The sequence below is a fragment of the Catharus ustulatus genome, chromosome 13 (assembly GCF_009819885.2).
Source record: "Catharus ustulatus isolate bCatUst1 chromosome 13, bCatUst1.pri.v2, whole genome shotgun sequence".
Lineage (NCBI taxonomy): Eukaryota > Metazoa > Chordata > Aves > Passeriformes > Turdidae > Catharus > Catharus ustulatus.
In genome coordinates this window covers 15,261,483-15,396,077 of record NC_046233.1, presented here as the reverse complement: position 1 = coordinate 15,396,077, position 134,595 = coordinate 15,261,483, and the positions used below count along the sequence as shown (strand labels likewise).

The window sequence follows — 134,595 nt, the reverse complement described above, 5'->3', positions numbered from 1 at the left end:
TAAAGGTTTTCTTTCCCCTGCATACCAGGTAGACTTTCGTTTGTTTAGCCACAAAGAGGCCTCTAAATCAATACACAGATTCCCATCAGAGTCCAGGAGTAAACAAACTCGTGGACACACTCCCTTGGCTCCTGCTTCACCCTCTACCTCCCCTCTGCACCCACCAGCCTGAGCTGCCTCTGGAATAAAACTACCTGTCATTGGTGCTCAGACCCTGGGATTAGAACAAGATGACACACAGACTTACTCTGAGGAACTGAACAATTGAATGGTCATTTAATTTCTTGCCATTCAGGTTAAAACAAGGAATGCTGGGGGGACACACTCCTGCCCAGCTGCAGGCAGTCACAGGAGCCTCAGCTCCCTTAGCTGGGCTGCACTCAGATGTTTAGAGCCACGTTTCACTCCACAGCATCCTCATCAGCCCTTCCACATTTCCCATAAACCATCCAGGGAGCACAGGGGGACATAGCACAGCCCAACACACAGAGCACCCCCTTCCCAGGGGGACAGGAGGGGGCTCCAGCCCCCCAGGATAACCCTTCAGGTGGTTGCCCACAAGCCCCTGACTTCTTGCTTTCCTAACAAAATAAAGTCTGCTAACACAACAGTTGTGGGGAAGGCCTTGCCATGCCTTTGTAGGCCATGCTTAAACAGCGAACAAAAGTGTCTTTAGTTATCTATTTATTTTTGGCACAGAGGAATGGCTGGGGTCAAAGCCAGTCCCATTCTCAAGCTGTTCTTTGTTCTCCAGTTTATCCAATACCCCCCTATCCCTCTCCTCGCCCACCCACCTCCCCCTCTCCATTTTACCAGAGGTCTTAAAAATTAAGCTGTGCACGAAACCAAACACCACACTTGAACACGGCCCAGCAAATGTTCTCCATGGCCACAGAAGGATCCTAATCGACCATAAAAAATGGATAAGAGCAGCATGCCCTTATATGGGCAGAGGCTAGACAAGCATCTGACACAAACATCATTTTTAAAGAAAAAATAATATTTATTTGCAATATAAACAAAGTCCCAATATTGGATCAGTATATATAGGGTCACTAATTTTCCTTCATAACTCAGAAAGCAGAACCATTCCTCACTAACAAGCTCTCATTTGTACTAATCAGAAGATGCATCTTATTTTTTTCCTTTAAAGAATAAAGACCACTAACAGCACAGGAAGCCTTTACAAACCAGTTTAGCTGTAATGCAATACAGATGCACTGTCAAAAAATCCCTGAAAAAATAAATTCCTCCATGAGGTAAGATGCAGTTAGGATATTCTCAGTTTTCTCACTCACAACCGTACGCCCATTCTCCCTTCCAATGACCCACGATCCCAACATTGTGGCAAACAAAACCCAACAAACAAACAAAAACAACCAGAAAACAAGAAACAGAAGCTCATTCCAACATTCTGATAACATCTTTTAACAAAAAAGAACAGTTTCAGGATATGACAGCATCAAACATTCCTCCAGATGGAGATTTTTTTTTATTATTTTTTCTTTTTCTTGAAAAAAGTACAAAAAACTGGATATTTAGAAAAAAATCCGTGGCTTTTTTTTGTTTGTTTTTTTCACTTACATGAGAGTTAAAGTGGACAGGGAGGGGGGAGAAAGGAGGGACTACATTGCAGCCAATAAAGGAATCTCCAAATCCGTTCTGCCCTCCTCCCAGAAATTATTACCACTTCCTCCCCTCCCAGCTTGGTAAAAGGAGTTTGCCAAACACTAGCCAGAAATACATACAAGTCTTCTCAGAATAGAAGGCACGGCATAAAGTTATTCAAAAGAGGAAGAAAAAAATCAGAACCTCTGTTGAAAGCTCCAATCATCTCAGAATTTGCCATTTAATATATATATTCATATATATATATATATATATAAATTCTCTGTTACAATGCTCTCCTCATTTCCACACCTCTTCACTCCCCTCACGCGCTCCGTGCACGAAGATTTGAGTCCTGTCCCACCACACAATCCTCACTCTGCTCCAGGCGCTCGCTGCGTTCCCCCCGCACCCCTGGGAAAGAATTCCGTGCGCACAAGAAACGCCAGCGCCGCAACCACCTTCCCTCTGCACTGGGAGCTGCAGTGGTTCCGGCCAGCTGGATGACGTTAAGTCAGGCAACAGGTAGCAGAGAATGAAGCCGGGCTCAGACATGCTTCTACCAGCTCTGGAGGCTACGAGAGTTTTACCTCTGGCAATAGCAAACAGTGCTTTTGGCAGGGGTGGCATTAAAAAAAAAAGCTTGCGGCTTAGTCACCTTGGCTGAATCAGTGCAGAGTTTGTGATTGGGAGTGCAGGAGTGGTGAAGGGGTTGCGTTCTGGCCTTCACACATAACAAAGCTTCCTACCAGATGCTAACAACAACAGCAGCAGCATGTATCTCTCTCTGGAGTACCCAGTAATATGTCAGGACATACCAAGGCTTCACAAAGTGTGCAAAATGCATTTGGTCAATATAAACATTTGATTAAAAAAAATAATAAATGATCAAACAAGAAACAGAATAAAATACTGGTTTTGCAACCTGGTCTGTACAAACAGTCAAGAACTTACATATCTAAAAAGAGTTTGAACCCAAAGCTCGAGTAAGATCTACCTTTTCTTATTTTTTTTTTAAATCAAAAAAATCGAACTTGGGTTTTAAAACAGTCTTGGCCCAACACCTTTTGTTCAAGGTTTGCAAGTGCATAAATCTCCTCATTTTCCACAGCAAGCTAACCCCTGGTAGCTCTTCACACATGTGCATGTTCTGGCAGTCTCAATGCACCCAGGAAAGCGGTTATTGCCTGTGACAGCTGCGTCCGAAATGCTGTAACATCGCCCGTGTTAAATAACCCCCTGAAAAAACTCTACCTCTTCAAACCACTTGGATCAGGATACTTAGTGAGCGGCATTAGCCTTCGTAAAGCAGCGATCAGGCATCTCTGCCCAGAGAAGCTACTCATCTCAGAGCTGCCTGGCAAGACAGATATTTTCCTAAGAGTTGAAATACTCAAGAGAAGTGATTCGATGCTCAAGTTCCCGACCAGGCAGCGTCCTCTTCATGTGGATTCCAGAGTGTTCAGCTGGAACAGGTTGTGGTTGGTGGGGGTGGTGAAGTAGAGCTGTTCACTGGGTGAGCGGTTGTCACAGGGGCTGTTGAGTCCCAGAGTCCTCTCAAAGTCCAGGAGTTGGCCCATGAAGTTAAAGTTTGGGGAAATGTTGGATTTTTTCCTTTTCACAAAGTCATAGGCATCGTTCAGGGACAAGTTGAGTTTTTGCATCAAGTAGGCGACAGTGACTGTTACGGACCGGCTGATGCCAGCGAGGCAGTGAACAAGGATCCCACACTTCTTGGAACGGGCCTCATCTGAAACAAGACAAGGGGAAGGGGGAGTCTATTATTGTGCACCAAAAACACGTGGCTTTGGAGCAGGGCCAGGTGGCAGCTGCAAGCTCCCAGCACCACAGCGACTGCCAGAACCGAGTCCCCTGCCCCTAGTGACACCATCCCAAGTCCCCTGGACACCAACACATCTCCTCACAGGGCTCCTGAGATATTTCTGCTGCATTGCAAATCCCCAGCATCTCAAGTATCTTATGTGCTTGAGAAGTATCAATCAAGTCTAACAACACATCCCTTGCCTAGGGAGAATCAGTACTCCCTACTAAAGAGTGCTGGAGTAACCCACGGGAGGCAGATGGAGCTGGAGACACAGCTCCAGAGAGATGCTGATGACTGGCCACAGCACACCCACCTCAACCCCAACTAAACCAGGAAAGGCTGTGCACTCAGGGCAAGGCTGCAGCCCAGCACTATATGAGCTATTCTGTTCTGCTGGTCCTGTCCTCCTTCCACTAGAAAGTTGCATGAATGCAGCCAATGCCAATTTAAGCAGAGTCTGAAGTGCAGGAACTTCCCTTATTGTGAAATTGTTCTTCAGGATCGACAGAAATGCACTTCACTACAAACAAACGCTTGTGTTGGAGGAGACTCTCAGGATGAATGGTAGCGGGAAGCAGGAATGCAGGCTGGACCAAAAAATGGCGAGAGAACAGCAGCGAAATTTCCCCTCCCTTGCCCCCGAGTGAAAAGCACACACACACTCATTGTCTCTGGCACAGCCGGAACAGCGTGATCCCTTTATGAATTGACATCTCAGAGCTGAAAGAGGGACACGCCACTGAGAGCACTGAATGCACGCAAGTACCCAGCACTGCTTTTACTTCTGGGCAGCCCTATCTGAAGTCAGTCATTTGACTGAGAGCTTGGTGGGGAGCGAAAAGGTGGCAGGAGAAAGAGGATCCTTGGGCAAAGCTGGAGGTAAGAGACACTCCGGCACTGTAAGTGCAGGGAAGGGCAAAGATGCAGGCAAAACAAAAATCCAGACCTAAGCTACAACAGGTTTTCTGCCCAGCCTCCAAAACCAGGCAAGAATTTCCAGTAGGGTGGGCAATCACCAGCCAGTGTACTCAGCCCTCCCCTCCAGGCTCTCCCATTCAACATTTTTCAGACATTTTTGCCTTTCATCTGACCTGCACAGCATTTCTTGGTGTTCGGTTTTAGAGGGAAGTAATCCTCCATTTCCTGTCATTAACTGGAAAGCACAAGCTCAGTGTTCACAGAGACATGGGGTGACTGGAGCAGACAGATCCCAAATGCCACATGTCAGCAGGGACATTGTACCTCACCCCTGACATTTAACACCCTGCTCATGCAGGAAGTGCAGATGGGACATCAGACAGGTCCCTGTTGCCACACTGGAGCAGTGACTTCTGACCACAGTCGTGTTACTGGAGGGCAGAAGCTTTGGGTAAAGGAGAGCGTGTGGGAACCAGGGTTTCTGACAGCTAGGAGCAGCCAAGGATACACAACTGCTCTGTCCCATTCCAGGCCTTACAGCACAGCAGCACAAGCTACAGCATCTGAAACCAGCAATGCTGAAAGAGGCTGTACAGGCTTCAGTCCCCCTCTCCTTTACCTATACACGTGTTCCTAATCAGACATGAAGCCATGGAGCTTTTAATAGTTAATGGTGATATTACTGCCTTGCCATTCACCCCCATAAAACAGAGCTGATTAAGTTAATGACTATTATGAGCAAACAGCACAGGTCAGGCTGGAAGTGCACATCCCTATTCAGCCCAAGATACACTTCCCACAGAATAAGAGGCAATTCTCAAAGTCAAGGCTGGCCTGAGAAAAGAGATCTTTCCTTCCTGAACCCCACCACCACCAGCCAAAACTGTAGCAGGGGCTGTCTACAGAGCAGTTTTTCCTTCCAAACTCTGCAGTAATAATCACAGTCACTAACTCATTATGTTGACACTTACCTTAGGAAAAGTATCCATACAAGGAGTTAGTTATGCTAGGGTGACTTACAGGAGAATCCCAGCTAGACTAGCAAATCCCCTTGGGGAAACACACACACAGCACACACACACTCCCTGATCTTAAGCACATTTGGGGCTAAGGAATCGCTGTCACCAGTCACTAAATTCAGCTCCCATCCCCAAGCAGAGCAGGCAAAGGAGCTCCCCACTGCCTGGGCTCAGCCATTTCACACCAGTGCAAATCCCCACACAAGGGCGAGAGGCAGCAGGGCCAGTCCAACCACTTGCAGGTAGCTCAGCTGAGGTGCTGCAAGAGTGCTGGGTTTGCAAGGGGAGGCCACCCTGAACTCAGCCAGGGTGACGTGCACCAGATGTGCCACCTCACAGCGTGACACTCCTGCTGAGCTGCTGCTGTGCCCCAGAGATGAGGCAGGAGACAGCAGCAGCCCTGGGAAGTGGCACACCGCATTCCCGAGCGGTGAGTATGAAAAGCAGTGTTCTGCCAACTACCTACCAATGAAAGCAATGGCCTCGGGAAAGAACTGCGAGAGGTTCTGGCTCCAGTGATCTGAGATGGGGATCTGCTTGTACTTGAACTCTCCGTCGTGCTCAAACATGTTTGGCAGGTTCGGAGTCACATTCAGGATGTATTTAATGCCGTATTTGCCCAGGACGTCCAAATTGGTGGAATCTTTGGCACAGCCCAGGTACAGGTAAGGTAGGATCTGGACTGGGAAGGCAGGCTGATTGTTGGGGATGGGGCTCCCGTCCGACTCCGTGGCGCTGCTGGGCTCCCTGTCGGATTCTCCATCCGAGCAGTCAGAACTTATCCGCAGCCCTCCCAGGCCAAGGACTGATGCTGGGGGAGAGTTGCTGGGTGAGGAGCTGTCGAGGTTTGTCTCGCAGTGCTCAGAATATTCAGTCTGAAACTTGTTAAAGCCACCTGGGAAGGGGGAAAGGAGAGAGGTAGAGAGAAAACAAAACAAAAAAAAAAAGTTTTATTCTTCAGAATGGGAAATCCTTCCACCTGTGAACATATGCTATTCAGAAAGTCTTTATCAGCAAAGAGTTGGTACCCCTTCAACTTCACACCAAGAAAAGCATTTCCCTGCTCCTTCATCTTCCCCAGGCAAACTGATACTGAGCAAACAGGTCCCAGGAAACCAAAGACTGGTTCTTAAAAAGTTTAATATTGCTTGTGAAAAACTGGGCAAAAGCTCAACCACAAAAGAAAGAAACATCCACAAATAAAATCAATGTCAAGACACAATGTTGCCTTGTTAGCTTCTCAAAAGTAAGGATCTGGGGCAGTTTAGGCAAGAGCTATGAAGCCACTTACAGAGAAAAGGATCCATGTCTGAAGAGACAGATTAGGGACAACAACCACATACTCACCCTAGGCACTAAACCCCAATGAAATTATTAATCTCCAAGCAGGAGAAAAGACCCTAAGTTTTGCCACAGAGTGATCCTCAGAACTATTTTACCACAAAAAATAGGTTTTGCTACAGAGCAGTGTCACAGGCTTGTTCTTCACCCAAACAACAGCACGACTGCAGAGGGATGGGACCCTTCACATCTGCCCCTAAGTCTTTTTCTCCAGCTCCTCAGTTTGGGAAGGGAGGCAGAAGCAGGGAAGCACAAACCCCACCGATCTACCTCCCTTCCAGGCAGTATCAAAGCAGAGCTCAGCCATCGCGATCTGACACTGACAAATGGTTTAATTAGAAAGGGCTCCTGGAAACTTCGTTAGTGGGTTCGGCGGTTGTGGCAGGGTCACTGAGCAGGACAGACAGCTCCTGCCACATCCATTCATGAAAAAGGCTCGTCCTCGCCCTCCTCCTCCCCCCGCGCCGCCAGACAGCGCCGAGGAGCCATTTTGGAATTTTAATTGGAAACATTTCCCACCGAGGCTCCCGGAAAAAGCAGAGAAAGGGGCTCAGCTCCTCCCCTGTCCATCGGGGAGAGCTTAGGAACTTCAAAACCGCTCCTTCCTGCTAGGGATGAGGACGACGGGGAGAGGAGCAGGAATGCAAAGTGAGGCAGCAACGGAGCCCATGGGGAAACCCTAAACGGGGCCGGGATCATGGGATGGGAGACTCGCCCGCGGGCAGGGCTCGGAGGGTCGGGGGGGAACGGGACCGAGCGCCGTGCTGGCCCCGCCGTGTTTGGGGTGAGGCGGGTGCGGGCTGCGCGGCACCAGGGCTGGTCCCAAAACACCCGACTGTCCCTGGCACCCCCCCGCCACCAGGGGCTTCCCCGGCTCCGCCGAAAGGGTCTGTCAAGGAACAGCCGAGTTTTAAAGAGCCGCAAGTGGCAACTTTCCTGACCACTCTCCCCCACAGACGCTCCCCTGTTATTCCTGCCTCAAAGCCGCCACCCAGCGACCGGACTGGGAGCACTGGGGAGATGGGAAGGGTCCCAGCAGCCCAGCTGCGGGCTCTGCTCAGCCCGCTGCGATCTTCCAAAATGGCCAAAACACCAAATCTCCCGAAGCGCTGCCAGCCCTGACGGAGGGAGGTGTGCGGGGCTCGGCATCCCGCTCCCATCGCCCTGCCCCGGGCAAGCGGCCGGGCTGCCCTCTCCCAGACCGCCGGCAAACGGGGAGCAAAACCCAAGAGCTCGCTGTTCGGTTATGTGGGGAGGCAAAATAAAAATAGGAAAGAGCTCTCCTGCCCCTCGGAATCCGGGCGCTCCTTCGGGAGGGCTGGAGAGGAGCCTGGCGCTGCCCCGACAGGCTCCCTCCGAGGAGCGGGGCCGAGGGGCGGCCGGCGCTGCCCGGCCGGGATGGGCTCGGGACGGGGCAGCGCCGGAGGGGCCGCGCCCGCCGCGGGGCCGGGGGCTCCTCCCGCCGCTACCGGGCAGGCGGCGCAGCAAGGAGCGGGGCGCTCCCGGCCGCTTCCAGCCTGCGACCATTTTGTGCGGGGGATTAAAGCGGGATGCAAAGGAGGGGGAAAAAATACATAGAGAAAAATAAAAATAAATCAGGCAGGAGGAAGAAGGGAAGGAAGCAAAACAAGGCAGCCACCTCCGTGCGACCAGGGACGGGCACCCTGGGGATGCAGCGGCCGGGCAGGGGCTGCGCAGGGGGACACGGCCGGGGGCTGCGGGAGCGGGACGGGGCTGGAGGGAGGGCGAGGCACCTCACCTTTCAGGTAATAGGCTTTGCAGCCGTCATCGCGCAGCTTCTGGAGCAGGAGCCCCAGCACGGAGGTGGCGGCACCGCTGTCCTGCCAGTCGGCGGTGGCCTCGTCGTAGAGCAGCACGGTGTCGGCCTTGCAGCGCTTCACGAAGCGCTCCTTGTCCTCGTGGTTGGGGATGATGGAGCGGATGGGCAAGTTGCCCTTCTTGAGGCGGCGCAGCATGAGCCCGGGGATGGCCAGGTTGATCGCCGTCTCGATGTGCGAGCTCTCGAAGAGCTCGTGGGGGCGGCAGTCGAGCAGCAGCAGCGAGCGGCCGCCGCCCGACTCCAGCTCCTCCTGCAGCCACTCCGCGCTCTTGCACGGCATCGCCGCAGCCATGGGCGCCCGCGGGGAGCTCCCCCAGACCTGCGTTTTCATGGGGCTTGGCAGCGGCGGCCGCCAGCGCCCGGCCCGCCGGCCACCCACGCGGCGTCCGGACGCGGCCCCGCTCCGCTGGGTCGGTCTCGCGCTGCGCCGGACGCGGCTCCGCTCAGCACGGCCGTGGGTGCGCGGTGTCTGCGGCCCGGAGCGCGGCGGCCCCCGCTCTGCCCTACGCGCTGCGCCCCATGCCGGCGGCCTCAATTAAAGCGGGGCTTTGCCGGCGGCCCGGCGTGTCATGCCTTGGGAGGCGGGGCCCGGCGCCTCAGCCCCGCCCGGCGCGGCCGCAGCGGCATCGCGCACACGCAGACCCCGCCCCCCGGGGGGCCCCGCCCCCCGCGCCCCCACAGCCAATGAGGCGCGGCGGGGCGAGCGGGACAGCCCAAATATGGGCATGGGCGGGGCCGGGCGGGGCTGAGCGCGGGAAGGGCCGCGGGAGCCGCGGGGCGCTGGGCTCGGCTCGGCTCGGCTCGGCTCGGCTCGGCACGGCACGGCACGGCACGGCATAATCCGCCGGGACTGCCCCAAACCCTCCGCCGCACCCCGGGATACAGCTGCAGAAAAGGGTGAATTGGCCCGGCCCACGGGTGTGGAGGCCCGCGTGGGTCTGGAGTGGGTCGCGTGCAGTCCTGTTTGGTCTTTGACGGGAACTCAGAGTTCCAAAATAAAATCGACTGCGACTCATTAAGCCTCCGCATTCCCTTTCGTTCTCAGAATGAGCTACAACAGAGATGTTTTTATCCGTGCATCCTTGTTTATTTTTAGAGTATCCTCCCTGTTGGTATCGACTACTATAAAAACAAACCTTCTGTGCTGCAACACTAACATTTCGAGATAGGAATGTAACTGGAGGCACCCTTTGGTTTCCTTCCATCTTTTACATTCCTTCTTATGTGAATCAGTCCTCTGGTACCAGAAGTTTTCCGTGCCTCACACAGACTGTTCCTGTTACAAAATAGATTTGATCTTTCTCTTTTTAATGAGCGGGATGACATTAAAAATGTGGCTCTGTATGAGCCACTTCCACTGCAGTCTATTTTCACCATGCAGGGAGTCAAACATTGGTGGATTGCTCAGAGAGCAATCTTCATCCTCGCTGGTTTTCAAGATCCAGCTTGATGCATCCCCAGGTAACCTGGCCTGACCCCAGAGCTGACCCAGCTTTCAGCCAGAGGTTTGACTGGAGCTCCCCTGTGGTCTCTTTTCACCTGGGTTATCCTACAAGCCTTGCTCTCCAAATTCCTGTGAACATGAGTGGGAACAATTCCTTCTCCCCAGTCTGGGACAGATGAGCCATTCTTTTTATTTCTCCCTAACTTCTCATCTCTTTAGCCTCTTAATATAAACTTTATCAGCCCATGCTGTTTGGAGGGAAGAGGCAGGGTCTGTTTCACCAGAACATTCCCAGGCTCAGCAGCCTGACTAGGTCTCCTCAGGTTTTTTTACCCAGCTGGCTGAATTTCAAGAACTGGGCTGAACCTTGTGTAACAGGAAAGATATTGCTTTTAAACACTCCCCCACACGCAAACAAACACGTGCACACACAGAGTCTTAGTTGTAATGTTGACAATTGTGCTGTTCAAATGGCATTGTCTCTAGGCAAAACTTGAGCTTGATTGTATTTGAAGACATTTTTCTTCCGGTCAAAATCTGCTTTTCTCAAAGCTGAAATCTACTACTGAAACCATTTCAGAGCCACTGTCTCCCCAGTGGTCTCCTATATACCCTTAACACATTAAATATCCCAAGAGGGCTGTATCCCTGTGCCTCTAGTACAAAAGCAGCACTCAGATGTGCAGGGGTCCTTGCCTCTTTTTAGCTTAATTCCTAAGGCTGGATCCTAATGAAAATACCGACTTAAGACAGATTTGAGCACATGCTTAACTCAGAGCACAGTGAGAATCCCATTGCAAAACACTCAGTGATTTCAGCGGGACCGTGCTCTGAACCATTCATGGATTTCATTGGCATCAGCAAAATAAATGTCTTGTTCTACATAGCTTTTTTTGTGACTCAAGTGTGCCCAAGAAAGCGGAACAGCAGAAGCTGTCCACTTCCCCTTGCCCAGTTTATTTTTACCACTGGTTGCTGTGGGAAGCTATTGTGATTCAGTGTGGCAGTAGGAAGTTCCTATCACTGCTCTGTGCAGCAGAGGATGTTGAGGTTCTTATGCAAGCCACAGGCACAGTGAAAATAGCTGACCTTTCATAATGTTTATCGAAGCACCTTCAGCTCACAAGGGGAACAGCAGCAGCTTGTGCAAAGAACCAAAATCTGGGTCTAAAGTCCCTGTTCTGCTGAAAACAGCCCAGAAATCTTACGGGGATCCTTTTTGGCGGTGCGAGGGAGGCAGGTGTAGCCGCCGGCGTGCGGTCCCGTGAAACCAGAAGAGAAATGTTTCACCTCCATTCTGCGGTCGCATCAGCAACCACAGAAGTTTTGGGACAGGCTCCAGATGCGTCACCTGCGGAGACAAGACCGTATTTCACTCTGAGAAGGGCCAAACCAAAATACTGTCACTTAAGGGTGACATCCTCTGCCGGCCCCGCCAGGACCCGAGGGGCGCTGGAAGGGCTTCCCCTCGCTCCGGGCTTGCAGGGCAGGGCTCGCTCTGCACAGAGCCCGTGCCAGCAGAGCAGCGGCACTGCCCGGCCCAGCCCAGCCCGGCCCAGCCCAGCCCGGCCCGGCCCAGCCCGGCCCAGCCCGGCCCAGCCCGGCCCAGCCCGGCCCGGCCCAGCCCGTCCTCCTGCTGCCCTCTGCAGTCAGACGCTCCAAAGTGCGCCTCAGCCACCGGCACCATCCTGCCCGCCTCCGGCACTGACATCCTCTCAGAAAGCAAATCCCTGCTCTGCAGAGAGCTCTGGGCATGCCCCCAGATCCCCTCCCACGGAAAGGGCGCCTCGACCCCGCAAGGTTTCCTGAGCCTTGGCTTGCAGGCTGGGGGCAGGACACGGTGTACCGGCACCTCCTTCAGCCCTGCAGGGCTCAGGGGTGGTGGTGGTGGTTGTGCACAAGGCTTTGCTGACAGGCAGAAGATCAACACATGTCCAGAAATGGGCAACTACCAGCTGAGATCCCAAAAACCCCAAGTGCTTGTGACAAGGACTGCACGAAGTGATAACCACTCTCCATGTGGGTTCATAAAGTCATAGAATATCCTGAGCTGGAAGGGACCCACAAGGATCACAGAGCACAGCTTCTAGTTCTGCACAGAACCATCCCAAGAGTCCCACTATGTGCCTGGAGCATTGCCCAAACCCTTCCTGAACAGCAGGTTTGGTGCTGTGATCGCTGCCCTGGGGAGCCTGGGGATTGCCATCATCCCCACACCACAACACCAGACCTGAGCCTGGGTTTCTAACACAGGTTGTGTGCATCTTTTTGGCTGTTCATCTGCTGTGGAAAGGCTCTCTCCTCCACCAGTCCTGCTTGATGCCCAGTGCAGTGACCTTGCCCACAGCCCCATCTCCCTGGCCTGGCTTCGGAGTGCTTTTGTCTTCACCCATCCCCATTTCCCATGGTGCTGGTGCAGATGCCAGCTCAGGTTCTTCATTTCCATCACCACCACCTCTCTTTTCCCAGATTCTCTGACTGCAGAGCCCACAGGTTTTTTTGATGTTTTAGAAACAAAGACCATGAGTCATGGCAGAACACAAGGTAAATGAATCGTTAGCAGATGTCTTGCCCAAAACCCACTCCAGGCCCTGCAGCCCCTGCAGAGGCATCGCTCCCAGGGGTGTGACAGACCCTGCTTTGAGCCAAGGGAGTGAAGGGCAGAAGGTGCCACACCCCAAGGGGATGCATGGTATTACCTACAGCCTAGGTGAGCTCCTAAGGATTTATAGAGCCAAGTAAATTAGAAGCTGGTCAGGAGTTAATACACATTTTCCTCTTAAAAATGAACCTCTGAAAAGCTTTTTACTTTTTAACATGCACTTTCTCCACAACACTTCACCCCCAAAGAATTTTCCTTCCAGCCTCTCCCCCAACAAATCTGGACTGTAGCAGCTAAACTTTCATAGGAAAGTTAGCTTCTCACTGCTCATCACTGTTTGCTACATCTAGTAAGAGATATTAGGTGTGATTGGTGGCCCAGATACCAACCCATAAAGCTATTAAAATCCTTCTGGAAGGAGTCTTCACCTGTCTAGGTGCCTGTGGTCAAATATCCATCAGTATCAAGACAGGCAGCACCTTCCTGACAGCTTAATGCTGGACTGGCAGCTCAAAGCAGTGTTTTGTGAGCAAGATTTCAGCTGGGAATTTGCTCAGGTAACCTGGGCTCCCAAGCCAGCTTCTGGTTTGCTCTGTGACACTGAGTGAATTCACAGTTTTGTGTACTTCCCATCTGTAGAATGGGGCTGATACCTCCCATCACCTTTGCAATCGTTTGGGTGCTAAGGAACCAGGCAGGTGGGCTGGTGTGATGTTAACATCCTCATGCAGTGCTGAATTTCTAGGACTGAATCACTTTTTTCTATCTTTAAAAAAAAAATGTTTAAAAAAAGACTTTTTATTTAACTTCAGCTTCCCTTCCAATTATTTAATGCAGTGGGAGTTATTTTGTCAGGAGAGGGCACTTGTTGATGGTTTATCCCATGTTTCATTAATGCATGTAAGAGGTTAACTCCTGGTAGAGAAACAGATGCATGGTTTTAACAGGGGAAAAAAAAATCCCCAATTTTACTTTCTACTCCTGCACTAATTTGTGACTATTTTTATCAGTGTTAACACTGAGCCAGGGTAAAAATACTCCCTAGAAAGTTTAGAATTTACATTTGTCTTCATATATATTCAGCAGAAATCCAGCTCCCCAGCCTCCGCACTGCTTAATCTGGACTCATTAACTTCACCCGCCCCCGAGAAAAATGTCAGATGACTTTGGCCTGGCAAAGCCTTTCACCCACAAAGGCTCAGCAGGAGGGTCCAAGTCTCCTGTCTGCAGCAAACAATCCCCGTGGAGCATCAGCTCTGGCACTGCAGGCATCCAACTCAGCCCTGGGAACAGATTCACACTTCCTAACACAGCCCTGCCTCAGGGCACAGTCTCCGATGTTGGGCTCCATCCTGCGAGGATGCTGAGCCCTGCAGGCATCTTCCACATGGCAAGGCAGATGGATGGAGGCTGGGGAGGAAGCACCACAAGGAGAAACCTTTGTGGAGCATCTCATGAAGCACAAGGCAGCCACAAGCACGTGGAGCAGGCATTGCCAGGTCCTGGGATACTGTTCTTCTATTTTTGCCATTTTTCTTCTATTAAATGGTAACATTTAACTGTCTGAGATGCCCTTTTGCTGCACAGCTAGAGACTTTCATGTCAATGTGTCAATGAACTCTGCTCCAAAGACAATAAAATTGTTCTCTGGTAGGTTCCTGCAGAAGCAGCAAACCATCCCCTCCTGTGCAAAACCCAGAAGGCACATGCATGTCTGGGCAGCCTGGGGCTGTCACCACCTCACAGTGGCCACAGCAGCCCAGAAGGGCTGAGGCTGGAGGTCTCTCTGAGGAGTGTCCAGCTCCTGTCTCACAGCAGCATCTCTGAGGGCAAGTATTGCACCTGCTGTTGGGTATCCCAGCATCTCCAAGGGCAAGTATTGCACCTACTGTTGGGTATCCCAGCATCTCCAAGGAGGGAGGCTCCACACCTTCTTCGGGCAAGCTGCTGCAGCACTTGACCATCATCACAGTGAAAGAGTGAACTGACATGTCCATGCTGCAGTTTGTTCCTGCTGCCCTCAATGGCCACCCAGGAAAAGTCTGGCTCCATGGTCAGGGTTTGAGGAGATGCCTGCATTTTCATGGAAATGGGTGTGTTTTCTGTGAAACCCAGGAGAGAAAGGGGGCTCATGTTTAAGCAGGAGCCAAGAGCCCGGAGGCTCCACCAGCAAGGAAGGGCAGCTCCAATCTAATCAAACTGAGAAAACATCCTTAAGCAACCCCATTTCCCTTCTTCCCTGCCTCACTTCCTGGGCTCCAGTCTCCTTCCAGAGGAAGAACTGGAGAATATTTAAGATTATTTATCCTTTTAGCAGTGAGTTTTAAATGAGGAGGTCTGGAAGCTGTGTGTCACCACCCTTAGAAAATCCTCCCCTGCAGAGGACCAGAGGAGGGGAAAGCCCCAATGCTCCCTTTGGCATGAGACCCTCCAGAGTCTGTCACTGCAGTGATGGAGTAGGACAGGATATTTATGGGATTTAAGAAGCCAATGACATCTGCCCTCAAGCCTGGCTCAGGCATGTGCTGGACACAGCCTGGAGTTGAATACAGACCTCCACATCCCATTTATTCCTCTGTTTGTATGCCAGAACAACCCTTCCTCCCTCGAAAAGAGAGAGGGAGAGGGATGGCCCCAGGCCCAGAGTGCAGGACCTGTTGGTGCTCCCTGAGCCCTGGCCCTGGGCTCTGCTCAGCTCCCTTGGTTCCCTGGCTCCGCAGACCCGGCACCGCACACACGGCAGCTCCTCAGCAGCTTCTCCAGGGGGCCAGGCTGTTTTCAAGAAGCAATTTCCTGCAAAGGAAGATTTTTTTTCCAAGGAGCCTAAGTGGGGAACTTCCTGCTGCAGGCTTTTCATCGGAAACCATTGTGAAAGCAGCTTTGCCACCCACCAGGAAGGGCTGTCACTGAGCAGGCTGCTCCCAGCTCTGTGTCCCCAGCCCAGCCTCCCAGGACATGCCCAGGGCTGAGTTTTGTGAGCCTCACTCTTCTCTCCCAAGCTGCTGCTGGGATGGTGACTTGGTGAAGATCTGGACTGGGTGCAGGCAGTGCAGAGCCTCCCAGGGAAGGTTCTGCATGGCCTGTCCCTCTGGTGGGAGAAGCTGAGAGGAGACATAAGATTTCACCACATTTTAGCTCACCAGCCTTTGCATTTTCCCTCTTCACTGTGCTGCTGGGTCTGATTTCAAGCAGGGCCACCAACTACCAGGACAGGCTTCTCCCCACATGGAGCTGGAAGGTCACTGCTCCTCAGCCTGGTTCTGGAGGCACCTGTGTTTCTGGGTGCTCCCCTGAAATGCAAACCCTGTCAGGGTTTGTCCCACTGCTGCAAGGCTGGGGCAGCCCAGCTCAGCTGTGCCGTGGTGAAGCCAGGGCAGTCCCAGTGGCTTTGGCAGTGCTGCCTAGGATTTACACCAGAGCACACCAGAGGCAGCCTCAGCACCATGGCAGTGCTCCCCAGCCCTGGCTATCAGTGAAACCCCCAAATGCACCAGGTAAACCCTCAGCTAACACAGACACCAGGGCAGCAGTTGCACTGCGCTGCTGCTTCTCACCAGGGGTGGCTTTAAAGTCAACTATTGTTCATATCGTTTTATTCCAATGAGCTGTGCAGGGCCCCCAGCCAGTGCATGTTCCTACAATGTTGCTTTTCATTCATGCAGTTGTTCTGGTTTGGCTGTATTTTGTGGCTGTGGATGGACAGGCTCGTGCCCTGCTTTGAGCTCTCAGCACCTGTGCTGTGGCAGCCCTGCTCTCCCATGGAGAAGTTCTGCTGGACATCTGTGAAGATGCTCTAGTTCCAGAGGTATTTTCCTTCCATCAAATTCTCTGGTTTTGCAACCCCTCACTGCAATTAAAATAAAACTGAACAACTCCCAAGAAGCCATTTCCTGAAGCATTTCAGGAGCAAGGGGCTGCTTCCTCTTTCATAGCATCAAAAAACAACTTCTGTTTTCCTCACAGTGTTACCAATGTTCAGCTGAACCCTGCTCTTTTTTCCCCAAAAAAGTTTAGTTGCCCAGAAACAGGACTTTATTTTGAACACAAAACATCTCAGCCTGACACCCTTGGGTACACTCACACCTTTAGAATGCACATACATCACCTACAAGAACATGACCCAGTATAGAGGGGACAGAACCAGGTCTCAGAGAAGAGCCCGGTCACTTCCCAACCCACCACTGGCTTAATTGTGTGGTGCTGGGCAGGTCCCTTTCCTCTGTCTGTGTCCTGCTTTCCAAGCCTTGAATTGGGGTTTAAATTCCTTCATGCAGCGCTTTGCTGCACCTCAGAGTTGGCAAGAAGCATCTGAAACACTCAGAAGGTGCCAATCTAGTTTCCACCAGCAGCAGCAGTGCTTGGTCAAAAAGGATGAATCAAAACCGCCTTCCTCTTTCTCCCTTGGCAATGCTCTTCTCAATCCAGCCCATGCTGGTGCTGGCTGTGAGAAAGCACCACTGGCTCATGGTCAGCTTGTTATCCACCAGGACCTCCCAGGTCTGTACCTGCAAAGTTGTTTTCCAGCTGGCTGGTCCCCAGTTTGTACTGGTGAGTGGGGTCATTCCTCCTTGGGGGCAGGAGTTCCTATTCCCTTTGCTGGATTTCATAAAGCTCCTCTTTGCACACTGAGGTCCTTGTGAAGGGCAAAGCCAGGGGAGCAGGGAGAGCTCACAGCATTTAATAGCTCAAGTGTGGATCTTGGAGAAAAGGATGGAACTGGAGACACACATCACTTCCCTTCTGACCACTGCCCACAACAGATGGGGGACACCGGCCTGGGGACACCCAGGGCACAAGGAAAAGGGGATCCTGTGAGCAGCTGTGCTATCTCAGCACACACTGATTGTGTTCCTTCATTCCCCACATGACAAGTGAGGAAGCAGCGCCCAGGGAAAGAGGTGACCAGGCAGATTTAAGTAAAGACATCCCAGGGAATGAGTCACCGGCTCTGCGTGAGAAGCCAGACTCTGCTCTGGAGGGAGAAGGGCAGCAGGAAAAGGGGAACACTCCCAGGAGACGGCTGCAGGATGATTAAAAGGCTTTTGCTGGGACCTTGCATTGGAGACCCCCCTGCAGTGGCAGCAGAGGTGTGAGAGCAGAGCTCTGGGTGTGCCCACAGAGCAGCTTCTGCCCACAGGCACACAGCAGTGAGCCCAGCTCCTCAGGGGGGCTGCTCCCAGGAGCAGGAGAAATCACCCACCTAATCCAGGCTTTTCTCAGGAAAGGCTTGGCTCTGGGGGTGACATTCTCATGGGAAATGTTATTTCCGTGAAAACCTTGGGATTTAGGTCAACTAAAAGCTTTTAGCACAATGGCCCAGACACACTGAGCTGGTTGAGTCAGAAGGTAATTTCCAAGACATGTAAGGCAACTTCCGAGGACCAGAGTGCTTCATCACCATGTTTTCCTGCTGACAGCTTCAGTTGTTTTGCTTCTAAGAATCAGCCTCTTGTTTACTGTTTTAGCTTATTTCCTCTTGGAAAGCCTTTCATTTACTCCTCAGCATTACCTGTAGCTTTTAATCTCAGCAGGTGAAGGAGGTGCAAGAGGAAGAGCTCTTCAGCAGCAGGGCCAGTGTGCCAGAAATGGAACTTTTTTTTAAGCTGTTCATAAAGATAACAAGAGATGAAAAGGTTGTGTCAAGAGGGGGATCTTCTCTAGTTGGAAAACACAAAATACAAGAGTGCAGCTGTCTCTTCTGCTGGGGCCCTGGCATTTCTGATCTTACTGCTCCAAGGGTTTCCATATGGAGCAGATGCCCCAGAAGGGCAGCCAAGGTGGACAGGTGAATGGGAGAGAACCTTCCAAGGGATTCACACACATCCTAGAAGGGCTGCAATGCCTCAAAGAGAGAAGAAAATCTGGCTGAAGAAAAAAATCTCAGAGCCCAGACTTGTTGGGTGAAAGGTGTTGGAAATGCAAATCATTACTTTAAAGAACTGGGCCAGGAACCAGGGGTTCCAGGCTGAGCTGTTATCTGCTGCATCAGCTGCAAGCCTGGCTCGGGATTTCAAAATAAAATTAGACTTGCAGTATATGTCTTTAAATATTTAAATTACTTTCAGTAATTCATATGGTGACATTTAAACAAAGTACGCCAAGCAAACGGCTCCCAGTGCTAAAAGAAAATGTTTGCAGGTAATAATATTTAATTTAAAAGGGAACAGCTGATATCAAGGCAGAATCTTAATGCTGAATTCAACCTACATTTCTTTCTCAACCAAGCAGGCAAGAATAAATCCCCAGGCCAGTGAATGGTTAAAAATGCAGAGTGGTGTGATTGAATTGCTGGTCCCAGACACCCCAAAGAGCTGTGAATTCCGTGGGTGCCCAAATATTCACAGGATCGGGGCTGCTGTGCAGGGCACTCTGTGGGCTCCCAGAGCTGTGGACAAGCAATTCCGTGCTGGGAAGTGAGGACCACGGGGGCTTGGTGATGCCAGCCCCTCCTGCCACACTCACCCGCCCTCCCACAGCCTTGCTGGGCCCTTTGCTGTGAGTCTGTTCCAGAAACAAAAGGGAAAATCCATCCTGCAAACAAGCAAAACTCAATGAAGTCAGCTCACACACAGGCAGCTTCTCCGCAGTGCTGCCGGCCAGTTTGGAGAGCTTAGCTGGGTCTGTTACATCAGTCACACTGGATTTCATAACATCAGACATTTCAATGAGGGTGACTCATTCTCTCTTGAAGTGTATTGTATGTATGAGCAAAGATGATTAACTTTTGCTGAATGGTATGATTTCTGGGATGGGAACTGCTATTAATTAGGAGCGGATCTCAGATGCTCACAAACCCTGTTTTCATGGCCTACTTTGTATATTTTTCTTCATTCTACTTGTTTTTTTTTTTAGCTCAGGATAAATATTAAAGTGCTCTTCCCTGCTATCTGGCACTAAAGCAGCCAGATGTCCAGCAAAGGCATCTGACTTTCATAGTCAGGCATGGTTCAGGGCTCAGTTCCTGTGGCCAAGCTTCAACTACTTGCCCTAAAAAGTTCAGTTTTCACATTAGAAGCAAACAAAAAAAAAATTTTTAAAAGGGAGCTTCCAGCCTGCACAAGTGCAGCAGATAAAGTAACTGCAGGAGGTAAAATAAGCACAGCTGGCTCAGAATGTAAAATCCAAAGAATTATTGTTTCTCATCCTCCCCCAAATATTCTTTATCCAAAGAAAATGCTAATCTCATGCTTCTGGCTGTTGAGGGTTGAGGTTTGGGGGTTAACACCAGCAAGGATCCTTGGGATAAAGAGTTTGCCAGGTTCAGGGAGAAAAATACCCTTTCAGCTGCACTGGCTGCAAAGCTGAACAATTTTACAGGATAAGGGGCAGGGTGTTCAGTGCCTTCAAACACATCTGCAGCACCCAGCACTGCAGTCCTGCAGGAAGTGCCTGGAGAAATTAAGACCAGCCAGCTTAGAAAAGCCAAAGGAGGCAGGCACAGGATGGGAAGGAGAAGTCCTTCCCCACCCCAGGCAATGCTGGGGGATTGCCAAGGAGCAGCCAGGCTGGAGCGGGGGACCCCACAGGTCAGTGTTTAACAGCCAGGCTGGAGCTGGGGACCCCCCAGCTCAGTGTTTAACAGCCAGGCTGGAGCTGGGGACCCCACAGGTCAGTGTTTAACAGCCAGGCTGAAGCTGGGGACCCCACAGGTCAGTGTTTAACAGCCAGGCTGAAGCTGGGGACCCCACAGGTCAGTGTTTAACAGCCAGGCTGGAGCTGGGGACCCCCCAGGTCAGTGTTTAACAGCCAGGCTGTGCAGTGGCATCTTGCCACCACCTCGTGATTCCCAGCATCTCCACTGGGATGACAAGGTCCCCTCCAGATCCAGCCTACCAGCTCTCTCTTGTCCTGTCCCATGGCACTGGCAGCAAGCAACACAACATCCCACAGAGCCAAACATCCCACCCAGCTCCAGCTCCATTGCTATGGACAGTAAAACAGTCCTGGGAGGAGACAAACTGTGGTCAGTCCCTCAGCCTGGCCAGCAAGGAGATGGAGAAAGTGTCCTGTTCTTGGTTCCTGGTGAGACACCACCAGGAGAATCAGCTGTGATTCCAGAGAGGGAAAGGAAGGGTCACAGGTCAGCCTGGTATTCTGCCAGCAAGGATAAGGTTCATGTGTTTTGTCCAATACCCATCCCCGTGCCCCCTCCAGCATTTAGAGCCCTCCTCAAATGTCAGGCTGGGACTGTGGACAGCAGTGACGCAAACAAAGGTCACTGGATCTGTGCTTTTCCCCTTCCACCAGCTGAGGCTACTCAAAGCTCCTGGGCACAGGCTGGAGAGCTGCTCCTGCTCCACAGCAGGCAGTGATGAGGAGCATGAGCAAACTCCAGAGGAGCAATTGTTTGTAGTTAATCGAGACAAGAAGAGATTTTTTTTTTTAAATTAAAAGTCAAGGCTGGGCATTTGTGTGCAAATGGGGGGAGAGCAGTGAAACTGCCTGTGTCAGTGGGCAGCCCTAACCTGTGGGAGCTTGGAAACTTTTGGGCCAGTGACTTGGTCTCCTCCAGCCCTCCCACTTGTCACCAGGCAGTGAGCAGAGGCAGCCAGCCCGGGGTGACCTGCCCTGGCTCAGGCACTGCGCCCAGGCTGGTGGCAGCAGATCTGGAAGCACCTGCTGCCCAAGGTTCCCTGCACACCACAGCTCCCAGGCTCGCTCTCGAGAAGCTGGGAGCTGTGGGAGCTTTAGAAGGCTTCTCCTTCCAGACTCAGCCGTGAGGAATGTGCACTCGAAACAGAGATAGGGCTGGTTTCACTTCAGCACACCAAATCCAACCATGAGGCTCCTGGAGATAAAGTGGCATGTAGGGGTAGGAAAACCCCACCATTTGCCTAAATTTTGCACCCATAAAACGCCAGTGGCAGATCAAAGTGTGGCTGTATGATTCAGGCACAAGGCTGGGATGTGTGAGCCACTGCCCAAGGAAGGCTGAGCCACGCAACACCGAGGGTTTCCTTGGAGACTGACGCAGAAGGGGCTTCTCCTCCAGAAACACTTTCTGCCTGCCTCACCAGGCAAAGAAAGCCCAAAATCCCATCCCCACCAGGAGAGCCAGCAGGGCTCCGCCGCACCGCTGGAGGAAGGGGCAGTGCCGAGAGCCTGGAGGGGGGTTTTCCTCACCTCCGAGTAGTTTTCCTGTTGCGCAACTCACTCGTGCTTCTAAAAATGTTTGCTGGAGCAACAGTCTCTAAGGCGATTTCCATAACAATGGGTGCAGAAGAACGATCCATGCTGCTGGGGTGATTCGCTCGCTCACACGCTTGAGAGGAGCGGGCACAGCGCAATTCCAGCGGTGAGATGCTCGTGTGGATGAGAGAAGAGTGTTTGAGTGAATGGCTCTGGAAAGCTCCCAGAGGCGCTGCTGTCCATAGCCAGGCCGAGGGGCACGGGCGAGGCTCTCTGCCTTGCCCAGGGCATTGCCAGAGTCTGCAGGCACAAAAACACCCACGGCAAAGGCACCAAACCACAGAAAATGCTCCCACACCTTGGCACCCGCAGAGGGGCAGGAGCCGGCAGGAGCTGCCCCTACATCAGCCAAAGCTCCTGCTCCATCCCACTCGGTCCCTACAAGGCTGTGACTTACACAAAGTCCCCAGCGCTTCTCTTTTATCTCACAATTGTGGGTGCTCAGCCCCAGATCTTTTTCCAGCTGGCCCATTAAAATCAGCACTCAGCCACTGCCTCCAGTTTGAATCGCTCACATCCTGCCATTACAGCTTTGTTTAAATCTGTGCAGAGCTCAACCTGTTGTCAGACAGACACTAATTTGTGTGTTTCTAATTATTTGTTTCCATCTTAAAACCTGTTTTTCGGCAGATTGCAGCTTTTTTTAATACATGCTTGGCTAGAGCTTGATATACTGGTTGCCAGTAACCTAGACACAAATGGGATTGCATTGCAGAGGGGGAGCAGGGGGAGAGAAGAGACTGAGTTAAACTGAATTAAGAGCCTGTTCATAAAAATGAATTAAGCAAAATTGTGAAACAAGCAGCAGTGTTGCATTGCAGAAGATTATTTCTGTATTCCTATTTCTACCTCTCCAAATAAAATGAACTTTTGCATTTGCAAAAGGGCATTTGAATCATCTCCTTACACAAACAATTTGACCATGTTTTTTCATGTGATTAAAGCTCTGAAACTTAGGGTTAATCCTTTTTATACTCACATGGTTGGTGTTAAAAATTAGCTCATCACTGGGTGACCAAACCAGGATCAATCTCCAACTGCTTTCCCAGGATGTGAATGCAGACAGTCAAGCACTGTCCTCAGCCTCTTCATTCAAGCTACACCAAGAGCCTTTTCCTCTCCCAGGAGCAGCCTGGGCCCTTTGTTTCTTGGTCATTTCCACACAAGTGTTCAGAGCTCAGGAGAAGTAGCTGAGGTGCTGCTCTGAGGCACTGACACCACTGGGACACACCAGGCAGCACAACCAGTGCTCTGGGACCTGTCCTGCTTCATTCTCTCTCTGTAGCTCTTTCTCCTGCGCTGAGGATTTTGGGGTCTCTGATCTAAAATGCAGTTAAGGAGACTGTGGCAATAAAAAAATAAAACTATATGTTATTAGCTCGCAAATACTGACATTTTAGTGGAGGTCATGTTCTGCACAGCCCTGACTGAAGCTGCTTCCAACATTCTCACCCTTGGCTTCTCCTCTCCAGCTCCCTGCCTTTGCCTGGGTGTGGGAAAATGCAGCAAGAGCATCCCACAGACAAGAAAGATTCAGTGCCCCAGCCCAGGGGTTGTGAGTTGTCCACCTGGAGAGGCAGAAGCCACATGAGGAGTGCAGTGTGCATCCAGCAGCACATTGTCTCCCCAGCATAGCCTGACCTCTGGTTGTCTCCACAGTCAGCCACAGAGGGAGAATGAAATCCTTGTGCAGCTCTTTCCAGCAGTGAACACACTCTAAGGACATGGATTTCTCTGCAGGCTTTTAGTCAGCAGACAAAAGGGCTCAAAAAGCTGATGCAACCAGTGGGGTGTGAGGATGTACTTCACAGGAAGAACTAACTGCTAGAGGGAATTGGGTTTTCTCCTGTCAACACAATGGCCTGGGACTTTGGAGGAGACACCCAGGTTGAGGGCACAGCCCAGAGCACCTGGTCCATCTTGCTCCTGGTGGGCAGAGGCCCAGCTGAGAGGCTGGAGCAGCTCCAGATGAACACCAGTGACTCCTCCCTCCTGCAGATCTGGGATTCTGTAGGATATGTGGCACAAAGCAGTCATTCCCTCAATATCAAGCAGCATGGAGGTCACCTGGGAAAAGGCCTTTGCCAGGCCAAATTTTGGGGGTGGCCTTCTGCTTTGGTCCTTGCAGAGGAGCATCTCATCCAGACATATCTGCCTGCTCCATCACTTCCTCATAGCCCTTCCCTATTTCCACCCAAAGACATTCTTGGTAAGCTTCTACTCCTTCTTTTTTATGCTAAAAAGAAAAGAGGAAGATATGCACTTGATGTTAAGGAAATCTAACAGAGTGCAGCAATCCAACTGCTCAGACACATATGCCTCCTTCCTTCTGCTTCGTACCAGCGAGGCTGTGCCATATTTAGATCTGGCTCCATCTCTCATAAACTTGACCAACTGTTCCTCCACAGTGTCATCTCTGCTTGTTTACCCCCAAACTGTTCACTGAAATCATCAATTTGGTGGGGGAAAAATAATAATAATAATAAAAATTTTTAAAAGGTTTTATTTTTAATGGAAAAGCACTAAATGCCAAGAAAGGCAGTCTGTAACAGTGAGAGGTAAAGAGGTCAAAAGATCCCTTGGTGAGTCATGATCTCCATCAGGGACCTCCCATGTGAGGAGGCAGATGCATTTCCTAGAAATTGCTGTGCTGTGGCAGGGCCAGCCCCTGCTGGCTGCCAGGGCAGCGTCCAGCTGGCGAGTCAGCCGCCCTGGGATGCTCCCACAAGTGTGTGCTCCCACAGGAGTGGCCCTGGGATGCTCCCACAAGTGTGTGCTCCCACAGGAGTGGCCCTGGGATGCTCCCACAAGTGTGTGCTCCCACAGGAGTGGCCCTGGGATGCTCCCACAAGTGTGTGCTCCCACAGGAGTGGCAGGTTCAGTGACCACACACGAAGGCAGGCACAGAGCTGTGGCCACACCAGGGCATGACTCCTCAGATGCTCTGCACTGAGCATCTGCAAAGCAAAGGGGAAGCAGCCTCCCTGGGGGAAAGCTTTGTTATAAGTAGGACACATGGGAAAGAGCAAAGAGCATTTGACCTTCCTCATTGTGCCAAACCGTGGCAAGTTCACCACAGTGTTTGGGCCTCAGCATCAGCACAGGAGTCAGGCAGAGAAGGTTTTGCTCCACGCTTTTAGCTGTGCTTGTGTGACACACAAGGCAGAGGTGAGCCCTTGTCCTCCTACACATATTGAGGAGCCTTGGAGACTTCTCACTGAACATCCACAGCTCTGCCTGGCTCACCTTTGATGCCAAGACACCGCTGTCTGTTGGAGGGCCTGGTGACAGCCTGTCCTGCAGCCTAGCAGGATGTGCAGCACAGCACCCCCCACACCGGCCATGTGGCTCGTATACAAAACTTGCTCACACTCAAGGCAGGTCTTAGGGAGTTAAGAGCATTTTTTTGGCTTGCTGTGCTGGTGGAAGAGCGACTTACAGCACAACAGATGGATAAAATTCTAATTTGGGTTTCACATGATTTATATAAATAGGCTGAGACGAGGTTGCGCAGAGATGGCGCAGTCATCTGCCAGCCTTGCTCTGTTTACCTCGAGACCCTCTCCCCCCCTGCTAATGAACAGCCCAGGGGTGTCTTGTGTGCTGGCAGTAAGGAGTCACCTCAGCTGTGTCACCTCTGCAAACACCATGGCTCTGGGCTGTGCTCCCAGCAAGGCAAAGCAGCCTCCTGCCACCCCACCCGCCTGGGCACAGCTCTTACGCTTGTCCCTCAAACCCAGAGACAAAATGTCAAGGAGCACACCAGAATCACAACTGCCATGGCTGGCTCGGCAGAGTGGGGGAGGGTATGGACCACCCTGCTTCCTACCCAGCTGAGTGGGAACAAGAACAGGGCTCTCCCAGCCCCCACTCACCCACAGGACACCAAGTTCTGCTGGGGCCTCTCCCCAAGGGACACCAGTGGCCCCACTGCCACTCTCATGGAAATGACACAGTAACTCCCCCTCCTCCCCACAAGTGCGTCACCAAGGAGCCTTCCCCACATCCTGACAAAAATCATCATGCACACCTGTGTCAGGTTTAGTTAGAAACCTCTTCATCATCTCCACTGCTGCTCTATCCCTCAAAGGGTGACATGAGCTGGTGCTCCTAAGAAAGCAGTGACAAACAGGTGAAGGTCTGGCTCCTGTAAGGCTCCAGCCTGCATCTGCTGAACATCTCCATCACACGTGTATTGTCTCCTAGAAATCAAATGTGAAATGATCCCAGTGGAAAAAAAAAAGCAGAAAACTGAGCTGCTGGTTTCTTTATGTGGTCACCAGAAGCTGGATATGTGACAGCTGCATTTTCCCAGTGTCACGTACAGCTCAGGGGTCATGAACACCTGGTGCACAGGACAGGGGCAGGGCTCTGCTTTTAACACACACTGACCACCAGATACCCCAAGGTCTGAGGGTCAATCAAAGCAAAAATGCCAAGTCTGGGCTGCAATGGGAAGTGGGACACAAGTTTCTCCAGTCTGATGGCCAAAAGCCAGACACCCAAACAGAATGACACTTTTCCCTGTGGGCCCAAAGCACCCCATGTCACACCATGTTACACTGTCATGTCAAACCTCTGCCTTTGAGCGCCTTTGGCCCTGGCAAAATCATCATCATCACAAAGTGGATGCATAGTTTGAGGTAGAAAATGATGGAAACATCATTAAACTAGCCCAGAGATTGTCTGCCTACACCCTCAGTTTTGCAACCTGATTTTCTACAGAAACAAGGTTCTCACAGCCACACCACCCCTGCACCCCTCCTCTCCAGCTCTCCTTTTTGGACACTTTCAGCCACACAGTACACAGGGGGCTCCCAGTTATTCTGGGAATGTAAGTTTTGTGAAGTTTGGAGGCTGATGAGAAGATGATGGTGTGTGTTTAGCTTTTACTGGCCAGTGGAAGCTCCTGCACGTCCTTTACTCCACAACATAAACCCATTGGAAACCAGGCTTTGCTGGTTTCCGCTGCTCGTGGAACAAGTTGTGTTATTTGTATAACTGTATCCTAGGAGCCCTAGTTTCTGTCCTGCATAGTCCCTGGCATGAGCAGTATTTTCCACGGTCAGTCTGGAAGGAGGGAGCAGACTTTAACCCCCTCAGTGCAAAGAGCAGATTCCCACAGCAGGTTATTTCCATGCAACCCTCCCTATGAGAAAAAAAAAGCCCTCCTAGGACCAAGGCACCATGCAGAGAAATCTCAGTGCCAGCAAGGGGCTGCCTCTAGGAGAGGTGCAGGTGGCTTGGGAACAGCTGGGGACCCTCCTGGGGGGCTGCTTCAGCCTTCACAGCTCCTGCAGCCAGTACCATCCTCATTTTGGCCTCTGCCAAAACTCTCTGTTTCAGCCTCTTTCCTGCCATGAATCATAAACCAGCTCTTCACCAGCTGGGATAAGGCACAGGTCACCAAACAAAGGAAGAAAAAGATTTCTCAAGGTCCAAAGCAGATAAGCCCCTGTGATTTGACGATTTCCCTGCTTGCACATCTCTGCTGGAGGAGAAAAGTGATGTTGTGCTGGCAGTTGGAAAGACCTCTGCCCAAGGAGATGCAAGCAGAGCCAGGTCCCTGCTCTGGGCCACTGTGGAAGGTAACAGGAGCTTCATCAGGCACCTCCAGCTTGAGATGAGCACATGGCCTTCTTGGGATGGGAGTCTGGCACATGGTGAAGAACCTCACGTCCAGAAGGGGAGATCATGGCCATCCCAGAGCACAGCCACCCTAGTCCTTGTTGTCTGAGCTCATCACTGAGGTTCTCCTTAGCCAGCCTGAGCCACACCAACATTCCCACCCCTACTTGTTCCTGTTGTCCAAGATCCACCCCTAATTACGGGCAGCAGAGAGAAGGGAAGCACAGAAATGCTGGAGATTCAGGTCAAAAAGTGGTGGGATGCTGGGACACCAGCAATTCCTAAGAGAGCTGCAAATGTCCTGCAGATGAGGGCTAGGAGAGATGCAAGGTGCAGGACAAGGTGGTCCATGGAGCTCCCCACCATCAGCACCTCCAAAGGCTCAGAGCCAAGCTGGGCTCTTGGCAATGTGGGTTATGGCAGGTGTGGGCCTAAAAAGCTGGACCATGAAACTTCTGTTGAGCTTGGAGGGCCAGTTTGTGCTGCCCTGGGAAAGAAGAGCAAGTGGCAGGTTCAGGGCACTGCCAGCAGCTGGGCAGAGTGTTCCTGCATTTCCCAGTGCCCACAGCACTGGCAGATGAGAAACACGTCAGGCAGAAAATATTTGGGGTTTTCTTCTAAGAGTTGCTGCCTCTGTGCTGAGGACATGCAAAAAAATAAAGGGCTGGATCTGTCAAAACCATTTCCCACTACTGCAATGTTTTTAAGCAAAACCCAAAGCATTCCAGAAGAGACTGGGGAAGACACCCAGAAACCAGAGAAAATAACTTATGGTTGAAAAGGTTTCAGAACTGGATGATTCAATTGTTTCTGGATTTCATTTCAGTGTTCATTTAAAAAAAAGCTTTCAAAAAGCACCCTACTAAGTTGTAATGGCAAAGATATTTTCTTGGAGAAGTGTGAGTAGCTTGTAGAGGCAATGTTTGAAAAATAAAAAAAATAAAACCTTGCTAACTCCCCAGAGCACAAAAAACCACATTTATCTAGGAATATAGTTACAACAGCAGGATTTCACTAGCATGTGAACTAGCAGTTGGTATCAATCTCTGAGGCTTTCCCAGTGTCTTAGCAATTAAGTGAGATTATTTCAGTACCAAGCAACAGAATTTCTTACATCTTCCAACAAATACCCCATCATCAAGCTGGAAGCTTTGATGAACAGGACAGCTGATTCCTGCCACAGATCACAAACCTCTGCTTCGTCCTGTGAGTCAATGCTGAGCACAGATTTCAGTGTGAACACTGAAATCACAGATCCAGCCTCAATCCATGCCAGCAGAAAAGCTTGGATGAAGCATCTACTGAAGGCTCTTCCTTGAGCAAGGGACTTTTCTGAGCTGGGTGCTCAGGGTCACTGCCTCTCCCTTGGGACACAAAGGCACGAAGCCTGGATTATTTTGGTCTCATGTGAAGTCACCACCACTTCAGCACCACTGCTCCCCATTCACAACTCCCCCTTCATTCACTCCAGAGCATTCTCATGGCCAGATGTTTATCACTCTTGTGTCACCCTCCAACTATTTTGCAGGGGTGGTAGGAGTGGCTTCTGGAAGATGTTTGAGTACACACACAAACACAGGCTTGGGCTGCTGTGTCTTTGGACAAATAATTAAGTGCAACTAATCAGTAGAACTGTTTTTATGCTAGCTATGACTGGGAAGAGAGGATCCCAGCCCTGCCAGATAAAAAATCCCCATGGGGATTTCTAAGAGAAAAAAAAACAAAACCAGCTGGATTAAGACCTTGCTTTTCCATGGATTTGTGTGGATGAGGAATTTTAAAAATATAGGAAGTTTTTTAAAAATAAAACCAAGCAAAGAAAATAACTCCTCTGCCTCTTACCTTCTTACCTGAAGTGTTGTAAGAAAAACATGGCTGTGTGTGTTGGGCAATACAGCCCTGAGCCAGGTCTCTCCAGCCCTGAGCTGGAGATGCAGCACTGATGGAGGTGCTTGCTCCTGCAGCTCCCAGCACCCAGAACCAGCAGTTTCTGCCCAAAACAACCACTCATATACATGTATTCAAAAATACCTGGGTTTTTACTCTATTTATTACACACCTTGGAAGGCCAACCTGTCTGGGTGCGCTTTTCCTGGCCTCGCTGTGGGCAAGCAGCAGTTCTAGTACCACACCAGTAGTAATGTTCTACCCTAGATAAAGCTGTCCCAGGCCCAACTTGCCTTGACATCCAAAACAGATGCTGTCAGGATCTGGTGTTCCTGCTGATTACAGGCAGTGATGAACTGTTTCCATATCAGGAGGTGGTTTTGAGAAGGCAAATCAGCAGCTGCTGCCTGGTGATGGCTCAAATGGAGCAAGGTGGGCTTGTTCTGGAGTCAGGACCTGTACAGGGAAGGCAAAGCACAGCTCAAGCACCCACTGCCACCCTAAGTACCCTGAGATCATTGCAGCATCCAGGAAGTCAGAACCCACCCTTGAACAGGGCAGCCCATCCTGCTGAGGTCAGTAAGGCAGATGTGCTCAACACCTGGCAGCAGGTCCTAGTCCTGATCCCTCTGAAACCAGCAGCTAAAGCTCCCATTTAACTTCAATAGAAACAGGATTTGGTCTGGATCTCAACTAAACCCATGACCATCAATGGCTTTGCTTGGGGTTTAATTCCCTGGATTAAAGGGAATTTGCCCCGCAGACACTGAGGGAGCCCCAGCTCCCTGGCAGAGCTCAGCACCCACACTCCACCACACTCCACACTGCCACAGCCAACAAGAGCAAACCAACCCAAAGGCCCTGGGTTTTAAACAAACAAACAGCAAAAAGAGAAAGAAAAAGAAAAAAAGCAGAGCATTTATTTCCCTCGCAGCTGTGCTCTCCCAGACAGAGGATTTCTGTGGCAGGACAATGACGCTTTATGCAGACAAGGTTAAGTTTCAGTTACTTGAAACTATCAGCTCTTGTGTTCCAATCATCTTATTACCTCCACAATCAAAAAAGGCTTCCCCATGGGCAAGGATTCCATCATGCTGTTAAACTGGACACAAAGGTCAAGCAGGGCTGGATTTAAAGTGATAAAAGGGGAGCTGCTCAAGGCTGCCTTGGGAAGGAGGATACAGCCTTGTGTTATTCATCCTGTTGGAAGAGGCAGATCCCATGTGTTGAGCCCCATTTGTAAGAAAGAGGAACCCAAAGTCCAGCTCTAGGGTTGTGGTTTTGGTTCCCAAATGTCCCCTGTGATAGCAATTAACTACCATCTAGCATCAGCCTTGATCCTCTCTAAAATACTTACTATCTTCAGATCTAATGTGACACCTCCAGTAGAACCTCATTTTAGCTTTCTTCAAGCAAACTTCCAACCCAGTTCTCTCCTGGCAGTTGCCTCTCCCACCATCAGAACCTCTTCTATTTGCCTGTCCAAGTTCTCTTCATGACCCAAGTGGAAAGAAACAGCCCTAGATCCCATCAGTTGCAGTTAGGCTCAGCTTGGGAAGTTACTCAATATTTGGGCACATCTCACAGTCAGCAGCACATAACATGTGATGAAGCCAATGTGCATTTCAGGGCTGCAAAGCCAAAGAGAGCAGATGCTAAAGTCTGAGTGGTGCTTGTGAACTGAGGCTGCAGGAAGGTACATGCTCAATGTCACCTGGGGAAGCCATGGCTGACCAAGCCTTTGCATTTGTCCCATGCCAGGGGACAGAGATTTACAGAGCAACCTGGTGCCATGCAAAGGCAGGGGAAACATCCCTCACACTGGAAGGCAGTGGAACAGGAGGAGAACAACTTGCCTGCATCTTCTTTGCTCATATCAGAACCACTGCTCCTCCAGCCAAAACCTGGATCCCATCAGCCCCTGTACCAACTGCAGCTTGGCATGGAGCAGGCAGCAAGCCTGGGAGCTGTGCTTGGAGCTGCTCCAGCTCTGCACAAGGCTCCAGTGGAAAAATGTGGCTTCCATGTTCTGATCCACCCTCTTGCCCAGAGGTCAGACACATCACTGAGGAGCTGTAGAATGAAGATGTGGTGTGGGATCTCCTCTGCAATCAGCTTGTTACCCTGCAGTCTTGACTATCAAAGGAAATGATGTTGCATTACTAGACCCCAGTTATACCCTAGTATCCCCAGTAATGCTCAGCCCTAGCTCCCAGGAATTAATGCCCTGGGAAGGTGGGGGAGCAAGACAGAATTCCCTGGGGACACACATAAGCAGGGAGCTGCTTGAAGATGTCTTCTGGGGTGTGTGCACTAAAGCACTAAGGAAGCTCCCAAAAACACAAGGCCTTTAAACCAAAAGCCTTCTTCTCCCTCCCAGCTTCCTTCTCAATTTTTTGGGATCTCAGTCCAGGGGAAGGAGGAGGCACAAATGCAGAGGAGTTAAGCAGAATCATTCTCAAAGTGGCATGAACCATTTCCCAAAGCAGGACCAGCTCTGTATCCTAGATCCACACCCCCCTTCCTCAATGTCCCTCAGGTCCTGCCCTTACAGGCACCACCTGAGCCTGCTGGCTGGCTCCTCATGCCAGGTGACATCCTGGCCTTGCCAGGCAGGCCCCAGACACTCTGCAATGTGAAGCAGAAGTTCAGCTGGGCTTTCTGCATGAGCCAGCTCTGTCTGTCCCACAGGGGCACTGGCCAAGAGCCAGAGTCACTGGTCAGGAGCTCAGGGGATGGCCTAGACATGACCACCATTTCATATGCAGATTTCATACCTTCCATCTTCAAGTAGCTCCTGTGTAGCTTGATTTAATGATCCCACAGGTTTCCACCCAAGCCCCAGGCTATGGGGAAATTTGCACAGGTGTGGCAGTGTTTTCATTACACAGCAAGATGGAACAGCTCCTGCCCTGTGCACCCAAGCTTCCAGAGTGCTCTGGATGCTCCCTCTGCACCACCCCCTGCTCAAGATGCTCCCCGTGCAGCCAACAGGAGCCTGGGCACCTCTGAACTCACCAACACTGGGAGAGGGCCCAGTGCTCAGGCTGGGCATGGAGTCCACCTCCCCTCACCACTCTGTCTGGCACTTGTCACATACTCACCCAGGGTGAGGAAAGGCACAGGGTAAGGGAGCTAAATCTCATAATTATTTAATATAATTAACCACAGGATTGAAATGGGCTCATTACAAAGGAGATGGGCTCCTAGAAATCTTCCCTGCTCTTCTTTGAGCACCAGCCCAAACACTGGAAAGGCTTTGCCATATCTTTCCAATGGGGGAGTGGAGAGGAGTAGGTCCTGCTTTTTGTTTTGCTTTTGTTTAATTAATATTATTTTCAGAGGTTGTTGATCCTGACTTCAAAGAGAAGCCATGTCTCATCTCATGCTCTGGCACTGCAAGATGCCAGCATGACCCCACATTTCTGGACAGGTGCTCACACTGGCTTGGTTCAAAGCAAGGGAGGCAACTGCCTTCCACATCCCCATCAACCGCTTCCCAGGGCTGTGGCCAGCACCTTTCCAACAGGGATGGTGAAATTAATTCATTAATTGCTTCCATCCTTTGGTGTTTCAGGTGGGGCAGCTTACAAGAACCATCCATTCTGCATTTCTATACCTTCCCAAGGCAAAACAGACCATTTTAAAGCATTTTTGATACTCCAGTGGAGATCTTTTCAATGAACCTGCTTTTTACTCTTGCAAAAGCAAAAAAAAAAGCTCTGGTCACTTGCAGCCCTTGCACCAGGGATGGGGTGTTTCTGCAATGCTCTTCTGAGGCAATGGTGGGATGCAGGGATATCTCACAGCATACTGAGGCTTGGGTTTTTTTCACCAGCAATTAATTCAGCCCATAAAAGTTGTGCTGCATTAGGCTATCCCACCTTGTGCTGCAGGTGCAGCTGGAGAACATCACCATGACTGTAAATGGGGAAATCCTCACTCACAGGACTGTGGGGTTCAGTACCAGCCATGCTGGGTTCACAGCCAAACAGCCAGGGCTCTCTTGCCACCTCCTCCAGGGCCATCCAAACCCACCACTGTGACCCACAAGCCAAAACACACCTTGAGGCTCTTGGGGCTTTAAACAGAGCCACCTAAAGCTACATTAGCATCCCTGGCTGGCCCCTCAGAGAACAGCATCACCTCAGCATTTGCAAACACTGCCTGCATTGGGCTGTGAGGATGAAGGCATCATTGGCAGTGCTGCTCCTGGGCTCCCTTCCAGCAAGGAGGGGTGACCAATTCCCGGAGCGGCTCTGTGAAGTCATTCTCTCCCAACAGCCTTCTCCTCCCTGACATCATCAGCTGGGCAAAGCAGGCACAACAGTGGGCCCTGCTGTGGGATTAGCTTCCAGGGGCACCACAAAGGAAGCTGGCTGCTCACAGAGTGCAGCTGGGTGCACTCAAATGAGGGAACTGCTATGGAGCAGCAGCCCCAGTGAGCTGGGTGACACTGGTAGGAAAAGGCTTAGGAAAAGCAGGGAGGAAACAACTCACCAAGCTCAGTCTGTCTTGCACTTGGCTTGGGAGCATCCTCATGCTGTGGATAGCCAGGAGTCCATGAGCTCAGCAAAGCCTCTGTCTATCAAGGACAAGGTCCTGGAGCACAGACTCATGTGGTCCAGAGCAGGAATGCGTGTGGATGCACACACACATCCATTCACCTTCACTTAAATGAGCAAAACAAAACCTTCACTTCAATGAGCAAAACAAGGCATTAGTGATGAACATCTTCCAGAGGGGTTACAACAGGAAAGGAGGCACACACTCCTCACTGCAGCAAGGGTTTCTCCTCCACTCCCTTTGGTGTCCAGCACAACACCCAGGCACAGAGGGCAAGGAGCTGTCCTGGGGGGTGCCCAGGCTGCTGACCCTGGGAGTGGGGCATCCCTCAGAGCCAGAGAGAGCAGCTGGGAGTAGCTCCCAAATTAACAGGAGTGGGGGCTGAGCTCCTGTGTTGGAAGTATTTAAAGACTTTCTGGGCTGGCGTTTTCACCTCCTCGTCCACCCCAGCAGCACCCGCCGTGGTTTTACCCAAACAGAGTCCCAGTATAGCTCACCCTGCAGTGCTGGGGCTGCATCCTGCCCTTCCAAAAGCTTTTCTCTGCTCAGGATGCCCCTGCCAACACACCCACAGACACTCACCTTCTGCCCCAGTTTCCAAAGCAAATGTTTTAATTTAGGGCTGGATGAATTCTTTCAAGTGGGGGAAAAAATGACAGGCAGAAACTGGAATTTCTCTGCCTTTTTCCAAAAACTAGCATGAGCTATTTCTTTACTTTTTAAAGTTCTTAAGAGATTAACCAGAAAATTAAAAACATTTGGTCTTTTCATTGTTTTTTTTCATTTTTTCCTCTAATTTTTTTGCTACGACAAAAAGCAAAAGAATATTAAAACCACTGAAAATCATTTACAAAAGGGAAGAAACTTTCATTTCTCAATTACAACACAAGCAAGATTTTTAGGTTTTTTTAGCATCTTCACTTTCTACCTTCTTAGCCTTAGAATTGAGCAGAACAGAATCTTAAAAACATTCAGAAAAAAAAAAGCTCAATTCCAGAGATTCTGGCTTCTCATGCCCAAGAGAAGTTGCCAAAACTTACTGATACTTGAAGACAATATACTAGCACTGGAACAGTGATGATGGTTGCAATAGCCAGGAATTTATTTGAAATTCATTGGGTTTGATGGTGTTTTTACCATTCTGTGTTCCCCTTCTTGCCAAAGGGGTTGCATTTTGGGGCTCCAAACTCTGAACCAGAGACAGTAACATTTCTCCAGGCTGGGGACAGCAGCAAAGCCACACACAGCTGCTGTGAAGTGGAATAGCTGAGGTTTGCTCATTTGACTTCCAAACACAGTGCAGTTTGAGAACAAACTACCCCTGAGCAACTTCTGTGACCAAGATAATCCAAGATAATCGCGGATCTCTCCATGGCTGCTCTGCAAGCAAGAGAAGATGCACTCAGCAATGACTGGATCTGTCCTGAATGCTGGCTGCCCACAGTTTGTTCAGATGGCCAGGGGACACAGTCCTTGCATGTCCCAGAGTGACAGAAAGAAAACATATCACATGAAGGTTGTGTGCAGCTCAACGTGCTTTAGAGGTGCTCTTTAAGGGGCCTACAAGCTCTTGCAAATCAAACGCACCTAAATACCAAACGGATTTCAACCCAATTCCAGAGGTAACACCACCTACTCACATGCCAAAGCAGGGAGCAGACTTGCTAATTAACGTGTCTCCTTCATGAATATGCACTTCCCGAGGAGGAATTTGGTGCTCAAGCAGAAGACTGCTGAAAGTGAGCCAAGCTGGGCTGAGCAGCAAGGATGCTTTGAAACTGCTGAGGTCCCTCTGGCAGGGCTGGTGCTAAAGCCAGCCCCTGCTTTTCACACCCAGTGGGTGCTACCCGGGTGCCACCTCCAGAACACACACTCAGCTCACAGCCACATCTTGGGGGACACAGCAGAGGTGGTGGCAGGTACAGGAAGGGGAAACATAAAACCACAGGATGTTTGTGGTCCTGAACCTCTGTGACATTTGACAGTACCTGGGACCTGACCTTTTTTTAACCCACAACCAAACCCTTCCCTAGAACCTTCTGGGAGCTTCCTCAGGCTGCAATACCCACCCCAGCACTGCCCTATTTTCTGTTGTAACTGGGCAGTGGCTCCACACACTGTGGAGCCGAGAAGAGCCACCTTTGCCAGGCCAAATCAGGCAGGTTTCCCTCAGCCAGGGCTTTCAAGGCTCTCCCATGATGAGGTATTACCTTGGGCTCTATTTGTTTCCCCTGGCAGCCTCCTTTGATGTTGCCCCATGAGACTGAGCAGGGAGACACCACAGAAACCTCACTGAGATACATCTGGCATTCTCAGAATGCAGCAAGGTTCCTTGGTGTCCTTCCCACAGCAGCATCCCTGCTCCCACTTCAGCACATTTCAGATGCCTGGTCCTCCAAAACCCATGTGGTGCCTAAATCCTGTTGGTCTTGTGTATTTGATATTGAAGTGAAATTACACTCCTAAACCCACCCAGGAATCTCACTTCATTAGTTGTAGTTGAAGGACAAGGAAAGCCACGTCTGACCACATCAAAAGGGCTCCTGCTTTTTTAACCAAAGTGCTGGGGTCAAAGGATTCACCATTTCAGATCCCTGCAAACTCAGCCACGGTGCTGACAATACTGGAGAGCAACCAACCAACAGCTCAACCAGCACCAGTGACCTACCAACAGCCCTGTCATGGTTTCATTTGGAAGAGACTTCCAGAGGTACCAAATGGACCCCTTTGGACTACACCATATCTCCAGGGGAGATTGTCTTCAGCACTGGCCCAGCTCCTGCTCTTCAGAGATTGAATTCAAGGGCTGTGTGTGAGCTCTCCCCACAGCCTGGCTGTTGGCATTTAGCCCATGACAAACAGCCATCCCAGCAGCAGGCTCCAAGCTGAGACTGGATCCCACAGCATTAAAGCCACTTCTGAGAAAATATACAGCCCATGTTATTACCCCGTGGGATGAGCAGGCTTCAGAGACCTGTTCTGTAGCCCTTTCTGGACAATCACCCTTTAAATTTAGCTCCTACTACACGTGTGCATGAAACCTGCTTGGCAGAGCAAAAAAAAAAAAAAAAAATCCCAGAAAATTCACTCAATCTTCATTAGCATTTCCAGCATTGCACAAACAGCCTCCCTAGCCACTGGAAAGTCTGCCTTTACCCAGCCAAAATGCTCCTTTGCAAGTCATTTGAGTCTTACCTCAGAAAACTCCTTTCCTGCCCACACACAGAGGGAAGGAGCTGTAATCTGACTTTATTATGGTCATGCATGTGCTGTTGCCATGGAAATGGACATGATGCTACTGGATCTGAATGCAGCACAGCCAGGCACAGGCAGGGACCACAGCCAGGATTCTTGAGGCAGTGCTGCTGGAGAATCCCTCTTGGCCAGCTAGCTGCAAAACCCCCCAACAGTAGTGAAACCCCCTCAGACCAGAACCTCAGGGTAGCACTAATGGCAAGTACACCAGAGATCACTGGAGACCACTTGACACTCAAGGTGGTAGCAATGCAGTTCTTGCTTTGTCATTAGCTCCACTGTAAAGTTATTAAGTCAAGGGAAAAACATCCCCAAATGTTTCTGTGGTAACTGTGCTCAAGGACTTGGTCTCTTCCATCATTTGGCCAGTCAAGTCAGCCCTGTGCAGGTGTGACATGGGCCACCATGAGAAGACAGAAAGTCCTTGCAGTGAAAAGCAGGACATACCCCAGCCTGATGGACCCTCCTCAAACTGGAAGCTGCAAGGTGCAGCCCCTCAGGAAGGTAACAGCAGCTTTGGTCATGGGGGTATTTCCACAGAGCCCAGAGGACAAGCTTAAGTTGTGATAATAAGAGAGGCTATAAATTCCTGGAGAAGCCACCCTCTCTTCAGCATGATGGAAACTGTCTTTGCCAGGGAAAGCAGAGTTTAAATCACTGCCTGCCAAGGGAAGGATGGGTCTACACATGCCCCTGATTCTTCGTCTAAGCCCCTGGCATCCCTCACCAGTGCTGCTGGAAACCAGAGATTCTTCCAGTCAGACACACCAAGGCTGTATTTATCTCCTCCATCAGGTCTGTGCTCAAACCCTGTGCTTGGCAGGGCTGCAGACAAGTCCAAATCCAAAGCTCAGGCTGTGCCAAAAAGGACCACCCTCAATCCTAGAGCAATCTAGAGGGCAGGATGGAGTACAGCTGTCCTGGAGCTAAACAACAGCAAGGGCTTTGTAAGCATGGAATGATGGGAGGCAGACAAGTCCCGTGAGTTTAGGGGTTGCCAGCATGTCAAGCAGAAAGGGCTCCATGTTCAAGGCCAGATTGCACAGGGGCTTTGAGCAATCCCATCTTGTGTCATTTAGAAAAGCTCATCTCCATGACAGGGGGGTGGAACTCAATGATCTTTAAGTCCATTCCAACCCTAAACATTCTATGGCTCTATGATGATGCAGTTTGTGAAGGAAATCAGAATAAAACTTGATTCACTGAAGACAGAGAGAGGACAAAGCTGTCCTCTCCTCTGTTCAGCTGTCACATGTGGGACTTGATGAAACAAAAATGCTCCTCTAAGGCCCAAGGAAGGAAGGAAGGAAGGAAGGAAGGGCATCACAGCAGCAACCTGCCCACTGATGTCCAACTGCTCCATCACTCTGGGCTGTGTGGGGAGTGTCAGTGCTCCAAACCCCTCAGCCTTGAGCAGCATGGAAATGTCAGAGGCATGCCCAGTCAGTGCCCATCATCTCTTGGTGTGGGCAGGAAGGCTTTCAGCACCCTGCCATGCCCAGGCTGCTGTTGGAGCCGTGGCAAAGGGAGATCCCACATCAAGCACCCAGCTGTGTGCTGCACCCTGAGATGCCAGCCTGCATGGCTGAGCTCCCCACTCACAATTACACATCTGCCCCTTCTTCTGGCTTTTCATCATCCCAGACATGCAATAGCAACTAAACCTGGCACCAGCTTCTCATTTACCTTCCCAAGGGTTGAAAGAACCTGGCCAATATTTATAGAAGCAAATCAAGCCAGTAGTGCACTAGCTGCTTTGAGAAAAATAGCTGAGGCTTTTCTGAGTTTAGGACTATTTATTATTCATCAAATTGGATTCCAGCTTCCCCCTTCAATTTTATGTGTTGTTTTTCCTAAAATATGGATTTTAGTTTATGATGAGGTTTCACTTAAGGATTTAAAGGAAGGACACAGAAAGGCAAAACAGGAGAAAGGAAAACAGGATGATAAAAACAGGCATTCTGTAAAAAGAACAAAACTGTCAGTGAACAAAATTTACCTTTGCAGAAACCAGCAAAGGCCGGAACATGAACAAAAGTGACAGTGCGCATTTTTTTATTAATTACTTCACATGAATTGCTCAATGGATCAAGAACCCAGTTTACACCACCACCTCTATCAGAGCTAAAGTGTCACAGCTGACAGAAAGTGTCCCAAATTGGCTGTGGGACCAGTATCCTGAAGTCAACCAGAAGGATCCTTCTGGGAGGGCTGCAGCAAGCAGGAGAGGCAGGAAAAGACACTTGGCTGATGCAAGGCTCCTGCTTGGAGCACCTTGCTCTCTTGTCAGCCACCTGGAGCACACCTGACAGAGCCAGCTGACCACAGGGCCGTGAGAAAAAGATGGGATCTGCAATGGAATTACCACATCTATTTTCTCCAGAGCTTGCCCAGGACTGAGTCACACCAAGAGAAGGCTTTGAGCAGGGTCTGGACCTGGGCAGATAAAACCAGTGTTATTTGTGTGTGCTCACTCAAATCAGCCAGAGAGAAAAGTGCACAACACATCAACCCTGCAAAATAAATATGGCACTGTAGAGGCTCACCCAGGAGAGATGTCCTGGGAAATGCTCTCCTTCATTCATCATCTGCCCAGGGAGGAGAAACCACAATGCAAGAACCAGCCATGGCCAGAGAGATGCCAAGGCACAGGGCACCCTGTGCCCACCCAAACACTGCAGTGGTGGCTGCAGCAGAGAGTGCCCAGCACTACACAGGGCTGGGAGTGAAATGACAGAATCAGATCTTTCTGGGATTGCTCCTCCTGGGTCTTCCCCTTTTCCCTTAGAGAAAGGCACCCCCACAGCAGAACAAAACTGCCATCTCAGAGGTGGAAGAAAAGCGGATGATCCTTTCCCCAAAAGCAAGGCAGAACTGACTAGTTACATCCCACTTGACTGAGGCTGCAGTGGGTACATGGTCCCTTCCCCCTGCACCAGGGACCAAGTGCTGTGGGGTCAGGGTAACAATTACCCACACATGCACAAGTACATTCTCCTACAGTGCTGCCAAGCCCTGAATAGGGAGGGGAAACAACCAGGGGAACTTCTTCCCTGAGCAGTCTTTTGGGAGGGCCACCATAAGGGCTCTAACAGTCAGACAGGCATTTCCCATGTCCCTCGTTACTCCACCAGTGAATGCTCTCTCCCCTGTGTTTCAGGTATTCTCCACTGCTGCAGGATCACGTCAGGACAAGCTCTGCAGTCCCCAGGGCTTGAGCAAGTGCAAGTCAGACAGGCAGAGCCTGAGTGTGTCTCTTCCATGCCAAGGGGAGGGAGAGACAGCAAGAACCACTTAAATGAAGAAAAACAAGTTCATAAAAGGGGTGCTGCTTCATGGAATCAAATCCACCACAAAAATCCAAACCCAAACCTGACACCAGGATGTTGGTGGGAAGAAGGCTCCAGAGCAGGCTTAGGATGGAAGACCAGGAAGAGGGAGAGAGCAGCACCTGCAGTAAGGGACCATGATGGAAAGGAGAAGAACCAGGCTGAGGAAGACACGAGGAAAGGCAAGAGACACCTCCACAGCAAGAAACAGATGGTCCAAAATGACAGGCAGGTCCTTGCACGTCACATCAGACACCCTGGGTAAACATTCACTGCTGACATTTCACACCTACACAAGGCTGCATCATCACATCTCAACACCCAGAAGGGGAGACGACATCCTCACTGCACTTGTGCCCAGTGTCAGGTCCTCCAGCCCAGATCTCCAGAATTAGACTTCAGGTCTATTCCCTGGAGAGCCTAAATGAAGATCTGTGTGTGAGGGAAGGGAGTCCAGTTCAATTGCTTTATTCTCTGAAGAGCTGCTGTGCCTGAGACATTTCTGCTCTGGAGGTCTCCAATTTATTTGGTCACTTTTCCCTTGCTGTTCAGTCTACGGCAAAAATTCACAAGGATTTTCCAGGGGCACAAAAGTTCCTGAATTCTCCTTGATTTCCTCTTCAACCCAAGAGTCACAGCAGCCCTCCAAGGCTTGTGGTGATGGCCACATCACCTGGAAGGGGACACCATGAACATCAACGACTCATTTTGCCATCCAAGGCCAGAGGGGAAGCATGCAGGTGTCACTAGCCAAGCAGGTAACATCACAGCAACAGCTTGCCAAGCCAGGTGTGTGATTTAGAGAGCCTTTTCCTTCTTGACACCTTAGAAATTAGCTCTGATGTCCTAATGCCTCAATCATTCAAGAGTTTATTTTCCTCCATCTTCATGAGCTTCAACACAGGAGCAGCTTCTTACCTGACTGAAAAAATGCTGAATAAAACAAGATGAGGAGGATTTAGGAACGGGGCAAAATGGATTCAGATCTTGCTGGAAGCAAGAGGAAGTTGTACCTGGATGCAATTCCAAGGGAAAAATCTCAGCACTGCCCTGACCAAAGTCAGGCTAAATCTGTGATGGGCTCAGGGTAAAGGAAGTGACAATTTTGCAAAATTGCTGTTCACCTGAATCCTTCATCCAACTTCAGTGACAGTGGGTCAGTAGATGCTGGCTGGCAGCAAATGCTACCTTGCTGATGTTGCAGAATGACTCCCACCAGAGTGCTAAACTGACTCCCAAAATTTCCAACCTTGGTAAAGAAAATTTTCCCCAATGCTACCCAATGAGAAGTCCATTATATTTCAACAACAGCAGGGAAATCATAACCACTTGTCCTTTGGAAGGCTAAGAACAACTATGCAATAAGAAACAAGCAATTTCAAACAGGACAATAAATTTTCTTTGTCATTAAAAAAAAATAGTCACTTTTTTCCCCTCAAACACCCCAGAGGTCTCTAAACATGAATGAAAACCAGAAAATTGTTGCTTGATTCCTCCTCCACAACACTACTGAGTATATGGAAACATCTATGGCATCTATGTAACAGGAAAAAAGAATCAGAATTACCTGTAAAAGAACAATGAGGCTCCAAATTCCTGATAACGGATGTGGCCATTACACCTAATATGTGCATTGCAAAATGAGTTTGTGCTAATGGCAATTAATGCCTCCCACTCCAAAACATTTCTATCAGATCTGGAGTCTGCTGGAAAACAAAGGCACTTTTATGGGAAAAGGTTCACAGTTGTTTTTCTATCCACACATGTCAAAATGGGAGCAGCAAATTAGGAAAGACAACTAATCAGAGAATGTAATGTGTAACTATTTCCACCAAGGCACTTGTCCATCCCTGCCCAGTGACTGTGTACTCTGGCATGGCTCACAACCCACCTGGGTCCTGGGCAGAGGGAAAGTTTTCTGTGTAGCATGTACTTCAAACACTTCCTTAACACCTGCAACAGGTATGACACATTTCCAAGAGCTGTCAGCTCTACCTCAGCTCTCAAGCACCTCAGGAAAGGCAGTCAGCATTTCTCTAGACCCACCTCAGTTCCTGATGGAAGGTACATAACCATGGCACACTCAGCACTGCTTCCAGTGACATCAGCTCCTTCAGCTTGGCAGCCAAGCAGGAGTTGTATTGACCTGGCTTGGAAGATTTAGTAACTGTTAGACCTCTGAAACAGCCCACACAAAATGAGCTTGTGGAGAAACACTGCATGGGCTTTGAGAAGAGCAGGCATCTGCCCTGGTCTGAGGACATTCTTGCTGCAGTAAAACCCAGCTCCTTCCACAAGAGCTTACACCAGTTAAGTGTTTCCTAACAGTGCAGATGTTCTGTTCCAGAAAACCGGGGTGAAGCTGGAGGGCCACACTCCCTAGCTTTTACTCACCATATTCTGAGTGCCATTTTCAGCTCCACAGCATGAAACTTCACTCTTTAGGGCAGTACAGAGACTCCAAGCACAGGGTCCAGGGGAAGCAACTAGCTGAAGTCAGCCAGCCCAGAGGCTTTCCACAAGTATCATGCACCAAAGACAAGTTAGAGCAAGCTTCCCTTCACAGCCAGGCATCACCCAGCCACACCACAACAACCACCTGGTAAACTCACTTCTACTCAAACCTGAAAGCTTTTGTTGCAGAAGGCTCAACTGAGGGCATTTAGATAAGAGATGGCATTTAAGATAGAGAAGGTATGATAATCTCCTGATTACACCTCCCATGCAGCCTAATCTGTCCCCACAATCTGCACACAGAGACCACCAAAGCACTGTTCCCACACCACTGGATGATCCATGGACCCCCAGGCACGATCCAAGGAGCACTGGGTGATGAAGGGCAGATGAAGTGCACACAGCTTGGCCAACCTCATCTGCCTTTGATCTGCAACTCATTGTCTTGGCATGGTTTAGGGAGCTAATCCTCCCCTGTGGCTGGGGGAGGACACCGACCTCCCCAGCTTCCTTCAGCTGCACAGCCCCACACAGGGTGGGGTGGGGGGAACTGAGCTGCCTGGGGGCAGGTCAAGCTCACAAGCTCAGGGGAAGTGTTGAGCACATCCAAATTGTGTGGATTTTGTCTGAAATCCTTCCACTCCACAGCACCCAGCCTAAGCAGCAGGAGCCTCACCTCCTGGCTCCTTTCCCTGCCTATTGCAGCAGCCTCTCCTAATGCCCTGAGCCACCCTGGGCAATGGTGAAAGTGCAGGTGTCACCCCAAACACATTAGAGAAAGATGTAACACTGCCTGAGCAATCCACTTTGTGCAATGAGGTGTAACACAACCAACCAGGGCAGATCCCATCCAGCACAGCCTTATCTCATCTCCATGGGTCAGGTTTGAGAGGTGACTTCACACTGCACGTTACAGGAGCACACCACATATGGCACTTACTGGACAACACAAGATGCTTTCTCCTGCACTGTACACGTCACCAAGCCACACAGCACTGATGGCAGAAAACCTTGCTGCCATTCCCCATCCCAGTATCCTGCTTGGAATGGCAGATTCCCACCAGCCTTGGCTGATCTGAGCAATGGGAGAGAGGTGAGCGGCTGGGAAGGAAAACTTAAATTTGAGATTTGCAGCTGAAGCCCGCCACCAGGGAAACCAGTCTCAAAGTGGTGGCAATAGTCTGTTCCACATCTGATGCTTGAGGAAAGATGTGCTCATCAGGAACTGCACATCCTATTAGCAAATTCTGACCATATTCAGGGGGAGCCAAGAAAATGGACTTGAAGTAGGGACACACTCCTGGTCACTCAGCACAACACAATAGGGAGAAAGGCCTTTTATCAAGAGATGCAATCTGCAGGGAAGATAAAGAAAAGGATCCCTCTCTTCTCAGAGGCCTCCAATGAACCTAACAGGCATGAAACCCTCAGGAGACAAAGAGGAATAAGACACAAAATCCAGGTGTAGAAACCATCCTGTGAAGAGTCAGCAAGGGAGGAGGTTTGGTGTGGGAGACAAGAAAGCCTCTTGAGAAAGTGTTTGAGAGATGAGCTGTGAGATGCACAGGAAATGAAACAGCACCCAGAGCTCTGCACCTGGTCTGTCACCCAACCAACCACATTTCAACACGGCCACGAGCTATTTCCTCAGCCAGGCACAGACACTGGTGAGGGATGCAGGCAACTGTGAGGACATGTCTTTAGGATGCTCTTCTGCAATCTCCAAAGAGACTGGTTCACCCTCAGCAGCCTCTGTTTTCACTGACATTTCCATCTCCTGGACTGTAACAACAGAGGGGAGAACATCACCACAGTGGGGCTTTTTGTAGCTTTCCAAACCAGCAGGTCTTTCATACTAACTCTGCTTTGACTTCCACACCACTCTTTTCATAGAAATATTATCCCTGACTATGGAGAAAAAGGCCTAGGTCTCCAGGGTCAAGTCACCAGCTCCAGCTCGGGACAGGGAGTCCAGAGCCAAACCAAACTTTCACTGCAACACCACATCCCTACCCAGGGCCCAAATTCTGGGGTGCCTTCCAGTAGGCACAGCTACAAATGTCCCATGGGATGGCCAAAAGAAACAAACACAGGTGTTGATCCTGGCTCAGCCACTGCAGCTGCAAAGCTGAGCTCCACTCAGGCTGCCAAAGCCGCAATGGCAGAACAGCTGGATGCTCCAGCCACGCCACACTCCCACTGCCAGCAGCACCCAGCCAGCTTCAACCAAACCTGCCTCACCATGTCCCTGCTGGAGGTCACAGCACAACCACCTGCAGGCAAGTGCCACAGGCTGAACCAAGTCACTTCACCTTGCAGTGAGTCAGGATCCCTGTCTATGAAGAGTGGTTGGAGTGTGACCTCTCCTATCCCACAGGTCTCCAGCAAAGATCCTGAGGACACCTGTACAATGCTAGATACAAGTCATCCCATCTATGTGACAGCTTCCAGCAGACAGGAGAGCAGAGAAACCTTCCAGCAGGGATGTGGTGGGGGTCCAGGAAGGATTATCAACTGGAAGAGAGGACTGTTCACTGTCCCAGACTCTTGGATGTAGTTTGATTCACACACATATCAGCACACACAACTGGTACATGTTTTTCTCTCCAGCCCTGTGTTGTCACACAGGACTGGCCCTGAAATCCTTTTGAAAGGGGTTTTGCAAAACCCACCAGCTGGGACCTCAGCTGCAGGGCCTGCAGAAGCCCATGACTGCCAAGGTGTGATGAGAAACATGGTGCACACAGTTCTGTCAGGCCAGGCTTCTTGAAAGGCTACAGGAAAGTAGAGGCAAACAAAAATCAGAGTGGGCTCACAGCCACTGCTAAGCTTTTCAGGGGGCTGCAGCCATGTTCTACCTCTTAAATTTTCACATTTATTGCTTTCCTTAACACTCCTGACATGTTTTCCTGGCTTTACCTGGCTGTCATGCTAGAGGGTGATGAGAGGTTTCCAAGGGCATGTCATCACTCTGGGCCAGAGTCTATACCACCTGATGGACTTCATCCCTGCATGAGAACAAAGATGACAAAATTAAACACAACTTCCCAAAGCCTCCTGGAAAAACCATCTTCCACACTTTGCACCACCAGCCCTTCTTTTTCAGGTGTGACCACCCAGCAGCAGGAACAACATGCAACATATCCTGCAAGGACACAAGGCAGCTTTATATCCAGCCAGAAGCAAAATTCATGCAAAGAAAAGGCTTAGTAAAAAGGAAAAACAGAGTTGTGATTGAGAGGAAAGAAGGCATTAGAGCCTCTCCAGCACAATAGTCCTGCAAATGATTGCAAAGATGCTGTGTTGAGTCAAGAACAATTTCACTGCAGTGTCTCTGCACTCACATGTTTTGCATTTGGACACCTCATCAGAGCTGATAACCTTGGAAGGGGCCTCCTGAGCCATGTGGCCCCAGCTCTGAGCAGCCCTCATGTAGGTACCTGATCTCCCCTTCAGTGAGGCAAAGCTCCCAGGCAGCCAGCTGGGACTTCACTCTCAATCTGTGCAGCTGGGAAGGTAAAGGGTAAAATCCCTTCCAAAATCCCTTTTGTTTAGCCACGGGGGCTCATTTTAACTAACCTCAGGGATTTCAGTGGAGTTACTAGTTAAAGTGGTGCAGATAGATGTGGATGGATTATAGCAGCACTGTTAAGTTTGCCAAAAAACTGACTTCACAAGAACTGATGCAAATGTTCTTAAGAACAATTTCCATGCAGCTTAAGAGTGAGCAACAGCAAGAAAGAAAAAAACCTTAATTAAATTTCTCATTGGAAGAAAACAAAGATTGCTCAGCAGGAAAAAGGCATAGGGATCCCAAGGAAAGGAGTGGCCAACACAGGGTAGCCCTGCACATACCAAAAGCCACAGCTCATCAAAAGCCCTGGGGTGATTCATGCCTTGGGGAAAGCAGAAATACCTGGGGAAGAGGTGGAGCTGGATCCAGCATCTCCCTGGTGGGCAAGAAAGGAAAGTCTCACCGGTCTGTGCAGGCAGGAGGGGTTCAGGAAGATGGAAACAGGTTACAGGGAGCCACAGGAGAGGTAAGTATGCCACACATCAGGAATAAAGCTGGTTCATTGCCAAATCCTGCACTCTGGCTGCAGAGCCTTGGGGAAGACACAGCGTTTGGTCCAGGGAGGTGGGAAGCTGATGAAGGATAAGAAGGGGTCCCAGGACATTAAATAAATTCTGGGATAAGAATTGCAGTCATGCTTTTAAAGAGGTTTCTGCCAAGGCCACAGAATGCACTTGCTCCTGGGCTTGGTGGCTACGCTGCCTTGCCACTCACTGCAAACAGACACACAGACACACTGGCTGGAACCACGGGAGTCACTGTCCCTTTGTCACTCACTCAGCCTTGAGCTCTCTAAACACCTCAGATAACCACAGCATCCATTTCATGCCAATCTGGAAGACAGGGAAAGCCCTTTCCAGTGTCTGCTGGAGATTTATTATTTGGCATTTCAGCACCTTTCCACCTCCAGCAACTTCTCCCAGAGCCTGGGCTCCCAGGACAGGGCCAGAACAGCTTGCTGCAGGATGAGTGGCAGCTGATTCCACAGCTCTTTGATCCAGACTGTGAACTGCTGGGGTGGACTAAGGAAAGAGGATTTCAGCTGACCTTCATTAGCTTTCTGCTGCTCCTTTCCCAGCTTGTAAATTAGAAAATATTTGCATCCAAAAGGCAGGCGAGCCAACCCGCTCGGGCTAGGGCAGAGGCACTTTGCAGAAGGGGGCAAAGGTGCTTTTCATTTAAGTCAGGGGAGAAAAAGACTTTCCTGTCTACCAGGGCCAGGCAGGAAAATCCAGGCAATACAGATGCTTTCCCCTCCCCTCTGGTGCCACAGTGCAGCCCAATACAGGGGTGGCCAAATGACCACGTGAGATTTCAAAGCTGCCTCCCAACTTCAATCGTGGGGAGAGCAGGAAAGAAAACAGCCCCTCAATCACCACACTGATTTTCATTGCTATTAAATGTAATCATCTCTGCTCTCTTTCATCTTCACTTCTCCTGTGAGAGCTGGCAATGAAGGCAGCACACAGTAAGGAGAGGTGGAGGGGGGGAATTGCAACAGAGAATGTAACCTCCAAAATGCACTGCCCACCCAGGGGCAGGGAGCACAGGGAACAGGGAAAACAGGCCCACTGCTATCCAAGGGTGGGAAAAGGGACCAGACACACAAACTTGCTCAGCTTTGTTTCTTGCCCTCAATCACAGCTGCAGTGTCTCCAGAGCACTCTGAGCCTGCTCAACACCACCAACAGCTTCCTCTCAAAGGTATCCTAAGAATTTTCTGCATCCTCTGCAGCACGAGAATGGACTACACCTCCCATTTCCCACCTGGGCTGCCAAATTTAGAACACCAATCTCATGGCCCACCCTTATTTCCGGCCCTGCTTCACTGTGTGACCTGCAGGTACTCAGGCAAGAATTTCTGCTCCTGCCCCCATCACCTGGGCTGCTGTCAAGGTGTTTTCATGGAAAATCCACCCCTTTGTGCTCAGGTGAGCTCCTCTTCTGTCCAAAGATGCTGGGCTGATGGGAAAGGCCATGCCAGCAGGCAGGTTTTCACTTTTTCCTCAGCACACCTTGCTCCAGACACTTTGTGGTAAGTGTTCCTTTTTAAGATCTATTGATTTCATAAATAATAGAGTAAAAGAAAGAAACACATCACACAAATACACAGGTCAAATAATCTCCCTTAGGAAACAAACAGCAGCTACAAAGAAAAAAATAGCCCAGCAGGCAAGCATTGATCTTTAAGCAGGAGATCAAGTGGCATTAGAGTTATTTGTTAATTAACTTAACAGCACATGGACAAGGCCAGATTCAAACAGGTCACCTTAGGGGTCTTGCTGCACAAACAGGAGTCTTGAAGCTTGCCTTTCTCATTCCAGGAGCACTCAGCAGTTAACAGCTACCTCTGTCTTGGACCTACTCTGTGATGTCCAGAGGGGACAACTGCCAAAAGCCAAAATCTATATCCCTAACTCCTGGAAAAAGCTCTCAGACTAGGGAACCCAACATGGAATGAGAAACTTTTCCAGCCACAGGCCTGCATCAGAAGACTCTAACACAGAAATCAACACCTACTGCTCCCCAGGATGAAAAGAACAGTGTCTTCTGAAGTAACCACAGCCCAGAAAAACAAAAGGAAAAGGGTATTCCTAAGCTTTCACAGGATGAAAACCATCCCAGTTAACCCTAGTTAGCACAAGTGCCTGCTTCACTACAGGGACCAGGTGTAACAGGAGACAGGCAGAGCCTTTGTGGCTGTTACAGCACTACACGTGGCAGAGTGGATTCACACAAGAGGAACAGTAATGCCCCCTCATCCCCTGCCCACACCATGCTGCAGGAGGATCTCGTGGTGCCCAGCACACCCCAAGGTGCTCATTTCAGCTGAAACAGGGAGAAGTCCTTCCTCCAGCTGGAAGATCTGCACACCAAAGCTCAGCCCTGGCTGTGAAAACGTGAGGAGGGAATCATTGCCAAGAGCAGCCACCCCAGAGGGAAGCAAGGCCATGCAGGAGCTCCATCCAGACAGCTGCTGAGTTTAACCCTTTCAGTCACCAGCTGCAAGAACAGCTACCACCAGTGGCACATACTCCACCACAGCCACAAGCTCTTGCAGCAAGCAGGATCAGCCTCAGTAGCATTCCCCACAGGAAATTTGCAGAAAAATCCTTGTGCCACACAGAGCAGCAGTGTATCTTCAGCTTGCCTGGTCTCTGGAAGGCAGCAGTGAGTTATTAGCTGCATGGGAGGTGCCTGCAGGGAGCAGAAACAGCGAGGGAGAACAGGGGTGACAGGTTTTTGGCACTGGGTCACAGCACTGATTTAAGCCTAGCATTTTTGTGACAACAGAATGGTGTGTTTCCAGGGATTATCCAGGCATTATCAGGGAGGAAGGGCTGGAGTGAGTGTAAAGAAATCTAAAGGTGGTCCCTGGGGAAAGACTTCCTTGCAGATAGCAAATTCCTAGCCTCGAGCAGTGGTGTCCTGGCCTGTCTCAGCTGCAGCTAAGCAGAAAATGAGCCTCTGCCAGAACATGCCCAGGTGTTCCCAATGCTCATCCCCCAGAAACCACCCCACAGCTCTCCCAGCTTGCTGGTTTAATAGTGCACCCCCACCTTTGCTCAAAATTGATACCAGATAGCTTCAAACTCCACTTGAGGCAACAGCCACCACTCCTGCAGTGCAGCACAAAGGCTCTTGAGCACACCTGTACCAGCAGCACTGCCTCTGTGCCACAAGGAGACAGGGAGAAGGTATGGGATGCCAGAGACCAGAGCACTGGAAGCCCATCACTCTCTTCACTGACACCCCACATTCAAATCTATGACAAGCTCTTCTTTAATGGAACCTGTACCTCAACAGAGGAAGTGATTTACAGACATCTCCTCTGACAAGCAGAACAGGGGGACTGAAGAGTGATGTCTGCCTGCAGTGACAGCTCTGTTGCAGAGCTACAAATCCCAGCTTTCCCTGAGGCACACATAAAACTTCCTACAGCACATTAAATCCAGGTCAAATACACAGAGGACTATCAATAAGAGAATCTTCTTTCCCAGCTGATTTCCTTTCCAAAACTACAGGTGATCAGACCCTGCCACTTGAGAAGCAGTTGCAGACCAACCAAGAGAAGAAACATAGCCCTGCTCTCATGTCAGTGACAAACCTTTGTAAAACTGTTCACTTCCCTTCCCTCCTACTCACTCGTGTTTCAAAAAATGTAGCTTTTTAAAGAGGTTATATAATAAGTGATTTGTACCATGAGGCTGGCTAGTTTTAGCCCAGCTACTTAGATCATAGTTGGATTTTATTTCCTGGTTAGCTGGCAGACTGATGTCCAGTGATGAGCCTGTGGGCAGAGGATGCTCCTGGCCATTGCATTTCCCAGCCAGGAGAATCAGTACCACACTGTTCTGCTGCTTCTGCCTCTTCAGTAATGAGCTCTGCTGTTGTATCTGTCCAATTCCAGCTCCCAGACAGGAAGGAAAGTGGGCAGTGCTTGAAGATTCCTACTTTTTCACAGATCACAGTAATGTTTAACATGCTCCATACTCACAGCAGCCAAAAAGCCATTTGCAGCAGCACTGGGCTCCCCAGGGGCCAATCTCAGCACAAAGAACCCTTGCTGAAAGTTTAGTGAGGTCATATGTCTGGCAAATGTAATGGCAACAAATTAAACTACTTTTTTAAGAACTTGGCTTCCACCGTGCCTTGGAGATCCAAAACAAAATCCTTAACTCTTCGTAGCCTCCCCCTGCACAGAGTTCAGCACATGAAGGTTCCAAGGCAGGATTTGTCCTGGAGCAGTGCAGAGGCTGTGTCAGCCCAAGGATAAGCCACAGGCTGCTCCTCACTTGGCTGCTCCACTGCTCCCAGAGTTAACAGCTTCACAAATGGGACACTGCAGATGTGCCCACATTAAAAAAAGATCATGACTGTAAAAATAAAAGTGGGTTTAACTCATTCCAGAGGTTACTCTCTCCTCAGCATTTAAAAACTGTGGTGCTTAGTGGATAAAGCATGGAGCCTCAGGACAAGACAGGCAACAGGATTTGGGATCCTTAAGGGGTTTTTTTTTGAGGTTGCTGCTCAACCTTTAAGCACAAGGATTAAAATGCAAATCTTGTCTTTTCCAAGCCTTGCCTGCCTGTCAAGCAATAGCCAGCCTTCAGAAGTGCTGGTACATTTTAAATCCTATTCCAGGTGAGAGGGTTGTAAGGGGGAAATGAAGTTGCTGAGATTTAGGACAAAGAAGATAGACAATACTGTCAGAATCTTTTCAGATTGCCTGTCCTGCCACTTAAGTCATATAGAAGTTGTAAGATTGCCTCTCCTCCTGACTCCCCACACCCATCCACCCTGGCTTACCTCTCCAACAACAACATGGAACAAGAAGTTAAATCCAGAAAAGCAATTTTCCTGATCTGCTGCTTGTGATTAGAATTGAGCTATTTTTTTTTCCCAGTAGCTCTTATAGGGCTGTCTCAGATTTGAGCTGGTGACAGAGTTGATAATTCAGGGATGCTTTAGGTGCTGCTGAGCAGTAACACAGAGCCAAGGCCTTCTCTGCTTCTCACTCTACCCCAAGAGAGGGGGCTGGGGGACAAAGAGTTGGGAGGGGACAACGGGGAGAGCTGAGCCCAGCTGACCCAAGGGATACTCCAGACCATGTGGCATCATGCTAGGCATATAAACTGGGGAAAGAGAGAGAAAGGGAGGGCATCCAGAGTGATGGCATTTGTCCTCCCAACTGTCACATGTGATAGAGCCCTGCTGTCCTGGGGATGGCTGAACACCTGCCTGCCCATGGGAAGTGGTGAATGAATTCCATTTTTGCTTTACCTGATCCAACTGTCTTTATCTCAACCCACAAGTTTTCTCCCTTTTAGTCTTCTGATTCTCTTCCCCATCCCACTTGGGGTCCATGAGGGGCTGTGAGGGCAATAGCTGCCAGCTGGGGTTAAAACACAACACCCTACATTCCACTTATCCTCAACACTTTGAGCACCTAACCTGTTACAGAATGACAATTACATCTTTCAAATGGATTCACTCAGAACATCTGAAAAGGAAAAGCATCTGTACCAAATGTGAGCACCTCTGGACACACATGAAATGTGTCAATTGTACTGTCATCCCCTCTAAAATACTATATTCAAGTTGCTTCTTTGTCTCTAAGACATTAGAAACTATACATTAAAAGGATGCAAAGACTATTTTTCAAGTAAACACAGAATATTCTGAGTTGGAAGGAACCCACAAGGATTATTGAATCCAATTCTTAAGTGAATGGCCCATACAGGGATCAAATCCACAACTCTGGTATTATTAGCATCATGCTCTGACCAACTGAGCTCAAAAACTGATGTAGGAATATTTAAATTTTCCCTTCCACACCCCAGTCTCAAAGGCCAGTCCACAACATGGAGGATCAATCAAGTTGAGAGTTTAGGCTCTTGCAACTGATTTTTTTTCACTATTTCAGTGGCAGTAGATCAGGAACTGCTTTTTTTTCTAGCAGCAAATTGGTCACAGCATCTTTGAGTCCCCTCCTCCCCACCCATCTGCATAACCACACAAGCTCACTTCAATGAAAATTATATCAGCAAAAAGACACTGAAAGCTTAGAGCAAGAGCACAGAATATCACCACTGAATTGATTCCATTAAGGGAAAGTAATGATTTATCAGACTTGGAGCCTGGAAACAGAAAACAAAGTCTGTGGCAGAGCAGAGAGAAACTCATCATCAACCAAGCATGGAAATGAGAAAGCTCTCAGGCTCCCACAAATGAAGGAGTGAAATATTGTGATCATGCCAGCAAGGGGTTCTTAGAGATGTACAAAGGACCAGGAGGGAAGGAGACCAGGAGCTCCCTAGTGCTGGCAAGAGAACACAACCAGCTCCCCCCATGTGGGATTAACACCAAGGTGCTGTCCCAGCCAGCACAGCCTGCAACACAAACAGGTAAAACACCAAAAACCATCCCAAAGCCAAAATCACACCACCTTAAAACCAGCTAAACCCCATGTGAAGTAAGGATGCCAGCCTGTCCTCAGGCAAGCATGCAGAGTGCCACAACACATGTGGAGATGAAGGCCTTGGAAGCTGTGCAAGGCTGGCAGGGGCTGGTGGCACCAGGTACCACCAAGGGCAGGGACTGAGGCAGAGCCTTCCTGTCTGCAGAGATCAGACAGACAGTGGGGAGGAGGGTAACCCTGCTCAAGTTCCTGCAGCTCATTTTTCCAGGAATGGGGGTCAGAGTTTATTCTAAGAAAGGAGACCACCAGCATGTGTTAGCAGAAGAGGTGTTGCAGACAGGATCTCCCAGAAGTCCAAATTCTTGTGCAGCTACACACTGAACACCTGCTCAAGCCTCAGAAAATCAGGAGGAGCGATGAGGGGAGGAGGGTGCCAGTGATGAGCTACTCAACTGTGAAAACATCTGCAAAATGACCAAAAATTAAAGGCAGTCCAATATGAGAAGAGGGGAGTTCCACGATGGAGAAAACATTCCAGTGTTTAGTTCCTTTCCTGTCCCTTTGCCCTGCCTTTAATTTAAGAGGCCAAGATGAAGCAAAATCTCCTTGGAAATCACCCTGCATCTGACAAGCTGGGGCCTCTGCTCCAGCCTCAATCATTTTTCCTATATTGCACATGGGAGCAGGCTAAATGTGTCAGATTTAATCACCTCTGCACAAATACCATCCAGGGTCTCAGCTGCTGGGTCAGATTTGCCGTGTGAGACACGGCTGAGACAAACCCTTCCAGATGCCAGCTGCACAGGAGTTCACCTGCTCCATATGGTCCTAGAGCAGAGGTGAAACACCACTGCCCCAAATATCCTGAGAGCACTTTGCTTCTCACCTCCAGCCAGCATACACCTCAGCAACAAGCCTAATATATGGGCCAGGCATCTGTCAACTCCAAGTTGCTGACACACTTTAACTTAGTAGGACCAGAGACAGGGAATATGTGACTTTCCAGGTTAGTACTCAGTCCACATGCTGGCTGCTGTACTTCTGGAAAGCACAAGAGATCACAATTGTTACCCACACTTACAAATAAAATATTGCTTTTATTTTAGTAAAGTAACAAAGCTATTTACAGATACAATAACTATACATTCCAATTGAAAAATAGAATGTGCTCAAAATTGTTAAAGCAAGTCACACACAGTTAGGAACACAAACAACCTCACACCTCCCAAAGCCTTCACCTCCTGTCTCATCTTAGGAAATCAGTTTTTGTTGCTCTGAATGATTTTCTGCTGATTCTCAAGACATTCCTTCAGCTTGTCTTCAGTGAGTGTCAGCCTCTGCTCCAGGATGGAAACTGTCTGCAAAACAAAGTGAAAGCTGCTGTTGAGCTACTGACAAAGACACACTGCACACTGTACTCCCAATAAGATGTGCCCAATAAAATGCTAAATTCACAGGAACATTTTGAGGTATTTCTGGGCTGGAACTCCAGTGTCAGCATTCCATCAGGGCAGAGCCCCTCATGACTTCAGAGAGGAGCAATAGCAGACAGTGGGTGCAAAGCCCTCCTGCAGACAACACCAAGCACCCATTTCAGCACTGGTGCTTTCAGACTGGGCTCTCATTTCCTTTCCTTGACAGGTTCATGAGGCACCAGACACTGGAGAGCCACCAGACACACTTCTGCTAATGAGACACACAGATTTTAAACAATTTTGCTCAGTTATGGCTCTGATTTTATCTCTTTGCTTCTAACCATTTCCTCCCTTCCCTGTACACCATGGGTCTGCTGTAATTAAAACCCTCAAAACTTGCTGGACAAGCACCATAACAGCAAGAAAACCTTCCCAGCCTAACACAATGCAGCAGGAGATGGAGGGGCAGAACTCCAAGTGGCAATATCTGTCTCAACATAATGCCTACATTTTTTTGTGTAATCCAGTTACCCTGCAAAGGACTGTTCTCTTTCTCCTCGAGCTGAAGTCATCATGTACAGGATGCACAGGAAGAACATTTTAACCATGTGGCAATAAAAGCTTCTGCTGAAAACCTTTTATTGATCACTCTCAGATAATCAAGGGCCTCAGCTATGCACAACCACTTTCAGCTTCCAGAAACATCAGAATGGCTGATAATGGGTGGTGATGATTTAATGCTTTAATATCCATAAACTTATCAGCAACAATCAATAGCTTCACGTTTTGGGCATTTTTACTGCATAAATAACATCCTCTGCTAAAAACAAAGGATGCTCAGAACCTTGGACTTTAATAAAGTAATTCAAATAAACTTGGACAACCGCTGTTTGTATAGCAGTTATACATAGAAAGCCTTTTAATAGCGCATTTCGTAAGCACATCTCTAAGTGCCTCACAAAAGCAAGCAGGTCTCATTATCCCCATTTTACAGCTGGGGAAACGAAAGCACAAAGAGAGGAAATAGCTTGGCTAAGGCCACTTGAGACTAAGAAAAATCTGCTGTAAAATGATTTGGGGAATGAGACAAGTCATGGGGGAGAAGAGAAAACAGACATGGTAAAAACAACAGCAGGCGTAAGGCAAAGCCATCTTGCAAGACTGCATCAAAGAAGTCAAAAAGGGCTTGAGGTTGGCCAGTGCGTCATAACGCACCTTTTTTTCCCTTCCTAAACACAGTTCAAAGCTTATTCTAATATATTTCTTATTTCTGACCTGTAACAAGGCAGAAGAGCTCTGCTGCAGCTGTAGAAAGCTTCACCTGAAAGAACAAACCCTGCATTGCCCAAATATTCCATGGGCTACAGCACCAGCTGTATTTAAGATTTTTTCTCCTCTATTTCCATCCCTTTGAGACACAGGAACTGAAGTACACAGAGAACCAGAAGAAACATTGTGGAGCAGGCAGGTAACATCCCAGGTGCCCCAGAGCCAGCAGGAGCTCTCCCATCTATTCGAAGGAGAGAGGACTTAATCTTTTCCACATCCATGCCATTGCCTAGTGACTGTCTTGGAGACCAGGAACAAAGCTACCAAGGGCAGAACACAGCAGGCTGAATGTCTACTAGGGGTTCACAGCAAAGATCTTATTCTTCAAGCAACCAGACAGAGAATGAAAACCAGTAGGGATCCTGGTTTTTCCATCTAAAAAATGAACTAGTAACTCAACACTCCAATAAAAAAGAGGGAGAATGAAACATTGCATCAAATTTCCTTTAGAAAGATAATCAGCTGAATTAAAGTCCCAGTCACACTGCCCTGCCAGAAGCAATGCCCAGATCACTTGTGGCTCCTCTGTTCCATGATTTACTGCCACCACGATCCTGTCAATAGGAGTTAAGAGCTGCTACACACAGCACCATGAGACACAAGTAAAGCAAATTTCACAGAGGGCTGAATTTGTGAGAAAGCTGTAAGGAAAATGTTTATTGGAATGGAAATTGCATGTAAGTATAAGCAGAAACTTGCAGTAAGTATTTTTTGGAAACTAGAAGTGGAAAAGTAGCAGTCAGAAATGAACTTCAGGAAGTCCAAATTAGGAATCAATGACTATAGTCCATTTAGACTTGGATGTATGATGAATATAAATAGACAGGGCATCTGACATCCTAGGAAGGTAAGGGAAAGCACAAATACTGCCCAGCTGCTCTAAGTGCTATACAGCAACTTGCACAGAAAAGCTCCTTTATTAGCAGCTGAAAGTTTTACAGTATTTCCATGCTGCCATTTATAAAGCAAGTCATTCTCAGGAGGCAAATGAAACTGCACCCATCCAACTCCTGCATGCTTTTGCTCTGGCTTCTCAAAGATAACAAACCAGCAGTTAAGCCAAGGAGGAGAACACTGTCAGCCAGATCCAGTGAGGATTCACTACAGCCAGGTTTGCCCTCTCTGGCAGGATCTGGGCTTCCTGGTGTGTCAGGATTACAGAACATCTCCATTACGCACCCGGGAGTAAATGCTGGATAATTTATTGAAGTCCTGGCTCAAATTGGCAGAATGATAACAGCTTAGGCTTAAACAAGAAAAAAAGACCAAGCTATTCATTTTTAAGGAGAATTTATGACATTTCAGCAATATACTGACCATCACTATGGCACCAGACCAGAACACAGGAATTTTTCACTAAAAACTTAAATCACTTCTACCAACACTTCCTGCAACATTCATCTTCATTTATCTTCACAAGATTCAGCACTGAAAAAACCCGTTCTCTTTGGAAACATTAATGAGAAACTATGGAGAAAAAAAAAGTTGCCTCCTATTTACTTAAAAAATCAGGGGAATATTCACTTCCATCCTCCCCCAGGACACCCAGACTGAGGCACCTGGTAGTCATGCTTGCTTACCTGATGACAAGCCCCTTAAGCTATTCCTCCATGTTATTTTTACAACCCAAATAACAGTGATTTGGGATGCTGTTCCAAGATGCTTTCATTGCTGTCTTTTCCTTAGTCCCTCTTAAACATGTTTGATTAAACAGCAGAGACAATTTAAAAGCCATTGGCCTTAGGGTTAAAGCTTCTGCAGTCGCCCTGGAGGGGCTTTTGAGGAGGACAGATAAGGGGAACCAGGTGCTAACTGAATGCCAAAAGAAACCAGTTCCACTAGCACCAAAGGAAATCTCAACAGCAGAGTCCAGAGCAAGGGAGCAGAGGTCGCCAGCAAGCCAGGTGGAGTCCCTGCCAGGAGAGATCCAGGCAGCCAGATGGCTGCTATGAGCTAAAGCAGTACTTAACCTGGAGCTGGGGCAAGGCGGGCAAGGGCACAGAAGGGTGGAATAACTAATGCTCAGCTCACCCTGCTAAGGGACACTCTCTGCAAGGCCAAAGGTGCAGCACAGGCCTTTCCAGTATGCAGTCACAGTGGCTCTAAGTTAGCTGTGTAAGAGCACAGGGGACAGAGGGGCCTGACTGATTACCCTGACTGATCAGGGACCCCCACAAAAAGTATGGAATGGACACAGCAGTTCCTCAGATCAAGTAACAACAGCTTGGCTGAACCTAACAAGGGATATGATCTTGCACAGTGACTGCACCACAGATGTGTTCTTGGATCTGTGCAGGAAAAATAGGACAATTGCACTTCTATTCCTGTTTCCTCATAGTAAAAAATCCCTCTCTCTCCATTGATCTCAAAGGAAGCAAAAGTAGTTTTCTAGCTTTACTTTAAAAGGTCCTCAAAAATTTGCTCCACTGTTTTTTCTAAGCATATGCTAAAAGATTTTGCAGAGCACCAACACATTAAACAGTTCAAAGAAAAAACATTACTTCTGCCTCTTCAGATTTTTCTTCCCTCTCTGATATATCAATTTACAAAGACAGCATTTTCTTATCAATTTATAAAAAAAAAATCACCCACAATGAACACACAACAAATGCAGAAGTTTGTACTGTACCACAGTTTCTCCATCCACTGCGTGGGTACTAGGAAGAACTTAAGGATTGATGTCTTTTAAGAGGTTCACTGAGGACTACAGATGTCCTGTGGATTTACAGAATGAGACTTGTCATGTTTGACCCAGAGTTAAAGGTTAAAGAGCTCTGCCCTCTGTAACAAGCATGGCCAGTGCAGGTGCATTCTCAAAGATGCCCTGCTACAACTTCTTGTGATTTCCCTCAAATTAGCAATTTCAGAGGCCACTTTATTCCCAAACATGGCCAAGAAGTACAAGTGAATTGCATCATAAAAATGCTGTCTTAGCATCCAAAGGGCACCCAGGTAAATTCAGCTTGGGAGCCTTTTCTCCAAAGTAATGCAGTGAGTGAACCAAACTACTGTGGGAAGGGTTTGCACAGGGATAGCCCTACCTACTTTTTACAGGAGAAAGAAAAACCTTAACTCCTGCCACCAACCACAGTTTACAACTCCAAACTGCAGCTGCAAGAGTGAAAGGCTCATGGGAGAACTTATGCAGCAAGAGTTCAAGCATGAACCTGTCTGCCAAGAACAGCTTCTCCTCCTCCCATTCTGGGTTTTGCCCCAACATGTTACCAGAGCCCCTGCACCTCAGCAGCTGCACTTGGACCCCCAGAGCAGATCCCTGCTCTTACCAAGCACACTAAAAAAGAGCTGGGTTGCTCTTCTCACATGAAAATGGTAATTTAACAGCTTTGAGATGGCACCCAAGTCAGCTACACACATTCTACATGCTCTGAAACATTCTCAGCAAGAGCTGACAGACTAAGAGAGGAGGTAAGTCTCATCTCACAGCAGAACAAGGAATGAAGTTTTCAGTCATTAACAAATGCCTGCAAGGACCAGCCTTACTCCAGTGGTCAAAGCCTTAACCTCAGAGTGGGTTTTGGTTTAAAATAACATGTGGGGTGATTTCTAACAGAAATGATAATTCCTCATGTGCTCAGACTAAAACAAGATGTGCTACCTCAAACATTTTAAATCAGGTCTGTAGCTCCTCACCATCTGTGCTGGTTTTGCATTGAGCTAATCACAGAAGTGATTTTTCTGAGAGGAGCTGCTAAGAGCTTCTTCCCTGTCTGACAAAAACCAATCAGTGATTAGTTCTGAGAACTGACAAGCTGTTAAACCACTGAGAAAGCTGAACATGCCACTAGGAAAAACGAAAAAGCCCGGGAAAAAGCTTTCTGGCCTTTGCAGAGAGTTCTTCCCCCTCCAGGGGCTGGGCAGGAGAGGGGAGGCTGGGCCATGGCTGCTGAAGTCCTGTGGACATTCAGTGTCCTGCTAGCACAGCAATATCCCTCAGAGTGCATTTCATTTGAGCCATCTTAGAAAGGGGAAAAATGTATTTGCATCAAGATCTTATAACAAGAATATTTTGGAAGTAAATTTCAGGGGGGGAAGAAAAAGGAGCTCTGCTCGATGACACAGGACTGGCAACAGTTTTGAGTGAGAAATCAAAGCTACTGAATCTCTAAGAGATGGGTCTGGCTCACAAGAAATAGCCTCTACGTCCTTTAAATTCAGATTTAAAAACCAAGCTCATCTGACATTGAATAGATTTGCAGATGAGAGCTTTATTAGTGTTTCAGATTTCAAAGTATTTCTCTTGGAATAAAAAGTACTTGTATATTGGGTCCATCAGTGTTCAGGTCTTGAGAGCAACACAGAAACCAAGATATTTGCACACAGCAAAGGTTGAAGCACTTGGGACATGATCCCCCCCACCATTGCCAAATGCTTCTTTTTGATTTGTAACTACTTGAAGTCATAAAAGCATATATTTTACTAAACCAGTTGCTTAATTTACATTCAGTGCCTCTCAAAAGAGGGGCCACATTCATCCCTCACCAACACAGGCTTGAGAGCACATCTCAAAAAAGGAGTACAAATTTGATTTTACTTGCTTTCATTACTAAGCACTGGACACAAACATTTTCAGCTTCAATTAAAAAGCAATTCAATTGTGCCCAAATCTTTTTTTATGCTAAAAAAATAATTTAGAAAAATTCTTTCTCCGCCTGCAATCTTTTCTGGAGTGAAATAATCCTTTAATCTCACATGATCTAGATTATCCTTCAATTGAGGCTTTGGATTATTATACAGATTTATCAAGTCTTCTCCATTTCACTGTGTTGTTTTCTCCCAGCTTCAATGCAAGATTAGTTTGGGGAAACATATAAAGCCATTTCCTGTGGGTGGATTATCGCAGCTATTTGTGAATTTTTATGCTAACCTGATTCTGAACTCTTCCTTTGGAGAATACATATTCCTTCCCACATCAAACCAGCAGCTTTTGCCTCAGTGCCTACTGCCCACAGATGAACAGAGTGAACACAGCAGCTGGAGGTGTTGAGAGTGAGGACAAGAGTACATTAAACAGTTGAAGATGATGACTGAAAATACAAATTTTCCACTGCAGCCAAGACAGTTACTTACAGATGATTTTTTTGGAAAAGCAGTTCAGCTGTAAATGCAAGAAATGCACCTGAACCAAGCAAACCTTTGATATCTGCTACATTTTTGATATAGGTGATGAGATTCAGTCTTCAATAAAAACAAATGAATTGATAACCAGTTTGCATTTTCATCCTTTTCACATCTCTGAAACGTCAGTAGAGGATTTTTAAACACTGAGACACTGACAAGAGAATAAGCTGCAGGAAAGGGAGGAGCAAAGCATCAGTAGCACACATTTATTACTCTCATCTTCCTCATTCTTTTGGCAGATGTGAATTGCCTGCTTTCCTACAGAGGAGAACCAGGGTATCTAAGTAATCCAAAACTAATGGGAACACCTGGCTTATGTCCAGGTCTCTACTTCACTCTTTAAGGCAGCAGAATTATTAAGCATCTGCTGCTCTTCTGAAAAAGAGCCATGTAAGGCCAAACACAAACCACTTTTAGGAAAAAATATGAAGACCCTGTTAGGTCACATTAGACCACTTTCTTACAAGTAAAACAAAAGATATCCTGACAGAGCTTTGGGGAGGAGGAGGAAAAAAATGTTTCATTGAATCAAAGACCACTTGAAAGAAAGTTGCCAAAACTTCAGAAAATTGAATCGTATCAACAACACAAAAATGAAGCTTAGCAAAGCTTCTATTCACTCTCATGTTACTGCTAGATGTGATATACAACAGCCACTGGATTCTTTATCTGTCTCTCTGATAAGAGCTGAAGTGCCCAGCTGAAGGAGCTCCAGGGTATCCCCCTGTGTGGGGCACAATACCCCCACAGTCTCAGCAATTGGTGACTGGCTGGAAGAGACCTCTGAATTGAATAAAAACAATCTCACTGAATCCAAGCACATGACACCTCATTTTATCTGGAAATCTTCTGCCAGCAGAGGGAAGGTACTGATAATTGGTGATGCAGCTTTAAGTGTGCAGCTCAGAACAAAGCTGTGTGATGGCAAGAGATGACAGCCCACAGCTGATGTCTTACTATCACCTCTTTCAGCAGAAATTGGGAGTATTTTCTCTCCTTCCCACTTCTACATGATACCAGGTTTAAACCTTGAAATGACAGCTACAGAAAAAATATTAGGAAAATAAATTTGGGTTAGATCTGCATAATTTCCCAAAGTAGTTTATCACAACTTCAACCTACCCCCACTGGTACTTAACATGATGGTAACACAGTGTTGCATCCACAACAAGAACAATGAACACAGAACTCAAGATAGCACATCAGAAATGGATCCAAACTCCCATGGAGCTAACAGATTAAATTCCTGAAAAGCCCATGGATGGTTATATCAGTAAAGGGTTTCTGGAAATATCAAATGTTCTTTCCCTTCAACTGGATGGCCCTGCTTATGCCCTTAGAGTTCTCTTTAAACACACAGTACTCAGGAATTGATTTTAACAGAGCACTAGGAGCATCTTCAGCCCTTCTCTAAGAAGACAAGACAGTGACATCTGTTAAGTATTATGTATTAAAACTTTCTATTGTTTTGAAGAAGCAGTGGTGTCCTCCTTTCACAAAGAAGTCAGCAGGCCCAAAGCTGACACACACACTCATTGGTTTGAATCTGCTGCCTGCAGGGAGCAGCACCCATTTGTGCTTTGGCAGAAATGCCTTGGAATAACAACCAGCCCCACACACCAGGCACTGCTCCACAGCTCCTACCAGAGCTGTATGAAAGAGGACTAACAGTGGCTCTGCTGGAACTGCATTCCAGAGCTGCACTCCCTTCTCCTACCAGCCAAAGCTGGAAAAGCCAAAGTTCAGACATGCAAGTCAATGCCTTCCCCATGTGCCTTGCTCCCTGCACACATCCCTCCTCTCTGGAGGTGCCTTCTGCCTTAGTCCAGGAATGAGGAATTCTTGCATTCTCTCATTTGCTAAAGTTTGTTTAGTGCAGTTTGTGTTGCTGTCAAATATCAAAACCTTGGCATGAAAACAGCATGTCAGGGACATCTACCTGTACACACACATTAAAATGCTGTTAACACAACATACACAGAGTAGAACCAATGGGAAATTAAGTACTTCAAAGATGGTAAAAACGCTACAAAAAAAGGTAAAAGGTTGAAGAACACAATCACTCAAGGCAGCTTCTTGGGTTTTTTACTATTTCAGGGCTATTTCCAATTTTATCCTATAACTTACTAATTTATTCCTCCCCCACTGATCTCAATTTCTCTTTCTGCTAAGTTTAAAACAACATTTAGAATATTCTACAGTTACACAATATCTTCCACAGAGATATTTGCATTGCTTATATTTAGGTTAAATCCCACATGTATTGTTTACTGCAATATTTGCCTCCTCTAAACACCTATGAAGTTGAAAAGGAGCCATTACACATCCACCATTAGAAATGTGAATGTGATTTATGTAATGAAAGATAACAATCACATTCTAGCTTACTAGAGAGACAAAAACAGTATTAAAATATTTTGTGTATACACTGGGTTGCTTTTTACTCAAGTATGAGGGCCCAGTGTCACACAAGATTTCCCTCCCTCCTCCAGTGTTCAGTGTTTTAAGGATGATACCAAAAGTGCTTTTTTGCATTTCTGCCAAGTGAACTTAAATACCTTTTGGGTTTCATCCTACACTACTTTAGACTGCCTGTAGTTGTGGCATGTTTTTTAATCCCTAAATCAGCCTCCAATCTCCTGATGGGCCCTCCAACCCATCATCTTACACTCCTTGACAAGTACTTTGACAAGTTAACTCTCTCAAGAGCAGAGAGCTAACTCAGACTACTAATCAGTATGTTCAACACCAAGCATTGAAGACCTACCTTTTCTTCCTCAGATGCAGTATTTAAACTCACAGAAAAGCCCTCCCAACAGATTTTTCCATCCTACCACCATGGTCTCAGCTACAGAGACCTCCAATATTTACCATTCTATGCTTTCTCCCTGCTTCTCACATTCCTCATAAAGACACAATGAAATTCAGGTCCAGACAATCAAAAACAGTATTTCTCCACAATGAGCAAGGAGGAGTTATTTAGTTAATCAAAAAAAAAACTTCTATCCCCAAATTCTTATTAAGCAAACATAGTCTGTGATGATCACCATTCATGGCTGGTTCTGTCCAAGCATTGCTCAGTGACTCCAAGAAAGAACTACTCACAAATGTTTTAGTAAGGGATTAGCTGTTTGTGGGTGAAAAGCGTGTTCCAGCAACGAGGCACAGAAGGGCCCAGACTTGTTGATGGGAGGAGGATTCTGCAAAAATTGGACTGTGTAGGTGAATGCTGGGTGGGGGAAAGGAGCAGCATCTGAACAGAGTTCACCTATAGGCTGCAGTATATCAGAGGAGGGAAGAGACAGAGATTATTCACCAAAACAGAGTTGTTCTGCCAACCACTCCTTTGGGCATCACCTTAGATAAACCCTGCTAACAGAACAGTCTGTCAGAGCTGGCTCCAGCTGCAGCTACTGCACTGCAGCATAAAGAAACTGGGGAAGAGCAGGGCCTAAGGTGGAAGTCAGAGCAAGGGAACTAAGAGAAATAAGCTGAGAAGCAGGTGATGAAAGACTTATCAAAATACTACTTAAAAGCAGAGGCTTTGAACTAGCCATATTATTATTCTATTAAACTATTGCAAAACATTCCCAATTCTTCCAGTCACAGGTACCTTTGTCAATAACAAATTAAAAAGCAAATCATACCTGAGTCAGAACATCCAGCTGTCCTATAATATGCTCCAGGGTATTTGCAAGACTGGTCTCCTCCTCTTGCTGCTCCTGGGTCCTACTAGAATCCTGAGTTTTTGTTTTCTTATGATGAATGCCACAATCCATTTCTGACTGCTAGAAAAATAAACAGACAAAATCTGCTATTGCAATGCAAACAACTGCACAGGGATTTCTGTTCCATGGAGGGTAAACAGTAAAGGACAGTTTATGCTGGGACAGCCTATGCTATTAAAAACAGGCAAAGGAGGAAAGGAATTGTTCTTGCCACGGCTGGAAAAGGAAAAGCTTCTGCTGACTTGTCTGCCTGCTGCAGGTGGAGACTGTTTTTGTTGTTTTCTGGGTTTTTTTTGTGTGTGCTTTTGTTTGTTTTTAAACCACCACCAGGAAAGGCAAACCTTAGATAAAAATCTTGAAGCAATCCTGCAAGAGTCAAGTTTTCAATGTACAGAGAACTTTGGTGTGCTCTTGTGGCACACAAGCACAGACTACAGGTAAGAGAAGACTCGCTGGAGCTGCTTAGGGAAGCACTACATCCCAGTGACAGGAATTAAGTAACCAGAGCAGTCTGATTATTTCATTCCAACAGTAAAGTTAAAGCCTCTCTCCATGCTTGGTAGTTGAAAGAAGGCAAAAACATTGTACCATAGTTAAGTTCAGCAAGAGCAAGATGTCCCAATATGCATTGGAACTGTTTTGATTTAGTAATTTTAATTTTGTTTATATCTTGAACTGGTTTTCCTCCTCAACGAGATTAGGAACAAGTTTACTTTGAAGTGTCAACTATTTTAGTTATGCAAGCTTGAACAGTTCATTCAGAATAAATTACGTTTGAAAAACACAAATAGATCACTACTAAAAACCCTATTCTTCTTTCCTTTTCTTTCAAAACGTATCTGTCTTGTAGAACAAACACTATTTGCATTGTTTATCTGCATTATTGCCAGTAGAAGCAGTTCAGAGAAGTTTAACTAAAGGAGGTAGCCAACTGGTTAAGCAACTGCAGACTTGAGTTTCTCAATTTACACTAATGGACAAAATCTGAATTGAAAGCCAAGATCACAGCTCTCAAGACGCACTTCTCCATGGCCCAGTGCCTGATGCAGCTCCATCCCATGCACTTATTACTCACACAAAGTTTACAAATCAACAAAGCAGCAAGGAATTCTGACAGATTGAAAAACACTTCCCAAAAGTTCTTCCACATGGACTTTTTCTAAGCAGAAATGAAGATTTGCCTGTCTGTTCTCTCCTATGCAACAGCAGGAATGCATTTCTCACCAGCACAGCACTGCTGATTTACCTGCTCTGCTCTGTATTTGATGCCAGATGTCTGCAGATGTGCAAATAAACTACAACAAGACCTGCTCATAACTTTAACCACCAAACTGTTCAGTACATCACGCATACAAAAAATTTTATCTATATTTTAAAAATACACATTAAACCCTTGTGCTGCTGGGAGCCACTGACTGAGGCCACAGAAAGGCTCCCAAGGCTGAGCTCCAGCTCAACACACAGGCAAAATATGCAGTAAGTAGTAGAAAAAACAGAAATGTGAGCATCTAGGGAAGGTGGAGACTGGAGGGGGTGAGCAAGAGAAAAAGAAATAAGAGGCTGCAGCAGCAGCAGCTTTGACAGGAGAATGCCTTGGCTAGTAGGAGCTGACCATTCCTCCAGACCCTGCCCACCAAACCATCCTCCCACAGGCAAGTCTCACATGGCCAGTTTTGCATAAGGAGCAGGAAAGAAGGGAAAGGTTTAAATGACAGCTGCTTCCCTGGGATCACTGAGCTCCACCACAGGCCCAGGATGCAGCAGGTATCAGGTGGTACCAGCCACAGCAGCCTCTGCTCATTTCCTTCCTCCCACCTGCTGGAATCATGTGGATCATCTGCAGGCCCCTGGCCAACACCACCCACACTGCAGGTCACACAGCACTGCCTCAGCATGGGAGCCACACTCCAGCTACTCCTGGGCTGCAGGAAGCCCGAGAGCCACCCGCTGCTCACCGATGCATTGATTTAATCAACTAAAATATGTTCTTGCAGAGATGAGATCAATCCAGCCTTAAAAACCTGCTATTTGCTGCTTAAATTTAAAAGTGAAAACAAACAAAAACCACAAACCACTGCTTTTCAATGGGTAACTAGCATAAAAAAAATTTCTTTCTATTTTAAGGCTGACTAGTTTATGCTGATGATGTAACTTCAGGCCAGTCAATCATGGCAAAGAAGAAATTTTAGTGAGCTAACACTGCATACAACCTGCACTTAAAAACCCCAAATGATGATGAGCTATCCTCTTCAAAATCCATTAGAACAAGCTGACTCACAGAGCAGAAAAATGACTGTACCAACAGATTTTCTCAATCTATCTTTATAGCATATGTCAGACAGCTTTTCACAAAAAGCTTCAGGGTTGCACTCTGAGTCTATATTCTCTTTGCTACAGTTCACAAAGTTTAAGAATCTGGCAAAGGCAGTACTGCAGAGATGTTCCCACATTGGTGCTTTAGGGTGAGGTGGTCCATCATCATGTCAAGTTGAAGCCAGAGCTGTCAGATGCCACGTTCTGCTGCTCACTTCACAGGCTACACATCACCCCCACAAAAGCCAGCACCAGTAAGGCCATGGGGGCTCCTGAAGGCAACAGCCCCAAGAACAGAAGTATATCTACATTTAAAACCAGAAACATGACAACATGGCTTACTGTCCCATTTCAAGCACCACAGCTGCTTGAAAGGTTCCTTACTGCCCATCATCAAGGTATCCCATAGCCTTCAGCAGTGAGGTTCTGAGTTAGTGCCTCTGTCTAAACCAGGGACACAGCCAGACAGCAAATAAACACTGTGACAGTGGTCACACCAGTGACTTCCAAAAAGGAGGCTTCCAACTGACAAAGGTCTTCGACTGTTCCATTCTAGGAAGTGTGCACCCAGCTGAGGAAGAACCAGGTTGCCTCCAGACTGGAACATTTTCAAATTTTGTAAAAGCAGACTAAATCAGCTGCTGTTCCCAAGAATTAACAAGAAAACCCTTAGAAACCTACAGTCTTAGAGAGACACCAGGAACCCTTCTAATGACAATTTATACCACCAGAGCCAGCCACCAGGAATTTAAATTCTAACAGATTTAGAAAAACATTGCAAAAATACAAAATGGTGTCAATCTCAGTACCAGTGACCACCACAATTACAGGCAGAGACACCTCTGCTCTCTTCTGACTCACCTGTGGGTAAAGTGCCAGCTGAGTCCTGGGGACAGGCACCAGAAACAATTGCACTGCTGCAGAGGTTTAATTCATTCCAGTCAGAGTTCAAGTGTGCAATTTATTCGGCACAAACAAACAAATGTCTTTGCCATTAAATACCTTACAACATCTGTGTATTAAACACTGGGAGGAGAGCAAGGAGCAGCTGAACATTAAAGGAAGAAGAGATGAGCAGTTTCAGAATACAATACAGCTTTCAGTGACAAAGGGAAAACAGAAGTGATTTATTTATAGCAACCACTTAAAGACAGCACAAGGCAACTACTTGGGGGAAGGGGAAAATTAATCAGCCTTCATTCCAGAGGTCTCTTACTGAGCCTCTTATGAAAAGTGTTCTGGCTAAACAGCATCCTGGCCAGCAATTGCAGTGCTGATCAGGGTTGGGGGGCAGGTATGAACTAAAAAATACATGTGCATCTGTAGCAAACTGCACGAGACAACTAAAAATGCCATGTTGCTTCTTAAATGGTGAGCCTTAGAAAACATACTGATACAATAACCACCTACCTCAGTTTTACACCTACTAATAAAATGCAGGATTCTTATAATTCAGTCCAGAGGAAATATTTCTTTTCCCTTTTCCTCACCTCTCTCCACTGGCTGGGAAAAATTGAGTGGTGTGAAGAGGGTAGGTTCAGCTCTACCTTTAAGACTCTTTGAATTAATTAATGCAGTGTATTTACTCTTTTGAGGGTTTGTGTTTTGGTTGGGTTTTTTTAACACAGTATGATGTTGCCAAGAATTAATTTCAAACATCTAGAAAGACAGAACATGCCTTAAACAACACATACATCCAATGTATTCAATTCAACACAGACCTTCAATGTATTGAAATTCCCTACTGCCATCAAATTCATTATCTTAGCTTTAAGAGAAAAAATTCCCTTAAAAACAGAGCAGTAAAAAACCCTCAAAGGTGGTATATACAGTTCATCTGGATCCCAATTCTACTATTCCAAAAAAAAAGAGAAATACCTTTAAAAGTCTATTTTGAGGAGTCATTTTCACCACAGGTAAAACACTTTCAATGTGTTCCCAAAGAGCAACAGTGACATCCAGTGGAAGCACATCAGCTTCAAGGTAAGCTCCATGGGAAGGTCAGATGCAGTACACCATGAAAAGCTGAGAAGTAACCTCAGTTCTCCCTGCTGCACACAAAGTATCATTGACTGAGCACAGGCACACTTCTCTGCCTGGAAAGGCATTCCCTCTTCAAGGCAACTGAAATTTCTGGAGCATTCTTCAAGATCTGCATTATCCCACATCTACTGTCCAGACCAGCATAGGGTAACAACTCTATTTAGGACACAAGTTAAATTAGCTTTCTGAAACCATGTATATGGCCATTCATCCATGCTCAACTCTTCTGTCAGAGTTCAAGTTGCAATAATGCAGGGAATTTGGGAGGGAGAGAGAGAAAAGAGAAAGGAGGTGAAAAGAACATTACTTACCTTTTATTTTTGCTTCAGATAAATGAGGAAATTGGGTTTGATGCAATTATTAACACAGACCCATCCTCCCTACTGGTGTTACTATAAAAACACCAAAATTCACCATATGCCAAATAAATACCAGGCTCCTGATAAACTCAGGAGAAACAAGAGTTAACAGGGACATCTGAAACCCATTTAAATCCCAAGGCACTCTTGTGCCAAGCCCTAAGTGAAGCACTGGCAGGAGGAGGTGGATGAAGCAGGCTCGTGGATTTTAAATGAAACAGCATCAGAGCATCCAGCTCTGCTGACCAAAATGCCCGGAAGGACAGAAACAGGGGAAGAGCTGGTGGCCCCAAAGGTACTCAAAAATGTACAAAACAGTCTGTCCATACAGAGAAGGCTGCACTTGGACTGAAATTTGGATTTGCTGGCAGAAATAGCAGCATCCTATGTCTGCAAGTGACCCCATCTGGCAATCTCCAGCCAAGAGCAGGTCCTCAGCAGAAGGGAAAAGCTGTTTCCTTCCCCCATTTCAGTGACCTTGCTCTGTGGTTGACTGTCTTTTGGTCCAGTTTACTTACCCCTACAGTCTGTAAGTGTCACTTTTAAATCAGGACAGACAGTAGTACCATCAGCTTCAAGGTAACATTGAAGATAAATGGAGTTTGGCACATACTGCACTTCCAAAAGCATAAATGGTATTCATGTGAAGAGTGAAATGAGAAATAATGAGTAATGCCAGACATTGAAAGCCCAGTGATAGATAAAACTTAATGACTACCAATTCTTAAAAAAAATAAAGCAAGTCTTTCCTTCTCAATTTTTTGAGAAGGAAAAGTTAAGGGTGGACTTCAACATTTGAGATTTATGTTTCCTGCTTTGCTAAGGCAATTTATTTCCAATTTTCCCCTCCTATCAGTCCTAGAGTTTCCTTAATAAACAGGAAGAGTTCTTCCAGGATTCAGTATGGAATAATTAAGCTTTATTGCATAGGTGATGCTCAGCTGTCTAACACTGCTCCTGGAGAGTAACAACAACAAAAATTTCAAAGGAACAATTTTGTGTGGAAATAAGCCATGACAGGAACAAAAACATAAAAATTAAAATCACTTGTAAGAAAGGTCACCTAGAATTGAACTACTTCTTTCTGATCCTGATTTTTGGAGAAAAACTCTCAAGAAAAGGCAGCCAAACATTGAAAAAATTCTCAGCCTTGGGTTGTCCAGCTACAGGCTCTTTTACACCAAAAGCATCAGACTCCAAGGCAAGACACACAGTGATCTCCTGAAGTGGAAACAACAGCTTCCAGCTCATTCCCTTCACCAGAATAATTTGGCTTTTTCCACTGAATTAGGTAATACACACTGTGTAACATACAAATCATGTGCATACCTATTTTGTTACTTATATACATGTATAAAAATGCAGGCCATGGATATGTAAATGCAGACACAGACACACTACAACACATGCACTTGCTCTTACTCTTGCTTGAAGTTTGAATTCCAGCAGAAAAGTTTGAGATCTTTGAAACTTTGAAAGCTTAAGCTAACTTCATCCATCTCCAAGCTGGCACAGAACTGCAACTTCAAAAAAACCTTTAAAATCTTGCCTCCATCTCATTTCTTTGAATTATGACTCAAGCATTAAAACAAGCTACACACAGCAGCAACCTAAGTGGGAGAATTTACATTAATTAGCCTGAGATGCTGAACTTAAAAGGCAATTTTTATTCTGACCAATAATGACTTGTCAGGACTTGCCTTATTGTTTCAGAGTCTATGAACAAATCTATTCACTGTAAGATGACAGAAATTAAAAGCTGATCCTCATTCCTGGAAGAAATCTTGTCAAACCAGAGCACAAGGGAACACAGTTGTAGCAGCACAGTTGCTCCATCCACTACCAGGCAAAGCTGTTGCATGTTGCTGCAGTCATTCAGCCCCCTGGAAAGCCAAGCTGAGGGTGTGCCTTTTCCTGCCTCCCACCTTCTTCACCAAGACATTCATCCTGTCACTCCATGCCCTTGTCCAAAGACCCTCTCCAGCTCTTTGTGTCGTCCCCTCAGGTACCAGAAGGGGCTCTAAGGTTCCTCTGGAGTCTCCTCCAGGCTAAGCAATCCCAACTCTCTCAGCCTATCTCCACAGCAGAGGTTCTCCACCCTTCTGATCCTCCTCATGGCCTCCTCTGGACACACCCCAACATTTTTCTCACACTGAGGCCCCAGAGCTGAAGGCAGCACTGCAGGTGGGGGGTCTCACCTGAGCACAGCAGAGGGGCAGGATTAGCTGCCTCAGCCTGCTGCCCATGGGACTTTGGATGCAGCCCAAGACACTTTTGGCTTTCTGGGCTGCAAGTGCACTTTGCTGGGTCAAGACAAGCTTCTTGGCAACCAATATTCTCAAGTTTTTCTCTTCAGGGCTGCTCTCAGTCTCTTTTTCTCTCTTCCTGTTTAAGACCTGTTCCCTCACAAAACAATTACAAGATCACATCTCCAAACAGGCTTAGATTGGGTTTCCTTTAGCAAAAGGAGAGGCAGCTATGGTTAACCATCTGCAACCACCCTGCTTGGGAAGGATGTAGGGAAGAGCTCCTGTGATCAAATCTCAGCAAGGCTCCTGCTCATCCCTACAAAGTTTCTGCTTGGATAGCCAAGTAGGATAGAGAACAGTGGAAACATCTTGACTACTCATCACACTGTTGCTCTTTTAAGTAAACAATCTACCTACCTTCTCCAGCAGGAAGGCAGTTGGGCACCAGATTAAAACTTCCTGGAGTGGGAATCCTCAGAAAAGTAAGGTGAGAAAAATAATAATTTTGCAGATATTTTTGCCATAGGCTGAAGGTTGGATGCCTGCTCTTGAATACAGGATCCCTCCCTTACAATGCTTCAAATTAAATAAACAGAAAGGCTGCAGCTCTATGCAATGAAACTGATTCCCAGGAAGGAATTTCACAACAAATCCAAAAAAAAGGTACAACAGGATTCGTAAGTATTAACTAATGCCAAAATTAGATACAGTTACCAATTTGGAAGCCAAAAGGTCAAAAAAAAAGAGGCACATCTGGCCTATGAGTAATTGAGAAGGAATTTGTTTATACAAGGAGAAGCTGACAGGATGAACTGCTGCAGTCAGCACGAGACCAGGGGCTGAGCACTGGAGGCACCCGAGGTCACCAAACAAACCCAACCAGCAAAGAGAGAGGTGGAGTCAGCTCTGCATGTTCAGTTATGGACTTAGACAACTTTATGATCAGATCATGTTTTCTAGAATTTGCCTCCAGTCCTATCCAACAGGACCATTTTGGATGATTTACCATTGAAGAAATAAGCACAGTCCAAGGCCTGGAGAAAGCTCTAAACCCAGGAGCATCAAAAGAAGCTAAATGTCTGTCTTAGCTGAAAGACACATTTGAAGAGTCACAGGCTACTTATTTCAAAGTCCTTTCTGCTGAAGTCCTGCCCTTATCAAGCTTTCCTTGGTGAAGGTCAGCTATGCCTAGAAATTTGGTATCTCCACAACTGAATGTCATTTAACTTCTTAAGAGCTAAGGATATTTCAGACATTTGTGCTCCTTAATTTCAGAAGAGCAGAAAGACTTTTTGGCAAGAGAATGTCAGAGGACAGTTCTCACTTCTGCCCATGTCTCCCAAATTCCCTACCGAGGAATTACCTCTTTCTGTCCAAGGTACCTCAGGACAAGCAAGTAGAAAGGCAATTTTCATTAGAAAGTTGCATACAGAGGCTGAGGCTGAAGTATCCTCATAAACCTCCTCCTTTGCAAAGTAATATTTTGCAGAGTAACAACATGCCTCCAGAAGGTTTATGTTTAAACCTGAGCAAAAAATCTCTGTATCAATGCAAATTTCACCCAGACAGACCCAACTGCTTACAGTTACTATGCCAGACAAGAGCCTGTATTTTTGAAATCACCTACAAAATGCAATCCTCTCATTCTGACTTTCCCTTAGGTCCTCACCACTCAATATTGCAGCATAAAGCATGAATTTATCCTTTAGATTCTAGATCAAAGCAAGGACACTCACAGGATCAAGGCACAGGACTGCAAGAACTCCCTCCTTCCCAGCAGCTTCCCGCTGCACATATCCTGAGTGCTCACCCTAAACTTTGGGTTTCAAGGTGATTATGCAACACTTAAAGCAACAATTGTAAGCCTATAATTTAAGAGCAAGCATTTATTGCAGAGGTACCACTTCTGAGCTAACATTTACAGTCTCCCATCTATGCCAACACACTTAGCATTCCCTTCTGACAGCTTTAGTGGTTTATCACGCTTTCACATCTCTGCTTTCACACCAGCCATGACTGCAGTTCTGCCCATGGTGTCCCTCTCTTTCATTTGCATTAATCCTTGCACACATCAGTTCTACTTTCAAAGCAATCTGCGTCTTCCAAGCCTCCTGTATTTACAGAAAACACAAACAGGTGGGCAGAACAACTTTGAAGTTTATGTCCATTGTTACAAACACGTCCAATACCCTGAATCATACTGAACTCAAACCAACTGCCTGAGAAACCAGAATCTTCTAAAGGCTCCAGTCTCCCTCTGCCTAGGGAAGTGAAAATTGGTTTGGAACAAGTTTGTTTTCAAGTTCACCAACCTTGACAATATTTCATTACTCTTATCCCACAGCTTATTTAGGATTGTTTTTTCTTCCTATTCAACTTGATGACAAACTAGTTTTGATGTCTGTATTCAGTTATTCTTTCCTGCTTGTTACTCAGCCTCTCCCATGAGAAACCAGATACTGCACTGAGTGGCTTTACACAGCCACTGTTTCATTAATATCTGTGCTTTCATTATGCTTAGCAAAAAAAAAAAAATATACAGCTACACAGCAATATAAGCTCTCCTTGGAAAAATATTCTTACAGACTTAAGGGTGAAAACAGATTCAAGACATCTCAAGAACAGTGTTCTTGTATTTTAGGGGTACCAAAACTAAATAATAACCCATATGCCTATTTTAAATGTAATTAGATCCTGAAATGTATGCAAAATCTCAGAATTATTCAATAGGTAGAATCCTGGCACACTAACACAGCAGTAGAGAAAGGAGGAGTAGATTCACTTTTCATTGAAGGAAAAGGTGACCTTGGCATGAAATCAAGATCTGCAGGTGGCAGTTTCAAGTCTGAATTTGACAGAAGATAACTACCTCACCTACCCAAAAACCACCAAAATAAGCAATTCACTGTTAAAAAAGCAAGCATTAGGCTCAAAACAAGAAAGGAATTAAAATACAGTGAAATTTAAGTCTTGCAGTGAGTTGTAGGAGTAGTGGTACTCTTAAAGAGCCCACCATGATGCATTTCAAAAAGATACAAGACGTGACATTCACTTAAAAGAGGAGACTGACATGACTGTCTAAGTTACTATGGAGCCAAGATCTTCATGCTCAGGTTATACTTAAAATAGCAAATGAAGCCATTTCCAGAGATATCAGTTTCTTTTTAACAGCGAAGAACATTTCAGATCAATTCTAAATTTAATCTTAACCTAGGGTATTCAAAACAAGTTCTCAGAGGACATTATTTACTCTTCCCCTCCTAACTTTAGCACTTTTAACCACCTTAATCCAAGGACACAGTACTTGCTATATTTTGCAGCTCCTATGCTGCATATCCAAGCCAAAGCTTGCATTTGGGTGGCAGTTCAAGAAAACTCCTTTGAAGTCATTTAGGACCCCAAACCAAAGTATGTTTCTGTTGCATGATTGAACACGGATTCACTTCTCCCTCTACAAATACACAGCACCTGGTCCAAACCAACACATTACACCTCAGAATACCAAGTGTCCTGTTTCCTTCAGGCTCAGAGCATCACTAGAGCAAACCCTGGACACAGATTTGCCTGTCAGTGGCACACAGACAGCTGGTCCCAGCAGCATCTCCAGGTAAATCCTCTTCCACACAAGAACACTTGTGCTGGAGGGACAGATGTTCAGGGTGGTTAGTCACTGTTCAAGGGATTTGTTCAGCAGCTCCCTTCAATGGACATCTTAAGAGTTTTATAATGCAAAACTAAGTTTTAGAGTTTTAGAAGAGCTCAAGCGTTTTCATCCTTTCTTTAGATGACTCTGGATAATATGCTCTGGCAATAACAGCAGCATAGGAGAGGGTATATTTGCCATCATTTCCCATTAGCTGATACCTTGTCTACATTTTATAAGACATTCATTGGCATGTTATAAACCAAAAGTGTTATTTTTCTCCCAGAAAGGATGTGTCTATGCTGTGTTTCAGCCCAGTATCACACTATGCCATATTTTAAATTAAAGCAGATAGAGTTCAAAGCTAGACCAGTTCAATGGGTTAGTAAACAAAGAGGTCACTGGACTGATAGTTTCATAGCCTGCATTACTTCAGAGTTAGAACACAGGAGGGGAGGAAAAGGAAGAAGTCAGATTTAGCCAAAACCAGGCAAGGATCAATAAACACTTTCACCTCCTTCCTTGTGTGACTGCCTCCTCCCATGCTCTCCCACTAACCCTACACTAACCAACCTCGGGTTTTGTTTGCTTTCTTTACACAGCACTCCACAGAGTAAGGCATCAGGCTTAGAGCTGCAAACTCAAATCTTGTCCATCCCAAAATATCACAGCTATTCCAGTATCTCCAGCAATGGACTGAAGCCATATTAAATAAAAACACCACTGTGTTTGAGAGCTAACTTCAGGAGCCCAGGAAAGATCTAAACTGATATGGTCAAAGACACTGCCCTTCAGCTGGGCCAATGCCACTCATGCACAGACCCCTGGTTCACAGAAAGCTTTTCAGCTTACAGCTCATGCTGAACAAGATTAACCAAAAAGCAGCCATGGTAATAACACAGAGCAGAATCCTATAAGTATACCCAAATGTATCAAAAATATCCAAAGATTGACAAGACAAAATAAAGACGTTTAAATGAATCATCACCATGCACAAAAATGACAAGCCTGCACAGGCAGCAGCTTTAAAGGGTCACTTCTGTAACAGCCAACATCTGATGCACTGATCTCAGTCCCACTTAGATCAATGCATCACTGAATTACTCAGTTGCTGGATTTATCCTCAGGTACAGTCAGAACTCTGAGGTCTCAACACATGGTTCAGGGAACAGATATGAACTAATGTCTCCAGGTATTTAGGAAACAAGCTCCAGTACAATATGTCACCTACTTGTCATGTGTGACACCTACACACAGCAATTTTTTTTTGTCTTTGCTGACTGTCAGTGAAAAGGTGCCATGGATTCTATTTTCAGGACTGACACCAGCCTGAAGGATTCATGTCAGCTAGCAAAGCCAACTTCAGTTGTTGCTTACATCTGCTTTTTTTTTGTGAACCATCATTCATGTCATTATGAACCATACATTTCTAAACAGAGGGTGTCAATAAAAAACACATCTATACCTGCACTAAGTTTACCTTCCTTTTAAGATCATGATATATAATTGCCCTATGAAGTAAGTACAGTTAAACAGAAACCAACAATACAAGGTTGGTTAAAAAACAGGTGTCTTGCAGCTCAAATAAATAGCACAGAAAGATTATTCTACATACTCTAAGACTGCACAAAGTGTACTGAAAAGAAGCTCTCCACAATTACTGGCTGTTGACCTACCCCAGTGCCATGGGTCCCATCCACACTGCTGCCATATTTTTGGGGTTTCACTACTTCACCATAATCAGAATCAAAGTTAGTCTTCCACACCATCACCTGCAGAAGAAAGTTAACTCCATTAAAATTTCCCATCTAAGTTTGCTTATAGGCAATTTTTTCCAACCCTTCAGAGGAGAATCATCAAATCCACAAATTTTCCCTTAGAAGAGCTTTCCCATTGATTAAATTAAGGATGTTGTTTGTAAATATGCTACTAAATACAGACAGTTTAACTGAGTTCTTAATGGATAAGTGACCTCTTTCAACATTCTTTGGGTCAAGAACATCATAAAACTAGAATGACCAAGAGAACTTCAAAGCAACATGAAGAATACACCATTAAAACCACAAATATTTTAAAATCTCATGCTCATCATTATAACATTTATCAGCCACACCCCAACCAACCAGTCACTCATCAAGAGACTCATTCAGAGGAAAAGGAGAGTTAGTACTTAGCATTAGAGATCCTAAGCTAGTTTGTCAGCTGGACACCAAACTTAAATCCCACTTACAGGCCTCTGCTTTCCATAACACAGTACTGATTTCAGAAAAGAGGCCACTAACACATAAATCACTTCAACATATCAAGAAGAAATCCATGGAGCAAACCCCTCAGCAGTGACTCTACAAGTCTAAAAAGTTAAAGAGCAACCAATCAATGATTTCAGAGATCTGAAAGACACCCAGTAATACAGACAGCTCATTTGCTTATCAGAAGGAGTATTTATTCCTCATTTACAAATCTGCATCACTGCTTTGCATGAAATATAAGCAATTTTCTTTCACTGTTGCACAGTTAATCAGCAAGGTCATTCCATTGTGCAACAAAAAAAAAAGTGATGTTCTTAGTGAATAGACAAATCTGTCTCTTCACAGCTAGAAAAGGTGCTGCTGAAGATGTGCATTGCCACCTGGTCCAACCTGGGGATTAAGAGCAATACAACACAGCTCTTTGAAGACTGATGACCCTTACTGAGACCACCACTTTGGGTTGAAGTCTGTCTTTTCAGCAGGGCAGCTCACACTGTGCTAAAAACAGGGCATATTTGCAGTTTGGGAATTGAGAATGGGTTTCTTGGAAGGCTACATGTCCTACTTTATCACCAAAAAAGTTTGGTTTGACCTCCAGAAATGTTAATAGAACAGCAAGTCACTTCAGCATGGTCCAGATATACTGGATAGATAAAAGGCACACTTTTGCTTTCCCCACTGACAACAGAGAACAAAAAGCAGCAGTTTTTAAAGAAATGTGAATCTGGATTATAACTCAGAAATTGAGTACCTGTTCATCAGAACTTCCAGAAGCAAATAAGTCTCCATCTCTTGAAAATGCTACACAGGTAGCTGGTCCCTGTAAACACATTTAAAAGACAGGTTTAAAAAAAGATAAAAGAAAATTAAGTGTTACAACATTCCATTCATTGCAGCTTCACAGTATTTATCATTTGACATCAGCAATCTGAAGGCAAAATTGAAAAGCTCTTACCTGTCAGGTAAATGGACCATAATTAAGATGCTAAGCTTGCTGGTACTTCCCATTTCCCACACTTTCGACCACAGTTTAAGATTACCCACTTTTCAATATCCATGCCAGAGACAGGAACAAACCAATTTTTACAGCATCAGGTTTTTTCTTGTTCCCTTCAAACATTCCCTCTTCACTTTAGAATTAGAAATTTCTAAAACTCGTGTTCACTTATTAAAAGTGTTGAAGCTATGAGGTTTTTGTATAGTAGGCTGGCTTAAACTGCTTTTCTCTTAGCAATCTGATAGGAGAGATGTCAGAGTTAATGCATCCAGAATCACTTCTGCACAGAACTTGCATTTTGAAGAAGCTTCATGCTTAAAACCATCAGTTCTGAGAGACTTTAAATGCTTCTGAGTGGTACAGCACACCTTTCACACCTATTTCAATGTGTTTTCCACCTTCCAGCAAGCACATGGGAAGGCTGAGGCAGGAGCTCTGCAGTTAAGCAGAGCTGAGGAATTGCTACATGTTTTAGCCCAGGCACAACAGACAAACTGCTCTGCTCAGAGTAAACAGATGAGAACTCATCCTGGAGTTTTTTGTCAGCTGCTGAACACATTCCTGTGTAGACTGTGCACCAGCATGGGCAGAGGTCAGAATGACAACTTCCAGAGGCTGCCTATGGAGCTGACAGGCTGGGGAGGGTTGGAAGGAAACACAACCACCAAAAACACAACCAGAAAAGCCCCAACTACCAGAAAACTCCACCATGTGATCATACACCTCCTGACAGAAGCAGTTAATGTCTTTCAAGTAAGATCATCTAGCTCAGAAGGCAATTAAGAAATTTCTCTTCAGTCTGCATCAAGTTGGAAGGAGGCACAATTCTGAGTCCACATCTTTCCAATGGACATAGCATGGAAACCTCACACCTTTTCTTTGCCTTCTTTGCAAAAGTGAGTTCAATATAATAAATCCTGAATATAGACAAATACCCAAAGACTGCATGGGATATAAGCACCCAGCTCTCACTGCCACCTGTCCCCCACAGGCACAAGGTTATGGCAGCAAAACCAGAGCCTTGCTGTGCTCAATCCCAGTGAGAAGAGTTTTAGCTTCCTTAAAACACATTAAGGTATTTCCATATTATAATTTAACATTGATTTCAAAATGTTTTGAGGCCTTCCCATAGCAACCCCTCACTAGACAGGACTTGCCAGGAGTGATCCAGCAGCAGCAATTCCAAACCGCACGCGCAGTCCTCGCTGTGACTAAGCTCACTCACCTGACACAGCAATAACTAGGGGAGATATTTCAGACCAAAGACACTGCCATCAATCAGCTGAGACAAACTGTGCCTCTGCCTTTATTCCCACCCACCTACCCCAGTGTTCAGCTCTCTAATCACATGTCAGGAATGGAGGTTCTAAAAAAATTGGAAAAGTAAAAGACAAGCAGTAAGAAAGTGCAGAAACAACCCCACAGCAGAAAACTGCAGTGGTGAACATTGGTGAATTTACTTCTGTATGATGAGCATACAGAAGCAGTTCTTGGACTATAATAAACCAGTCAGAGTTAGGAGGGCAGAAAAAAATTTAAGACTAAGCGTTCAGGAACAAGCACAAGCGAGGAACACTGGAAAGGAGCAGCGTTTCCTAAAAATATTTTTATCAGTCTAAATATTTCAGTGTATTTAGACAAAATCTAGTACAACACAAATCACATCAAAACAGGCAGTGAACTGACTCCAAAGTCATGGCATTCTGAAGGGAAAAAAAGTTCAACGGAACATATTCTTCCCAAAATAGAAAATTACATCAAAGACTGAATGTGCCTTTATAAATTGAAAGAAAAGGAACAAACAAGTCTATAGACGCAACATCCTCTACAGATTGGCTGACATAAATTAAGTGAAAAGTATTCCTGCTACATACACTTCCAGAACTCTTCCAAGACACAACAGGTTTGCTATAGCAACATACAAACAGAGTTTGCCAAATACCCATGCCTTGCAATTTAATATTGACACACCAAACAAAATAAAAAGCTACAATTGCCAGTTATTAGACACAGCCTAACTCCTCTTTGTTCCAGGTAAGCACAGCAGAAATCCAACAGATTTCTGATCTGTCTGATGAAGTCCTGGGTAACAGACATGAGAACGAAGAATTCAAACCTTCTTTTCCATCCCCACCTTTTAACTTACTGTTTGCACTAAAAGTAGCAAAAAGTAGCAGTTGCATATTCTTTTACACAAGTTGTACAGAGAATTTTAAGCTTATTTCCCACTTAATTAGAACTTGTAGGATGCAGCAACCTTCCTATATAGGATCACTCAGCTCCTCTTTCTGTAGCAGGATCAAATGGCCCTCTATTAGTAGTTCCTGGAGGTTCAGATTTCCAGTCTGCACCCCCATTGCCCAAGGTGCTCCATACAAGCTGCTAGCACCAATCCCCAAACCTCTGCAGCTTCTTGCCTGAGACTAAACAGCAAGCTGCAGGAAGAAAGGGTTGGGCAATGACATAAGTTAGTGAGGAACATTTCTATTTAATCCTCAGCAGGTCAATGTCAGGACTGTCAAGCTTTTGTGCATATCCAGTAGAGTTTGAAATAACAGCAGCTTTGGTGATACCAGGAGAGCTGCAGAAATTACGAAGAGAAGTACAGAAGAATGCAACAGGTGATCCACTGAAATTGTTGAATGAGAAGAACATGGCTGCTAATCAACATTTAACTCCTCTAGTGAAAGAGTACCAGGCAAGGTAGAGGTAAGTCCCAGAGAGCCTTGAAAAGGACAAATAGCTCAAACACTGGATGGAGAAAAACAACCATAAAGGAAAAGGAAGCCATAGAGAAGGAATGATAACAGCATCAAACCTCATAGTTTGCCACAGCATTCCCAGTGAAGAAGATTCAGGCAAGGTCAGAGAGGCATGGCATGGCAGCTGAAACACCAGGACAGCCCATTTCTAGCTGCATTCATAGGTGAAACAGGTGAGGCCCAGCATGTTACATAATTGATGTGCAGAGACAGAGATTACACCTCCCTATTTTCCCACTTCCTACAAAGAAAGTTAGTGACCTCAAGGCCTTTACAGCCCTGGCATTTCACAGGTTGATCAGCTTACATAAAACATTACGTTTGGCCTTCAAAATAGATGGTCAGACTATTCTGAATGACTTGAATGCATTAATCACCAAGAGACAGGATCTGAAGCCAGGACACAGATTACACCACCAAGTGACTGGCAGGATGCTAATAGCATCAGTAACAACTGACACAGGGTGACATAAGAGAACAGGAATAGCATCCCAGAACAAAGCTTTCAAGGGTAGAGCTAAAAATAGATGTCTCTGAAAGAAACACTTAAGAGAAAGGCCAAGTGTTTAGTTTGGAGAAATATGACTGGAGTCCAGAGTCACACCTGCACACAGGCAGCAGATGAATGTGTACCATCCATAAATAATGAGTGGACAATCACAGATAAATTCCTCTTGAGCACCCTTTTCTTCTCCCAGAGCTGCTGGGCACAGAAGGCATGTCACCTCAACAACAACAGGGCCAACACCAACAGGCAAGTCAAGAGAGGCCAGACTTCCAGGCTTCAGCTAGGAACAGAGCTAACATTTTGGCTTCAGTGTAACAGAAGAAACAAGAGCCAGGTTGGAGAGGGTCCAGGAATAAACTAGAGAAGAGTAGTTTAATGATGCACTGTCTGCACTATGAAAGGAGAGGTGGTGTGGAAGGAAGCTGGAGACAAGTGGGGTCAAGGATGTCAGTAGATTTTTACTTTTTTTGTTTCAGTCCTGCAAAAAAACTAATGCATAGTAGAGAAAAGTCAGGTAAGAGAACAAGGAAAGTGCTAAGAGCTGGAATAAGGCATATCTAGAGGATGCTCTCCTTGAATTAAAGGAGAGCTTCCTCTTCCACTGCCACAAAAGGAGATGTAGAACTTGGAGCCAGTATATTTAGCCAAACTCTCCAGGAACAGACTAACTAGTGCAGAGGGAAACAGGATACATGAGAGGAGAGAAGGCCTGAGAAGCAAATCCAGCAGCAACCAGCACACTGGGATCCCAGCCCTGGCATCATCAATTCTAGGCATAAAAGAACTAAGAACAAACAGAGCAGTCATTGCCACCCTTGACAGCGCTTTCAGCTGCTTCATGCATGGGAGGAAAGGGCAAGTCACATAGGAAAGGGAGAATGGAAAAGAACCAAGGAGAAAAGCACAGGGAACAGAGGTGACAATGACAAGAGGGATGTTTTCAGGTGGAATACCTCTGACAAGAAGTCCCAAGGATTCTCAGTATGTCTGAGAGGGCTGAGATATTCCTGAGCAAGTCACATTTGCACCCTCTTTCACTAGGGAGTAAGGGTTACAACTAACATAGGGAAAATTCACACAGGTATCTTATAGCTGAATCTTCAGCCACTTTAACTCCTGAAAGCCTCAGTTTATAAAAACACAAGACAAGGACAGAGAACTCATATTTCCTTTCAAGATCAGAAATGCTAACCTAAAGTCAATTGCTTGTTGTTTGCAAGACACATTTCTTTCTTTTTCGTTTAACCTCTATGTAGTCCTTCAAAGAGGATCAGGCCCACACAGATGTTTAATGCTAGGCAGAACTAGAAGCTGACAGTAAAGGAGCACATTTGTTTCCTGTGCACTTGCTCAGGACCTTACTCATTAGTCAGGGAGCAAAGCAGGGAGCACTGATGCTCCCCAGGTAGGTAGAAAGTAGCTACTTCATAGTTCAAGTCAAGGTTGCTTGAGGAATTGTAACTTTGCATTTTCTGTCTTCCTATTTATGAACATAACCATGAGATATTTTCTAAATATTTACTGAGAACTTCCATTCCACGGAGGAAGTCAATCTGGAAATGCTCTAATGAAACCACTCCAAAGGGCAGACAAGTACCACGTACATACCTGCTCTCCTCTAGTAACTCTCTGGGGGTGGCTTAGGGGCCTCAAAACATTCTGTTCTTCAACTGATTCAGTACTAGAGGTGCATTTACATACCAAGCCAGTGTCTCATCTGTATGGAATTAGATAAGAGCACTTTACAGCTTGAAGCACTCCAGAACCAAAATATGCAGCACAATACAGAATGATATTTTGCAGCTGCAAGATGTCAGCTCCAAGCTGCAAACTTCTGTCTCTAATGATCCTTCTGCTACAAGGAGCCAGCTACATTTCAATTAAAGACAGCAATGTAAACTTGGCCAACCTCCCCATGTAAACTACAGCTAATCAGCTGCTAACAAATTCCTGGCACTCCAGCAGTTGCGTCAAAGTATGTCTAAAGGACCTTAAAGTTTTTTTCCTTCAAGTGTCCACTTGCATGAAGCCTTCCCAGAACAATGTAACAGCAGCCAGCTGTCCAAGCAGGAACAAAGTGTCAACCAGAATGTTCAACCTCAAAAAGTCACAACTCAAGAACATCTTCAGAACATGCTGTCCATCTGGTGACTAACTTGTAGCACTCACTTAAAAAGGCAAATCAATTCAATGACCAAAATAGTCCACACCACTTTGTTTTTAGCCTCTTGGGGATACTGGCACAAATCACAGTGATAACAAAGGGGACAAAAAAGTCCCTTGTTATTAAGTAACCTGGATTTATCTGTGAGCAGAACTAGCTGGAGAAGCAGCCAGGGCAGGAATCCACCCCAGTGGCTCCACCCCTGGTGACAAGAACAGCCTGTAACCACCGACAGTGGCTCACTGGGAACAAAGCACAGGGTACCATATGGTTTTAGTGGAAAAGCAAGGTATCTGTTTAATCAGGCAGTAAAAGAACCAGCCCACAAGAATCCAGCACATGCCAGACAGGCAATGCCAGGAAGGACTATGCCAGGAGGAGCTCCACAGATATCTCACTGCAATACCCTTAAGGACAACCAGAAAGCTACGCTGGCACTTCAATACTTGCACTCTTTTCCAAACTGAAGGAGCTGTAAATGCCACGACAGCAGCTACTCTTCAGCTGGGCCAAAGGCAAAGCTTTTCCAATGCCAGTTAGATGCCCAGGAGGGAGAGACAGACACTGTTCTACTGACCTGAAGCAGCAGGGTGGAAGAACAGGGAGCTTTAATTCTGCTTTTGAATAGATGATCCACAAACTGTTCTGTTAAAGCCTCATGTTAAGTACAACATTAGCCTAAAGGGACTTTCTATTGCTCATTCTGAAGACCTCCATCACCATAATCAGTTTTGGACTCTCAGTCAACGATAAACTTTTTTTGTAGTACTGCAGTCATCGAGGCACAGATAGCAGCTCAAATGGGAGGAAAATGGAAAGCAGGTTTAGCCTCCTGCTGAACCATAACCAGGCACATCCCTTCCTGAGGGATGGGGGATTCTTACCCTTTTCCAGGAAGCTGCTTCCCAAGAACTCCCTTGGCAGATTAACACAACAGACAAATACAAAAACAAGATTAAGGCAACAGAAGCTTTGCAGCCCCTATCTGATAGGAGTATCCACTTAGTCCAGTCTTCCAAGAACAGTTTTATACAGCCAAGGCTGACATGTTAGGATAATCAGCATTTGTAATTTCCTCCCCATTCTTCTAACAGTTAAACTCTTTGATCAGTTTTAATCAAAGCTCTACTTCATGAAAGACTTAAGCATAAGGTTTTCCTATTTTTTTCCATTAATATTACCAAAAAAAAAAAAAGCAAATTTAATTAATATATAGCAAAAGAGAAGCTACAGAAGAAACTTGACCTTTTTATAGATCAAACAAGGCAGTCACTAAACAAAGCCCCAAGAAGACAGAATTATCAGTTTTACAGTTTACACAGACACCACTGTTGCCCACAACAATCCCCATCATCTCCAAAAAGCTTCAGGCTGTGGTTTTCCCCTGATAGTTTTCATGCTTTAAAACTCAACCCCCATTTTAAAAGAGACACAAGTGGGTTAAGAATTTCTGTTCTCTTTGTCCCTTTGGAAAGGGAAGCTTTAAGGCAGGCCTGCTTTTTTCACACTCCACATGGACCATCAAATTAGTCCATTTATTTTCATTTAAGATTTAGAAAGAGAGCTCCAGGCATTCATAAAATTAACCTTACAAGCAACACATCCAGCAGCATAATACTAATAGGCCAATCAGTTAAACTTAACTAACCAGCACCATTTATCACCTTTAATTGTATGATTCAGTCCATTTACAAGATGTTCCCAAATCAAATCCCAAAATAGATTTCCTCTACATTACTGCTACTGTTCTTGAGTCTCCTGCCAGGTGAACAGCATTTATCTTCAAAACACATATGTCAGGGGGCCAAGTGTTATTTGCAGCTCTCTAGAGAGGGAGAAAGAGCTGCATTAGAGAGAGGCTGACAGGGTCAGTCAGAGTCTGGGGTGCTGCTCTGAGTTCTTTCTGCCTTAGACTTGAATCCTCAGTACTGGAGCTCACTTTCAGTCTTGCTTTCTCATTCTCTCCATTCCTGCCTTACCTCATTCCCTTCAAAACAGTGATGATCTCAAAGATTATTAGCATTATAATCATGATTTTACACAAGGAAGTTTTCAAACAATTTCTGGTCATGAAGAATGAAAGTCTCAAGTGTGGATTTGCTCACTTTATTATGAGTCTGTACATTGCTGTAAGAAAGCCTTTGCCTCACCTGGTGACCATGCAGAGTATAGAGAAGTCTTCCTTCTAGTAAGTCCAGAATCTTAAGAGTTGAATCACTGGAAGCAGTAACCAGATAGTTTCCAGAGGGATGAAAGGAAAGACTGTTGACCACAGAGCTGTGCACTAAGGATGGAAAAAAAAAAGCATAATAGTCACCAAGAGCAGTTTACATAAGCCCAAGGCAAAAGAATAAAATAAAACACAAGCACATTCCAATTTTCTCTTATAAAATTTAACAGGAAAATTATTGTGGGGGAAACATGCCACAAAAGCTCTTCAAAGCACTGGAGAACAATAACAGTAACTCAATTCTTGTAAAAATAGGCACTACTTTACTGAAAGGAAAAAGGAAGCTTTGCCAATTATTCAGGGAGATTTAATGCCACAAAAGCTTCCAGTATAGCCCCAAAATGTATTGTTTGTGCAGTGAACTACAGGATTCTGTGAGAGTGCTGGACATTGATGCACTTTACTACTGGGGAGCTGCTGGTCTCACTCTCAAGTCACTCTAGATTAAAATCTATATGTTAGGACACTGAGAAGACTGAAATTACAATGAAGACACTCAGAGTTGACACTGCACAGCTTGTATTGGTTTACTATCTGATTCTAGCCAGAAACTAGGAAATAAGAGCAACTTGAAAATGGTCCAGTATAAGCATTATTTCCTCAGACATCCTATTTGTCTCACCAAATACAATATTTAAAACAAATACAAATAGACTATCAAGAGTGTGAACTTGCAATAAAGCCATTTTCCCTGCATGGAGATGAAGCCCAAGATTTATTTTGAAAAAAGCTACAGAAAATGTTCTAGGAAAAAAGTCAAACTTCTTCAGTGAAGTTCAGTGTAACATTAAACATTTAATAAATGACTTTTTTCCCTCCCCAAACTTTTATAAAACAAGCTATTGAACATATTTATTTATGGGAACATGCAGTGCTTCACATATGCCCAGCTTCCTGAGTGTATGTGACATTACAGAGTATTAATATGCCTGAGGAGGGATTTAACCATCCAATTATTCTTAATTATACTATATGCCCTCCAAATGTTCTGGTATCTCAAAACTACTACTTCTGATGCATCACACCCAACTAAATTTATGTTCTGTTGAGAGTCTGCTGTGCATTTTGAATGCACACTGCATGCTAAGAAACCCCTTAAAATATTATTTTAAATACATTAGAACTCAATATTATTTTTGCATATGTGGATTTGAAGCAGATAGCTGAAATAACCTTGCCACTTGTAAAACAAAAAGCCTCTACTTTTGAAAATCTCAGGAACACTGAATACCTCAGCCAAGTTCTGAAAACAACTCCTCTTGACCCAAACTGTTAAAAAAACACACAAGAAAACCTTAACACAGGTAACTTTTAAACTGTTATTCTTGTTGGTGAATACTGTCTCTGTCACACAGCTACATCTTCCTCTACCCCCAGCCCTGTATCATGCTATGTATTAAAGGACAAAAAGGTCTGTGTGGAGTTTTTTCTTATGAAAGAGTGATAAATATCTTTCTCTTTTGAGCGATTTGTAATATTCCTCACCCCCTTAATGTCTATATTCAGATAAATGCAAATGTATCTTGTCAACTAGGGAAGTCCTGAAAGGAATCACATCAGAAAGAGACAAGGTTAGCAATGTATCACATCTTCCAAATTCCAGACAGTAAATCAAGTATTTCCAGCATCACAGGAAAACCTTTCCATAATGGAAAAAAAATCACACAGACTGAGGCTGCACAAGCAGTTGCAGCTTCTGTGCCCAAGGACTTCTGGGTTCTTGTAAACTCAGAGAAAAGTTCATCTCTGCTGTCAAAGCAGCTCATACCTCTCACAAAACCATTCAGAACACCTCTCCAAAAAAAGTGCCAACACATCCTGCCACCTCACTTGATTTCATGCTGTAAACAGAAATCCAGTGCAGTACAAGGTGGTATCACCCAGTGATTTGTTGCTACAAGTCCACCCTTCTGCCAGCCAAGCCCTAGCAAGGCAAGAGCTCTTAGGGGACTTATACTGGGGTTAACATCTAAAATTGAGTCTTCCCAGTCTGCACAAAACTGTCCCAACCCCACAACACTTACTTTATGTAATGCAACCCTTAGTAATCACCAGGGAGAAGATAAATTAGGATGAACTTGACAAAACCACAGTCTCTACTGAACAGATAACCACCATCAGCCCCATCCAAACTGGATAAAAGTACCAATTTTTTTTTTTAAAACAGAAATAAAATACAGGTTAGAGCTGTTTCCACAGATCTGCTACAGAGGTGTCCCATACACAGTTTTGGACAGGGAACAAATATCAGGCAATAAACATTGGCCATTTCTGTAGGGGCTGTGCAAAACCTGCTGCACAAAAAGAGTCAGAGCCAAGCAGAGAACCGAATAAAGCATCTGTGTGTTCTCCTGGACAGTAAACGTGACCAGAGCATACTTTGCTTGGCTCAAAGAAAAACACACCATACAAAAGGTTTTGCAGTTTGCTCTCTACTTCCAACTTTCATTTACAAATGTCACAGTTGGAACAAGTGCTGGCAACAAGAGCAACACTGCTAAAAGACTAATCGGTGCTGGAAACCAGCCCAACCCTAAGACGCAAGAGCCCGAGGCAGGGCTACTCGTCTATTAACTCCTCCATGCAGCTCCATGTTTAAAATGGATTCCCTGGAAATCAGCAGCAGCACATTCTGAAGGCACAGATGCCATCTAGTGGGACAGGACTGGCAGCCTCCCAGGGGAGCCACAAAACTAAGCCAGATTTAGCCAAAATGAGGCTAGTATAAAGAAAGGCAGGATTTACAAACACATCTCCAGAACATGTTACAAACACATCAAGTGTTTGTAACAAACACACAAGTTTGTGGCCATGGGTGTATGAAGTGACTGCAAAAAGCCACCATCCCAATTCAAGGTTTCTTTAGCTAATATTACTATTTTTAGTTCAAAGTTTAATACACAGGATTTACACAGTAGCTGTTAAAAATAACACTCACTCCAGGAAAATTATCATTTCAATAGCAAGGGTGTCACATTAAAATGCCATTTAGTAAGGGTGGGATACCAGGGAAATACATCATTCCAAGACAAAAAATAAACCTGGCAGCCAAGCCTAAACCACATTAGATTTGGACAATTTAATAGCAGTAAGTGGAAAGCAGGAAAAGATGACTTTGGAGCCAAGTTATACTGTGGCTGGAAACATGCACTGCAGATCTTACCACCATTGAAAAGCTGATAAAGCAGGTTAAAGGACAACCTGACACTGCCCAAGTATTTAAAAACACTACTGATTTTAGCAACAAGACTTCAGGAAGGCGTTTCCAAGTTTTGATATGGGCCACAAGTTAACAATACTTATTACACAAATTGCACTCTCAATACTGATTAATTGGAACAATAGTCGTCAAAAAGTTTGGTTTCTATCAGATTTTTTTAACTATCAGAGAGCTGGGAGTGACTGTGATCCAGAAGAATGACTGAAGCTGGGAGGCTGTCACAGTAGGAACACACAAAAGCTGATGTTGAGGGCAGAAAGAACACACCAAGCCCCAGCCCCATGTCTGATCTGCTTTATGAGCATGCCAGAAGCTGTTCCTCAGGGAAAGTGAAGTTAAATAAGTTTAAGTTTAATAAATTATCAACACTGGAAACACTGTTTGAGTATGTATTAATTTTCAAATATCACAGCAACCTTAAAAACTGTTATTAGCAAAGAAGAGCCACATTTCAGCACAAGAAACTAATGCACAGAACAGGTCAATCAATCTCAAAGAAGGTGGCAGAGATAGGAAAGCATCCTTTTCCTATCCAGATCTACCAAACAGCAGCACTTATCAGCGGGACAAGAACAGGTAATGGGAGGAGATGCCATTTGGCATCATGAAAGCTAAATATAGAAGCTGAAAAACAGAGTCTGGAAAAGGAACCATAAACATGGATCATAGTATAGAATTGCAATTGATTGATTTAGATTTTCCTTTTTTTTTTAAACTTTCCTTAATTTTCTCATAAAAGAACCTAATATTTTGAACTGCTGGAATACAATTCTGACTCCTCCTATAGGCTTACTCAGAGGCAGAGGCCACATCCTTTTTATTGCACACCATCTTCTTCATAACACTGAATATGAGCCAAATGGCATCACAGGTAAGATCCATGCTCACCTGCACCTCACAGGTCAGCTTCAGAACTCGTTCTGGAGATAAACACAAAGCAAAGCACACATCTGGTGAAGGCAGGCCTAACCCAGTGCCCTTCTGGAAAAGCAGAAGTTGATGGAGAAACAATCCTTGGACTTCAGAGCAATTTGCATCAATACATGGAAAGGCTGAACTTTTGTAAGGTCTTGACTTGCCTTGGTAATGTTGGAGCAGCCTGTTCATCCTGACATCCCACAGCTTCACCGTGTTGTCCGTGCCGCCCGCCGCAATGCAGTTCCCGCTGGGATGGAATTCCACGTGGTTCACAAACCTGTCAATGGCAACCAAACCCAGCTGCTGATGTTTAACTCTTGCCAAAGAGCAAAAAAGCCTTTTCAACATTGAATGTTAAGGAAAGGAGGAGATAAGCTGAAAATTTATTTTGCTACATTTCATTTAAGACCTTGCTTCTAACCCCAGGCAGACTGCAGGCTCCTACCTAAGCACATCTTCAGTAGTTCACATTCCAGGTGTAGGAGCTGTAGACACAAACCTACTGAAATCTGATGGATCCAGCTGTCATAACAACATTTTCAAGTGTTCATTTAATGTTTGCATAATATATGTCTTCTACTAAATTAACATTATTTCCAGAGTGATGTGTACAAGACTGAAGAGAGTTTTTTTTTTCTGTTAACTAAATTTAAGATGGAACTTGGTGTATTTGTGCCTGAAATCATATGTTGCCACTTGGGAAGTAGCAAGACTGAGGCCAAATTTCTTTCTGGACCTGAATCAAATCAATTTTTAGTTTGAAAACATTAATACAATAAAAGCTTCAGGCTCTTCTGGGAAAGATACCTTGTAACTCCTCACCAAACAAACTGGACAAAATTAATTATCTTTTGAGTATTCTTGTAGCAAGTGCTGAAAAAGTTATTTCAATGGGTTGCTTGGACAAGACATACTTAAGAGCACTGAAAAAAATAATGTCTGGATTTGTCTTAATAATATTTGTCTTACCTAGAAACGTAATATTGCACTAGAAATTCAGTGCAGCAATGAATTAGGGAGATTCCAGTCTCAGTTCTCTGAGGATTTGTTTCATGTTTCTGGGTAAATTATCTTTTATTGTCTCTCAGCATTCCAAATGTAACAGCTTGTTTTCTAAATGCAAACCAGGGTTTTTGAATAACCTCATTATTTAAAAACTTGAAGATGAATCAAAGCATCCAAGTACCACTCTGTCAGTAGACTTCTGCATTTTCAATTTATGTCAACTCAGAGCAAAATAAAAGAAGAAATAAGGAATTAAAGCATCTCCAAAAATAAATAAGCCCAAAGAAACTGAGGCTTGATGTGCTGGACAGTTAACGAAACATAACACTCACAGCTCTAACCTTGAGCAAAGGGGCCAGGGCAATTCTGGACAGAGCCCTCACACTGGCTACTTTTATAAGAAGCACTAATGGTTTTTTAAGCAGTTTTATAATTGCCAGGACAAGGATCTCTGAACCTCACAAACCAGGTGTAAATTCCCCAGGCAGCCCCACTTCAGGCATCACCACCAGGTACTTACCCTCCATGCTCACAGAAGGAGTGGATGCATTCTCTGCTGGTTTTGTCCCACAGCTTGACAGTTTTATCATCACTGGATGACACTATCAATCGGCCATCAGGAGAGAATCTAAGGCAACAGTTACAGCAGTTAAGAAAAGCCCTCAAATGAGAGGAGTACAGGGTCAACTGAATTTGGCCAGGTGTCAGAGTATGTCTGTAAACACACCTCACTTTTCAAGAAGTCACAGAGGCATCAGTGAGACTGAAAATCCAATCACTAAGTGGAGGGAAAAAGAAGCAAGCCCTAAGTACTCAAACTATCCCAAACTCCATGAGATACAAAATAACCCTCAGGAAAGTCTTGACTCTGACTTAAGATCTTGTGTCTTACTTGTTTCAATTTAAGTGCACCACAAGTTGCTTCTCTGCCCTGATTCAAAACAATTCCTGCCTTTGCCACAGGATTCAGAGCAACACAGTCACTTCCAAGAACACAGCTGCAGCACAGCCTTCACCATTCAGTGCCTTAGGAGAATATATTAAGCTCCCATCTCAAAGTATCATACACATGACAGATCCAGATCTCTCTTCAGAGGCATACACATTACAGAATCAGCACTTGAGTGCCTAACTACAGGTCAGACATACTGGAAGTCCATCCTTTCTGCTCTTCTGTGGGCGTCTATAGTGCTACCAGCCACTGCCACCACCACATTCCAGAACTGTAATGAACTCTCCACCTACAGAGGAACCGTGGCTGTATCCTAGATACATATATGCATAAATAACTCCTTGAAACCAAATCTGAAACAGTTTTCAGGAAATAATGGTATCATCACGGCTGCACTTGCAACATATTGGAGGTAGCACAGGCAATCATTTTAACAAGGGCATGACAAGTGTAAAGAAACAAAGCTGAATTAATAGCAGAAATACCTCTTTTTCTATTAGCAACTCTAAAACACAGAATTCTCCTTACCAGGTAAAAACAAAACACAGAACAAATGACAAAGCAAGACAGCCTCTGCTTGACAGAGATTACTGGAGCAACACAAAGTGGGTGCAGACTATTACTCAAAGGATGTCTCTGCAGGTCAGGTGTGTCACTAAACACACCTGAATCACCCTGAACAGAAATGTATTGCACCAGACCATGACACTGAGCCTCTCCTTTGAGGGATAAATCTCCATCTCAGTTCATCAGAGAGCTGTACTCACCTGGCACAGCGAACCCAGTTGATGTGCTGGTTCAATGAGAACAGAAACTTCTGCCTGTGAACTGTCCACACTTTGATTGTTTTGTCATCAGAAGCTGTAACTAAGGACTGGCCATCGCTGGAGAAATGAACGCTTCTCACAGTTCCTGTGTGAGCCTTGAACACAGTCGATTCTCCTTTGCTACACAGAAGAGAAGAGCTCTTTAAACCTGCCCAACAGGGCAGCAAAGACATTCTGTACCTCAAAACACAGAGTTGGATGCTGAGCAGTGCTAGTAGCCACCACTTTATGGGAACTGCACGTGACCGCATTAGGATAAAAATTGATCAACCCCAAATGTGCTCATGCATCATGAGCAATACAGCTAAAACCAGCTGCTTCAGCTCCATATTGGAGGCCAAACCAACAGGAAACAATCCATGTTTCCAATAAAGTGGAAAAATTGCTACACCTAATTTGTGCAACCATTTAAACATTTATGAAAACATCAGTGTAAAAGAAGACAGAGATACTGTTGCCAGGTCCTTTGCTGCAAGGAGAGAGGTGTTTCCACATTTCATTTAGACAGAGCCAAGTAAGCAACAAACTCACAACTGCTCCTGTAATAGTCCATGCTCCAGTTGGCCATTCCAGTGCCACATCACACAAGAAATAACACGACTGAATTCAGCACACCTGATGCTGTACAGCTGTGAGCAAACTGCCATCAACTCAGCCAGGCAATTCAAATGTGTTCATTTTTATTTACACATCATTTCCAAAAATTCAAGAAGCATTTTTCTGGCAAATAAACACAGGGGATATTTAGAGATCTAAAGCACAGCATATTTAAGAGATCCAACAGGTTTACGGAACCCTTGGTCCAAAATCTGCCTCCAGCATGTACTGTACCATCAGGAGCTCCATATTCACAAACTGAAGACACAGACACAGGGGTTCCTCTTTCCCTCAAACAGATCCCTGTCCCATAGCCAGAGAATTGCTACAAAGAAGTAAGAAGAAATTCCAAGCCATAGTTAAACACAAAGAGAGGCAGAAGGGAATAGGTACTCACACACTAGGGATCCACAAACGGACTGTTTTGTCTCTAGAGCCTGAAGCCACAAGGTGACCAGAAGGTGAGAAGTGGACACACAAAACTGCATCTTTGTGGCCCATGAAGCGATAGGCTCTCATCTGAGGCTTCATACTCCAGATCATCAGGCACGAATCCATTGAGCCACTTACTGAAATAAAAAAGGAAAAACAAAACCACACAAAACCAAACTTGCATTAGTTCTCCAATTATATTAAAACTACATTTCACACTCAGTTCACCATCATAGCTTCCAGCAGTCACAATACATTGACCTTGAAGCTTCACCAGTTTATTGAAAGCTGTGTATCTCATTATTGTCATGCATATAATTTCATCAGTAATTCAAAAAGAACCAAGGCCTTTGGACTGACAATTTACTTCCAAGAGTCCAGCCATGCAACAGTTGCAGAGGCAGAAGCCACACAGGTTACAAATCTTCCACACACTCAGGAAATGAAGGTTATCTCATCACTTTCTCATTGGCACAGGCACGTATCAGCTGCAGCAGGTTAAATGTCACTACAGTGCAGAGAAGACCAGTGAGTTGGTGACTTAAAAGCACCCTGGCTACACCTCCCTCCAACACCTCTCCCTTGTGGCAAAATATTGACCAAAATCAGCTCAGCAGTTCTTCACAACATATTAAAAACACAAGCTTGCAAGGTGAGTGGAGGAGTGTTTAACTTGCTGTTAAGCAAGAAGCACCAGCAGGACCTTTTGCTGTTGCAAAGCTCAGTTACCTCCAATGCTCCCTCCATCTAACTAAAGCCAAGCAGCTCTTTATCCTCTGGCCATCAAAACACAGACAACTTACCCAATTGTTTCTTAGTGCTACTGAAGTCCACACTAGTGACAGCATCTCTGTGGCCTTTGAAGTGCCTCTCCAGGGATGGATCTTCCTAGAAGACAAGAATGTTCAAACACTGCAGATTTAAGAACCATCTTTGTACAATAAAAAATCACTTTATATTTCAACAAGTAAACCAAGGCACATATTCACCCCACAAAAAACAGGCAGAGGCAAGAACCATTGTGCAAGCAACTGCACAACACAAAACACAAATTTCACATATACCATAAATTTTAAAAGCAGAGAATTATCCAGGCTGTTATTAGCTTGGATCTTGAGTGACTGCACAAATCCCTCATGCATTTTTACAACACGCTGCTGGCACAGAGACTCTAAAGCTGACTGCAGGACAGATAAGCCATGTCCATGATCACCTGAGCAGGCAGCCAAGCTCAGCTTTGCTCTGACAGCTGCTCATCTCAGCTCAGGTGTAGCCAAGAGGCCACTATTTGCACAGAAGAGGCAAACTCACAAGATTTAACACACCTGTTGAAACAGGCAGGAGGAACGAGAACTGCAGTAAAACAGACAGACACACAGCAGCTTGCTGCAAAGGCCAACGAAAGCCTGAGGTCAGGCTCAAGTCAAAGACCCGAAAGAACTGTCTGGGGGGTTCCTCTCTCCACAAACACAGACCAACCCCAGCTGCAGCAGCACCTCAAACCCAGGACTGCAGTAGCATGAAACTCTGCTCCCAACCCCACAGCAGCACTCAACCCCCACTAAGCCCAGCACTGCCTCCCACCGCCATCCCGGCCTCAGAGCCCCCCACAGCCCCAGACACCCCCGGGCCGCCACCAGCCCTGCCTTCCCCTTTCACTCTTCCCCGCACAGTCACAACCCGTCCGGCTCGCACACAGCGGCCCAAGGGCTGCCACCGCCGCCACCCCCGCTCAGCGGCAGTTCCCAAGGGCTCCACAGGCCCGGTCTCGCCGCAGCGGCCTTGCCCCGGCTGGCTGTTCCAGCCTTGCCCGGCCGGCTGTTGCTCACCTCGCTCGGGGCGGCCATGATGCCCCGCGGCTGCCGTTCGGTTCCCGCGCCGCGCGCGCCCCGTAGCGACGGCCCCGCCCTCAGGGGGCGGCCCGGGCTGAGGGGAGCCGAGCCGGGGCGGGGCGGGGCGGGAGCTGCTCAGAGCCGTGCAGCGGCTCCTTGGAGCAGAGCCGGTCAGTCAGGGGGCTCAGCACGCTGGGAAAGCTCTCCCGGCGCTGTTACAGCAGTTATTCTGTCAGGCTTGGTGCCGCCCCCCGGGCAGCCCCTTCAGCGCCCAACCACGCCGCTCCCTGGCCTCACTCCTGCCCTGGGACTGAATGGCCGCAGAGCCTGGTGCAGACGGTCCCCGGATCCCAGCCAGGGGAGCGCCACAAGCCCGTGCTGTCCAGGGCTAAGAATCCGAGCTGCTCACTTCCAACATTTGGTTCAGCTGGTGGGAGATCAGTTGCGTCTGCTTGGACTGTGAGTGTTCAAAATAGGAACTGAGCCTGGGGTTGTGCAAAGAGCTCAGGACAACTGAGAAAGGTTCATTCTTCCAGTGGTTTAATACCAACTCAAGTCTATTTCATCCAACTCTATTTATCTCTGCCTAGGAACAGAACTAGTAATTAGACACTATGGACTGGACACTGCTTTCTGACAGGCACTTGTGTGAAGCCCAGCCTCGCCATGAAGCTTGAGTTGACCATCTGGGCTTCTAAAGGGGCCTTTCCTCCATCTTCTCTGCATCTGGGCCCCGTGCTTTGAGGACACCTCTCCTCTTGCACGTTTCCGACAGCCAGGGATGAGCTCTGTTGAAGCCGGGGTTAAAGTAGTAAAGGATCTAAAACAGAAAAAGGAGAAGAGTTAGTTGCCACTATCCCAAGACTGGAAACCCCAAAGTCACTCCAAATTGCAGCAGAGGATCATATACTCTGAGGGCTTTCTGTAGAAGCTAAAGATCACGCTTAAGCTTGATGGTTGTGTTCAGGCAACACCCCAGGGTTTTGCCTTCTGAGAGCAGAGCAGTGTAGGATTTTCAAAAGCAGAACAACTGCTTTTGAAAACTAAATATCACTATTTCTGCAGCTTCAGTGCAGATGTGAGCAGACAGCTAATCTTGTTGGTCCTTTGATGCATCTGCTTGGTATTGGGCAGGTACCACAGGAAGGTTTCAGATTTGATGCAGCAAGACACTGAGCAAAGACATTCAGAGAAATCAGGTTATGCTGCGTCTGTGTGTGTTTTAATGGGTTCAAACTCATCAGATGTTTCTTATCCACATTTCTACTAGTCGGAAAGACTCACTCAAACATGCCTGAGCACAGCCTGAGAAGGAAATGAAAACCAGACCACTCACTCCCATCCCCATCCCTTCCATCACAGAATCACACACACTGGCTTGGGTTGGAAGGGATCCTGGATTATCAAGTCCCAGCCCCACTGCCTTCAGCAGGGATACACTCACTAGCCCAGGTTGCTCAGAGCCCCATCCAGCCTGGCCTTGAATACTTCAAGGGATGGGGCATCCACAGCCTCACTGACCAACCTGTGCCAGGGTCTCACCACACTCACAGGGAAGGATTTCTTCCTAACATCTAATCTAAACCTGGCCTCTTTCACTATACAACCACTCTTCCTTGTCCTGTCACTGTCTGCCTGCACAAAAATTCCCTCTTTCTCATTTTTATAAGCCCCCTTATGAAAAGCAGTTTCTTTTCAACCTGCAAAAGGCCCTCTATGAGGAGGCCTTATTTGCTGTGCAGGTCTCTCTCCTCCCCCAGATTATCACAAGTGCTGGTTGCTGTGCAGAGCAGCTGCTGTACCTGGCTGTGAGCAGAAGCTGCTGCTTCCTCTGCCAGGAATTCAGGCAGGGAGGCAGATCTTTGGAAATTCCGCTGCATTTTGGTGAATCCATATGCATTCAGCTGTCGCGTGAAACTTTTCATTTTCTGTGTGTGGAAGACCTGCTGTCCATCCCTGCCCAGCACCTCCACTTCAAAGAGATCTTTGTTGATGGCCACACATTTTCCACTCTCACTCCACCAAATTGACTGAAACTTGCCACTTTCCAGCATCTTCCAAAGCTTCTGTGGAAAGCACAGGGATGAGAACTCTTGCTCCATGGCCATCGCCCTGGACAGCTTGGCTGTGTCCTACCAGCTGGCAAGCAAAGGCCAACTGGCACCAACAGACAGCAGGTTCCAATGGAATGTTCTGGCATATCACTGTGGTACCTGTGCTGTGCTGTGGGGGAACATTGCAGGGGACATCTCAGTGGTACCCTGGCAGGAGGAGCAGCCCAAGGAGAAACTGCTGAAGGGAATTTGTTGCTTCTCCATCTCAGAGCCACCAGTGGTGGGAGTGCAGAGCCCAGCAGTGTGCACAGAGCTGTCCTGAAGGGCTGTGGACAAGGGGAGGCCTGAGCTGTGTCTGGCTGCACCAGGAGTGTGTGCCCAGGAAGGAGCTGGGGTGGCTGCAGCCTTGAACATCCCAGGGCCCTTTTTGGGGAGGAGCTTTCTGGCTGGGCCCCTCTGACACCAGCAGAAATGTGGCTCCCTGGACTCCTGCAATGCAGAAACAGCAGCTCTAGCATGGAGAATCCTCTTCCTGATGTCTCCTGCCCCAAAGCAGCAGGGATTCCTTGATGTCAAGCTATTGTCTTTGCAAACTTCTTGAATAGGATTGCACTTTTCTTTTTTTACCTTGTGGGAGAGGTGGACCAGGGGACACACTTGCTTAATTTCTGGCATGAGACTCAAAACTTTTTGAGTTTCCTTTCCATCCATGAATTACCCAGGAAACAGACTGGGGAACAAAGCTCAAGCCCTTACTCAAGCCATCTGTTTAAGAGATGTTTTGGTTTACTTTACCTGAATCACTCCTGCTTTGTTCATAAATGCAGAGCCATGAACACAATTCCATTAATTGGTCTTCTCAGGGAAGTATCCATCCTTCTCCCTGCTGTACTGCCTTCCTGCACTAGACAGTCTGCTGGTTCAGGGGTGTCTGTGTGCCTGAAAAGCTGTGCATTCCTCCCTGCCCTTTGAGGTGCTGCATCTGAAGGGATACATTCTTCCCTCAGACATGGCCTTTCTGCCCACATAGCTATGGATTTTGGATCTGGAAGTCTAAAGCAGTTTCTAGCACGACCTGACCTGTTCCTCATTAAATTCTTTGGCATTTGAATATTAGCTTTTCTTTCTCTGCACCAAAATAAATAAAAAAAGAAGATACACATGATGCTAAACATACCCAAGGCTTGAAGGAATCTTGTACAATCCATTTTAGAGAAATTAAAAACCAGAAACATGTTGTGATTGCACTCCCACTTGTAAAAGCAGGAAATTGAAACATTTGCTTTAATTGAAGGATTCCACCACCCAGAACACCACCCCAAGTTGCCTTCTAGATAGTACATGAGCAGCATCTATGGTGGCCATGGATGGTTACTTTGCTTACATCAGCCTTGAGGGGCCACTGCATGACACCAACAGCTAGAGGTGACAGCAGATTACTGACAAGACACTTTCACCTGTGGGAGTTCAGAACAAACGTCACAAGAGAAAGAATTTAAGAAAATTCATGTCAGGAGGGTCAAAGGGGCCCTTGGGAAGAAGCACACATTGGGTCCAGCTGCAGAGCTGTCTCAAACAGCCCAGTTCAGGTCATTCAAACATCCCTGTGGCATTGTCTGCCCCGGGGTTGGGCAGGATGGGGTTTTTCCAATCCCTCTGAAGTGGTGACCCTGGAGCCAGCCCCCTCCTGAGGCCCAGGCAGGGAGGAGCCCCCAGGCCATGTGCTGTCACCGCGGTGTCACCGCGGCCAGAGGGACTCCTGCCGTCCTCCCGATGGGCACCGGGGGGCAGCCTGGGGCCGCGAACAGCCTGCCTTGGGTAACGAGGGAAAAGCGAGCAGGAACACGGGATGGAATGCAACACAGTTTCATTAGAGATTAATCAGGCCAATCTAGGCAGCTTTTTTTTGTGAAGAATACCGGAACTCTGGGTGATAAAAGTGCTGAGCTTGCCTCTTTCAAATGCCACTTCCCAGTTTGCCACCTAGGCATTATCTAGTAATTCTCAGCAAGTCCTTCCCTGGGCTTATTTGTATCACTGTGAATCAGAAAGAGATTAGAACCCACGATCTGCCCCCTCTGACACATCGACAGAGCCTTGCACTGCCAGCCCTGCCAAAGCTGTGATCCCTGCATGCTGCAAAGCAGCAAAAGCTATTGCAGAGCATCAGACACACCCAAAATTCAGGTGAGTCGTTCTTGCATGAAATTACAGTTAACCTTTGATTTTAAACCCAATTCATAAAGCCCTGAATTTCTCTCTAGAGTGTATGGGTCTAAGTTTACAACTAAACTTAATGTTTACCAATTCTATACCACAAACACCAGTTCTCACATGTCGTGTTGAAACTTAAACTGCTGAGCATATCAGTCTCTACTCATACTTTTGCAGTTCTAAGAATATTCCAAGGCACAGCATGCAAAGCTTCAGAAAGCCACCATGAGACTTTTTCTGAAGAAGCTGAGGTTCTCAACAAGACCAGTGGTGGGAAAAAGTCTTTTCCCATCTACAAAGGGAGCTCCAGGAGACATGGAGTCGGTGAATGCAATGTGCACATGCTAAACTGGAACCAGCACCTACACCCAGGTCTCCCAGTTGCTAGCAGCACTGTCACAATGAGGTCGTCCTGTCCCCATGATCCCAGAATGGGTCCTTCATGGCTGTTTTGTGTCCCATCCCAATACATCCTGGAGATGGGGGCAGGGGCATTAGGCAACCAACCCTGCAATGCTATGGCACAGGTCGAATGACCACCTGGGATGTGACAACCCCCTGCTATTGGCACTTTGCATCCAGAGAGCACAGCAGGGACTTAGGTAGCCCAAGCACACAAGGAGCCAAAGAATGTAGATGAAGATTCACAGCACAGAGGTGTTGTCCAAGCTCCTTTGCTGCTGCTGTGGAAGGGGCAGCTGCAGACAGACACCTGAGAAGGGAGCAGACCCATCAAGCAGCTCAGCTGATGACAGTGACACGGTCCCATTGCATCCACGGGGAGAAGCTGCTTTACATCAGCTGAAGATGTAGCTTGCTTGTTACTTTTTCTCTCTTACTAATGTCTTTGTCCTCCCCTTTGTGCCAAACCAGTTTATTTAGAGCCCACATTTCTTTTTCCCACCTGCCTTTGTGCTTATTACCCTTCCTTACAGAGCTAAAAAATAGACAGGAGGAAAAAAAACCCCACCCTTTTCTCAAGTAAGTCCTGACCTAAATGCAAATCTGTTCAAGCAAATTCAGAGAGCTTTGATGCTGCATAAGAAGAGAAAGGGAAGGGCAGGAGCCTCTACTGCTATCAGAACTGATCTTTACTGCTGCATAACAACCAGGCAATGAAGTCAAAACCACTGGAGTTTAAAGAGGAAGCTCAGCCAAAGGTCACCTGGCTGCCCTAGGTGCTCGTTATCAGAGCCTTGAAAAGAGGGAGGAAAGTGACAGAAGCTGATTTATAGCAACAGCAGGAAACAGCTGACAGGGCTGGGGGAGCCCTCAGCACTCAGCAGGCAGAGGGTCTTTGCTGTTGTAAAGCAAAGGGGCTGCCAAGCCCGGGCTTTGCAGTTGCTCAGGACACCCTGAGAAAACATTTCTGCTTTAGATTTGAAGCATGTGCTAGGCAGAGAGTCAGAAAGCATCCTGTTAATTGCCATACCCTGTTTTATTTGCTGCCTAGTCCTTGCAGTGGATTTGTACTGCTTTCACTGCTCATCCATATAGCTGAAGGGCTGAGGGGAGAGGTGATAAGGGGTTGCATGCAGAAGCACCAGAGGAATACACTGCTACTCCCTCTCTGGAGCTACACACTTCTTAAGCCATCCAAGAGAGAGGGAGTAAAGGGAGCTCGTACATGCCTGCAGTTTCCAGAACTAGCCTAAAGGAGAAGGATTCAGGAGTGAGAAAACCTGGCAAGTTGGATCCAGCCAGATTACCATCAGCAGCTTTTTCAGCATCTACAAGTTGTCTTTGTCTTCTTCCATGGGTTCTAGTGTCTTAAGCCACTGTAAGATCTTAAAATCTGTTACAGGAATGTAGATCAAGCCGGGCTTTAAAATGTCTCCAGCGCTTGGGGCTCAGCTGTGCTGACCAAGGGCAGGTGGCTGCCTTCAGTTCCTGAACTTTCTCTGCTGGTGTCTGCAGGGGTCAGCAGAGTTCAGGCTTCACTGAACTCACTATTGCATCAACCCAGAGCCCAAAGTGCACAAAAACTGATGCTAGGAAAACGCTAGCTAAGTTCACAGGAGTTCACAGAAGCTGAGACCTTTGGGAAATGCAATTCCTGACTCACAGGGCAGATGTCCAGCACCCACACCCAGCAGGGTTCATTGCCACACAGCCCCTGGTGCTGGCCTGGCCAGAGCAGGTAACACTGCATGGTCCAGCACCACCCACCAACAAAGCAGATCAAGATTACCAGTGCCATGGAAGAATGTTCCAGTATTCACCTCCCCCATGGGGCTGCTTTCTGAACAACATTGAGCACTGGGCTGGATCACATTTGGCCTTGACTTTTAAGCCTCTAATCTTATGGAAAATTTCTTTGTCTCAGAATTTCTCAAATCTGGGTCCCCACTCTGCAGACTAAAGGAGGGTATCAGTCAGACCCTGCTGAAGAGTATCAAGTGTCTGTGGAAAGTGTCACATGGGAAAAACTAAAAGGATGAATACTCAGTCATTATGAGAGCAGAGTGGGCAGGGGGACATCCACCTTCCTAGAGAAACTCCTGCTGACAGGAGAGTTTGGTCAGCACAGGCAAGCACAGAACTTCCCAGGCCTTCTTCTAAAGCACTATGCTCTCAGGAGCCTTGCACCTCCTGAAGGCTCAGAGCTGGCTTCTCTCCTTCCCACACACCATTCCTGCATATTGCAGAGAGGAAAGGGAGATATGTGTGACCAGAGCAGACCACAGAAGAAACCCCAAATATCTGTTACATTTGGGCTGAAGGGCTGTGTGCAAGGAGAGGCCTGGGCTGTGTCTGGCTGCACCAAGGGTGTGTGCCCAGGAAGGAGCTGGGATAGCTGCAGCCTTGAACACCCCAGGGCTCTGTTTGGAGAGTTTTCTGGCTGGGCCCCTCTGACACCTGCAGAAATGTCCTTGTGGATATGAGGGAGAGAGGCCAGCCCAGGGGACCAGCCCAGGGGATTGCACTAGACTGCACAGGGGGAATGTGGGAAAGCCCTGATGCCAAAGGTGATGCCAGAGCCTGGATGCTGAGTGGTGGTGACAGAGATGAGGCATCCCACACATTCTGCAGCAGGGTTGGGAAGGTGGAGATCAGCTGCTTGTCAAGCATACAGGGTCTCCAAATGCAGGGACATGTGTTAGGGATTAACTGTGTTACCTTGGCCAAGTACAGGCTGTGAGCAGACACCTGTGTGTCCTGTGCAGGAGCTCCTTCTCCATGCCAGCAGCAGTTCCCTGGACAGGCCAAAGATCTTGGCAGCTTCCTGAGGGGCAGCTTTCCTCCAGCTCCTCATTCAGGCACAGTGCAGCTGGGGCTCTTCTTTTGTGGTCCACTCTTGGCTTGTAGCCTTCTAGCACCTTGGGATGGTCCATCTAACGTTGGGCTATAACAGAATCATAGAAACTAGGAAGTGCAGAGAAGAGTTAGTTGTAACCAGTTCAACCCTGAAAAACAAAAATACATGAGAACTAAGACTTTAGTCATGGCCAAAAGCCAAACCTGGGTATTGAAAGGGAGTTTGAAACCTCAAGCTTGGGCTCAGATGTTACAATATGGTTCTGTTAAGTGATAACCAGCCCTGGGTTTTTACCTGAGCAAGTCCATAGAGCTGTCCTGAAAGGCTGTGGGCAAGGAGAGGCCTGGGCCATGTTCAGCTGCAGCCAGGAGTGGTTCCCCAAAGAGCAGCAGGGACAGCTGCAGGCTGGGACATCCCAGTGCCCCCTTTGGAAACCTTTCCAGCTGCACCCCTCTGACACCTGCAAAAACACACCACAGACTGCATTTTTTGTGATTTATCAGAGAAACATGTTGCAAGGACCCTGGTAACAAACTAGCCTTTCAATTGGCTATGAAAGGTTCTGCCAAACAAGGGGAAAGGGTTTTCCTTGTTGAAACACATTGCAGCAAGCCTTTGTGTGGAGTAAACACTTCTCATGCCAGCAGGATCAATACAAACAACCTGTCTGGGTAACCAGCTCTGAGCTGCTGCTTGTCTTTCTCTTGCAGCCCAGTGCGAGGCAGTTTGGCTGCAGCATTCTGTGATCCCTGTAAGAGGGGAGGCTATTTCTGAGGTGAAAGAGACCCAGCAGATGGCTAAGAGCCCAGAACAACCCCTGAGCTCACCTTGTTAGCACTGCCAGGTTGCTGTTCTCTAACAATCTGTTCTAAACACTGGCTAAGTTTGGAAACGGTGCTAAAAGCAGGCATGTCATGGTCATGCCAATGATTGAAGAGCTTGTCAACAGAGGGAGAATCACCAGCAGCACAAGGGAAAAGTATAAACATGACTATATTTCCTCTATAGAATGGTTTATATCTAGGTGTGAATCCTTCAAAAAGCTGCAACAGAGTTTTAATACTGTATTAAGGGCTGGAAAATTGGAGGATCTGAGGATATTTCACTGTCTAGCTCCAGTCTTTTACAAACAGATGTGAATCCTCCATTTAAAACACAGGTTCAACAAGCCACTTCCTAACATGTTCTGACCCCTTAAAAAGTGTCCATATTCAGCTTTTGACATCAGTTTTATCTCCAGAAAATCCTCAGCAATTTAGGCTTATTCCTAGGGCAAAGCTCACGAAGCATTCACAGAAGACAAGGAACAGCAACATGCAGTTGTTGGCAGCAGGGCAAACCCTCTGGGGTGAAGAGCCAGCACCCAGTGATCATAGCACCACCTCTCCCACCTCAGCCTTCAGGAAGTGAGTTTTGGTTTTTCCTGTGAAAGCAGAAAGCGAAGAAAGGTGCTGGTTTTCATAGGAAGGAGGACAGGTAAAAAAAAAGGAGGTGGTACAGCTGCAGTGAGTTTGGAGTGTGCTGCTTTGAGTAACCCTGAGGTATAGGAATAGCCTGTAGGTGTAGGAGTCTCCTGCAACACTTCAGGCCTTCTCAAAAGAATTTATTTCCCATTGCAAGTCACCCAGCTCTGCATTTCTGGGTCAGGTTTATTCCCTCTTGGAGAGCAACCTTCAGCTCAATGCCAGGCCTGCAATGTGACTGATAGACAAACCAAGCCCTGGCAAAATCGAGCATATTCTTGTCAAACACCATACCTTGATCCACTGATGAGCTCTTTTTTCATCATCTGGAGATGTGGGAAGCAGCTGGAACCGGATCTGTAAGAGGAAGCAACAGCATTTCAGGCATTTCAAGAATAGAAAGATCAGAAAGGTTAGGCTTGAACCAAGTGAGGCAGACAAAACCCATAACCCCTGCCAGGAGGATGAGCAATGCAAACAGTGGATGCCTGTATCTGAAGGAGAGATTTTCCCCAACCACAGCAGAGGAATATGTTTTAAGTAGCTGGCTTCTGTTTTGTTTACTCTTCCAAAGACAAAACCAAAAGTGATGCCATACCGTACTTTAAGTGCAGAAGGAAGCATCTGGGAACAGCAGCCAAACATGACAAAGTCCAGACCAGTCTAAACAGAGACATGAACAAACCCTCCTGCTCAGCTTGCTGAATATGTAGATGTTTATCTATTACAGCCTGCTACCACAGCTGAACAGAAAATACCTGCTGGGTTTCAGGATGCTCCAAGCAGCCAGGAGAACAGAGGGAATACCACCCAGCTGCTCCTCAGGGTTTGCTTGGTCCCTTGAATAAACACTGTGCACAGAAGGACCAGACCCTCAGCTGGTGGGAGCAGACCCCACAGCCCCTGCCATAGCTGCATTCATGCTGGCTCCAGTTCAAGGGCTGTGCAGCTACTGCCCAGCTGGCAATCTCCTGGTGACTTCTAGCCTATGCCAAGTAGAAGCTGAGGAGCAGAATGAGGAAGTGATCCACTGAAACTGGTACTGTGTGAGGGACTTCCCCAGAGAACCGGCACAAGAAAGGCATTGCCTACCCAGGAAAATGCTACACTAAACCTGGAGAATGGCCAAGCTCTGGTTCAAGCTGGCTGATTTGATCACAGAAGCCAGTACCTCTGCCAAGTGCAGCACTGGCTGAACACTGTTATAATTAGAGCTAAGGTTCCAGGCAGTTGTTTCTAACTCCTGCTGTTTTTGTAATGTATCTTCCAGTATTTCATGTTAACCTGAAGAGAGATGGTGCCCAGTTTCAGGGGGTAGGAGAACTTCATGCTAAGAACATCCAGTTTTGTTTTCCTACTTAAGCAGAGTGGCCCAAACCTAGGTGCACCAAGAAGGCCCTAACTATAAAGCAAAGGGGAAGTACTTAACTTGCTAAATCAACTTATTGAACAAGCACATTAGGATTGGCAGCATTTAGTTCTGTCAAATTACCCCAAGGGTAATTCTTCTAATCAGCAAACATTTATTAGAAATTGCAGAGGTACAGTAAAGGACCAGCAGAGGAAGGGATCAGTTGTTTCATCTGCATCTGTCCTGACCTTCAGGGAAAAATCTCTCAAGTACAACATGGTTGCCATAAATACTCACACCATGACAAAAGATGTCAGAAATGCAAGCTGTTGCCATTACAGGATACTCAGCCAAAGCAAACCTGTATGGCTTTCAAACTGTGAGTTTAAAGACCAGCACGTTTCATGACAGTGTGATGTGCTGTCCTAGAGTTTAGGGGGCAGGAAAGTGCAGCTGACATTGAACACAAATATACTGTTTTCTTTCAAGGAAGTTAGTTTCCAAATGACAATAACTCATTGCCAAGTTTCAGATCTAAACTAAGCAAGTTCATAAAAGTTCATCAAGGCAGAGTTCACCAGAACTTTTATTCCTTTAATGATTAACAATTTTTCTTTTTTTTTTTTTTTTTAATTCTGGTCTATATGCTCTGGCTCAGGGGATTGCCAGGAGCACAGTGCACACCAGCATCTTCATTTAGAGTCTGCTGCTAGCTGAATGGACATTTGCTCTGACTCTCTGACTCACTTGACACATACAGTCATCCGAGACTGAAGTACTCAAGACTTAGTTTGTTTGTCCAAAACAAAGCCTCATTTGGCAGTGTGGGATTTCACAGGCTCATTTCTGAGTGTCTTCTCAAAGTGTTTAGTTCCTCCCTTTGTCTCTTACAAGCCTGAAACGACAGACCACCAAGGAGAGCAGACACAGGGCTGCTTTGCTTCTTGTTTGTAAAGTATTACAACACTGTGCAGGCAAATGATCTAACCTCACATGAAAAGACATCTTAGATAAATCCCTTGCATGGAATTAATCACACTGACGTCACAGTCATGGGTGTCATGGATAAAAATTACCCAAATAAGAGGAGGAGGACAATTTTCCATCAGGGCTTATTTACTCTAATTACAAACAGAGATTCCCAGCTCTCTTAAGCTAGGCCAAACAACTAGCACCTACCTGTGGCCTGTTATCTTAGCTGAAGACTATGCCAGAGCACATTTTCTGTCACATATCTGGAGTGGGCTGCCTTGATCTTACAAACTTCAACAGCAAAAGCATCATTTTACTGTTACTGCTGAATATGCATTTCTTGCACAGTTACAGAAACATTTCCTTGCTCTTCTAAAGAGGCACACTCATATCACCTCCAGATGTCATAATTATAAGGTAAATGTTCCTGGCACCAACCCCACCATAAACTCTTATACCTTGCTCAGTGTGGTACAAAACTCCACCCCTGAGCTGAGTTGTGGTCTCTGCTGTGCTGGTGAAACCAGCAATCTCAATAAGGTTCTGGGCTCAGACTGTGGAGAGAAAGCTTTAACATTAAAAAATAAAAAATAAAACTATTCACCACATTAAATTAAGTTGAACATATCTTTTATGCAATCTGTATGGATGTGGTGCTCTTACAGTTTTTGACTTAATGCTTTTATGCAGTAGGGGAGGTGGAAAGTTGACACAAAGCCCACATATGGTAAAACACCTTTGCAGCAGAAAAATCAAACTCTCTACATCATAAAAGCAAGCAGAGTCAGGTCATTGGGCTGAAGCAATTGATCAGGTAACAACCTGAGATATGAGTGGTTTTCCTAGGACTGGATGATTACTTAGATTATGCAACTGCTCTGCCTCTGCTCTGCCAACACAGCCTGATGTCCAAACAGCATTGTCTGCAATAGCCTGACTCTGTATTGATATCATTTGCTTGCACTTTGTAAATAAACAAATAGTGACTCACAAGTGACAGGTTTGGAGAAACTCAGGGCAGGGGTTATGGGACAGGCTAGGTCATCACTTTCCCATTTGTCCAGACACACAGTACAGAATGGGCCTGGCTGCAGCAGGGTAACTCCACAGCAGCAGCAACCCTGGCTGTCAAGGCCAAACCCTCACTCCAACAGTTCAGTGACATTTGGCCTGGCAGGAGGACACCCAAAGGTGGACATTCACATCATATCCTCACCCAAAAGCACCTCCTTCCCCAGCACTGTATGTGCCATGCACCCTCCAGATTGCTACACTGAATTAGCACTGGGCAAGTGAAAAAAATACAGAAGAGAGAGATAGAAATTAATGTTTACCCTTTTCCTGCCTTACACTACTGGCAAATAGCTGCAAGCAATCCAGCAAATTTTTTCCACTCATTTAGTTTCTACTTGGTGAACAATTTTGTTTCCTCTGCCATGCAAAGAGCTCCATCAAGAGCAGACCTAAGGAAACCAGGTCCCTCATGGATTTAGTATTTGGATAATTCATTTCTTTGTTTTGGTTTGTTTGTTTTTTCCTCACGGCTGCCACGGTTCAAGTCTGCTACAGCCTGTTTCTTGGTCAGTGGATGGCAAGGTCTCTGTCAACTGGCTTTGTGGTTCCAGAGATCTCTTAGGAACCTTTAAAAGCTTTACTGTTCTTTGAGCTTTTCACTGAACTGAAGCAGGGCCACCATGTTCAAAGCCTCTGGCAGGCACTCAGCACAACCACAGTACAACACTGCGCGCTCACGGAGTTCAGCTTGGAACAAATGGAAAAGGAAGCCAAGAGCAAGTCATATCCTAACCTAGACACAAGAGAACTCCAAAACCACATCTGAAAAGGCACCAAATCAGAAGACTCTTGTTTGTAGGCTCATCTCCTCAATTCTTAGAGATGTAGCCTGAACCTCCAAACCAAAGCAGTTGAACAGTCATGATCTAGTGAGTGGATCTTCAGCCCTGAGCACCCAGAGCATAGGGAAGCTCCTCAGTCCAAGTCTCCTTCTCCTATCATCAACAGTAGCCAGCCACAACTGCCTGGCATAAACCCTCCTGTCACAAGAGGAGAGTCAGTCCTTTATCCTTGCAGCCCATCACTGTGCAGGACTGCCTGGTACTGCTGGAGGAGCTGGATATGAATGGATGGCTGATTCATGCTGGGACACTGGGATATTTTCTTGTCCCCTCAGCACAGTCTCAGCCAGCACAGAGAGCTGTGAAACCAGTTCCCTGCATGGTCCTGCTCCAGTGGGCTGAGCAACCAGAGATGTCAGAGGCTTACTTGGAGGCTGTGATCCTTAAGGCTTTGTCTGGTTTTAATTAAGTCATCTCCTAGGGAAGGTGCCCTGCCTGCTTTACCCAGCAGTGTCTGGGCAAGGCTGTGCAGGGACAGAGACAGGCTACAAGAAAGAGCAGAGGCATGCTAAGACCATCTCACCAAGGTTCCAACAGCCTCATCTTGCCTCCTTACCTCCCTCAACCAGCATCCAGAGGTGCACAGTCATCTCCAAGTCCTCCCCCTCTTGCCCAGGAGGGCTCAGCTGTGCTGGTCACTCATTCCTGCCCTGGGCAAGCCTGGTCTGTGCTGGGGCCAATGCACCACCCCAGGGGTGGAAGCAAGATCTGAGCATTGGCAGGTTGGAGGTGTGCAGGAAAGAACAACCCCAGGCTGCAGAGAGCTCACTGCAACACAAACAGCCCAGGTGGTTAATTTCTTCAAGCACTTTTTACTTTGACATTAATTCAAATTAGTAGTTGTTTCATCCACAGGACAACTGAAGCTTCCAAGACAAGCAACTGGTGGAACAACTACTTGCTAGCAGCCCAGATCATTATCCAAGACTCAGGCTGGTGTTTGCTTCAAAGACCCTCCATGTTCCAGTACAGCTCACCCACTGCCCACAAGTTTTACAACATCTGAGGCTACAGTTAACAGTTAAACTGCTGTTCATGGTTTGGGCAAAAACCTACATTGAACAACACTGAGACTTATCTTGATATTAGCAAAGCAAAGTTGAGCAATGGGAGATGTGCTCTCACAACAGAAAGCTGTGCAGAGCCCCAGGCCAGGCAGAGTGCTGTCGAGGCCTCCATGTCAAGGGGTCAAGTCCAAGGGCCACTTAACCTCATCTCTTATCCAGACCAACACCAGACACTTCCCAAAGAGGTGCAAGAACCCCAGACTGCCTGTACAGGTCCTGACCTGACCTCCAGCACCTCAGGGCTGGTTTATGTCTGGACAGTAATAGCCAAGTTTCCCTCAGGAAAGTATTCCTTTTGATTCCAACACCAGGTTGCCTTGTTTTCCATTTAAGAACCTGAGCTGGACACTCCATCCTGCCAAATTTATGGTCTCACCAACTTCTGAAGAGAATGAGACACACACAAGTAAACTCAGTTAACCAATGGCTCAAAGGATTTTCTCACAGCCCAATCATCCTTTAGTCAAACTCCACAATTTCATGGCAACAAGCCCCAGATAGGCTGGAGATGTTGGGAACAGGAGGTTCTTCCCAGTTACCACACAATACATATTTTTCCTGGGTGGCTATTTGCTGCCACCAATCATGCTGAGAACAGCACTGTTCCCTGTGGCACAGTGAATTCAATTTATAATAAAACCAAAAAGAGAAAAAATAGGGCAGCTTTGACAAGATCTGCTTGACTCACTCCTGCTGCTGTGTTTAATATTGTTGTAGAATTGCTTCATGCAGGGAGCAATTTAGAAAAAGCTTGATGAGGAAAAGCTTGTGATGAGGAAAGCTCCTCTGCTTTTCTTTAGAGCAGCTGCCTGCCCAGGACAGATGCACTTGTCACGTATGTGGAGATGGTTCATGCATACTAAAGGAGCAACTCATTCAATAAAGAACCACACATTTATGAGACAGTTTCTAAACAAATCCTTCCTCCAAGCACAGATAACAAGCCATCCTCAACACTCTGACCACAAGTACATGACAGCACCAGCACTCTGCTGTCTCCAACACACAGCAGCCTCATTGTGCAAGGACCCACCAAGCCAGTGTGACAATCCCAGCCCCAGGGCACCCATCCTCTGCTAACTCAGAAAATCTTGTGCTAGGAATGTACCCTAATCCTACATCTTGACTAACTCTGTGCGGCACACTGGCAGTACACATGGCAGTGCCTCCAGCTAAGACACATGCCTGCTGCCTGCTTCCTTAATGCTCTGCTCCATGTGAGTTCACAAAGCATGGGAGATGTCCTATTTCTGCAGGTGAAAAAACATCACTCTGTTCAAAATTTCATTGCTGTGTTGCTCCTGCATTGACTTCTCCAGACTACTGTGGTGTGGTGGGGCAAAGACTGCCTGCCCTGGGGTGAGGCAGTGGGAGAGCTGGGATCTGCAGAGAGCTCTTGAAATATTAAACAGAAACCACCAAGATCAAGACACTGAAGGGGAAGGACAGTCCAGTCACAGACAGATATGCTTTATCAAACCAGCACAGGAGATGCTGGTATAAAGCAAGGAACAAAGGCTGCAGGAGGCTGTATCTGAAACAGGGTGAGTAGCTCTGCAAGAACCTGTGATCTGGGAAAAAGTCAGTGCACCTTCAAGCACAGGAGGTGGTGCCAGGAGCCTCCTGCAGCTGGAGAGGCTTCAAACACTCAGCTTTAGGCTGGGTGAATGGGGGAGGGGACCGAGCAAACAGCAAGGCAGAGCTGTCTGCTCACTGCACAGCCCACCTCCCCACACACCTTTTCATCATGAAAAACGCAGCATACTGAAATATCATTTTACAATTACAAGATTGTGTTGCCTCACCTTGATTATGAGTGAAGCCTTTGAATGATTTTAGCTTCTTCTGTCAAACCTGGCTGTCTCAAAAACAGGATGTTCCTATACGTTTGAAGGGAAAGAAAATTCCACAGTGAGCAGGGAGAGAGGGGAGCTACATTCCTGCTCCTGCCTAGAAAAGGCTGCAGCTCTGAGCTGCCTGCTGGCTGGCCAGCAAGCACACAGATATTTTCCCAAGTGAGAACTAGCCAGGGCACAGAATATCTCCCACTGAACTGATATTTAGTAGGTGATTTGGGAGAGAAGTGAGCATAGGGAGGGATACTAAGATTTACTGCATCAGAGGCAAGTACAAGTGAAGTTGGACTTCACTAAACCTCTTATGCACAGGGCAACTTGTCCCTTGCTTAGGTTACAGTCAGGAATTTATGCTAAGGGCTTTCTCTTTTCTCAGTGGGTATCACAAGGTGTCAGCTCTGCTACAAGCATAGTGGAGCAGCCCCAGGGTAATGGCACCAGCACAACACTGAGATGAATTTTGGTTGAGGTCCCAGTTTTACTTTTGGCATCCAAAGGCATTTGCTTGTTCTGTGTCCCCTTTTCACCCCAGCACAACAGCTGTGTCCCAGCAGGGACAGCAACATGGCACCAGTCTCTGCTGTGCAGACACAAGACCAAGGTAAAGACCAGCAGAAATCACCTCCTCTTTACCAAAACCAAGCCCAAAGGTCAATCCAGGACAAACAACCCCTGACCACTCAAGTTCCTATTGCCTAACTTCATGCACTGTTCCCATCACAAGGCACACTGTGCTTGCTTTCAGGGTATCATACATCCCTACAGCCTCAGAGCTTCCCCTCTCCAACTGCTCTGCCCAGGGTAGGTAAAAGGACAGGCCATGCTCCCTGCCACCTCCCCCAGGAAAACTTTCTTTGCTTTTCTGGAAAGAACTGCTGTGTGGAGGATTCATGCTGGATTTCTCCTACTTTTGAAATTGTTTTTCTTTTCCATTTGATGCTGACCTACATAATAAGCAGGTCACCGGAACACAAGAGATGTTTTTCGAGGCAGAGAAGAAAAGCCAGGCAGCTCCCCCTCCATGCGGGCTTCTGAGGACAAAGAGCTGCTTCCCTGGGGTCCCACTATGCAGCCTCCTTCACACTCCTCTGTCCAAAACCAGCAGGAGCTGCTGGGATCCCACTGGGGATATGGATGGACCCTGAGCAGAACATGAGGCTGGTTAAAGCTCCATGGGGGATTGAGGGGAGTTTCAGGAACACAAATCTCCCTCACATGAACAGCACACAGGCCACGTGCAGTCCCTGTGCACAAGGCTGGGAGCTCATGCAATGGCCTGGCTGCATGGGACTCAATCCCACGGGCAAGGCAAGCTTCTACCAAACCAGCAATAATGGGACGGAAGGAGAAAGCAAGAAGATCCCTGTGGTGCAAACCCCTCCCCAGCAGAAGGAAGAACTGGGTTGTAGCAGGTCTGCAGAGCACAGGAACACAGGACTGAGACATTGCCAGCTGGAACAGTGCTCTACCTGAAAATCTGGCAGGTGAAAAGCAGGGTTAGAAGAGCTTGAACTTAATTTACAGTAAATTCACGAATACAAGCCGCACTGAGTATAAGCCGCATTTCTGGGTGTTGGCAAATATTTCGGTTTTTGTCCATAGATAAGCCGCACCCGAATATAAGCCGCTCTGTCGTTCGCAGCGAGGACCCGCGTGCAATTAGTAACAGAACCGCGGGAGGGCGGGGTTTACTGGCTGAGCTAAGGCTGTGCAGGCTCGGCCCGCTAGGGGCCGCTGACGGGGCCAGGTGGGCCAGCACGGTGCTGCCGCTCGGGGCCGGCCGCCGCTGCCTCTGGGCTCGGTCACCCCGGGTCGGCGCTGCCCCGCGGTGGCAGGCAGGGACGGAGCTTCCCCTGCTGCTACGGCAATGGCGGCGGGCGGGGACGGAGCTTTCCCGCGCCCATGGCGCCGGCAGCGGGCACGGACAAAGCACCCCGCCTCCTCCCCGAGCCGCGGCAATGGCGGCGCGGGGCTCCTGTCGGCTCCCCGAGTTGCGGCAATGGCGGCGCCCCCCCCCATCCTCCCCGAACCGCGGCAATGGCGGCGCCCCCCCCCCCCCCCCCCCCCCTCCTCCCCTGGGCTGCGGCAGAGGAGGAAAGAAGAGAGCTCTCCCACCTCTCTCCCCGCCCCCCGTGCTGCCTGCAGGGAGCCAGGGCAACACGGTAACACTGTAACAATTGTGAAATGCCGGCTTTTACTGGCCGGTGCTTGGCTCGGCGCCCTGGCTGGCACGTCTGGGGTTGTAAATGTCAGAAAATTATTCACATATTAGCCGCACCCGACTATTAGCCGCACTTGCGGGTTTCCACCAAAATTTTTGTCAAATTGCTGCAGCTTGTATTCGTGAAATTACTGTACTTCTAAAGCTCTAGTCATCATTGCTGCTTCTTTATGGGGAGCATTCATAAGGGTTTGCCACAATAAAGCACAAACTAGAAATGAGAAAGATTTGAGTAGCCAAGAGATGCCCTGCAATAACCTTTCATGGTTTAAGGTATGGCAGCATGGAACTGGACTGTCTCAGGATGTAGGCTCCAGCACCACCCTGCCCCATCTTGTAGCTAATGTCTTCCCTGCTCTCAAACAGGAGAAGCCCTGTGAAAGGTCTGTGTCAGCATACCCAATCCCCATACCGACTGTGGCACTGCAAGCAGGAAGCAGCGAGTTACCTACCCACGGGTAAAGCAGGGATCTATTAGAGAAATTAATGTAATGTGATCCTGCCTGGGGCTCAGAGGCAGTCCCAGAAGGATACACAGAGCGAGTAACCAGAGCAGGCAAGGGTAAGGAGCTCTCTCAAACAGCTTGATGGCTCAGATAGCCCCAGTGACAATAGTGCAAGTCTGGTAACTAGGTCACAGTTATGATCCTTAATTAATCCTGAAGAGACCCCATCTGCCGGGGGGAACATGACAGATAAGGTGGCTCATTAAGCACAGAAGCAGGCCAGGGTAATACCAGACCCCAGCCAAGCAGCCTGTGTGGATTTGCTTTGCCCAGCCTGCTCCTTGCCATGCTTTTAGCCAGCAGACACACCAGGCTCTCCACATCTCCCCTGAGGAAGCAATAGCAACAGAGCCTGTTCAGAGGCCCCTGCCCAAACCACACTGACACAATCCATGACACAGGAGAGAGATGAGATTGAAAACAGACCAGGGCAGGCAGACATGAGGCTCCAGCTGAACCCTGGATCCCTGGGCTGTGTTCACCTGCAGCCCTGCACTTCTCCTCTATATGTTCCTGTGCTGAGTGGAGTGTGCTATCCCAAGTCACTTCTTCCCACAACTCCTCTGGGAGAAGCTAAGAGACACCAACTTCTCTGCTTGGGTTGCCTCAGCTTGCACATGGATGCTGCAAAGGGGCACTAAGGCCAGCAGAGAAAGGGGCCTGACACTGCAGCTGATGGATGCTAGGAGAGCTGACATGCTGGCAGAGCCAGGTTGTTCACTTGGCAGAAGGAGCTGGCCCTGATCATGACATGAAGAGCCCATCTGCCAACAGGGAGCAGAGATTGACTGAGGGTAAGGGCATGGATGGCTGGCACTGGGGAGAGCAGTCTAGGTAAATGTCATCTGTCCTGGCCTCTACAGCTGGTTGTGTTTTGCTTCTACACATGATCCATATCAATGTCTTGATCTGGTTAAATCCACTGGTGACAGGGAGATAAGACAAGATAATGTTGATTGAGTTTTCAAGCCCTGCTTCTGCTACCTGAGCAATTAAAAAGCAGCCAGTGTCAGCAAAAACAGCAACACCTAACAGAGCTTCTGGGGACTCAGCACTGAGCAGGAGCATTAAAAGTGGTTGTTTCAGAGGCTAAATGGGTGAATAATAAGTGCTACACTGACAACTGTTGGAAGGTGGGGGTAGCTTAGTACTAAAGCCATGTCTCTGGGGACTCTTATTAAGGTGTCTCTTGTGCTCACTTCTACCCCCAAAGGCACTGTATTCCCCAACATGCACGACTGCCAGCAAGCCAGGGGACAGACACAATTAAACCAGGACAAGTAGAAAGCAGAAAAGCAGACAAGTAAACATAAAACAGTATTTTTATCCAAGGAAACCTTGAAAAGCAGAGCAATCAAATTCATAGTACATGCACCATCGCTGTAGACATGCACTGTTCTCCCTCACCTAAGTGCAGCTGGGTGAGGGACTGCACTTCTGTGAGATCATTCCATGAAAACTGGGTCACTGGCTATCAAACCCAGGAGATGGTGCCAGGATTTTGGGAAGGATGCACTGAAGTCACTTCTAATTAAAATATGAGCTTAGGAAGCATCTCTAGTTTATTTGTTCTTGTAAATAGAGCTTTAAATTTCAATTGCTTGCTCAAAAATCTCAGTGCTCTTCACGGTAAATAATCCTGTCAGAGTTTTTACTGTGGAGGAGACAGGCAGTTTTGGGAACTAAGCTGAAATAAACACAGGAAAGATTAGCACCTTTCCAAGACAGAAGTGCAGAGAGGCCTCACAGAGCAATCCAAAGGCTCATGAGTGAACTCAGAGCTTGCCCCCATCACACCCCAGAAAGAACAGCACAGCTGTTTGCTGTGCCAAGCACCAGCCTCCTCTCTACCTCTTGCAATCCAAGTGCAAGGCCAGGTTCTACATAAATCCTGAGGATCCTTCTGGATTTTGGCACTAGAGAGCACAAAGATCCAGGAGGTTTGCACATCTTCACTTGTTAGAATTGCTGGCTCCTGTTTTGTGGATGAAATTGTGGCTGTCCCCTTCTCAGGCACCCCACCCTCCACTAGAGTGGCTCATTCTTGCTGCAGGATGGAGAGGATGAGGATCTAGGAGAGCATGAACATCTAGTCCATATCAGAGCCTGGCCAATAAGTGTGCATTGCCCAGCATGGCATCTCTCCCCAGAATTACTTCTTGTAAGATATTGTTGCCTCACAAAACTCGGCTCGACAAAAAAACCTGACCTCACACCCACCTGGACACAGAGATTGCTCAGCACACTCCATCAGAGGCAGAAGAATTAACCTTTAAGTAGTGAATGGGCTGTGGAAAAACATTGCAAAGCAACCCAACCACCTCTTTACTTGTTAAACACTGCAGTAATACACCATCTGTGACGTATTTGCAGGCTTTGAAGTCCCAAAGAATGACAAAGAAATACAAAACTTCCATCAGGGCTTTTGGGGAAACAGTTCAGCCACTGCCAGCAAGAGCCTTGTGCAGTGGAGCTCATTTGGAAGTTTTCTGATGCTACTGATAGCTGGAAACCATCAGTTATCCTTTGCCCTGAGTTCCCTCTCCATGCAGAGCCACCACACCTCACTCTCACAGGGCTCAGGGCTTCCTCCTTATGTGATCAGTCATCCTTACCAGTGCCTAGTGGGGGTGTCTCAGGGCAGGTCACCTGCAGTAACATTGAATTATTTTAATTTTGTATTATATTAAATTTCACAGTGAAAACACAAAGCATCTTTTTGAGAACATGAATTCTGAATTGCTTTTTCAAGTTAAACTTTGAAGCAGAAACTTCTCAAGACCAGGAGTCTTTAAAAAAAAGATAAGGAAGTACAAAACTAAATCATAACAACTACATTCCAGTTTTCCTAAAAGCTTGTGGGATGTCTGCAGGAATTTCTGGGTTGCAAGTCTGAAGAGAATAGATTATCTAAGGTCCATAAAAGCTCCATAAGATTATCAGAGCTCTCTATAAAACCACAGCACACAGATCAATCACTAGATCCATCACTAGTGCTAAGCCAGCAACAACACTTCACTCTCCCTTGGTTTGTTCTTACAGTCAGTGTGACATGAGAAACCAGGTACAGAAGTAAAGAAAATTACTTAACCTCAGATTTGTATTTTTGCCATTTCAATCTTAATGTCTCAGCTGATCCCTCTCAACCTTTTAGGTTATGTTATGTAATGTTTGCACTGTCATCTCATTCTAGGATATTCTCTAGAATCAGTTTTGACCTTTGTGCAGGGCTGGGCCAAGATGCATTTCCAAGAGAGAGCACATACCTCAGCCCAGATTAAGCAGCAAGATTCCTGAAAAGAAGACCTTAAAAGTTCTGAGGTCTTTACCACATCTCCTGGAGACACAAGAGCAACACATTTTCCCACCATTACCACCATGCCAAGCCAGCACAACACAACTAGGTTTGCTCAGCACACCAAGCCAGAGACAGCTCACTCCTTTGAGTCCCACAGATCTCAGCTGGAATGATGTTCAAAGCAGCTGCAGAACCATCAGATCTAATAAAGCAATGCAGACAAGGGTGCCAGCAGGGTCACAGTACCCCAAGAAACCTCCCAGCCTGGCTGTCCTGGCATCCTCACTCGCACTGCTCCTGGTACCGCCTGTGCTGCCTGGCAGGTAGGGCAGCCCTGGGAGCCTTGGAAGCAGAGTCCAGAGCTTTGCATCACTGAGGCTGTTTGTAAGACAGTGCACACAGAGCACTTGGCAGCTTTTGGGGGAGTTCAGTACAAGAGCAAACAAGGAATGGAAGGCTTTGTATACTCTAATAATCTCAATACGTCACAGAGTTTCTCTGATCTGCAGCTTTCAAGTTCAGATTTGGAGATATGATGTGCTAATTTCCTCCCTTAATATTTCAGCACAAGGCCCCTTCTTCCCTATAGCTGACACTCTTCTCATTTCAATACCTTATTACCACCCTCTAACTTGATCTGTAATCTTCAGTGCATAAGAAGGAAGAGTATGTCTTGCATCTCACATGTTAAGCAACAAGAGCTATTGCAAAACAGCCCAGCAAATGCCATGGAAAGAATGCACACTGGGAGGTGGAAGCACTTGGAGTTGGACCTCAAGAAGGCTGTAAGCTCATACCCCTTTCTGGGGTACACACAGACTGTGGTGTTACACAGACTCTTCCACTCACAGCAGAGTTTGGCTCTGTGAGGTTTTAGACCCCCTGTTACCACACGCTTTCATGCTGGAAAACCTCTACTTAAATGTGAGACATCCTTGTGCTCTACTGCTTAGCCACTTTACTTCAACCCTTTGGATTACTTCTTGCAAGGAGCTAATTCTGACTGTACAACTATAGCATCTAATATTAAACTATAATAACTAATTCTAAAACTATAAAGTTTCCCTGGCCATTGATGGAAACAATGAAAGATCAAAACTGCTTTACACTTTACCCTGTTACTGCTTGCTTTCTCCAAGACAGTTCTTAAAACTGTCTCACAACCAGCAATATCTAATGCTATGAAATGACTGGGTAAGGAGAAAAGCCAGCCAGGTAACAGAGCTCTGTTGCCTCACTGGGTACTCATTCATGGGATAACACCTACACAGAAACGCCCAGCTTGGCTCTAGTCAGGAGCGGGATTTTCCCCCACCTCCTCACATCATCAGCAGGTATTTCATCCCCACTTCACTGAATTTCACTGATCTTTGCAGAAGAAATTATATTACCAGATGCATAAAAGAACAACAACCCTTTGCTGAGACAAACCATAACAATGAGCCTTACTAGTAGGTGTACTGTGACTGTTAGGATTTCACTGGATCTGCCTGTATCCCTATTCCCAGGCTGAAAAGACAATTTTACTTGTACTGCTCCATCTGGGAACAGAAAGGCAGCATATACAGGAAACAGTACTGATTTAAAACTGTGCAGTCACAGAATCTTCATTTTGACCAAAAAAAAAAAAAAAAAAGACATCAATTTATGCAAAGGATTTCACTTCCTGTATCCCCACACAACCTCTACTCAGTCTCCCCTCTCTGTTGGATGGTGGAGATAATCAGAAGGATGAAAGTGTAAAAACTTTTGGGTTGAGATAAAGTCAGTTTAATAACTAAAAGTAACAGAGAGAAAAAACAAGTGATGCAAAAATCCCCAGTTGTTTACTACCAATTGACTGATGTCCTGTCAGTCCCTGAGCTATGACACCCCCAGCCAACCTCCACCCTCCCAGTTTAACTGCTGATTTTCATGTCTTATGGTCTCTGCTTAGTTGGGGTTGTCTCCTCCCAACTTCTCCTGCACTGCCAGCCTACTTGCTGGCAGGGCACTGTGAGAAACAGAAAAGCCCTTGACACTGCACAAGCACTGTTCAGCAATGACTAAAGCATCCCTCTGTTATCATGGCTGTTTTCACCAGAAATCCAAAGCACAGACTATACAAGTTGAAATGAAGAAAATTAACTCTATCCCAGCCAAAACCAGCATATTTTTAGAGGACAAGAGGGAGAGAACTAGGTTTGCTCTTTGCTTTCTAGCAATCTTCTTGACAGAAAAATCCTAACATTGACATTTGTTTAAGGGAGAGAGCCCATAGGCTCCAGCACAGCATTTTTCACTGCTATGGGTTGAATTCAAGGGCTTGGACAATCCCCCTTCTGCTTTGACTTGCACCTTCCTGCCAAAGCCCACAGTATAGGTATGAGCAGCATTAGGGGCTCTCACTAGAGACACCTGGTACAGCAAAGATAATCATAAGTATGACTTGAGTGTCTTTCTGGGCCTGAAGCATTTAAATTTGAAGAAGAGACACACACTTCTCTCCTCTGACAGTTGACCTTCCTAAACAGAGAGGAGCAGACCATCTACTTAAATCCTTTTTGGAAACCACAGTTCCAGATTTCTACAGAGAGCTCTGACTAAAGATCCAAGTCCTTTCCCACCCTCTCACACTTTCAATGCAGGAAGCACTTGAATTCACATTTTCTAAGGTATTTCTGCTCTCTGTTGAGTAGACTTCAAGCTCCTAAACTGGATGTGGAAGGTGCTGTCTCTGGCCAAGTACCTAATAAGGAGAAGAGAGGGTTGAGATATGCAAGAAAAATGACAGGCTGAATAACTTCAATAATCATAAGTATACTTGTTGGGGTCTACTGGATCTTTCTAAGAGGAGGAAAACTGTGTGAGAGAGGAGGAAACGAGGGTGTGGAGGCAAGCCATGGCAAGTGCAGCAAAGCTCGCAGTATCTGGAAGGATTAGTGTGCTGCACAAAGCAAGACCAACTCAATGCAAGATGGAAAAAAAGATTCTTTGGTTTTCCACATCTGAAGCAAGTGAAGGGACATCAGGGAGATATTCTGGATCTTAAGATAAGCCACTGCTGGATGTGTTAATCAGCTGGGCTGTGGACTGCAGCAGCAGCAGTGGGACAACAAGGTACCTTGTATGAGGGTAGCAACAGTTTTTCACTGCCCAGACTGATCCTGAGTACAACCCTGTGATGGGACTTTGCCAGGAAATCAAACTCCTCCGCATCAATGGGCAGCTCCTGGGGCCTGGCAGACAGAAAAAGTGTCCTGACCCAACAGCTTTGTGAGGGCCCACTAGCATATGAATTTTAAAAGATCCATCACAGCATGGAACAAAACAACTCACACTTGTTTGTATGAGATCTTGCCTGGCCCAGCTCCTCCAGCTTGCTCAAATCCTCTGCTGCTTAGAGGGTCCTAGAAAGAAATGAGATTTCCTGTTCTGTCATGTAAAGAAGACACTGGCTCCAAATCAGGAAACATGTTAAAGAAATTCAGCATCAGAACTGTCACTATGCAGCTGCTATAACAAGCCTCCAATTTTGCCTTAAAAGGTAAATAAACTGAATCCTCTCTAAGAACTGCTGCTCTCAGGACCAGAGGTGGAAGCTCTCAGACGAAGCCTGGAATCTGAGTCTGGATTAAATCCAGATGTCAGGATCACACCCACTCCCTAGGAAAATTCAGATCTCAATATAGACAGGGGAGGGGGATTTTTTTTTCTGGCTGGCCCTCTCTGACAGTGACAGGATGGGAAAAAATTAGGAATATGCACAGCCCTGACTTCAGAAGTGGGCAAAAGGGATTAGATGTTACTAATTATGGTGCAGTCACAGCCTTGCACTTGAACAGGCTGAATGTAGAGGGGCTCTGACCCTTGCTTTTCTGCTAAGTATCTAATTGCTCTCTTCAAAGCATAAAAAGCATAAAATGCATGTAAATTCTATGAAAGGAGCTACCTGCAGACAAATGCAAAGGCAGAGGACTGCTACAAAACGGTGAATCAAGTTCTGTTTCCAGGAATATTGGGGCAAACATGCTTGAGAGAAGAGGGATGGGAGGGAAGTATTCAAGGTAACTTACACCTGACCCTGTATGATAAATCAGCAACATGGAAAGAAACCATCTTCACCAGCAACTCTTCAGAGACATCTGCAGACATCAACTTGATCTTGTGGTAGGGCATTTTTCCCCATTTCAGTTTCTCTATGGGAAGCACTCTCTGTGGCTTCTCACCCATCACCCAAACTGCTGGAATTTAAATTTAACCTTGTTTTCCCTTACCTTTATTTAACTAATTGACAAATCATCAGTATGGGCTTTAGTAAAGTAAAATCAGTAGAGGCTCTCAGGACAGCTGAGTGTCTTCTCTTCCTCTGCCACTGCAACACACGGGCCTTTCAGGCAGACTGAGCTTCCTCTGCTCATCTGGTCTCAGGGACCAGCTCTAAAGGCTGCTCCAAAACACAGGTTCAGCAAAGAACTACTCACCTTCTGACCTAAATTTTGTCAGGGCCAGCTGAATAAATTTTTTCTCACACCACTGGTATCCCATCTGCTTAAAACCTTTTCCTCCTTTATTACATGTTACTCTGCCCATTCCTTCTCGCTGCCTCCTGTACCTGCTGCCTCTCTCCAGTCCAAGTCTGCTTTTTCTCTCTCAGGAAGGCTCCCTGCTCCCTCCTGGGCTGCCACTGGCACTGCTGCAGACTGTCCTCCTCCTGCAGTGTGGCAAACAGCATTTGTGTGCCACCTCATGCTGGTTTCTCTTGAGCTCTGTAGGATGGCAGTAATACACTGACACAATTAACATCCTCACACACTGTTTAATTAATCCACTGGAGCTCCAAGAAATTTTAATTGATGGCAGCTTTATTAGTATTTACTTCACCTTCAACACATAAGCTCTGGCAGTATTTCCAAAGGGGGGACACTGGCAGAGCAGTTGACAAGACACCCTTTTCCCTGCTCTGCTGCTCCCAGGCAGCTCTGTGCACTGACAAGGACAGTTCCTCCAACATGAGGGTCAAGCTAATGTCATTCCATTGCTCTGCGCAAATCCTGTCATGCACAAGGTTAAATAAATTCACCAAAATCAAGCTTTAAAAGAAGTGTTACGGCAGCGCTTGATTAACAGCACAGATTGGAGGGGAGGCTGACAGGAAAACCGGGAGTTCTGCTCCATATCATAGCCAAGGTCACCGTGTCTCAGCTGCCAGCCTTGATGTTTGTGGAAAAGCAGACGCTCTTCAGGCTTCACATGCACTTCTGAATACAAACCCACAGGTCTCTGAATTCCAACAAGCAAGCAAACTAATGCACTTCATCCCTCAGCCCTACAAAATGGCAAGATGCTGCTGTTCAGATTACCAGGATAAAGAAGGATTATCAGATTTCTGAGGGATCTAACCTGCTGTGGCAGGTGTCCAGGCAGACAGGTGAATCATGATTTTAGAGTTAAGATTTTAGCTCAGGGTTAGAAGCAATTCCTATTGATCAGGATGCAAGTCACATAAACAAACGATAGGTTAATGATTATTAGATGCTTACGCTGGAGATAATAGAGGTATTGTTTGCCATTATGAGCTTGTTCCAGTTGTGATCACAGCAAGAGATGGAGTAAGTGAACTGTTATAAGATTGAAACCAGTGGAACAATGACTAGCACCCAGATTTTATATCCATCAAACACAAAGCAGGGGACACTGGATTGTGCCAGAGGGTCACACAGACCTGGTGAAGACATTCCTTACTTCATCCTTTGAGACCACTGACCAAATTCAAGAGAAGGACTGCACATGCATGAAGGACTAATAGCTTCATTCTAACACAGAGCAGGGATGGAAGGTGCTGTGGTTATGCATATGTACAGAATGTAAGACTTTGGGAAATAAATAGAGGGCAAGGAACCTTGTACAGGGCTGCCATGTCTCTAGGGGACTACCCTCGTACAGCCCACTGGCATCTCAATAAACACACCACTTTCTAAATGTATCACTTTCTAACTTTAATTGGTTAGAGAGTCTTTGTCCATGAACACATTGGTTTTAATGATTCACAAGCTCTACAGCCTCTTGCAGCAGATTTGTGCTCATTTGCACAACACCTTTCTCTGGCGCCTCTTACAACAAAACACGCGTTCCCTCTGAGCTAAGTTGTCAGAGACAATTGTTAAGGGAAAAATAAGAGGAGAAAGAAAAATACTCTCAACATACTATAAATCAAAAGAGTACAGGAGCAACCCTTAAGCCCAGACACATTAACTGTGCTCTAAGGACACTTGACAGGTATCCACAAATTAGAATGCTGTGATGTTCCCTCAATTTTTAGAGTAACTGATGTGATACAAATCTTCAGGGTAGAGACTCAAATGTTGATGTTCCAGGGAATGGGGACAGCAGTAATCTGAAACACACATCAGGTGTCTTTAAACTTCAAATACTAATTAACTATTATTTTGTTAAATACTTGAGGCATGTAACACTAGCCAAAACCCAGTTGTGGGGGGAAAAAAAACAAAAATAAATTCTTAATGAGCAACTGAACTAATAACTCAAAACACTGTCTTGGTACTACCAAATAATGAGGATTCCTGTTATCCTAACTGCTACAGAGGCTGAGGTCATATACCACTGCCCTACTTTAATCATTTATCTACAGAACAAATTAAAACTAGCACATACCTGGTTTAACAATGCCAATGATGCATTACACTGACAAATACTGAGTTAAGATCTGAGCACTGAGACTCCTTATATAATACTGTCTTAAATTTCTAATAAGCAAGAAGCAAACTGTGCTTAAAACACACCTACTAAGGCCAACTAAAACCCAAATCCCACACCCCACCTTGTAAAACCCCAGCTAACTTTTCCAGGGCTTTGTAAGCAGTACATGAGGGCAGAACTCTATCCAATTTCCTGCCTCTGTGCTTACAAACACACTGGAGCTGACATCAAATCTGACATTTGACTATGGGGTTTTCCTCCTGGCCAACTTACCCAGATCCCAAAGTTTACAAACTGCATGCAGCATCCTCAAAGTGAGTCAGTGTTGTCCCCCAGACAACTCCCTCTGACAGAGGAGTTGTGTAAAGATGAATCTCCAATATCTAAATGCTAACCAACACTTTTAGAACTGTTTTTTTATAGCCAAACTTGTGTTCAGCAGCCACAGTCCTACACAGGCTTTGTATTTCTCTAGTCACACTACACGAGCACCTTCTAGTAACTACACACTGTGACTTCATGCAAGGCAAGAGCCAAGGGTGACCTTTAAGAAAACTCTCCTCCAAACTCCACACCTGTTACAAAACCCACTCCTGCCCCAAAGCGACCAAGACAGCTCTTGGCTCTCTGCCCAAATCCTGTTCTTCCGTGAAATTGTTTCACAAGATGAGGGGAAAAACGCCTTGTCATTTTTCCTTCTCCATTCTTTCCACACTTGAGCAGTCAGTGCTTACAGGAAGCAGCACCATTTCCTGTAGTTTCAATGGCCACACACATGAGAACTCCTTTTACCATTACCGTCCCCACCAAACACTCTTGTAAGCAAACAAGCTTTTAATGTCCATTGCAAAACACAGAATGAAGGATTCAATTTTACTGGTTGCTGTTGGTTTTTTTCCTTCAAAACCAGGCAAAAATGCAACGGTGAAAGCCTGGGCACCATCTGCAGAGGAGCTGTTAGATTCGTACCAGCTGTAGGAAAGTGAGAGGAGCTGAGGATCGCACCAGCACCACCTGAGCCCCCGGTCATGGTCTCTGCAGGGAGTCAGAGGTGCACTTAGGAAGAAGACACCGAGACGCGTTGGAGCAGAGCTGGATTTCCCCCAGGGCAGCTGCCTCAGAGCTCGCCTTTCCCCACCAACAGCAGGTGACCCCCAATCTCCTGTCCGGGCGGCAAGGGACCCCAAACTCTCTGGGAAACAAGCACTGCACACCCTGGGGCTCTGCGGAAACCCAAAGCAGCGCTTCCCATGCGGACCATGCCCGCACAGCCCCTGCTCGGGGCCGGCTGCCCGCATCCCCTCACAGACCCTCGGCAGGGCCCAAACCCCTCCGTGCCCTCACAGCGCTGCCCGCATCCCCTCACAGACCCTCGGCAGGGCCCAAATCCCTCCGTACCCTCACAGCGCTGCCCCCATCCCCTCACAGACCCTCGGCAGGGTCCCAGCCCCCTCCGTACCCTCACAGCACTGCCCGCATCCCCTCACAGACCCTCGGCACTGCCCAAACCCCCTCCGTACCCTCACAGACCCTCGGCAGGACCCAAGCCCCCTCCGTACCCTCACAGCGCTGAGGGAGCGGCTCAGCCTCTACCACCCTCACCTCCCCCATGGCGGCCACACACACATTCCAGCCTCTCACAACACCCGGGGATCTCTCCCTGCCCGCAGAACGCCCTCAGTCCCGCACGACCCCTGGGGGTCTCTCCGTAGCCTCCGAACGCTTCCAGTCCCCCACAACGCCCAGAGGTCTCTCCATAGCCTCAGGACGCCTCCAGCCCTCACGACCCCCTACGCCCCTCCTTGTGCTTGGGACACCTCCAGCCCCACGCAACCCCCAGAGCTGCCTCCAGCCCCACACCACCAAACACTCCCGAGCGCCGGGCGCCGCCCCCGCTCCCTCCCCGCGCCTGCGCGGCTCCACCGCGCCTGCGCCGCGCCCCCGGCTCTATAAAGGCGGCAGTGCGGGAGCGCACCCCGGTGTAGCCTTCCCATCGCTGGTGTCACTTTGCCGTCACCTCCGGTGTCCCGTTCAGCAGCGAGGATGGAGGCGGTGGTGCGGCGCTGCCCGTTCCTGGCCCGTGTGTCCCAGGCGTTCCTGCAGAAGGCTGGGCCGTCGCTGCTGCTGTACGCCCAGCACTGCCCGCGCATGATGGAGGCGGCGCCGCCGGCCGCCCGCTCCCTCGCCATGTCCGCCGCCCGCGGGCAGCAGGCGGAGGAGGAGACCCCCGCGGGCCGCCGCGGTGAGTACGGCTGGGGAGCGAGCCGGGGGCACGCAGGGCCCCTGAGGGGAGAGAAATAACACAGACATTGCGTGTCGCGGGAGGAAACTTCTGGAATAGGCAGTGCTGAAGCAGGGGTTGCTTAATCCTTGAAATGTCCGCGGTAAGGAAATGTGTGACCGTGGCATGAATCAGGGACCCGCCTGCCGGGGCGTCCTGCGGCGAGCCCCGGGCGGGGATCCGCGGTCCTGGGTCTCGGAGCGCTCTTTCTCACGGTGCTGTCACCCGGGAGTGTCCCTTGGGGAATTCTTCCCCGGGCACTCGGGGAAGGAGCTGAGGCTGGCAGCAGAGGAAGCTGCATGGCTGGAAAATCTCTGAACTCCTGAAAGAAGATAGTGGAATCACAGTTAGATTAAAAAAGACTTCTGAGGTCGAGTCCAGCCTATAACTGAACACTACCATATCAACTAGACCGTGACACTTAGTGCCACATCCAGTCTGTCCTTAAATCTTTTCCTTAAATATTCCCTTTAGGAGTGAGAGAGGTGTTTTGTCCCTCAGAGGGTACAGTGCTAGATACAGAATCTTAAATCAGATGTCCCTTGGGTCTTGGATTTTTGTGCTTGTATAAATAAAATGTTACTGATCAGTTAAATAGTTCTGAATGGATCCTGCCAAATTAATTGCAAAAGTAAGGGATCAAAAAACAGAAGTCACTGTATTAAAATGAAGCTGAAGTGTTTTCTCTTCTCTGCCCTCATCTCAGAGGCCAAAAATGTCAAAGAAGTGGCCCAGCAGAATGCAGATGGAACCCAGCCTCCTGCTGGCCACCCACCTGCCAGCACTAGCCAGGGTACGGCTACCAAATGCCCGTTCCTGGCAGCTCAGATGAATCACAAGAACAGCAATGTTTTCTGCAAAGCCAGCCTGGAGCTGCAGGAGGATGTGCAGGAAATGCAGGCGGACAGGAAAGGTACGTTCTCTGTGCACTGAGGCAGTGATTCCTCCTGACAGCTTCTGGTGCCTGACTTAGAGTGTGCCAGGGCTGCCAGCACCACTGAAATGATGCATTTGGGATTATGGGAGACTGCAGGGAAAAGCTGCTGGAGAATGTAGGTGTTAATGACATACCTGTGATGTTGTGTAGGGTTTCCCTGGGTGATTTTGATGTGGGAATACCGTGAGCTGTATTCTGATGTGCTGGCTGGCTCTAGATGTGCTAGTCAAGCTGTTACACTTGCACCCAAGCAGATGCTTAGATCTGAAGGGAGGTTTGCCAGGGTGCTGGTTTAGACAAGTGGTTTTGGGGTGGAATTTTTGCGTTTATGGAACTCAAGGCTGTTGGCTGGCTTGGTAGTGGTAGTGCAGAAGGGCTGTCCTTCAAAGAAACTTTTCAGCAGTATCAGTAAAGCCTTGCTGCATGTCTCAGGAGGCTTACTTTGCTTTCCTGTTTACCCTCTGTGGAATAGTTCTTGAATATACCTGTGCTAACAGAACAAAAAGGAAGCAGCTGACTGGAACTCTGCATTCAGTTAGGTGTGTACCAGTCCTTTCAAATAAATGCTGTAGCTGTATAGTGTGGCTCTCTGAGTCATGATGAGCCAAATACGTTGTAAGGAAATTGCCTGTTGTATTGTGATTGACTAGCAAGGCTAATCCTTCTGTCTTGTCCAGTGCAAATTTGTAAGCAAATAAAAGAGTTGATCCTAGCAGGATCAATGTGGGGTTTTGGGCATGTCCTTCCTAAAGATTGAAATGTTTTACTTAAAATGTCAGCTTTGCTGAATTCAGCTTACTTCACTCTGTTTCAAACCAAACAAACTCACTGGAATTTATTGCAACATCTGTAGGTACAGAATTTGCCAAAATGCCAAGTACTTCCACAGTGAGAAAGATTGAGACTGAGGGAGAAGAGCAGAGTGGCTTGCTCAAGAAGTTTAAGGATATTATGCTGAAGCAAAGACCGGAAAGCGTTTCTCATCTGCTTCAGGATAATTTGCCAAAATGTAAGAATGTCTGGCAAAACCCCCAGAGGCCTGGTCTGTTGTGATTATTTCCTGTGTGCTGAAGTCTGTCTCCTTTCAGCTGTATCCACCTTCCAGTATGACCAATTCTTTGAGAAGAAGATAGATGAGAAGAAGAAGGATCACACCTACCGAGTGTTCAAGACGGTGAACCGGAAGGCGCAGATCTTCCCCATGGCAGACGACTACACTGACTCCCTGATCACCAAAAAGGAGGTGTCTGTGTGGTGCAGCAATGATTACCTGGGCATGAGCCGGCACCCCCGTGTCTGTAGAGCAGTCATGTGAGTAGTGCTGGGTTTTTAAGGTGTTTCCAAGCTGTATTTTGTGGGAAGCTTCTGAAAACTGATTTCTGTACTGCGGTACGTAAGTCACTTCTGATGTGATTCTTGGTGTGCAGTTAAGATTATACTCATTTCTTGAGGTGAGATGGGTCACTTAGCCTTTAGATCCAGGGCTGCACTGTGTGTACTGGTCACTGATTGTGCTCTTTGGATCTTCCTTAGAGGCCCCCAGATGTTACCAGATAAACTGGATGGTAAATTGCAGCTGTACCTGGTCACTGATTTCTGACCTTACTGCACTCCTGAGTGTGCAGGTTGCTCAACAGCTGCTTTTTGCTGCCAGTTCTTCTATAGAACAGTCCTGGTTATGTACCAGAACATCTTCAGCAATGATCCTTTCCTCTTTGGTGTGTCCCACAGCAATGCTAATGCCTCTCTTGGGCCCTATTTAGGGAAACTCTGAAACAACATGGTGCTGGAGCAGGAGGCACAAGAAACATATCGGGAACAAGTAAATTTCATGTCGACTTGGAAAAAGAACTCGCTGATCTTCATGGAAAAGATGCAGCACTGTTGTTCTCATCTTGCTTTGTAGCCAATGACTCCACTCTCTTCACTCTGGCTAAAATGCTGCCAGGTAGGAACTCAAACTGCACCTCTGTTGCCACAAAAACACAGCCTTGCCCCAAGCTGTTGGGAGTATGTTTTGCAAATAGCTGTCCAAAGGGAGGGAGGATTCACCCTAATCCATCAGCAGAGTATGGTTTGCTGGTTTTAATACCATATTCAAGGTATGTTCAATAAAAATGACAATATCAACCTGCTGAGATTGAGATCTATGAGCTAGGAGCTGCTGGAGGAATTAGACAAGCAGAGTCTTCTGTTCTTGCATTTAAATTCTACCTGAAAATGAGAAAACAGGAATTTAGTTTCCTCCCACTGGAAGGGGTGAACTTCTCTTTCACATCAGAAGTTAAGAGTTAGATAACTGTTTTCTCAAGTTCTTATTTGTATTAGTTTGAACACCTAAAATAAACCTCAAATACTAACCTTGCTTCATGCTCTGTAACTTGCTCTTTTGATTAAGAGCATTACTTTCAAGAACAAGCTACCTTTGTCTTCTGAACTCTTCCCATACATAATGCAATGCTAGGAATCAGTTAATGCTTTCTATACTTAAAATCTATCTGGGCTGTTTCCTCAGGTTGTGAGATCTACTCTGATTCTGGAAACCATGCCTCCATGATCCAGGGGATCTGTAACAGCAGGGTGCCAAAACATATATTTCGCCATAATGATGTCAACCATCTTCGAGAACTATTGAAAAAGTCTGATCCATCCACCCCTAAAATTGTTGCATTTGAAACTGTTCACTCAATGGATGGTAAGTTGACATCAAAGCCTCTCTGCTTCTAGGGCAATTTGTCCTCAAATCATCTGTGTTTGAGGTCTCAAAGCGTGCAGTGCTATAGAGGTTGTCTAAGGGTACTTCTGGGGTTTATCCAGCCATGCAGAAAATCCTAAACTGCCAGTGACTGCTTTGGTTCCTAGGTGCAGTTTGTCCCCTGGAAGAGCTGTGTGATGTGGCCCACGAGCACGGGGCCATCACCTTTGTGGATGAGGTGCACGCTGTGGGGCTGTACGGGGCCCGAGGAGGTGGCATCGGAGACCGGGACGGGGTCATGCACAAGATGGACATCATCTCTGGAACGCTTGGTATGCACAGCCTGGCACTCCTGCAGGAGCTCAGGCAGCAAAGCTGCTGAGCAGCCAAATTAACTGGGTTAGCTCAAAATCAGTCTAGTCAAATGAACTTGTTAAGGGCTGCTGGGGCCTAGGATTTTTCAAAGAGCCCAAGGGATTTAAGTGTGCCCCACAGTTTGAAAAGCTTCTGTTAAGCTACTTACACTGCCTTAGAAATAGTTATGGCTGGTGGCTTTGTGTATGGGGTTTTCCTTTAAGGAAGCTAGCAAAAAGTCCTCCAGCAGCATGTTATACAATTCAAGAAGAAATTCAGGTGAGAATGCTAGTAGAGCAGTTCTCTATATTTAGTAGTACTTAGTTCCTTTATGTGAAATGGAGTGCTCCTAATCTAGAAACCTGAGATGGGGAGTTATGTAAAGAGATTTGGCAAGTACTGAAGCAACTGCTATTACCTGAGTAGAATGCAGGCTCAGGAGTAAGTTGACTGCTGCAAATTGGAAAATTGTTTAAACAGCTTTCAAAACAAACAAAATTTACTATGAAAGTTCATGCCCTTTGGAACTTAAAGTCCAGGGTTACAGCCTGTTAGGAACAGAAGTGTTCACCAGCCACCCTAGTTCTGTCTGTGGCTGTGTTCTGCACTCCAGAGGAAAGGAGGGCTGGTATCAACCGCACAATCACAGTAACAGCCTTCTGTGCTCCTTAGAAGCACAGGCTATTTCTAGCATCTCTGGAACAGATTATTTTAAATCTGTTGAGAGACTTACTGTTGATCACTTGGGGTCACTATTGAAGTCCCTGCTTCATGATTTGGCTTGTAAGGTCTTCCCCAAAATCAAAACTTGGGTATTTGACAGAGGCATGAACTGTCTTTGCTGTGCAGTAACTAGATCCACGTTATCAAGATTGGCTTAAAAAGAAAGCTGTACCACGTGCTGAGTAAATACAAGATTACCAAGGCAGGCCTGGAATGTGCCATGACTGCATTACGTATTTGGTCAGAATAACCCATTCCTCAAGTGAAAAGCTCCAATATTTGAAGTCATTCCAACAGGTGGAAAGAATAAGTCCAGTTACCTTTTTTTTTTCCTTTTTTTCCCTTCAGGCAAAGCATTTGGCTGTGTGGGAGGCTACATCTCCAGCACCAGTTCTCTGATAGACACGGTTCGCTCGTACGCCGCCGGGTTTATCTTCACCACGTCGCTGCCCCCCATGCTGCTGGCAGGGGCCCTGGAGTCCGTGCGCACCCTGAAGAGCGCCGAGGGACAGGCGCTGAGGCGCCAGCACCAGCGCAACGTCAAGCTCATGAGGCAGATGCTGATGGATGCGGGGCTGCCCGTGGTGCACTGCCCCAGCCACATCATTCCCGTAAGGGTGAGCATTTAGGGCACTCTGAACACAGGGCTGTGCTGCCTGTTTACTGTCCATGAGCACATTCTGCCATCAGGTATTGGTTACTGCCATCACAAAGTTCAAACTCGCCCTCTTGCTCAGCAGTCATGTGTCAGGAAGGTGGCTTAAGCTTAAGCCTGGTGTAAATACAGAATGGGGGGAGAAAGACTGTGGGTTTCACACACTAACAGTATACCGAAAATAAAGCAACTGCTAACAAGCTAGTAAAAAGATTTGGGTTGTAAACAGCTCCCTGCCTAGGCTGCAGTAGTGTTCTTATGCCCAAAGTGCTCTGCAACATAGGCTTTTAGCCTTTCTTCCTGGCCTGCATGTTACTTACCAGCCCTACTGGATTCTTATGGTTTACTGAGTTGGGCTGTCAGTTTTACCAACTCTCATCTTTTGGTTGGTCTTGTAACTTAAAATTTTGAACTTTAGGTTGCAGATGCTGCTAAAAACACAGAGATCTGTGACAAGCTGATGAGCCAGCACAGCATCTACGTCCAAGCCATCAACTACCCAACAGTTCCCCGTGGAGAGGAGCTGCTCCGAATTGCCCCTACGCCTCACCACACCCCTCAGATGATGAGTTATTTTATTGGTAAGTGGACTCCTGCATCAGTGCAGTGAAGATCCTGCCTGTCTGTGCAGTTTTTGTACTAAAGATGAGACTGGGAAGCACTTAAATTTTAGATATCATGATCTAGACAGTGTCTTTCCACTGCTGCAGCACATCCTGCACACTTCCCTCTTGGAGTGTGAGGTGTGAAGGCACTGTGTGCACTGTGACTTGGAACAGTCATTTGCAAGGCCAGTGCAGACCTGTACCCAACCAGGGCTCTGCTCATGCATTGTCCAAACCAATCTTTACATGGTACATGTTCCCAAGCTCAGCTGTCCTTTAACTTGTCTTAAAACATGGATCTGTCCAGAGAAAGTTGATTGTTCTTGTCTATCCTGTCAGGAGAGGTGATATGAGGATAACTGAGACTTAGTTGCAGCCCAGTTGTTTCAAGAGGTAGAGTGTGTCAGAGTGAAATCCTATTATCCCTGCTCACTTGTTAGGAGAATAAATATGCTGACACTTCTGCTGCTTCTCTAAAGCAATCCAATCTTAAGCTTTGATCTTGTTTAAACTTTTCTTAACAGAAAAACTGCTGGCTACGTGGAAGGATGTTGGTCTGGAGCTGAAACCATACTCCTCAGCTGAATGCAACTTCTGTAGACGGCCCCTGCATTTTGAAGTGATGAGTGAAAGAGAGCGAGCCTACTTCAGTGGCATGAGCAAATTAGTATCTGTCAGTGCATGAAAGCAACAGTGTTAGTTGTTGTTCAGCTCTAGTATTGAGTCAGTAGCATTTTTTAATTGCTCAAGTATTTTAATTGTAGTTGAAGCACTACGCTCTGAAAATAAATTTCTAGAGCCACGATACCCAGTTGTGTTTGTGTGCTTCTCTGTGTCTCTTCCATAACTGGAGCTGAAGTGTCAGGGCCTGGGAGGGCATTTGATGGAATAAAACAGTGCTCTACAGTTTAATGCCCCTCAGATGAACTACTGCCTGTCCAGTAATTATGCCCAAAGAACTTCAGTACTGCTTCCTATTATGAGAAAACAGGTTCTCTGGGACATCTTCCTCAAAGCCTTTGAGAACGTGTAGGTATAGTTCTACATGCCCACTAAAACTCTAGCACTTTGGGAAGTGTTATATAAGCAGCTTCCATTTGTGTTTTGGGAGCAAGGCATTTAGAATGGATGCTGCTAGATGCTATTTCCCTCTGCTA

The 134,595-nt window shown here is 46.7% G+C and overlaps 3 protein-coding genes and 1 long non-coding RNA gene across 8 annotated transcripts; 1 reads left to right on the top strand and 3 right to left on the bottom strand.

Annotated features, from left to right (window-relative positions):
* Positions 1–979: 979 nt before the first annotated feature.
* On the bottom strand, positions 980–9,083 carry DUSP7 (dual specificity phosphatase 7). Its single transcript, XM_033071881.1, has 3 exons — positions 8,471–9,083; positions 5,837–6,265; positions 980–3,358 (listed from the first exon to the last, which is right to left on the bottom strand). The coding sequence occupies exons 1-3, from the start codon at positions 8,880–8,882 to the stop codon at positions 3,051–3,053; spliced, it is 1,149 nt and encodes a 382-aa protein (XP_032927772.1). The 5' UTR covers positions 8,883–9,083; the 3' UTR covers positions 980–3,050.
* Positions 9,084–54,478: 45,395 nt separating this feature from the next.
* POC1A (POC1 centriolar protein A) lies at positions 54,479–103,021 on the bottom strand. 5 transcript variants are annotated; one of them, XM_033071939.1, is made up of 12 exons: positions 96,310–96,328; positions 95,806–95,866; positions 95,284–95,368; positions 94,446–94,617; positions 93,392–93,571; positions 92,193–92,300; positions 90,829–90,944; positions 86,450–86,583; positions 78,620–78,688; positions 77,296–77,391; positions 64,932–65,072; positions 54,479–54,759 (listed from the first exon to the last, which is right to left on the bottom strand). In XM_033071939.1, the coding sequence occupies exons 4-12, from the start codon at positions 94,604–94,606 to the stop codon at positions 54,661–54,663; spliced, it is 1,104 nt and encodes a 367-aa protein (XP_032927830.1). In that variant the 5' UTR covers positions 94,607–94,617; positions 95,284–95,368; positions 95,806–95,866; positions 96,310–96,328; the 3' UTR covers positions 54,479–54,660. The 5 variants fall into 5 exon arrangements, with proteins under 5 accessions (XP_032927830.1, XP_032927831.1, XP_032927827.1 ...); XM_033071940.2 differs by lacking the exons at positions 95,806–95,866; positions 96,310–96,328 and adding an exon at positions 98,115–103,021 and having other exon boundaries at positions 64,932–65,069; XM_033071936.1 differs by lacking the exon at positions 95,806–95,866 and having other exon boundaries at positions 96,310–96,371.
* A 735-nt stretch (positions 103,022–103,756) lies between these two features.
* LOC117002267 lies at positions 103,757–127,065 on the bottom strand. The gene is made up of 4 exons (XR_004419253.1): positions 126,158–127,065; positions 105,597–105,659; positions 104,134–104,299; positions 103,757–103,946 (listed from the first exon to the last, which is right to left on the bottom strand). It is a non-coding gene; the product is annotated as an uncharacterized LOC117002267 (long non-coding RNA).
* A 55-nt stretch (positions 127,066–127,120) lies between these two features.
* On the top strand, positions 127,121–134,245 carry ALAS1 (5'-aminolevulinate synthase 1). Its single transcript, XM_033071947.1, has 10 exons — positions 127,121–127,430; positions 128,176–128,382; positions 129,260–129,415; positions 129,495–129,717; positions 130,170–130,354; positions 130,922–131,101; positions 131,269–131,433; positions 132,527–132,795; positions 133,252–133,414; positions 133,963–134,245. The coding sequence occupies exons 1-10, from the start codon at positions 127,232–127,234 to the stop codon at positions 134,121–134,123; spliced, it is 1,908 nt and encodes a 635-aa protein (XP_032927838.1). The 5' UTR covers positions 127,121–127,231; the 3' UTR covers positions 134,124–134,245.
* The last annotated feature ends 350 nt before the right edge of the window (positions 134,246–134,595 follow it).

Coding starts and splice junctions, on each gene's coding strand:
- ALAS1 (XM_033071947.1), top strand. CDS start 127,232: ATGGAGGCGGTGGTGCGGCGCTGCCCGTTCCTGGCCCGTGTGTCCCAG. Junction 128,383..129,259: donor AATGCAGGCGGACAGGAAAG/GTACGTTCTCTG, acceptor CAACATCTGTAG/GTACAGAATTTGCCAAAATG. Junction 131,434..132,526: donor CATCATCTCTGGAACGCTTG/GTATGCACAGCC, acceptor TTTTCCCTTCAG/GCAAAGCATTTGGCTGTGTG.
- POC1A (XM_033071940.2), bottom strand. CDS start 98,420: ATGGCCATGGAGCAAGAGTTCTCATCCCTGTGCTTTCCACAGAAGCTT. Junction 95,369..98,114: donor CAGCTTCTGCTCACAGCCAG/GTACAGCAGCTG, acceptor CTTGTCTTCTAG/GAAGATCCATCCCTGGAGAG. Junction 54,760..64,931: donor AGCTGGATGTTCTGACTCAG/GTATGATTTGCT, acceptor TTTGTTTTGCAG/ACAGTTTCCATCCTGGAGCA.
- DUSP7 (XM_033071881.1), bottom strand. CDS start 8,882: ATGAAAACGCAGGTCTGGGGGAGCTCCCCGCGGGCGCCCATGGCTGCG. Junction 6,266..8,470: donor CAAAGCCTATTACCTGAAAG/GTGAGGTGCCTC, acceptor CCCCCTTCCCAG/GTGGCTTTAACAAGTTTCAG. Junction 3,359..5,836: donor CGAGGCCATTGCTTTCATTG/GTAGGTAGTTGG, acceptor GTCTTGTTTCAG/ATGAGGCCCGTTCCAAGAAG.